Source organism: Monodelphis domestica, chromosome 1 (assembly GCF_027887165.1).
Source record: "Monodelphis domestica isolate mMonDom1 chromosome 1, mMonDom1.pri, whole genome shotgun sequence".
Taxonomy (NCBI): domain Eukaryota; kingdom Metazoa; phylum Chordata; class Mammalia; order Didelphimorphia; family Didelphidae; genus Monodelphis; species Monodelphis domestica.
The window spans coordinates 121,763,494-121,907,672 of NC_077227.1; the positions used below are offsets into that span (position 1 = coordinate 121,763,494).

Genomic DNA, 144,179 nt, shown 5'->3' on the forward strand with positions numbered 1-144,179 from the left:
AAGTTTAATCTGCATTATTAAGATTTTCTCTATCACCTCCTTAGGTCTAAGCAATCAACAAAACAAATCAAACCCTGATATCTCAGGTAAAAATGCTTAAGTTTATTCAGTCATTTTTAACTATTCACAACCCATTTGGGGTTTTCTTGGCAAAGATCCTAGAGTGGTTTGCCATTTTCTTGTCAGTTCATTAAACAGATGAGCAAACTGAGGCAAACAGGGATAAGCAACTTCCCCGGGGTCACACAGCTAATAAGTGTCTGAGGCTGGATTTGAAATCAGATCTTTCTGACTCCAGACCCAGCACTCTATCACCTAGGGGCCAAAAAAATGCTCATGCTGGAAATTTAACAATAGGTAATAGTAAGCCTAACTTGGACTAGATGGCCCTGGTCCATCCCTAGATCCTGTTTTCAGCCTTTGTGATTCTTACCTCTCTCTTTCCAAAGAGAATCTATCCAAATCACTAGAGATCTTTATCAGATTCCTTTAATATTTGAGGTTCACCAGTGCAGCAACCTAAAGGTCTATCTCATCCCCCAAATCATTATTCAACCAGCCTCTGATAATATATGTCTTTGATGACACCTTTCAGGGTTTTTGTCACATGCAAGTCTTCTTTGGTAATAACTCTGGTCTTCCTCTATCCACCATGTGCCTTTCTTTTATCCTTTGGGTCACATACAATTTTCTTCTGAGATTATAATGATCTATTTTTTGCCACCATATAGCATCAGTTGAAGAATGCCAAATATTTAGAATCTTTTGAAATCTCTCCAAATTTATGTAACCTTAACCAGGGTTCCCTTCATCTCCTGGTTCGGATGAGAGTGATAAATGGGGTAGAGAGAGAGAGCAGAAGGCATCTAACTGAAGAACTTTTGAAATTCCATCAGATCAGTACAAGCTCAATCAAAGCTGCTGCTTGAGAACCTTGGCAGGACAGTACCCAGGGTGGGGCTATTTCCTGTCCATTTGGGAACATGTTTCAGCAGACATTAGCAGATGTTTGGCAGATGCTTGGCCTTCTTTCCAGCCAGCCAACAACAACATAACTCAGAGATGGAGAGAAAAGGAAACTTTTTCAAAGTAGGCTGGAGAGGTGCTTGAGACCTTTCTAAGAGGGGAAAAAGCTAACTGTGCTTTAACTTTGGTTACTTTTGCAATAGGAGAAAAGACAAGTATAAGTTATTAGAATACAGAGTTGATGTCAAAGCTTTGTGTGGGTCACTTAATTTTGCTTTGTTTGTTTGATGCTTCCTAGATCCTTAACTTCACCCAGCCATCTCATAAGTCTAAAAATGATCACTATCAATACATGAAATGAGCTGTCTAAAATGTAGTGAATGTTCATCACTAAGGGTCTTCAAGTAGAGAATAGATAACCATCTATCCTTAAATAATCAGGTGAAGGGCTTTTCAGATTAGGTGGAAAGTTGGGCCAAATCCTAAGGATATTTTAATATTCTGCAGTGTTAGTCTTAAGACAGATGGACAGACAGATGGATAAATGTAAATTCGTCAGGATTATGAAGAAAAAACTCAAATGAGTGTCCTTAAATACTTGATTTTTCCATTCATCACTGTGCAATATATATGTTCCAAGAGTAGAAGGGATAGAAGGAAGAATGGGTCTTGCCAGCTGTCCTCTGGAAGAATGTTTCACCACCTTTCTTCTCCTCTCATATGCTGATACCATTCACTAGCCACTTGTGTGACTGGTATGTGAATGGTATCAGCATATGAGAGGAGAAGAAAGGTGGTTTGGTTGAGGTTTCTTTCCTAGATTTTTAATTTTTTTCTGCCATATCAAAATAGCTTATTCCCCCAGATAGTCCACTTTTTTTTTTGGACTTCTCGCAAAAGAAGTACATTCTGCCCTTGCATCCCCTTCCTTTTATAGGGTGGTTCTTCCCAAAACCTTGATTAAGGAAAGTGCCCAGAGGTTCAAGTTCATTCCTGTCTGGACTCCACTTTTTACTCTTTAGTTTCTCTACCATTATCCCACCATACTCTAGCTCTCTAGTTCTTCTCGCTTTTTCAGCTTGCTTCTTATGGGTTGTCCTCCCCATGTAATAAGGAGAATATAAGCTCCTTGAGGGCAGGGATTTTCTTTCTTCCTAATTGTATTGTATTATTCTTATACTATGTGTCAGTGACTGAAACAAAGTAAACACTTAATAAATATTTACTGGTAGCTTGTACATAGTTTATCTATCCTTGAGGCCTCCCGTTTGTAATCTCTGAGAGGGCCTTCTTCATTTTTGTAGCTGTCATAGAATCTTCAATGTAGCATATGCTTAATAAATAGATATTGAATTGGCTTGAAACAAATTAAATCCAATACCATGTGGGTCAGATTAAGTTTAGGTTAATGTTTAATTTCACCTGTCAGCTTGTAACCCATTAGATTTGACCAATCCCAAGAGAAATATCTGTCCCTCATATCTTGTAGGTCTAACTCATACCAGCTTTGTTTCCTTGCTTTGTTTATTGATCCAATGCCAAGCCATTCTCTCTATAGTATTACCATGTGCCAACCCTTGTTCTTTTCCTTCCAAGAAAGGAAAACTCTATCCAAAAGTAAAGTCTGGGGGGGAAAAAAGAATTGTCCTCTGGAAACAGGGAGCCTCCAGGCTCCAGAAAGTTTTCTACCTCCTCACACAGCTCCTTTCAACATGGTACAAAAACCTTAAACATACACAGATCAAAAAGATTTAAAAAGTCAATGTTTCAGAATGAGATATTCTCTTTATCAAAGCCTTTTTAGATTTCACACCAGTTCCATGGCCTGCTCACAGAAGCATGGAAGATTTGAAGTCACCTGAACCAAACCCTGATTTAACAGATTAGGAAACCAAGGTCAAAGAAAGGAAAACCACTTGTTCAAAATCTTTCAGCTAGTAAATAGAGGAGCCAGAAGGAGATACTAAATCTCCAGAGAGACATACCCTTAATAAAACAAGCCTCAAGGAGGAGAGATTGGGGTCACATTCTGTATTCTTTCTTAGCACATATCTTTGTCTCCACCAATAGATTTCCCAAGCTTCTGGGAAACATAAGTATTTTCTAGCATCATCAACCCTCTCTAAAATGTTCTTCCTCCCCACTACTGCCCTCACTCCAGTGACCTGTCTCTTGAGGTCTTGAATGCTTCAGTCACTTTTCTTACTGTTATACCTGGATACATGTTTAAACAAAAGAAATTGGGTGAGGGGAGGAAAGGTTTTCAACTAGACATTTGGGAGAAGATAAATTGGGAGAAGGGATAGAAAATTAAGGAGGGAGGGGAAGAAATCAAAAGTATAAGTAAACCTTGCCAAACTTGGGAAGGGGTTGACAAATGAGGACAAAGAGAAAGGAGAGAAAAGAGAACCTGTGCAATTGGGTTACAGCAAAGATATTTAAGCAAAATTAAGCACAGGGGCAAAGTACTGATTTTAAACTAAGAAAAGTTAAAGCAATGCTACAGATTCAAAAAAAGAAAACAAACTCACTCACAAATTTTAATGTGAATGGATTAAATAATCTAATAAAATGAATAAGAATTGATAAGAAAAAATTTTATGTACAACCTGTACTTACAGGAAATAGATCTAACATGCTAAGGCATGAAAAAAGTAAAATTTAAAGGCTGGAACAAAATTTACTGTGCAGGGGGGTTCCCCACAAAAAAACAATTGGAAGCTGCAATTCATAATAGCAATAGAGGTAATTAAGGGAATTATTTTATGCCTAAAGGAGCAATGTACAACAAGCCCATATCAACATTAAGCATTCTGCACTAAATGGCATAATATGTAAATCTATAAAGGTAAAAATCAAATAAGTAAGATAAGATATGGTAACATAAAAATAGGAGATGTTGTAGGTCTTGTTCAGAGTCTAACAATAAAAGAAACAGAAGTTAAATAGGGAACTAAACAAACTGTTGTAGATTTTAAAGCTAACAGATTAATGGAGCCTTCTGAATGGGACTACTTAAGAATATATATATATATATATATATATATATATATATACATATTACTGCTTCACAAAGCACTTTTACAAAACTAGATCATAGGGCAAAGAAAAACTGAAACTAAATATTTTAAACAAAAATGCTAAGCATGTCTTTTAAATAACATGATGAAATAAAGATAGTAATCAATTCGGTGAGCATAAGCAAAAGATACAGTTCTAAATAGAGAAAATAATTAAATCTTAAATAATAAGTGGGTCAAAGGACAAACGAAAGAAACAATAACTATTAGAAAGAAAATAACGAGACAGTAAAATAAAATTTCAGAGATGTAGCTGAAGAGATTCTCAAAGGAAAGGTTATATCCCTAAAATCATACATTAACAAAATAAAAATAGAAGATTAATTAAATTAACAAGCATCTTTTCCATTGGAAAGTCAAAAAATAAAACCTGCAAAATAAACACAAAGAGAAAATCTTGAAAATTAGAGAAGAAACAAGTGATTTCTGAACCAAAAGGAAAGTACTAATAAGTAAAGATAAAAACAGATTCTTTAAAAAGACTAATAAAAGAGATAATTTTTAATCAAGCTGTTTGAGAAGGTAGAAAATAAAATTAACAAAATAAGAAATAAACAAGACAAGAAAAACTCAGAAGAAATTGTAAAAATTATAAAAACTATTATATATATATGTATATATATATATAGCAACAAAACAAACCTTAAATGAAGTAAAAGCTTACCTGCAAAAACATAAAATGCCCAAGTTAACAGAACACAAATAATCTATGGTGAATATGACATTTCAAAACCTCCAAGACCCAAAATTTCATTGTTTTGGAGTACCCTTCCACTAATTCTGATCTGCTATAACCAAGGAATTTCATTACTCTGTTGAAATGAGCTTTCTCATATTTATTTAGATTGGTCCTCAGATATTTGCCAGACCTGTACTATACTCAAAGCTTTTCCTACTTGCTAAGTCATATCAGAGCTTCAGTTCTAACAGAATAGTTTTAAGAACCTGAGGTCACAATGACAGAGTAGGAAATCAGCAAAGAACCTTAGTGGAACATTAAGAAGAATATATTTTATTGTTTCTTAATGGGTTCTTCAGGAAATACTTTAGGTCAAGAGTCTAATCTATAGCCTTTTTTTTTTTAAATAAGGGACCCACCCATTTTGGTAGTACTGTATATCCTTTGAAGCCTTTATTAAATTTTGTTTAAATGAATAAAAAATACCTGCAATTACAGAGGGAAAAAATCCTATTGAAATACAATTATCAAGATTTTTTTTAAGTTCATACACACAATTCTAAGAATCTTTGCTCTAGGACCTTCTTAAACCACAGTTCTTGGCAGTCCATGATATAAGACCATGTTATAAAAAAGGTCTCTGTGACTGACTCTTAGAAATCCTTTTAAAAAAATTAGACTTCTCTCTAAGAAGTCAGTAACTAAAGTCTTGGACCCTTGTAGGGAAAAATAAAATCTAGGTGAGTGGGTATTTAAGGAGATCTGGATGGGAGCAGCTGGGCAGCTGGGTAGCTTAGTGGATTGATGGCCAACCCCAGAGAGGAAAGGTCCTGGGTTCAAACATATCCTCAGACACTTCCTAGCTGTATGACCCTGAGCAAGTCAATTAAACCCCATTACGTAGCCCTTGCCACTTTTCTGCCTTGAAACCAATACATAACATTAAATTCTAAGGCAGAAGGTAAAGGTTTTTAAAAAATAATAAAAAGGGGATCTGGATTCTAGTGCTAGTTCTAAAACAAACTCATCTCTGATTTCAGCCAAATCAGATCACTTCCTTTGGTCTCAGTTTACTAATTTATAAATTAAACAATTGGATTAGGCCTTCTTTAGAGTTCCTTGTTCAAAAGATCTGATTCTAACTGTTCATTTTTAGAGTTGAGATATAAAATTTTAAATATTGACATCTTGTGGTTGTTTTAAAGAACTACAAGATTAAATTAGTCTGGGGAAATTTAAAGCTTTTTTAAAGTAACTTTAAAACTATTAAATTTTTTTAAGTTTTTTTTAAAAAGGACTTTGGAATCAGGGTGGGAGGATTAAATTAGTTTTGCCCCCTTCTCCCTGTTCCCATTCCTCCTCTACAGCTGTGGTAAAGCTGAATAGTATTGTGTGTGACATCAATCAAAAGAGGCTGGGAGCAAAGAGTAGGAAGGAGCCACATAGTGGGGAAAGACACTGCTGGAAGGAAAAGTGAGAGTGCCTGAAGCTGCCACCACCAACAGTAGCAGCAGTAGAAGGACTACCTACCATCAGTGGCCAACTTGTTATTGAATTCCATCTCCTACTTCCAGTCCCTTGTTAAAATTAAAATTATTTTCTAGTATAAAAAGTATTATATTTTTATGAGGTTTATTAGAGATTTAAGAAATAAAGAAAAAAACAAATATAGAAAGCACGTGGCTAAGAGGGCCAAAAGGCCCATTCAATTTCAATTTCATCTTGGGAGATGGGTGTCCCTAGAAGTGGATATGTAGCTTCTTTCATAACATGAAGAACATGGAAATTTGTATCATTTGATACCACATGTACAACTGTAAAAATTAAATTAGTCTCTAATAATAGAAATATATTTTATGAGGTTAATTAAAGATTATTAGAAATCAAGGAATAAAGAAATACAAAATAAGAAAACACGTGCCTAGGGCTGATTAGCCTATTCAAAAGCTTACTTACTACATCATTGCAATGGCCCAGCTGCATTGAAGAGCATAGAAGAAGAGAGAGGTAGGCGTTACCACCAGTTAAATACTCATTGTGATCTCGCCCAGGTGGAAACTCAGGTGAGATTATAGGGAATTCTGGGAAATACCAAGGACTGCTGGGGACTGAAGTCTAGAGTTCAAATCTCCATTTTACACAACCCATATCATATTACTTGCCATTCTTGGAGAAGGGTGAGGGGCAAAAGGGGGAAGGGGGAATAGATTGCAAAACATCAGAAACGACCATTAAATAATTTTGTAAATTTTTTTAATTTAAATTTAATTTTTTAAATATAAATGTTTTTAAAAAGATACTACCCCTTTAATCTCCTTATGAAAACAAATCTAGTCAGCAGCATAATGACACATAACCCTCAAAATTCCTCTAAATTAGAGAAGCCAACTCTCCATGGGTCGGATTTTTTATGAATAGATGGATGGATGAATAAATGGATGAAGAATTTATTTAGTGCTTACTATATGCAAAGTCCTGTGCTAAGTGCAAGGGTACAAATTAAAAATTAATAGCCCCACCTTTCAAAGAGCTTACATTTATAATGGAGGAAATAATACATTTGGAAGGTCAGATGAAAAGGATTTATGGTCCTTAGGATACAGTGACCAAGCACATAGCAATGATTCTAATACCATTTACACTGATAAAATCATATCCATTTCTAACATTGAATCATTTGACAGAGTTAAGGACTTTGGTGACAAGAATTTTCATAGGGGAGGGGGGTCTTCAAAAGAAGTGATTATAGTATTTGCAGAAGTAGTTGCCAGGCTGAAACTACAGGGATTATTTACATCAGGATAATGGCTATAGACACTGGACTGGGAACACTATTTCAAAGGCTCTAGAGTTCAGGATTCTAGAATGTCTTCATCTTATTAAGGGAGTCTGAGAGAAGATAAAGGGAAAGGGGAAAGGGGATGGGAGTGGTTTGACTTGCCACTTGACTGTCATAATCTCTCTCGGTTTGGTTTTCTTTTTTCTCTAATGGAAAGATAATGGGTTCCACTTTTGACATGTTGAGCTTGAGATGTCCTTGAGGTATTATTAGAAATGCCTGAAATGAACTTCCTTCTTACTGTAATATCTTTGCAGTGGTTATTCTCCACACCCAGAATACCCTATCCCTTTCATCTCTGCTGTTTAGCAGATCAAATCCATCTGCAGGATGACTTTCCAACCCTATACCCTACCCCTAACTAATGCCTTCCCCTCTCATAATGACTTCTATCTATTCTGTATAGATTTTGTATAGATCTAGTCATTTGCAGGTTTCCCTTCCCCCATTAGAATATAAGTTCATTGAGGGCAGGGACTATTAATATTTTTCTTTGTACCTCTAGCCCTCATTAGATTTCCTGATTGATACATGAGACACGAAGTTTATTGCATAATGACCCTGGGCAAATTACTCTGCTTCTTAGGATCCCCAGTCAACTTTTAAAGATCATAAATTATACAACAGTTGCTTGCCTTTGCTTTAGTTAAGGGGGCTTCGTTATTGAGTGTTTTTCTAATTGTTTTTTTTTCTTCCTTATATTCTCCCCTCCATGTCCCATACATTACAGTGATACTCTTCACTTTACAATCCCTCACACTAGACACTTCCTCTCTTCAATTTGGACTTTTTCACTTGTTGCTACCATGACTGGAACTCTCTCCCTCATTTGCATCTCCAGCTCCTGGCTTTTTTTCAGGTCTCAGTTAAAATCCCATCAACTGTAAAAAGCCTTTCTAGATCCTCCTTAATGCTAGTGTCCTACTGTCCCCTTGTTTCCTATTTACCTTTCATATATCTTATTTGTCCACAATTTTCGTATGTTGTCTTCCCCCTTCCTTGAAAGTAGGCACTGTCTTTCATCTTTCTTTGTATACCCAGGTTTTGCTTAGCACAATTCCTGGCACACAGTAGATGCTTAATAAAGGTTTATTGACTAAGAAGTCTCTATACCAATAAAATAGCAGGTCTCTTCTCCCTCCCAAAATAAAATGTTCACGGTACTATGTTAGTTCAACCTGCCTCAGCTGAGTGGTATAAGGATCAAAGGAGGTAATGTTTATAAAGTATTTTTATAAACCTTGAAGTTTTATGTATATGCAAATGTAAGCTACTATTATGGCAACTAAATTAACTCAGACAAGGGAGAAATGTATGACAGGAGTTGAAGTTTCAGGGTCAGAACAGAAATTCAAAATTGAGCACTACCACTCTATGGGGGAAGACAAAATCCACAATAGTCAGCTGTGAGTTTTAATTTCATTTTGAAGAGGTGGCTGTTTTGAGAGCTACCATGAGACATTTCTTGACTGCAGACAAAGCCAAAATGGTTAGCAATAGAAGCAAGTAAATATCAGTGTCATAATTGGTAGTAATTGCTACCAGTCTGTTGTCAAAGAGAAAAGGATTCATCTGTGGATGTTTTTGTGATAAGATTCCAAAACCAGAGTGGGAAAGTGGCAGGCTTTACTCTAGTGAAAGGCCACTATTGTCTGGAACAAAGAACTCTGATAAAAGTGCCCAGAGTAAATGATTATCATTCCTTGGGATCAACACAAGGAGAGTAAAATTTAAACTACCTTTTCTAATGCAAACAGGTGATTTCTACATGATTTGTGACTCCTTGACCAGGATGTAGATGCTAATGACAGTTATGTACTATGGAAAAACAAAACAGGTAGAAGGGAATGTTTGCAAGATTTTTGTACCTTGCAAAACATCAGAGAAGTACTCACCAAGGAATGGCACCTATGACTCTTAGAGAATGTTCAAATAGAACTTTGGGACAATTTAAAAATGTCAAGGCAGGCAACAGAAATCCTTAGTCCTTCACCAAAATTTCAATTGTATAGCAGAAATTCAAAAAGAAAAATGAAATTAATATTCTTTATCCTCCCAAACAGTTCAGCCCAGCAGTTTCTATTATGTTTTTATATCCTTAAAGGATATAAATGGAGATATTTTTAAAGGAGTTGTCAAATATAGTCTTACCAGGCAAAATTAAATCTTGAGATTTCTGTGACATTTCTGATCTCTATTATTGATGAAGAATAATAAATTGGTCATTTAAAAACAATATTAACTATATATTTGTATACAGCAAAGTACATGGTTAACTGAAAAGGTAATGTTTCCTCTCCTCTAGGAGCTAACATTCTAAAAAGAATCCACACAGAGAAGAATGAAAATATGGACTTAGAACCTTACCAACAATTATGATATTATAAAATAGCAAAACACATATTCCATATAGCTTACAAAGAGTTCTTACAGCTCTTTTTTTTAAATCAATTTGAATAAGGCAAGAAGAGTGATTCTACTTGTTAAAAAGTATAAACCAAAGGAAAGAGTTTTTGTCCAACAGATTATTGTGCTTTCGTGGATGCTTGTTTTTCTACTAAGGTGTCCTCTGATGAAGGTCTGGGTTTGTCCACTAGAAGGGATGAGAGGTCGTTTGGATCTCCAGTACAGAAAACCCAGTAGTTTAGTGGTTTTTCAATTCTGTAACAATCCAGGTGTGTGTGACAAGCAACTTCACATTCCTTTCCAAAGTATGTTCTGAGAAAAGAAAAGCAAAAGAACTATCTAGTCAGACAAGGGATCAGTTTGAATATGTAATAGTGATTTAAGAAGAATGATTCAAATCAAATCAAATCAAAATGATTCAAAGTAAAGTGCTATGGAGGGAGCTGAACTGATGAATACCCACTTTGTTACTTAATATCTTGGGCAAGTCATTTCACTATGTGAGCCCCAATCTTTTCATCTTTAAAATGGGGATATTGTTACTTAACTACATATCTTATAAATTTAAAGATCAAATCAAAAAACATAAATTAAATGGTTTAAAACCAGTGAGACACTATATAAATGTGGGTTGGTCTTATAAATTTGAAAGGTAATTAGGCTAGTAGTTAGAATTCTGGCCTTGGAAATTGGGAAGTCCTATCTCTGATGTATGCTAGTTGTGTGACCATGGACAAGTGACAACCTCTTGCTGTAGATACCACAGATCTAGACCAAAAGGAAAAACAAAATCAATCCAATTTCTAATTCACTTGCATTCTATATATAATATAGTGACATACACACAGCTAGTTGGCAGAGTGGATAGAATGCCAGGTCTGGAGTCAGATCCTGAGTTCAAATACAGCTTCAGACACCTACTAGCTCTTTGACCCCACACAAGTCACTGAACCCTGTTTGTCTCAGTTTCTTCATCTGTAAAAAGGGATGAGGAAGGAAATGACAAACCATTTCAGTATCTTTGCCAAGAAAACCCATCACAAAGAGTTAGTTGAAACTGAAAAAAAAAACCCAATCAAATAGATACGTATATCTGTTTCTATATCTATATCTATATTATTCTATAAAATAATAAAGAAGCCCTTTAGTAAAAAAAAACACACGAGGTCCTACCTTTTCATGGAGGTTTTAAAATAACTGTTCAGATGGCAAGAAAGACATTGGATGAGATTGAATCAAATTTCAGGGAAAATTCAATAGATGGCAAAATTTTTCATTTCATTAAAATCTTGTGTGCAATGATATTGTATTACTTAAAGACTTTTTACCATATCCACATTAATCTATTATAAGCATACTCATAAATGATCCTGACCAACATAGTTTTGCAGTAATATCATTAAGGCATCATATCTAAACCCAGCATAAAATTGTCACAATCTGCTTGAACCATTTGGCTGTCAATTTTTAAATGTTTTAATTTTTTTTTTAACCCTTCCCTTCCATTTTAGAATCAGTACCATATACTGGGTCTAAGGCAGAAAAGTGGTAAGGGCTAGGCATTGGGGGTTAAGTGACTTGTCCAAGGTCACACAGCTGGGAAGTATCTAAGGTCTTGTTTGAACACAGGACCTTCCCTCTCTAGGCCTGACTCTCAATCTACTTAGCCACCCTTAACTTAACTGCCCCTTTGTTAAGTCATTTCCCCTAAAAGTAAGTTTTCATTGAATTAATTATCTGTTAGGTGGGATATACATGTATTTTATTCAACCAATTCAATAAACATTTATTAATCACTTGCTATATACCAGGCATACTGGAACCACAAAGACAGAAATAAATAGTTGCTGACCACAAGGAGCTTACACTCTACTTTTGTTTATTACTCATTTTACAGCACCAAGAGTACCTTAGAAAAAAGTTCCTGTTAGCTGCTAGTGCTCGGTTGGTATGGCAGTGTTTGATAATGATCCTGGTATTTGCCTGGAAAAATAATACATATACATATCTAAATATAAAATAAATATAGTGTTTTAAGTGCTATTTTAAAAACCCTGAGCAAATTGGACCCCTATATGATGATTGTTATTAACTATATAAATGAGACTGTCATAATTCAGACAATATTGTGATAGATTGCAAGTATATCAACATTTCTATGTGCAAAGGGACATTATACTTTCATTATAATAGCTTAGGAATCAGTATTTTTTTTTCTTTCAGGTAATTCTAAGCAACAGGAAAGAAAGCAGCATGTCATTCATAGTCACAAGACATCTCCTTCCATCCCATCTTCTCCAGCAGATTGCCCTCTTTTATTATTGCTACTTTCTCCTTAATCTTTATCTCTTTATTCTGACTGCTTCCCTACCGCCTACAAGGTCCCAGCTAAAAATCTTACCTTCTCTAGGAAGCCTTTCTTAATCTCCTTTAATGTTAATGCCTTCCCTTGAAGATTATCTCCATTTTCTTCCTTCTGTATCTTATTGGAACATGATTGTTTGCATATTGTCTCCTCTACTAGACTGGGCTCTTTGAAAGCAGAGTCTCTTTTGTGTCTTCTTTCATATCTCTAGCAACTTAGCACAGGACATTGCACATGGAAGACACTTAATCAATGCTTGTTCATTTGATTTGACTTGATAAGAGTGGTGTATTCGAAGCAGTGAAGACCTGAGTTTAAATCCCTCCTCTGACTCTTGTTGTCCAACTACAGACAAGGTAGGAAACAATGTCACTGGACTTCAGGCGACTCCCTCAGACTACCTATTGTGGAAGCATATGAAGAACTTCCTTTTCAGTTCAACTGGAAATATTAAGGAGTAATATTTTCTCCACTAGATAGCACAGTAGATAGAGTGCTAGGATTGGAATCAAGAAGACTCATCTTGAGTTTAGATATGGCTTCAGACACTTGGGAGCTGTGTGACACTGGGACAAGTCACTTAACCCTGTTTGCCTCAGTTTCCTCATCTGTAAAATGAACTGGAGAAGAAAATGGCAAACCATTCCAGTATCCTTATCAAGAAAACACACAAATGGGATAACCAAGAGTCAGACACAACTAAAACAACTGAACAAGATGTTCTCCAACCTAAAACCCTTTCCAGAGTCTTCCTCTTAAGAGAACGGGTAGAGAAAAAAAAAGCTAAAGTTTTAAGATATAGATTATGGATGAAAACCAAACCTAAACACAGAGCATCTCTTGTCTTATTGAAATAACAGTCTTTCCCAGTCCCAGAAGCAAATGGTCAGTGATCCACCCAAGGGAAGTACCCTTCTGTTATTTCGAAAGGATTATGATATTGAGGGCAGGGAGGAGGCCCTTCCTTTTGATCTTTGTGGAGAAGGATTTTGGAAGGAACTGAGTAGTGACTACTGTTCTGGAATGTTAACCCCAAACTTTCTTCTGACATATTATTATTATCCTTGTTCAACTTACAAATGTTTCTTCCAAGTATCTTGGGGCTGAGGGATGTCTAAAAGCATGAGAGAGGATTAGGAAAAGAAGAAGGGGAAAGGAACTGTGCTAATCTGGAAATTCCTCTAAGGTAGCAACTGAAAGAGGCAAATTCAGATGACATCAAGAAAAAAATCTTCCAAACAGTTCGAGGTAGCCAAATGTGGAATGTGACATCTCAGGAGACAGTAATTTTGCTCTGACCGGGGGTCTTCCAGTAGTGGTGGGGAGACCATTTGTAGGGTATAATATGGTGGAGATTCCATTTGTATATAAGTTGGACTAGATGATTGCTGACTTTTCTAACATTTCTAACTCTCAAATTCTTTGATTCTGGGAAATCACAGGTCCATGGCACTACTGCCACCTTCCTAGAAGGGAAAAAAGAAATCATTCTTACAGGAACAGGAAAACCTTCATATTCCATGCGCATCTGAGGATCAAAATAAGTAGCTTGCCAGCAAGTCAAATAGGAGAACTCATCTGTTAGGTAAACATCCTGAAGCCAAGACTTCTTTGTCGCCCTCATCATTGACTTATGGTCACTTGCTAAATAAAACTGAAAAAGAACAGGGAGAAAATAGAGTGAAAGCCAAGTTATAATGATTCTAGACTGTAAACTCATGTTATTTTTCTTCAGTCATTCCTTGTGGTGCTTTAAACATATCAGACTTACAATAAATATTTTTTTAACAAATGAATGATACAGCTCTAGCCAACCTATCTCCCTCCAGCTTTTCTGAATTGGTGACCTTGCTGTATCAGTTGAAACTGTATCATATCATAGCTCTTAGCACTGGAAGGGATCCCAGAGAACATTTTCATATTATAGATGAGGAAATTGAGGCTTAGGAAAGTGACTTGTTCAAGGTCACACAAGCAGGATGCATCAGAGGTGGGATCTGAACCCAGATCTCTGACTCTAGACTGTTGCAATTTTTAATATACCATACTACTGCAGTGTTTCTTCTATTATGCCACACTGCCATTAAATAAATGACTTTTGAGGATGCATAATTGCGTCCTACAAAACTAGAAGAGATAAAAAAAAACAGAATGCATTTAAGTCATGTATTAAAATGTATTGAAGCCACTATCAGAACTTCTGATACTCTATTCAGTTTTTTGTTTGTTAGACCATACTAAAATACTAGATTTCAATGGGGTCTCTGCTTCCAAATGAACAGCTGGAAACAAATCCATACCTTATCTTATGAAAATCACCAATATTCCTTCCTTCCTTCCTTCCTTCCTTCCTTCCTTCCTTCCTTCCTTCCTTCCTTCCTTTCTTCCTTCCTTTCTTCCTTCCTTGCTTCCTTCCTTCCTCCCTTCCCAACTCTACCTTCCATCTTAGAATCAATGGAAACCAAGTATTGGTTCCAAGGCAAAACAATGTCAAGGTCAAGGTAATTGGGGATAAGTGACTTGCCCAGGGTCATATAGCTAGGAAATGTCTGAGGTTAAATGTGAATCCAGGACTTCTGTCTCCAGGCCTGCTCTCAATCCACTGAGCAATCTAGCTGCCCCTTGCCAATATTCTCATGTAAATCCTCTCAAGGAACTTCAGGTCTTTCTCTCTCTCTTCTCTCTCTGTGTCTCTTTGTGTCTGTCTGTGTCTGTATGTCTGTCTGTGTCTGTCTGTGTCTCCTCTTTCCTTATGTCTTAGAATCAATATAAGTATTTGTTACAAGGCAGAAGAGCTGTAAGGTATAGCCAATTGGGGGTTAGTGTCTGAGACAATATTTGAACCCAAGTCCTATCAACTCTACTGGTGCCTTTCTAGCCACTGCTACTATCCTTCTCGAGATCTCTTCAAGTTGTGTAGGCACTTGCGAATTAACAGGACAAACCCAAGTATATGTTTTGATTACATACCATCTTATCATTAAAGCCAGCTGTTGTTGCAAGACCAAAATCCAGCCCATATCTGATGGGTTCACCCATTGCATTTCCATCCATGCTATTGAAACAGAAGAAACCATATGAGAATGATGCATAAGGGAATGGGGAAATTTCTAGTCTGGGGAAATGTCCAGTCTGATGAAACTAGAGGGGAGAAGTTTAATCTTAAACCGCTGGTTTATATTATTGGGTTAACAGCTTTAGGCATTAATCCTTTTCTTTTTTTTCTTTTTTGGTCCAGACCTGTGATTTCATCAGTATGAGGAAATCCAGATGAGGAAACCTCTACCTATGCAGATACACAGCTGTCCATATTTAGAAAGTTGTCTGGGACACTAAGTTATCAAGTTATATCATACATAGTAGAGAGTGGGGCAGAAAATCAAACCCAGATCCTTGGGTCTCCTTTTGGAGTCTAAATTCAGTGCTTCTTCCACTATATCACACCAGTCTTGAAAGGTTATAAGAGAGGGAACAGAAATGGCAGTGTCTGGGCCTTTATGGTTATCTTGGCTACCTCTATGCCTCTACATTTCTTATGTATCACTTATACCATATTAATTTACAGTTGGGATCCTTCTACAAATATGATCTATCTGCCTCTCTAGATCATAAATTCTTTGAGAAAAGAAATCAGGGTTTTATTATCTACCCATATTGCTCTGCAAATAGCAGATACATAAAGAACTCTTATTGACTAATCAATTATTATGAAAGAGGTTAAGGGAAAGTGTTTGTAGGAAGCCAGAGCATGAGTGGCAAAGTAGAAGATGCAGTGAAAAAATAGATGAGAATCAGGGAAACGTCAGCTTTTGTGACTGCAAAATCACTGGGTTCTCTTTCGTCCATTGATCCTCCTCTCTCCTGGATAATCATGGAAAACTTTGTCTTTGATGTTTTATCAAGTTGATACACTGTCCATGAAAAATGAAACAAACATTTTCAAACACCAAAGGTACAACACAAATTTGTCTTCCTTGGTTCTACTTTGTTACAAAGGAAAGCTTTTATTTGGGGGAAAAGAAAGAAGGGGATCAGGATAGTGATTTTTAAAAGGGAAATGACATCAATGAAATATCTAAAATACATAGAAGAAGAGAAGAAAGAAGTTCAGAAGGGTATAGACAAGGTGAGCAATGTTGGAACTGCTATGTTAAATTTAATAATTATTATCTTAAACCAGCTTAATGTAATTGTTTCATAGTTTCAAATCCAATCATTTTCTGGCCTTTGAATTTGTTGAGGTTTTGTGCTTACAATAATTTTTAAATCCTATAATAATAACAATATTCATTACTAGAGGAAAGAATGTGAAAAGCAATGGTTCCTCTGCCCAATGGACTACCATACACATATATGATACAATATGAGGCAAATGAGGTCCCTTTAAAAGAACTCTCATTTATCAACTGAACAGTTACTAGTCCTTCCCTCCTGCTTCTTTCCATCTAATGACAAAGTTCTTCAAAAATTAAAAGAGCGCAGGAACAAAAGAAGAAATACAGCCTACCTATTATTCTTTTCCTTTTTTAAACCCTTACCTTCCACCTTAGAATCAATATTTCATATTGGTTCTAAGGCAGAAGAATGGTAAGGGCCAGGAAATAGAGGTTAAGTGACTTACCTAGAGTCACACACCTAGAAAGGGGCTGGTATCAAATAAGACAGGATAAATAAGACATATTTTTATATCATCATGACAGCCTACCTCCTCTATACATAGAACAAGAATTAGGATCCTTAGGTTCAAAGCATGGGTTCTTAACTTTTGTGTGTGTGTGTTATGGACTCCTCTGACAAACTTCTAAAGTCAATAGATACTTTCTTAGAACAATGTGTTTTTTTTGAAGGAAATGAATTATTTTGAAATAAGAGTTATCAAAGCATTAAAAAAATTCATGAAACTCCTGTTAAGAATCCCTGGTAAAGCATAGAAACTAAGTCTGTTCTGGTCTTTATACACAAACTAAATATAAATAGGGTAAAAGGGTATTTGTAACTGATAGAGGAGTTGCTTGGATTTGCAACCCTCCACTGGCGTTGCCCTTTAATGGTCATATGCACTGTGCCACTCATTTTCTATTGCCTCAAGTTCTCCAGACCTTCTTCATCTAACTCTAAGTAGCTCTCAGCTCTACTCCCATTTTAATTCACCCAAATGGTCATTTGTTGCAGTGGCAACAATGGGCCATCAGAGCATATCTTTCCAAGAAAAAGGGCCTCATATTCTACTCATATTCTGTTGTTCATTACCTGAGCAATGAATTATGACATTTTGAACAGAGAATGCCTAGCAAATGGATCCACCTTTGAAAAATGAAGATATAGGGGCAGCTCGGTCACTCAGTGGATTGGGAGCCATGCCTGAAGATGAGAGGTCAGACACTTTCTAGCTGTGTGACCCTGGACAAGTCACTTAACCCCCATTGTCTAGCCCTTTCTGCTCTCCTGCCTTGGAACCAATATGCAGTATTGATTCTAAGACAGAATGGCAAAGGCTTAAAAGAAAAGAAAAAGAAAAATGAATACACTTGCTAAAAGACTCATAGAATTCAAATGATGATCAGTAACAAAAGAACTGTTATAAAAGTTCATATTTCCCATTATCTTTATCAAAACCACCTCCATCCTTTTGAATATCTTCATGATATGATTTTAATCGATGGTTATTTCTAGAATAAAGTAATAATCAAAGTGTTTCTACCTCATAAGGATAAAAGTGTTTCTGCCCATTGGGGTCGCATCATGCATAGCAGTCACTTCGCAGGGCACCTCTATTTCATTACTCATATGTGCTTTCATTTCTTCTGGAGTCACTGCCAATGCTACTCTGCCAAATACAACTTGATCAATGTGAGGATCCTGACATGCAGGATTCAGAACTATGACTGTATCTCCATAGTGAACATATCCATCTCCAGTAGAAGAAAGCTTCACCTAAAATATAAAAAAAGTGGGGTGGGATGGGGAGGAGATTAATAAAACTGCAAACCATCACTAGGAAAAATATCTAATATTTTTGGAACATGTACATTTTCACCATGCTTCCTATGTCCAACTTCCATAGTCCCCCCCTTCCCCTCCAACAATACTGCTAATCTTGAAGCTCAACACCTCTAAAGAGCTGCCTGGCAATTAAGATCCAGGACCAAGACTTGGAACTTCTAATCATTTGTCTTCATCAGCAGAGTTCTTACCCAGACACTGATACTCTGCCTGGGATCATTCTTCAGTGGTTAGTATATTGTTGCCTCTTTCTCTTCTTCCCATTTCAGTGATACTGAACCCCTAACTGCTCAAGAACAAATTTCACTCTGTCCCCTCTTATTTTCCTTCACTGTTCCTGATTCTTCATCTTCATACCTTCCCTCTGAGATTATCTCCAATTTATCCTCTATTATTGTGCATAGTTGTTTGCATACTGTATCCTTCATTAGACTATGAGCCTTTTGAGAACAAGGAATATGGGGTTTTGTTTTTCTTTTTCTTTGTTACTTTCTTTGAATTCCCCAGTATTTAGCATAGTTCCTGCCACGTAATTTATTGTTCAGTTGTTTCAGTCACATCCAGTCATTATGATTCAGTTTGGGGTTTTCTTGGCAACAATACTGAAATAGTTTGCCATTTTCTTCTTCAGCTTATTTTACAGATGAGGAAATTGAGGCAAACAGGGTTAAGTGACTTGCCCAGGGTCACTCAGCTATTAAGTGTCTGAGACCAGATTTGAACTCAGGAATTCTTCCTGACTCCAAGCCTGGTACTTTATCATTGCCTAGTTGCCCATACTAACTACTCTATAATTAATAAGCTTTCTTTCAATTTAGACCTTTCATTCTCCTTCCATTTTCTACCACTCACAGAGAACTGGTTACCCATATTTCATCCCTGGCCATCCTTTCTAACACAGGTTGTACCTTCTATTATACCCCAATCCCCAACTTATTGGTTCCATTTGGGAAGTCATAACACTCCTAGTTTCTCACAGACACAGAGTTTCTTTCTAGTGCCTTCACTCAGCAACTCTCCTCTTCTGAGGAATCACACTTTTCAAACTTCTAATTCAATCCAGAATTTGGTAACCATCTTTTATTGACTCCCAAGACATTTTCCTTCCTTTTTCAATGAGTTCAGTGCCTAGTTAACAAGTTTCCTTCCCTACCCTAACTCCTACCCTCATAATAGAAGCCTTTAATATATGTGTTAAAATTCTTTCAAGTTCCCCAAATTTACTATTTCTTTCATCAATTCCTGTCCTTGATCTTGTCTTCATCTACAAGTGATCCACTTTCAGGTTAAAGAATTTCAAAATTCACCTATTTGATCATAATCATTTATTATTCCCTCTCTCCTTTTACCTTACTCAACTCCTAAAGTGATTCTTCATTCCTTCAAAGACCTCTAGACTCTTCCTTCATCCGTTTTTTCCCCTAGGCTATCACTTTGTTCTGGCTGCACTCTCCTTTTTTCTAAATCTTAGTGAACCAGTTCAACTTTATACTATCCTCAATTGTTGAATCCCTAGCTCTTCTGCCCTGTCATTCATCATATACCTTGCCAAGCTCCAACCCAATTTACCCCCAAAGCCTGCCTCTTTTAACCCAACTCAATTACTGTTGAGCAGAACTAGAGAAAGCAACTCTACTGACTAGATGCACTTCAAATTTATGCTATCTAATCTCAATTGGGCATTCACTGCAATGAGGTAATTCTATTCCTTCCTAATTGATTGTTTATCACACTCACCACAGCAATTGTTTCCAACTTTCTTTTCTCCTCAAGACTCCCATAAATACAAACGTCTCCATCCTCTTAGCTGAGAAGCTTGTCTCATATTTTAAAGAGAAACTCAAGACCATTCACCAAGATCTTCCCAATCTGGCACCTGGCATCTCAGATCTGACATTATTCCCCCACTATCTTCTTTGCACTCTGATAAAGAGATGGCCTATCTCCTTAATAAATCCAATCCCTCTGCATAGGCTTTTAGTAATATCTATGCTCCCTCCATCTGCAGCAGAATTTCCTTAATATAATTCTTTCTCTTTCTCTACTCTTTAGTTTCTCCCTATCTACTGGTTTCTCCCCTACTGCCTACAGACATGCCTAAGTCTCCTCCCTTTCATGACAAATATTTGAAGAAAACATATATGTATAGAGTCACATATATACATGAACATATATAAGCACAAGATTACATATGGAACTGGGTCAAATTTACAAGTGCAATTTCCCTATTAATAAATGGTCAAAATATATGAAGAATAGGCAGTTTTCAGAGAGAGAAATGTTACCAATAGCCTTATGAGAAAAATACTCTAGATCACTAACAAATGAGTCCAAAATAAAACAACTCTGAAGTACCATTTCATAACCAAATGATTGGGGTGATCTAGACTTGATAATTAGAAGGCGTAGTAAAGAATACTCTGAGGAGGAGGTTATATTCTGTATTGGGAGATGAAGACTTTAGGATGGGTCTAATTTGAAAGGAGTTTACATACAGGAAGACCAATTCCTCTGAAAGAGTATTGTGCCTCCATGAAAGGCATCTTGCCAAAGGCGCAAAGATATCAGAGCAACTGAAAGCACCCAGTATATAGAAAGGCAAGGGAGAGCTTAAGTCCAGAGGGAAGATTGTGTGGAAAAGGTGGGGGGAAATTATATGGGGAAGGAAGAACAAAGGGTAGAATTGTAATGCAGTATTTGGAACACAGTTAAATTTCTACCACAGAACAATTATTTCTAATCTTATTTCCTCCCTTAGTAACTAATATTTCTAAGGAGGAGGCACAAGAGAAAAAAAGGAGGTGAGACCTACAAAATGATAAAAATAAATTGTTAAAGATCTACAAGGTAACAAAATTAATTGGTTAGAAGAGGGAACTCAAAATCAGTATTTTAAAAGCTTTTACCTGATGAGGAACACAAAAAGGTTGAAAAAGGAATAAATAAGTATAAAAATTTTGAATCAAATAATTAAAAATAAAAACATGTTAGCTCCTCAAGAGCAGGGATTCTTTCATTTTTCTCTGCTTCTTCAGGACCAGGCATAGTGCCCAATACCTTGTAGGCCCTTAAAAGTGGGCTGATAGACTGAGTGATTGATATAAAAATAGTACAATAAATTTGGTCATCTCTTTTCATTCATTCTCATTCATTTAGACCCATAATCGTTTAACCTGTTGAGTTTACATCTGCTAACTCTGGGTTCACTATTTGCATTTCTACCTGAACAGTTACAACACTGGTTAAAATATTATTGCAATACAAATTAAAATGTGTGAAGTCATGAAATATCAATAAAATAAAATCATGATCTTTCTTTTCTTCCAAATGTAAAAAAAAAGAATATAGTATAGTTTGAACTTAAAATTACCTTTTTTAAGAGATTTGTCATAAGTATTCTATTTCTCTGTATAAGCAGCTGTCCCTTTTCTCTTTTTTCCAAAAAATCTTTCATCAATTCCTGGTTGAATGGAAGGAAAGAAAAGGTAAAAGAAAATTGGATCTAAACATAGATAACATTATATGTTTATAATATATATAAAATGTTATAAAATGTCTAGTATATAGTAGAGTCTTAATAAATATCTGTTAATTGAGTGAATGAATGACTGAGATATTGTGATTGGGCAATATCAAGCATCACTTTAGACTCTAAAATTATTCAAAAATTGTGTTTAAATTAATTTTAATTAAATTTTATTATAAATTTATAACATATATAATATAATAAAATAATATAAATATTATTATAAAATTTATTGGGCCACCTTCCAGTGGCTCACTGCACTTTTCCCAAGGTGAGCATTTCTTTACTGATTTAAGTTATATCACATTATATTTATATGACTTTACAATTTTCAAACATTTCTAAATTTCAAACATTCTATTAAATTAAATCTATAAATCTATAAATCATATAAATCTATAAAATATAGACGGTTTTTAGTAGCACAGGGGATAGACCACTGGATTTGAAGTCAGAAAGACGTGAATTCAAATGTAGCCTTAGATATTTACTAAACTGTATGACCCCTAGCGAGTTATCTAATTTTTTAATTGAAATTTTTTATTTAATTAATTTAGAATATTTTTCCGTGGTTACAAGATTCATGTTCTTTCCCTCCCCTCTTCCTCCTCTCCCCATCCCCATTGTCGTCGCGAAATTTCACTGGGGGAGTCATCTAACTTCTGGCTGCATCCATTATCTCAACCGTAAAATGGATTTGATAATAGAACAAAACCTGCTTGGAGTTTAGCAGTACTTGGCACATAGTAGGTACTGCTAAAGGAAGCAGCTGAATAAGTTGGTGGGTGATCAATATGAAAGGGCTAGATGATAGGAAAATCAGTTCTGGGGAGGGCAAGTCATTAAGACATTTTTGGAGGTAAATGAGAAAAAGGAGGGGTGGTCAATAGAAGCCTACTTTGGAAAAACTAGTTCAGAGGGAAGATCAGTTTGGAGGCTCTGTGGCAAGAATGAACATCACTGAAAGACTGGGTATGGGGTGCGGGTATGGGGTGTGGAATGCAGATGGATGGAATGAGTCAGGGGAGAGAAATCAAGGAAATTGAGTCAGGAAGCTAGGGCGCAAGCACAGGAAGATAGGTTTGGTGGGGCTGATTAGGTTTGTAAAAACTGAAGGGGTGAAGGAGGAGGCGGATGGCGAAAGGGGAATAGGGGACTCTCAGAGAGGGATCATTGTTAACAGGCTGAACATGGGTTGGCACCGCCCTCAGCCCATACCTCCTCTAGGTAGATATTTTCGTTCCAGTTGCCCATTCGCACGCAGTTGCGATAGTTCTTTGTTGCCATCTCTATCCCTCCAACTATTTCGACAACTGGCAGGCTGGCAGTGTTGTTAGCGTTTCCCGTTGCCACGGAGACCTGGAATCCATAGGATTGGTCAGCTTCAGCAATGTTGCTGACCAATGAGTAAAAGACTCAGGCCTTTTCCACCCAAGTCCTTGTTCTCCAACTAAGCCACATAAGGAGAGGAGGGGTCAGTCTCAGAGCTGGGACAAGGAAAGAAAAGCTAAAGCCTGGTTTAGAGGATGGGAAGAAATGGATTTTCCCACCCTCTTGGACTGCTTTGAAAAAAAAAAAATTCTAGCAGAAACCCTTGCCTGAGGTCAGCCGTTCGTTAATTGCAGAATTGCAGATTTTCCTTTGTACTGCAACAACATAAACAAATTTAGGAAATTAAAAAGAGAAAATGGGAATGCTATAGTATTATTTGAAATCTCACCAGAAGCTACAGCCTTAAGCTTAACAAAATTAAGTTGTTTTAAAGCCCAAAGTAAGAAGGTGTTTCTTGGGTTTCAGATATATATTAATAACGTTGAGAGTTTTTGTTTTTTGGAGGGGTTTGGGTATGGTTTGGTTCTGAAAGTGTATCCTCAAAGAGGCAAAAAAAAAATGTGAACATGCAGCTCCACTTTGTGGAGGAGTTAGGAAAAATAGATTTTTTTAAAAATAAAAAGCATTGAATTGCTTTCATCCCAGAACTGTAGCAGTCTCCATAATGTTCAATTCCTTCCCCAAAAATTTCTCTGGCTTGAAATCACGGGACCAATATGTGTTTTGCAAGAACTCATATAGTACATTAAATTTGACAATATCTATCATTCATTATGCTTATTATACTTACTATTTAAAAGGAGACATATTTAAATTTTACTGTAAGTACTCAATGTTCTGGATGCCACATATTTCATATATACACTATATATATTGTGTGTATATATGTGTGTGTGTGTGTGTGTGAATAAATGTATAAGTGTTCTGGTTCTGCTCACTTTAGTCTCATGAGTTAATATAAGTAAGTCTTCTAGGGTTTCTCTGAAATTGCCCCTTCCATCATTTCTTATGGCAAAGGGATTTTCCATTACATTCATGTACCATAATTTTATTTATTTTTACTTATATTTATATAATTTATTTACTGCACACAATAGGTATGCACTACCTTCCTTTCAATATTTTTGCCACCACAAAAAAGAGTGGCCATAAATACCTTACATGGGTCCTTTTTCTCTTTCTTTTCTTTCTTTGTGGTATAGCACTAATATATATATATATATATATATATATATGTGTGTGTGTGTGTGTATTTTCCCACTATTTACTGGGTCAGACAATGTTTATAACCATTTCATTCTAAGGTTTAATTTTATTTTCAGAACTGGAACTTGGTTACTACAGTCCCATTTCTTCTTGACCTTGAGTAGTTTCACATTTTATAATAATTATTTTCTCATAAGTTTTGCCACTTTTCCTACTTTTTGTAGCTTTCTCTATTGTTTTTAAAGGAGAAAAAAGAAAGATAGAAATTTTATTCTTTCATTTTGTATATAGACCCTGAAATATATAAAATGCTTTCAAATATATTGATTTATTTGGCTCTGGTGGCAACTTTGGAAAGTACGCAGAGCAGGTTCTACTATTCTACTATTCCTGTTTTATGGATAAGGAAACTGAGTCCCAGAGGTTTAGTGACTTGCCCAAAAATACATGACCAGTGTCAGAATTCTTTTTTTAAATATATTTTTATATTTTAAATTTTATTTAATTGATAAATTTAGAGTATTTTTCCAGGATTACAAAAATAATGTTCTTTCCTTTCCCTTCCCCCAACCCCCTCCCATAGTCAACTCACAATTCCACTGGGTTTTTACATGTGTCATTGGTCAAGACCTATTTCCATATTATTGATATGTGCACTAGGGTGATCATTTAGGGTTTATAACCCCAATCATATCCCCATTGACCCATGTGATCAAGCAGTTGTTTTTCCTCTGTGATTCGACTCCCACAGATCTTCCTCTGAATGCGGAAAGTGTTCTTTCTCAAAAGTCCTTAAGAATTGTCCTGGATCATTGCATTGCTACTTGTAGAGAAGTCCATTACATTCAATTGTACCACAGTGTATCAGTGTCTGTGTACAACGTTCACCCGGTTCTGCTCCTTTCACTCTGCATCAGTTCCTGGATTACTCCAGTTCATATGGAATTCTTCCAGTTCATTGTTTCTTTGAGCACAATAGTATTCCATTGCCAAGAGATACCACAATTTGTTCAGTCATTCCCCAATTGAAGGACATTCCCTCATTTTCCAATTTTTTTACCACCACAAAGAGTGCAGTTATGATTATTCTTGCACAAGTCTTGTTCCTTATTATCTCTTTGGGGTGCAAACCCAGCAGTGCTATGGCTGGATCAAAGAGTAGTCAGCCTTTTAGCACCCTTTGGGCATAGTTCCAGAATGGTTGGATCAATTCACAACTCCAACAGCAATGCATAAAGGTCCCAATTTTGCCACATCCCCTCCAACATTTATTACTTTCCTTTGCTGTTATTAAGTTAGCCAATCTGCTAGGTGTGAAGTTGTACCTCAGAGTTGTTTTGATTTACATTACTCTGATTATAAGAGATTTAGAACACTTTTTCATGTACCTATTAATAGTTTTGATTTCTTTATCTGAAAATTGCCTATTCATATCTCTTGCCCATTTATCAATTGGGGAATGGCTTGATATTTTTGTACAATTGATTTAGCTCCTTATAAATTTGAGTAATTAGACCTTTGTCAGAATTTTTTGTTATTTAGATTTTTTCCCAATTTGTTGCTTCCCTTCTAATTTTAATTGCATTAGTTTGGTTTGTACAAAAACTTTTTAATTTAATGTAATTAAAATTATTTATTTTACATTTTGTAATTTTTTCCAACTCTTGCTTGGTCTTAAAATCTTTCCTTTCCCAAAGATCTGACAAGTTCACTATTCTGTGTTCACCTAATTTACATATAGTTTCCTTTTTTATATTCAAGTCATTCACCCATTCTAAGTTTATCTTGATGGAGGGTATTAGATGTTGATCTACACCTAATCTCTCCCATACTGTTTTCAAATTTTCCCAGAAGTTTTTGTCAAATAGTGGGTTTTTGTCCCAAAAGATAGGATCTTTGGGTTTATCATAGACTGTCTTGCACAGGTCATTTACCCCTAGTCTATTCCACTGATCCTCCTTTCTTTCTCTTAGCCAGTACCATATTGTTTTGATGACCACTGCTTTATAGTATAGTTTGAGGTCTGGTACTGCTAGGCCACCTTCCTTCACATTTTTTTTTCAATATGTCCATTGATATTCCTGATTTTTTGTTCTTCCAAATGAACTTTGTAATATTTTTTTTCTAATTCAGTAAAAAAAAAATTTCTTGGTTGCTTAATGAGTATGGCACTAAATAAGTGAATTAGTTTGGGTAGGATTGTCATTTTTATTATGTTAGAGCTCATCCTACCCATGAGCAATGTTTTTCCAAATATTTATATATAGTTTTAATTGTGTGGATCGTGTTTTGTAGTTGTGTTCAAATAGTTCCTGGGTGTCTTGGCAGATAGATTCCTAAGTATTTTATATTGTCTAAGGTGATTTTAAATGGAATGTCTCTTTCTAACTCTTGCTGCTGAGATGTATTGGAAATCTATAGAAATGCTGATGACTTATGTGGGTTTATTTTGTAATCTGCTACTTTGCTAAAGTTGTAAATTACTTCCACTAGCTTTTTGGTGGATTCTCAAGAATTCTTTAAGTAGACCATCATATCATCTGCAAAGAGTAATAGCTTGGTCTCCTCATTAACTATTTTAATACCTTCAGTTTCTTTTTCTTTAGAAATGGAAGGCTGTGAAATTTTTTGGACAAAGAGTAAACTCAAAAATGTTACAAAAAAAGCAGAGGTCAGTCATACTGGCTGATAGAATAAATTTGGTGCAGAAGTTCTTTAAAAAGTGTAAATATTTGAGCAGAAATAACAAAATAAAGAAATGATGAACAAGTTCTGCAAAGGCAGGATTAAGATGAGAGAAGTAATAGAATATCAATCAAGAATATTAAAAAAGATAACAGAAAAAAGTATAAAGACCCTTATTCTAGACTTTGTAAAATATGTCACAAGAGAAAAAAGAATGGTATGTTGTATATGCAAAAAAAAATGGACATATTAAGATGCTATCAGATGAGACAATTGAATGAAATGGAACTTTATATAATATTTGAAGAACTTTGTACAGCAGTTCCTTATGATATGCCTTAGAAGAAACATGTTCTCAGGTCTAATGGCCATATTCTTGGATTTGAGGAAGTCTAAGCAAACTTTTGGTTACACTTTTGAATGCTATATGGGAGAAAAGTGAAAATGATTAACAAAAGTATAAAAAGAAATGCTCATTCTTCTTTAATTTTCCAATAAATTGAGTTCAGTAAACATTAAATACTATGTGCCAGGCACTGTGGATATATTTAATAGAAAGATAATCCCTGCCTTCAAGAAGTTTACAATCTGGTTGGAATGGGGAGTGGGAGTGGTGGCGGTAGGGGATGTGGTGATGACTCACAAAAGACAGAAAAAGGCAGGTTAAGGAGGAGGGGAAGCAAGGAGTTGTTCCCTAGAATGGAAACCAGGTAGGGTGGCAAATGCACAATGAGCCAAAGAGTAGGATTTACTATAAGCATAGGTAGGAGTTTGATACTCCACACACAGCACCCCCATCAGAGGGGAGAGGATGCTGAGGGAGGTGGGATCTATCAGTCAAGGCTTGAGACAGGGGCATGATGATAAGATTAGAGGAGATGAATTTAATCCCTTTGTTCCTGAGAGTTGAAACTAGGAAGAACAGCAGTTGCAGAGTGAAGAAATATAGAGATAAATAGAAAGGAATATGAAAATCGGAGGCCATTGATGTTACTCATCATCATCATCATCATCATCATCATCATCATCATCATCATCACAGCATTTGTCCTGATGTTCTGCTAGCATGATTGGTGGGACTAGCAGAGAGCCTTTATGATTATAAAAAAACTCCCTCTTAATACTGCTAATGGGATATGCCATTTTAAGACTGTAGATGTTAGAGCTAAGAGACTTTAGAAGAAATCATTTAATTTAACTCTCATTTTGCTGATGAAGAAATGGAATCTTAGAGAGATGAAATCATGGTTCAAAGATGCACATATTACTGATTTATAGGATCTCATTCCTGGAATGTTCTCAGACAAGAATTCCTCTTAAAACATGCTGACATATGGTTGTTCAATAGCTATGGCCAATAAGGGAGAGCCTCCTACCTCCGGAGAAAGCCCATTCCACTTTTGGATAGCTATAATTTTAAGAACTTTTCCTTTGCATCAAGTCTAAATTTATGGCCTTACAACTTCTACTCATGCTCCTAATTTTGCCTTGTGTGTCCAAGAAGAATCAGTGTCTTCCTGCTCTTCCAAATATCTCTTCCTATGCTGGAATGACTACTATAACTACTTTTTTCCAGTTTAAATATCTTTACTGCCTTCAACTAATCCTTTTTGGAGTTCTTGTCATCTTTCCATCCTGGTTGCCTTTTTCCAGAAATACTTCTGCTTGTTTATATCTTAAAAATATATTTTTTTTATTATTTCCCTTCCCTTCTATCTGAGAATTGATAGAAATTAGCTCTTCTAGGGCAGAAGAGTAATAAAAGATAGGCAATTAAGGTTAAGTGACTTGCCCAGGGTCACACAGTGACTCAGGCTACATTTGAACCCATGATCTCCCATCCCTAGACCTGGCTCTATCCACTAAACCGTATGGCTGCTCCATTTATATCTTTTTTTTTGAAACAGGGCACAATATGAATGAAATGAATGAATAAAAATATATCAAATGCTTACTATATGTCAAGATCTAGACTAAGTTCTAGGAAGACAAATGGAAAAAGCTAAACTGTTCCTTTTCTCAAGGAGTCAATTCTCTATGGAGAAAGACATTATATGTTTTAGAGGGATTTCTAAGGATTAGATAGAAAAACCTGAAGCACCCATGTTTTCATCAGTCAGGGTGCTTGACAAGGCCCAGAGGTCCTTAGGTTGCTTAAGTAGTTAAGATGACAGGCAATGCAGGGTATAGTAGCAAAGCAGATGCTAGAGGCTGGTGGTCCTCCACTTCACTGGAATTGATGAAGTTATTGATTTTCATCTTATCTAAATCCCATGAACAGACTGGGAAAAGGGATAAGGTAAATGGGAAGGACACCATCAATTTTGAAGTTTTCCCAGATGGGTTCTTGCACAGCACAGGCCAAGAGGGGGATAAGTTTTGGGGTGGGGGCAGAGTCTCTCTTCTTCCTCTTTTCTTATTATCCCACCTTTTTCTATTGACTGGCTACACTAGAAGAGGCCTCAGCAAGGCAGAATATAGCTGAACACATCACTCTAATTCTAAATCATCACCTTTCAATTTTGCTCATTAGGTTTTGGGGGACTGTTATGTTGTGGTATTGACTTAATGAGCTCAAGATTCATTTAAACATTCAGATGTCCATCTATACTTCAAATAAGTAATCTTTAAATAGCACAACACCATTATTTATAGGCTTTCAAACTGACATCAACTTTTTAATATCTATTCTTTGGTCAAGTCCAAAAATTTCTAAATTCATTTAGCATTCAACTTTAAAAAAAGTTTTATTGATATGTTTTATTTGCTATCGTAAGGCATTATTGCCTGAGAATTTCAGGAAAGACATATGTACACAAATAGATATTTTCAAGAACTATACAAGACAGAAACAAGGTAAGGCTTGCTAAGAAGGTAGTTCTTGAATTGAATCTTGAAGGATACCAAAGATTTGAAGAAACTCAGGTGAGATGAGATGGAACCAAGGGTTCAGAATCACTGTATCCTTCAAAATAATTCAGTAAATCAAGGTACTCATGCTCCAGTGTTAGGGCAGAAGATGAAAACTTCTTAGAGAACTGGGTGCAGGATGAGAAGGAGATAGAGCTTCCAATTCCAATGACTTGTGGTGAAAAAGGAATGCTCTAGGGAGGAGAAAATGCAAAGAAACTTCTAAAGAGACATAAAAAGTATAGTGGAATGGGGGGCAGTGATAAAAATGGAGGATCTTAAGAGAAAAACCAAGAAAAGTTATATTAAACTATATCAAAGGAGAACTGTGCCCATAAAGTAAATTGGATTAAGGTATGAAGACATTACAAAGATCTTTAAGAGACTTCAGGAAATTGAATAAATAGGGTAAACTAGGCATGTCCTTTAAAATGCTCAACATAACAAATTGGTAGTTAAAGCCACCAGAAAGTTTTTTGAGGGAGACAAATATCACCTGCTTAAGAAAAGAATTTAAAGACAAGACAGAATACCACCTAGTCTTTTGGATGGATTACAGCAAAAGGGTTTTGGAGCCAGTCCTCAATTTTATAGATGGGGAAAGTATTGGTAAGCAACAAAGAACCCATTTATGGGAACATTAAAAGAAGAGGGAAAGAGGGAGAGCAAAGAACTGTAATCTTGGGGATAAGGACTCTAGGATAACAAAAAGACTCTAGCCTGTAAATGGATATGAGTCAGAACTTGCCAGAAGGGAACACACATTATAGAGAAGGAAGCAATAGGACTAAGGAAAATGTGAGCCTGTTATATTTCTAAGAAACTTACGTGAACAGTTAAATATGAGTGGCTGAGGAGAGATTTATGAAAATACTTTGAAAACTATATAGTGAGAAATGTATCCTACTATCACCTTTTCCATATAGATGGATTCGACATTATACTACTCTTAGAGGCCTCAAATTGTAGGAAAACGCCAGTCCAATATGCTTAGGGACTTCCAGTGGCTTTCAACTACTTGCCTAGACAATGAAACCCAAAGTAATTAACTTGGCATTCATGGTTTTCTATGAGCTCTGATCATTACCTATCCCAGATATGAACAGTGGGTAGAAGTTAAAGGAAATTACAAATCACATTAATAGAAATAATTTCTCATGTCAGGAAAGCTACCATGATACAGTGGAAAGAACAATGGATTTGGAGTTAAAGATTTTTCTGTCAGTTTTGAATCCTTGAAGTTACTTCGTACCAGTATGATCTTGGAGTAACTCATTTAACTTCCCTTCACTTTCTTTTTTCTTTCCTTTCTTTGTCTCACTTTCTTCATCTATTAAATGAGGCATAATGGACTAGAAAGTCTTTAATAATAAGAGCTAAAAAATATAGGATGCTTTAAGGTTTGCAAAGCACTTTATAAACCTTACCTCATGACAACTTTGGGGATAACAATGCTATCTCACAACTGATAGGTGAAGGAACAGAGGCAGACAGAAATTATGTGACTTGCCCATGTTCACACATCTAGTAAGTATCTAATGTCAGATTTGAGATCAGATCTTATTGACTCAAAAGCCATTGTACCTTGTTGTTCAAATAACATCTATGAAAACCAACATTCTAAATGAAGGGGGGAGGTCTGGCCAAGTAAAACTATATGAAATTACACATAGCTATGGTTTAAATTCATATCCCAATGAAGTAGAAAACATAATACAATCAAATTTAGATGAAGATTACTTAGGAAATGATTTAAGCCAAGAAGATTTAACTAGTTCAACCATACAAATGGCAGAAGATAACAGTGCAATTCAAAATGAATCACTAACAATTAATTCAATAGCTATTCAAAAGCCAGAACCATATGTATGGATTAAAGTGGGGAAGAAACAATTCAAGGCTCTCCTGGATACCGGTTCTTCAAAATCAGTCCTAAAGACATGTCCAGATACCAACATAGGGGGTATGGTTTCTGTGGCTGGAGCTATGGGACAGATACAACAAGTTCCTGAGCTCAAAAGCACAATGGTTAAATTAGGTCCTCTCACCATTGATCATACATTCCTATTAATCTCTTCATGTCCAAATAACCTTTTAGGATGAGATTTTTTTATGTAAAATTGGGGCAACCCTGCAATGTGAATGTTCAGGGAAGATATACCTACACTTGCCCAAACATTCTCTAAAACACTACCCATTATTATATCTGGAGCAATTGGAAGAAGAACACAACTACAAAACACTCTCAACACAATTAAAAATAGATCTAAACAATTGGGAAAATATTAACTGCTCATGGGTAGGATGAGCTAACATAAAAAAAAAATGACAATCCTACCGAAACTTATTTACTTATTTAGTGCCATAACCATCGAACTACCAAAAAACTTTTTTTGCTGAATTAGAAAAAACCACAACAAAGTTCATTTGGAAGAACAAAAAATCAAGGATATCCAGGGAAATAATGAAAAAAAATGCGAAGGGAACTGGCCTTGCAGTACCAGACCTCAAACTATACTATAAAGCAGTGGTCATCAAAACAATATGGTACTGGTGAAGAGACAGAAAAGAGGATCAGTGGAATAGATTTGGGGTAAGTGACCTCAGCAAGACAGCCTGTGATAATCCCAAAGATCCCAGCTTTAGGGACAAAAATACACTATTTGATAAAAACGGCTGGGAAAATTGGAAGACAGTGTGGGAGAGATTAGGTTTAGATCCACATCCCTACACCAAGATAAACTCAGAATGGGTGAATGACTTGAACATAAAGAAGGAAACTATATGTAAATTAGGTGAACACAGAATAGTATACATGTCAGACCATTGGGAAAGTAAAGATTTTAAAACCAAGCAAGAAAAAACTTAGAAAAAAATCACAAAATATAAAATAAATAATTTTGACTACATCAAATTAAAAAGTTTTTGTACAAACAAAACCAATGTAATCCAAATGAGAAGGGAAGTAACAAATTGGGAAAGATTCTTCATAATTTAAACCTCTGACAAAGGTCTAATTACCCAAATTTATAAAGGGCTAAAGCAATTGTACAAAAAAAATCAAGCCATTCTCCAACTGAAAAATGGGCAAGGGACATGAATAGACAATTTTCAATTAAAGAAATCAAAACTATTAATAAGCACATGAAAAAATGTTCTAAATCTCTTATAATCAGAGAAATGCAAATCAAAACAACTCTGAGGTATCACCTCACACCTAGCAGATTGGCTAACATGACAGCAAAGGAAAGTAATGAATGCTGGAGGGGATGTGGCAAAGTTGAGACATTAATTCATTGCTGATGGAGTTGTGAACTGATCCAACCATTCTGGAGGGCAATTGGGAACTATGCCCAAAGGGCACTAAAAGACTGCTTTGATTCAGTCATACCACTGCTGGGTTTGCACCCCAAAGAGATAATAAGGAAAAAGACATGTACAAGAATATTCATAGCTGCTCTCTTTGTGGTGGTAAAAAATTGGAAAATGAGGGAATGCCCATCGATTGGGGAATGGCTGAACAAATTGTGATATATGTTGGTGATGGAATACTATTGCACTCAAAGGAATAATAAAGTGGAGGAATCCCATGGAGAATGGAACAACCTCCAGGAAGTGATGCCAGAGTGAGAGGAGCAGAACCAGGAAAACATTGTACACAGAGACTGATACACTGTGGTACAATCGAATGTAATGGACTTCTCCATTAGTGGCAATGCAGTGATCTTGAACAACACAGAGGGATCTATGAGAAAGAACAGTATCCACATTCAGAGGAAAACCTGTGGGAGAAGAAAAACAACTACTTTATTTCATGGGTCGAGAGCAATATGACTAGGGATGTAGACTCTAAATGAATATTGTAATGCAAACATCAACAACATGGAAATAGGTTCTGATCAAGGACTCATGTAATACCCAGTGGAATTTCGCATCAGTTACAGGAAGGGGGGGGGTGGAGAGGGAGGAATAGAATATGATTTTTGTAATCAAGGAATAATGTTTTAAATTGACCAAATAAAAAATAAATTTTTAAAAATATAAAAAAAAAAATAAATACAAATCCTTTATTTATTCTTATATATTTTAAGAAATATTTTATGTTTATAATAAGAGTCTTCTTAGCATCCTTGAGTCTGGCCCTGAAGGGAAGCTCACATTTGAGCTTCACTTCATCATTGAGGATACTTTTGATGACCTCTAGCGAAAGTATGTAAACAGTTTGAACCTAATTGGCCAGTTAAACAGTTTTTAAAAGTTTTGAGCCTATATTGGAACAGTTTTTCCATCTAAACATTTCATTTTTGTAAGTTGCCAAAATTTATTTTTACAGCCCAAAGGGCTCAAAAAAGGTGCTTGCCCACTGATTCAGGGTCCCGATGCCCAAGGGATCACAAAAAGGGTTGGGAAGGTGGGGATAGAGGGGGCACCTATTTCATCAGAAACTTGAGGAGCAGCTCTGGTGCTGATAGGAAAACTACAACTGGAAATGGAGAGCGACTTTGGAGAATGGTGGAACCAGGGGATGGGGGGGGGTGCCAAGTCATTGTGGCTGGATGGGAATTGAACTTGAAGACAGGGAGACCCAGAACATTTGAGGAAAACCTGGAAAGACTGACACAGTCTGCTGCAGAGTGAAGTCAGCAGAGCCTGGAGATCAGTGAGCAGGGAACCAGCAAATACTCTCTAAGCAATGACTGGGCTCTTCCCCAGCAGGACAGTCAAGCAAGGCCATCCCCATAGACTCAGGGTGAGAAAGGCTTTCCACCACCAGAGAGAGGACCGAAGGCATTGCAATGCAGAGGGAAGCCTAGCATTGGCCACCTGATTCCCATCCTGGGAGTTTCTTCACCTGTCCTCTTCCACTGCATCAGGAATATGGACTTGTGCTTTCTGCCAGAGCACCTGCGTAAGGGATACCAAAGAGCTTCCTGCTTCAGGGAGAGCCAGGGCCGGCAGGGAAAAGATGTGGAGCTCCAAAGACCCATGCCCCAAACCATCCTTTTGCTGGAAGGGGAAAAGCTAAAGCGCTCCTGGAGAGTCCTGAGGAAAAGCACCCATGCTCTGAAAATTGCATGTATAGACCCAAGGCCACAGACTCCTCTTGACCTCAGCCCCACTGCCAGCTTTTTCAGTCCCCCAAAGAAAGCAGATACCAAAGGAACCCTTCCCCTTGCTTCAGGGCACAGAGAAAGGAAGGCAGATTGACACCCAATGCTGGGGTTGGGGGTTGCAGGGGTAGGGGTGTGGGACTAGCAGGGGCCAGGCCCTCTCAGCCTCCTGGGAATGCAGGAGGGGCCCCAGGAGTGAATTTCCTGAGGAGAGAAGACTCTGGCTGGAGAGCAGTGAGGGTCTCTCCATCTTGAGACATTGAAGAGAGAAGGTGGATAAAGACTTTTTCCTGAGGGTTACCCATTTTTCCTGCTGGTGACTGGAAATCTTTCCCCCCAACACTTCCCAATTGAAGGGACTTTCTGAAGAGAAACCTGAACAGACTTTACCTCAGCTCCTGTTGCCCAGGGGTGAGTCAACCTGACTTTCTCTCAGGGGGCTCAGGCTGCCAAGGCCTGAGTTCCCTCCAAACTCAAGGAGGGAGGAAAAGGGTTTAGAGAGAGACAGGGACCCCTTTTTCCTATTCTTCCCTGCCCATTATTCCTTTTATATTACCTGAGCAAGTTAACATTAAAAGTTATCTGTTCCCCAAGATGAGTGTGAGTGAACAGAATTGAGGGGAGGCCTTTTGGTCTCAAGTAGTGGAGGAGGGACAAGAGGGAAAAGAGCAAATTGGGGAGAGCAGCTTTAGCTAAGTAGGGAAGGCAGAAGGGGCAAAATCTTCAAGCTCCCTCTCCTCTCTCTGAGCCAACCCATTACAACTGCTATCTCCCCTGTACCCCACTTTGTGGAGAAGGGAGTTCTCTTCTCTTTTGGGGTACAAGCCTCCCCTCAGTGGATATTCCCTTCTCTCTCTTTTTTTTATTTTAAAACACTCCTGGTCTTCTCCATGAAGAGAACCAGCCCAGCGCTGTCACCATCTGTCCACTGAGCCCTCATTCCTGAGGGATCGCATGCCCTTCCACCTTGCCTAGGCTCTGGGGCTCCATTCAGGGAGAGGAGCCATCCATTGTGTGCAGAATTCATGAGTGAGAAGCTCCAGGACCATTGAGTGACACCCAGAGACTGGAACAAAAAGAGGATGGACCAGAGACCTACCAATGGAAAAGGAAAAACAAACAAGCAAACAAATAAACAAAAAAAAAAAACATTAAAAAAATAGGAGCAGAGATCTGGAGAGCAATTTTGGGAATTGTAAGGGTGATATTAGAAAATACATACTGTTTTATTAGTTTAGGTATAGGAAGTAAAGTGGCTGGCTTGAGAAAAGAATTGGAGTTTGAAGCAGAGCTGAGAGAGTGTGTTCATTTCAACTGCTGACAGTTATAACCATTTTTCTGTGTCAGTTACTCTCTCTGGCAGTTGGCAGAGACACTCAGTCTCAGAGACTCTCTCTCAGGGCTGGAGGAAGTAACATCTTTGCCTCTCTCTCTCTCTCTCTCTGAGGCAAAAGACCTGAAGGAGCTCAGTGTTTTCCTTTCCCAACTTGGGAAACACTATTAAATATCTATTGTGGTTTTTGTAGATTGTTTAACTCTGAGAAAACCAAAAAAAAAAACCTGGTCTTTGGTTTGGACTCTGAGTCTGTTAAGGCTCAGAGTCCTAACTTGATTCTTGTTGAGACTCAACCAGCTAGCCTTTGCTATTTCATAATCTGAAGATGAAGTTAAGATTCTGAAAGATAATAACGGTAGGTTTTATCTAGATAGTATAAATTTGGGTTAGTCAGATCAGGGAGGATTAGTGAAACACTGTGAAACTCCTGTGAAACACAGGAGAAATGGTTCCTTGCAGAACCTGGGAGTTCATTTGGGTGGATTTAGAATCCCTTAGAATTAGAAATCCTTGATTTATCCTTATAAATTTCAAGAAATATTTTATGTTTATAATAGGAGTCTCCTTAGCATCCTTGAGCCTGGTCCTGAAGGGAAGTTCACATTTGAGCTTCACTTCATCACTGAGGATATTTTTGATTACCTCTACTCAAAGTATCCAAACCATTTGAACCTGTACCTTCAATGCTGTGCCTTACTGTGGAGTCCCTTCATTCATATTAATTTGTTGTTGTTGTTTTTTGACCTTTTGAAGTAGTCTATATTGGTAGGCAATGAGGAGATGTAGATTCCTATGTCTAAGTTGCTGCCATGTTTACCTGGAAGTCCCAGAATTCATATCTTCTCAATTCTAACCTAGTTATCTTTCTGCTACAATATGATTCAAGAAACTTTACTATGTCATATTTGAGCCCTGCATCCATGTCTGCTCATCTAGAAATTACCCCACTATCCTGGCCAAAAACAAACAACAATTAGATGCCTTGTTGGTAATGGGTAGAAGAAACTCATCTCTTTAATTTTGGACATCAATTACTTATGGACTTTGTATCTTTCCAGTGCCTAACATAGAATATTGCATAAACATCAATATGTCAAATATCTGTGATGTAACTTGCTCATAGTCATATGCTAGTGAGTATTAAAGGTAGGATTTGAATCAGCCATCAATGAACACCTACTATGGGTTAGTAACTATGGTAGGTACTGAGCATATGGAGACAAAAATGAAATAAGGATGACGACTCAAATACAAGTTTGGACATCATGACTCAGAATGACATGGAAGCCTAACTCTGGGAAAGATAAGGGAAAAGCTCACCTATCAGAGCTTAGGATCCATGGAAAATATTCAAAGTAATCAATATAGATTTCACTAAGAAATGGCTCTTGAGTTGGACTTTGAAGGAAGCTAGGGATTTTAAGAGTCGAAAGTGATTAAGAAAGACATTTCAGGTCCACCAGTGCCACGTGTGAGGAATAGCAAGAAAAGGTCAGTGTGGCTAAACCACACAGTGGATAAAGATGAGTAATCTATAATAATCTTGGAAAGGTAATTGAAGCCAGATTGTGACGGGCCTCAGATGCTCAACAGAAGACTTTATATTTCTTTCTTAAGTAATAGGGACTTCTGGGTAAACATGGTGGCAGTTTAGACATAGGACTCTTCCACTCCTCAGCACCTACCAATATAGACTACCTCAAAAGACCAAAAATCCCAAATTCATAGGAATGAAGGGACTCTACAGTAGGGCACAGAATTGAAGGTACATGGGATTTGGGCATTTCCACACTATAAGTGGATTAAAAAGTGCCCAACAAAACATGAGCTGATCTATCCTCCCCCACCCCACCTGGAGCCAGAGTCAGAGCCACCATGCGCCAGAATCAGTGAGTGAGAGAGGGGCACATCTAGAGTGAGTAAGGTGCACATTTGTTCCCTGGTAGCTGACTAAGACCACCAAAGACCTACCCCTGAGAGTAGCTAGACCTGAAACCTCAGCAGGCTGAAGAGCGCAGACCGTGGGCACTCGTGGGAAGATAGCACAGAGAAGGGCAGCAAACAGCAGAAGCTGCAGAGATTTGAGAGCTGGCCTCAGGCAAGATCCTTGCTCCTTAACTCCATACACAGAGAGCCTGCCCATCTCACTCAGATTTCTGACTAAAAAGGGAAAGAAAAATCTCCACAATGTTGGCAAATAGTACCCAGGAACAATAACTTCCCACCACCAAGAAATACAAGAAAAAGAGGCTGACCCTGGAAAATTTTTACAGAGGAAAAACTCAGGCTACAGAGGAAATAGAAGAGGAAATTCAAATAAATGCACCAAAACCTTCCCCCAAAAATGGAAATTGTCTACAAGCTCTTGAAGAATTTATTTTTTTTTTTCAGTTTTAAACATTATTTTTATTTGGTCAATTTCAAACATTATTCATTGAATACAAAAATCATTTTCTTTTCCTCCCTCCCCTCCCGCCACCCCTCCCATAGCCGACACACAATTCCATTGGGTATCACATGTGTCCTTGATCCAAACCCATTTCCATGTTGTTGGTATTTGCACTACCGTTCATTTCAATCATATCCCCTAGGTCCCTGTAGTCAAGCAGTTGCCTTTCTTCAGTGTTTTTGTTCCCACTGTTTGTGCTCTGCTTGTGGATAGTATTTTTTCTCATAGATCCCTGCAGGTTGTTCAGGGACATCTCATTGACACTAATGGGGAAGTCCATTACGTTCGATTGTACCACAGTGTATCCGTCTCTGTATGCAATGTTTTCCTGGTTCTGCTCCTTTCGCTCTGCATCACTTCCTGGAGGTTGTTCCAGTCCTCTTGAAGAATTTAAATTGGAGCTTATCAAAAAGATGGAAGCCTTCTGACAAAGAAAAGTGGGAAATAGTTCAAAGAGAAAATAACAGTTTAAAAGACAAGAACTCCCAACTGGATAAACGGCTGGAAGACACGAAAAAGTAGGATAGACCAAACCAAAAAGGAAAACCAGTCTTTAAAATCCAGAATTAGGCAATTGGAAGACAATGGTCTTGAAGAACAGAAAGAATTAATGAAGCAAAATTAAAAGTAATAGGGAGGGGGCAGCTGGGTACCTCAGTGGATTGAAAGTCAGACCTAGAGATGGGAGTTCCTAGCTTCAAATCTTACCTAAGATACTTCCTAGCTGTGTGACCCTGGGCAAGTCACTTAACCTCCATTGCCATACCCTTTCTACCCTTCTGCCTTAGAACCAAAATGAAGGTAATAGCTTTAAAAATAATAATAATAAAAGTAATAGCCACCAGGGCTTATCAAAAGAGGGGGGTAACATCATCAGATCAGCACTTTAGGAATATTATTTTGTCACTTGGGTGAAAGATAGAGAGGAGAGAAGTTTAAGTCAAGGAAACTAATGCTATTAACTATTGTAATAGTTTTCATTGGGATGACAAGAGTTTTCTGGGTACCAGAGAAGTAAACGTAAAAGCTAGAAAACTTGGCAACTTTTAAAATCGATTTTAAAGTCAGAAGAGAATGCAACATCCACTGTCAGCTGCTTCCCATTGTATACAGTAGGTGCTTAATAAATATTAGCTTTTATTGCCATTGTTGTTGTCTAGTTGCTTCTGTGAGCTGTCACATTCTTAGTAGGCAGCAAAATAAAACATACTGTTATCATTTGATTTTAAAATTGTACTGGGATAAGTACTTAAGATTGTTTAGATTCAGATTTTGGCTTCATCATCCTCTTGTATTATCTGGAACAAGTCCCCTCACTTCCTAGTGCTTCAGTATCTCCATCTGGGAAATGCAGATAACATCAATTTCCCTCCTGGAAATTCTGGGGAGAATAATAATAGCAAATGTCTCTTTAGATACTGTTTTTTAACCATAGTAACTGCCTATGTGTTTTATAAACATTAATTTAGGTGAAAAACACCATTACAATTCAACTTTTTAACTCTTTACTGTCAAATTTCTAAAGAGTTGTCTACGTTGAACTGTCACATAATTGTCTTCCTCAGCTCCACCCACACTCAATGGTCTTATTTTGTCTCCATTAGTCTACTAAAAATGAGCTCTCCAGGCTCTCCAGTTACCTCATAATTGCCAAAGCTAATGGACTTCTTTTAGTCTTCATCTTTCTCAACCTCTCTGTATACTGGATATTTACTGACACTATAAAACAATTTCTTCTTTTTTATTCCATTTCTTCTCTTGTCTTCTACCCCTTTCTACTTTCCTAGTTCTCTCTCTGATCACTCCAAAACTCACTCCTGATCACAATGCTATTTTTTTTTTTTGGCTGACTTCTTACCTTCCTGCTCACTCAATACAGGCATTACCCAAGGCCCTGTCTCTATCCCTCTTCTTTTCTTTCCATTCCCATTTCCTTAGTAATATCAGGTTTTTTTTATTCCTATAGCATGAGCTCTCACCTCTACAAGGAAACAATGACAAATTATATATTTTGCACTGAGCTCTGTAGATTCTTAATTAATATGGGCTCACTTAGCTGACTGAACTTGGAATTCTGAGCTACAGTAGGCTAAGCTGATCAGTAATTTACACTAAATCTCACACTAAAATGATGAACTCTCGGGATTGGGAAACACCAAGTTGTTTGCTTAAAGAGTGGGAAATTGGCATAGATCATAAATAGCAATAACTCTCGAATACCTTGCTCCACTTCCATGTTAAACAAAATGTCAAAAAAATATTCATTTACAGAGTAGGAAAATGTCTGTTAAATTTGGATCAAGAATCACATCTGACTGAATAAAATTTTTGAAGAACTGTCATATTGAAGAGGATTTAAATTTATCATCTGGATGGTTCTAGGAAAAAACTAGGATGGATGATAGAAATTATAGAAGAACAGACTTCAGATTCATTTAAAGAGGAATAAATATATTTTTAAACCCTTGCCTTCTGTCTTAGAATTGATACAATTCTTGATTCTAAGACAGGAGAGTGATAAAGACTAGGCAACTGGGGTTGTGACTTGCCCAGGGTCACATAGTTAGAAAGTATCAGAGGCCAGATTCGAAGCCCAGGCCCTCCTAACTCCAGGTCTGGCACTCTCTCCAGTCAGCCTTCTAGCTGTCCTGAGTAAATATTTCTAAATATAAGATAGCTACAGAGTCAATGGTTTTATTAGACATATGCATTGGAAATAAAATAACCAAAGAAACCAGGGAAAACCAAAATATAGACAGAAGTAAAAGCCACATTAGGTTAAATAAAATGGATTTGGGTAACTAAAGACATTAGAAAATAAGTGCTTTCCTAAAACAGAGTTAGCATTTTTGTATAAAAATTATTAATGACACATGGGTAGAAAGTTGCCAAACTTAAGAAACTATTGCATCCCTACATATGATCTTATAAGTAGTTCATAATCAAAACAGATCATTTGTGGGAGTCCATCTATGATCCTTTAGGACCTTGGACATTGAATGGTTTCTTAGTCAAAAGTATATTTTTAAACATGGTGCATAGCTGTTCTCTCCACAGGCTGGATCTTAGGTGACAGATATATTGTTCCCCAAATCAAAATGCCATCTAGTTAGCCACCATGAAGCAATAGAAGAAACTCTAATCATATTACAGAAAAAAATTTGAAAACTTGGGGGAAATTTAAAATCCAAGAGGCATTATCCTAATTGGAAATTCCATTATTTGTTATGCAATGCCGTTTCCTACTTGTCTAATTCATGTTTCTATACTAGAGTATATATTTCTCAGATTTTCAGTTCCATTTATCCACTTATTCCTTCATTTATCCAATAATTATTTATTGAGTACCAATTAAATATAAGACATTAATTACAATTTGCTGGAGGCAACAAAATTAATAAGACCTGACCCTTGTCCTCCAAGCACTTATACTCTGCTTGGAAAGAGATGCACACAAATAATTAAGTGTCTCATGAGTGGCAAAAATTAAAGTATTAGGAAACTTTTTAAAATAGAGGGATCATTTCAATTTGGTTAGAACAATGAAAGCTTCATGAAGAAACTGGAGCTAGAAAAATGAGCAGAATATAAATAGATGAAAATGGAGGGTGTGGAGAGATCATTCTAAATAGAGTGAACATCAGAAACAAAGGTATAGAATTGAGGAATTTGTAAGGAATTGCAAGGGACAGAGATTTGGGTCTAGTTTGAGGAAGCCTTGATCACTAGTCAAAAAAGAAAGAAAGACAGCAGTTCTACAAAAATAACAGGTCAATAAAGAATGCTCTGGATCATGGAAGCAGATGACTGTAATGTAGCTGAATTAGAAAAACAATCTGGCCTTAGATATAGACCTATGCCTAGGATAGATCAGAAGGAGATAGGCTTAAATAAAGGGAACAAAAATAAATTTATAAAGCCTTAGGCAGAGCATACTTATTAAATCTCTAATTGAATCTACTGAAAGAAGAGAAAAAATAAAACTCTAATAGAGAGGGAATTGGAGAGAGGGGGGTGATGGATGGAGAGAAAAACAGAATTCTTGAGCTGGGAAAGATCTACAATAATATACAGAATACAACTTCCTATCTACTGTACATTTTTACAGGCTTCATGTCCTTTACTACCATCTACCCACACACACATCTAAATACCATAGACCTCTCATGATATCTTTCTATTCATGTTTTGTGCCTCCCCAACTGGTACAGGACCCTCCTCTAGTCCAGAATCAATATATCCTTCTCTAGATGAGTTAACCCACTCAGCTTTATAACTAAACCCTGGGCCTAAGCTTGATTGGTAATGATTAAGTGTAAATTAATGTAACCTACGATATCTAGTTGGCTTCAGATCATGCTTCACATCCATCCTCCCTAGACATCTTGGGTCATCTTGCCATCAACTCCATTTCTCTACATGTATGCCACTTCCAAATTCCCTTTCTACCCTTTAATTAACACTAACATTGCTTCAGTAAAAGTCATGGCAATTAACTGCCCTCTGACTTTACTTCACCATTCCTTTAACTGCTCAGGAAATATTCCCCAACCATCACTCACCTATGTATGTTGTCCTGCTCTATTAGAATGGAATCTGTCTGAGGAGAAGGCCAGATACTTTTGTACTTGTAATCCCAAGCACTTGACACAGTTTGCCACATATTATACTAAGTGCTCAATAAATACTTTTTTCACTCCTTCATTCATACCAAAGGTCTTTTCTCCCTAAGATTCTATACCTTCAAAAATTAATGCTTCCAGAAAAGCATGAAAAGATTTACATGAAGTAAGAAGAGACAAGAAAATGATTTACACAATGAGTATAACAACAATGTAAATGGAAACCACAACTACCACAGAAAAGACAAAAAGAAAATTGCAAAATTATAAAGAACAAGGTTGGCCCCAAAGAAAAAGAGGTTGTTTTGCTCCATTTTTCTTAAATGGAGCAGAGATAGAAGGAATCTATGGGTGTAGAACTCTGCTTATGTTATCAGAGATTTTATGTTTTAATGTTTTTAATTAATTAATTTTTTATTTTCTTTTTCAGTTTTAAAAAATTCTTTGTTGTAAAGAGTGATTTCATGGCGGTGGAGAAAGGGCAAGATGGGAAGTTTAGGTGATGTAAAGACAAAAGATAACAATTAAGAACTTATTTTTTTTTAAAACTGCCCTTTCCTTCTTTTCTTCCCTAAGCCCTGCTCCTTGCACTTTCATCTCCTTCTATTTCTTTAGTACCCAAAACTATCTCCAAGAAGCAGTTAGTGAGCATGGAGCAGTCAAAAGTACAGATTATAGATTTTGTCTCTAGTGACTATATGGTTTGAATTGGGAAATACTAGTATAAATCCACTCCTTCCCTTTCTTTACCAACAACCTGAGGACCAAAGAGCTGAAGGAATTTGCTCAAGGTCACACAGCTAGTTAGTGGTAAAGCTAGGGCTAGGATACCAAATACCTGGCTGATGATTAAAGAGTTTGTAGAAAATAATTTCTGGGATCATTTGCTAAGAATGTGTTAGCAAGCAGGAGACCATCTTTAACTGGCAGCACTAAACATGGAAGTTGTCATTTATGGGAAACAGAAGAGCCCAGCCCAGCCTGCCTTCTAATATTTGTTTTCTTGTCTTAGAACAAGTGGTCAGAGCTCCAAGTGAAAAAATGTTATCGAATTCACAATCAAATAAAGGGCTACAAGACCAGAGCCAAAAAATGTTCTTAGCTTAAATCTTTGTTGTTTAAAGTTCCCAACATGTAACCAACTAGAATGCTTTTTTAAAGTTACCCATAATAATAATAATTAATAATTGTTAGTAGTAACAATAATAATAATTGACATTTATTCATTTTCTTCCTCACAATAACCTTCTGAAGTAAATACTATAAAAATTCTTATCCTCTCCCTTAAACAGAATGAAATTGAGACTGAGAATAGATAAATTATTTCCCTAGAAGCACACAGATAATGTCTCAGGCACAATCTTGAGCCCAAGCCTTCCTAATTTCAATTCCAAAAGCATTTATTGAATACCTAGTATGTGTTAGGAAACAAAGATTTAATCAAAACAGTTCCTACCATCAAGGAGCTTGCATTATATTAGAAGAAAATAATGTGCAAATAATCAGTAAATACAAAATAAGTATAAGGCTCTTTTGGGGGGAGTGGGAGGACAACTAACAACTGGAGGAGGAAAACTTTGAAATTCCTGAAATGGACCATCATACAATTAAGGTCTTCATTATTTCTTCCTCTTCTTTCATTAGTTCATTAAAGTCCTCAAAAAGGAAGGAAGAAAGGAAGAACGAATTCCCACATTGGTCACATCCAAAAATGTGTTGTTTATTCTACATCTTAGTCCATCATCTTTCTTTCATGTGTAATATTTATTGGGAAAGGAAATAGGATTGGAAAAATGGGGATTTAATGGGAGGTTTGTATGGGGGGGTATGGAGGAGTTAAGGAGAGAAGGAATATTGGTTGGAGACTTAAAGGAGGGAGATGTCCCCTGCTGAGAGGAAACAGCAGGGGTCCAATAAGGATTGTTTGTTGTAGAATGACTGAACTGAAGTTCAGCTCTCTCTATGACCAGAAAAGATAGTCCACTTATCTGACTGCGAATTCAAATAATATAAAGTTTAATAGCCATTTGGGATTGGAGTTTTTTCTCAGCTTCCAACCTGAGGCCAGGCCCCAGAGGCTGGCTTAGGGTTCTCCCACTCCAGTCTACTCTATATCAGTCCAGTTTTGTCTTTTTAGAATCTTAGCAATAGACATAAAGTAAACAAGAACAGTTCTAACTTTCAGAAGAGATTGGTTTTGAATCTTCAGGCTGAACCAAGAAGAGGCACACCACACCAGACTGGGCTGACAAGCTCCTTCCTCTTCCAACACCAGGAAGCAAGCAAGTCCCACCCAACAGGAAGGAAGTGCTAGTCACAAGACCCAACTGCCACTCCCATTTGGCCCCTTCCCTCACAAACTGTCAGTCTTGTTTCCTTTCCACACATGAGGTGAGCAATGTTCTTCCTCAATCCTCTAGAACCATGGTTCTGATCACTTAATTATTCAAAGTTCTTAAGTCTGAAAAGAAAAGTTCTTAGACTTGTACATTTTACAATAGTGATGTTATGATATAAATATTGTTCTGGTTCTGCTCATTTTCCTCTATCTATATCAGTCCATACAAATCTTCACAAACCTCTTTGAAATTTTCTCTTCATTTCTTATAGCACAATAGTATTCTATTACATCCATATGCCATAATTTGTCGAGTCATTCCTATTTATGGCATCAAAGAGCTACTTTTAAAATAATAACAAAATTCATCTGGAAGTCAAAAAGGTCAAGAATCTCAAAGGAAATAATGAAAAAAATCCTTTTTGAAAAGAAGTATCTAGTAGTACTATGTCTTTACAGTACAAAGCAGTAGTTCTCAAAATGTTTTAGCACTGGATAAAAAAATAGAAAGATTGATCAGTGGAGGAAATCAGGTATAGAACATATGGAAGCAAATGAACTAGTAGTTTCATTTTCAATAAACCTAATGACCCTAGTTACTGAGGTAAAGACACATGCAGTGATTAAGTTATTTTTAAAAACTGGACAAAAGTATGATTAAAAAGTAGGTTGAGATAAGCATTTCATATGTTATTCTAAGATAAGCTCCAAAGGAATATGTGACCCAAACATAAAAGATCACAATATAAATTAGAAGAAAAAAGAAAAAAATTCTTTCATATCTAGATACACATAGAATTCATGACAAAACAAGGGGAAAAATCACAGATAATGAAATGGATAATTTTGATTAAAAATTTTTTTGCACAAACAAAATCCAAGAAGTTAAAATTAGAAGGGAAATAGTTACTAGGGACCAAAAAAATTCCTTGCAGAAAGTTTCTCTGGTAAAGATCTGATATCCCAAACATAAAGGGAATGTATCCAAATTTATAACAAGAGTCATTCTCCAATTAATAAATAATGAAAGAATATGAACAGTTTTCAAAAGAAGAAATCTAAGCTATCAGCATCTACTGGTTGGCAGGGAATGGTACAAGTTACTAGTAATAGGAGAAAAGCAAATGAAAACATCTCTGAAGTTCCTTCTCTCATCTAAATTCTGGACAAAGACAACAAAAAAGGGAGATGATTAATATTGGACAAGTAATGGGAAAACCAGCACATTCACTCAGCTTTGTTAATAGGGTTAGGAATTGGAAAGCAGTTTGGGATTAGGCTTCCCCAAAATGAGCCTTCCCCAAAAAGAGCCATTTTCAGAGGACTCTAGGAAATTTTAAATGAATTGATACAGAATGAAGTGAGCAGAACCAGGAGAACAATGTATCAAAAAATAATAACAATAATACAAAGAAAGACAACTTTTAAAAAATCTAAGAACTCTGAGCAATGTAATAATAACTACCCACAATTCCAGAGAACTGATGATGAAGTTTGCTACCCACTTCCTGACAGACTGATGATGGACTCAAGATGTAGAATGAGTCATGCATTTTTGAGCATGGCCAATGTGGGAATTTTATTTATTTTTTTCCATTTGAATAAGTTTATTTATAATGTGGGAATTTTTTTTAAAATGCTATTTTTTGTTTTTCTCCCCCTATCCCCACCATGGACGTTGAGGAAAGATAAAAAGGAAAGGATGGAAAGAGGACTATAAAAATTGAGAATGAAATAAAAAAATACAAAAGGAATCATAGATAAGCAGGACAGTTTTGAAAATTACATGTGGAATTTATTATATATTTGAAAAGAAAATCAAGTTCTACGTTACAGAGATTCTCAATTTAATTTACTAGCCCTTCCTATTAGTCAGTCAATTAACATTAAGTGCCTACTGTATGTGACAGACATTTTGCAAAGCACTAGGTATACAAAGAAAAGCAAAAGACAATCTCTGCCCCAGAGGAATCAACAATCTGATGGAGGAGTCAACAAGCAAATATGTATAAACAAGCTATATAAGGAATAAACAAAAAATAACTAGCAAAGGGAAGGCACTAGAATTAACAGGAATTAGGAAAGGCTTTCTGAAGAAGATAGGATTTTAGCTGGGACTTAAAGGAAGCCAGGAAAGTCAGGATGCAGAGACAAGGAGGTAGAGCATTTATTTGGGCATAGAGCAAGGCCAGTGAAATTGCTCAGAAGCTAGAAATGAAGTGTCTTGCTCTACAATGTACATACAAACATTCATTTTATTTCCTATTTTTAAGTTCAGAATAATAATAAAATAAAACTTTAAGAAGAATTTTTAGAACACAAATATTATTTAATTCTGGATTCACATATATTACCCTCTTCACTGGATATAATTTATAAGTGTAATTCATTCAACCAAGAAGTATGTTAGAGCTGAAGCTGGCTCTTGAGAACTGAGTGTTAAATTTTCAGTATTTATATTTACATAGCAGAAATAGGCAAACCACAAATCATAGTTTGATTCATTGATTTGTCAATTATCTAGACTTAATAAAAGAATGGAGAAAATGTAAATAATATTGAATTTAAAAATATAACCCATATTTTAAAATAAACAAAACTTATAAATTATATTGCCTAAAATAAAAATTAATCAATTAAAATATAACTTTTTTCAGAGAGCTAATTGTTAAACATTTACCATCATACTCCTGGTTTTGCCTCATCATTTTAAGTATTTCTAAAATTACAATAGTATCAAGTTTTTAGATCAAATAAGGAAAGCATATGGTAAAAGTAAAACATCTAATTAGTTTCAAAACAATTAGTAAAGAAATAAGGAAAGAATCTCAGCATACAAAATTCATGTTTTAGGTTTCATTCCAAAATGAATAATAAGGAAAATAATCTCTTCTCCTTTCTAATATTTGTGGGAGGGGAAGAGATGAAAGAGGAAGGGAAGAGAGAATTATGGCCTCTGGTGCAGCCAGACTAAAGGTTGGGAAAAGCCTCTCATACAGGACAGCAAATGATCTGCCACTCAGAACCAGGAAAACATTGTACATAGTAACAACCAATATTGTGGGATGATCAAATGTGATATAAGCAATACAATGAACCAGGACAATTCTGAGGGACTTAGGACAAAGAATGCTATCCACCTCCAGAGAAAGAACTCTTGGAGTGGAATGCAGAACAAAGCATACCATTTTTTTATTTGTTTATTTGGGTTTAGGTTTGAGGGTTTTGGTTTTATAAGATTATTCACATACAAAAATGAACAATGTGGAAATTTTGTGATAATACATATATAACCCAGATTAATTGCTTGCCAGTTCCAGGAGAGGGGAGAGAAGGAGAAAGGGAGATAATTTAGGTTTCAGAAGTTTTTTTTTTTTCCTTCCCTTACAAAACAAAATAAAGCCCCCCAAAAAGAAGAAGAAGCAGCAAAATAAAAATTGATCAGTCATATCTTCTTGTTGTCAGCCATTATAATCATTTCATCTAACTGAAGCAACAATCTTAGATCTTTGGTCTTTTTCTTACCTCTAGTAATTTTAAACACACTTTTCCCAGCTATTCTTAGCAAGCTTATTTTGATCTTATTCTTACAGAAATATGGTACTCTATTGATTTCAACATCTGTTACTGGCTCTTATTCTCACCCTAGGGTTAAAGGAGCTTTCTTGTGACAGCCCCCTGTAAGGACTATAATCCCTGACACTGCCCTGTAGACTTCTTGGACACTGCTTCAAATCATGCTAAAAATTATGCTTCTTCACTAATGTCTTACTCAACCTTTTCAGCTATGCTCTTTTCTTAAGTGTGGTGTTTAAGCTCTCTTAGTAAGATGTTGAGGTTGAGCAACTCACCATTGACATCAATGGCCAGCTAATCTAGAATCAGCTAATGGGAGATTTAAAGAAAGTGGAAAAGGCTATTTCAATGGCAATTTAGGTTATTTAATTTTTAAGAAAATGATAACAAATCCCAAAATGGTATTAGAATTGCAAGGACTCACTGCTTATAGGTCCATGAAAACAGAACATAGCAAATCAGAATCGAAATTCCATTTAAATAATTACCCCTTAAAAGATAGAACTAAAATTTCTGCTCTGAGGAAGGTGTGCTGTAAAATGTTTGAAAAAAGACTTGCTGGGTTTAACATGTGTTTTAAGTTGTTAAGTACCTCTAATAAGTAATTTGGCCTGCATACGCTATAAAATTAGAGTTTCGCAAAGAAAAATTAATGATTTCTAAAAAACAGAATTAGCTGAAAGAGGTAATTATGGGAATATGATCAAGAAGAGAACCTTTTCCTGACTGGAAGAAGATAGCCACAGAGTTCTATATATGTGCTGAAATATTGTGGGCTTTCCTCCATACTTTGTTTCTGAACTAAAAAAGTCAGTCAAGTTTCATTACTATTGCTATGTGCCAGGCACTATGCTAAATACCGAGACTACAAAGAAAGAGAAAAAGGTCCCTCCTGTCAAAGAGCTCCCAGGTAAATGGGGAACACAACTTTCAAGCAGGAGGAAGAGATAGGATAAATTGGGGATAATTTCTTGAGGAAGGGCACTAAGTCTTTTGGCAGAGGGTGGAACTTAGCCAAAACTTGAAGAAAGCCAGAGAAACCAGCAGGTGGAGATGAAGAGAGAATTCCAACCTGAGGGATAGACAGGGAAAACATCTGGAGTGGTTTGGGGAGATGCATTGTCTTGTACAAGGAAGCCAATGTCACATTGATCACAGAAAACATGTAGAAGACTAAAGTATAAGACTAGAAAATAAAAATGGGGCCAAGTTACGGAAGGCTTTGAAAGCCACTAGCATTTATATTTCTTTCTGGAGGTAACAAGGGACCACTGGTCTTTATTGAATGAGGAGGGATATATGGTCAGACTAATATTTGAGGAAGATTCATTTGACAGCCAATGGGAGGATGTCTTGGAGCAGGGAGAGACTTTGGACAAGGGAGGGTGATGAGCTATAGTCCAGGTGTGAGGAGGAGAGAAACCATAACAAAGAACTAGAGGTCCTTGGGAATAATAAGCATCCATCACAGATATGGGTTTTAAAGAGGATTGAATTTTCAAGGCCTATAGTCTAAAGGCTAGTTATTTGTTGCTATAACTACAACAGCAATTTCATCAGCTGCCACCAGGTGGATAGTGGTATCTTGTAGGGTAGAATAAACCCAAATACTATCCTCATTTCTTAGTTGTGCATCTTTGGATAAGACTTATCTGGGCCTTAGTTTTGTCATCTGTAAAAAAAGAGAGTTGGTCTATATGATCTCTAAATTCCTTTCTAGCTTTAAATTCTATAATGCTAGATAGTAATCCTAGAAAGGACCCAGTCAATTATTCCATAAAATTCTATTAAAATTTAGCTTTACTTGAAAATGCTTTAACATAAAGATAATTTCATATTAATTATTCATTGAAGAAATATCTTTTGGTGTCATGTGTGCTATATGACTCTAATTTACTTGTTCCCACAGAATCTCAAAGTTGGAAGGGACCTAAAGACAAATTATTTCAATTCTTAAACAAATAAGAATTTATCCTACAACCTGTCTCTTTACAATACAATTTGGATAATATCTGCTTGAAGGGCAACAATTTACTTTCTAAGGCATTTTGTTCCTCTTTTGCAAACCTTTAATTATTAGAAATTTGTCCCTTACATCAAATTATAATCTGCCTCTTTACAACTTGCACCCATTTTTCTTGGTTCTGCTACCTGGCATCAACCAGAACAAATCTAATCCTTATTCCAGAAAAAGACTTTCTAAAACTTGTAGATTGCTCTCACATCCCCTAATGGCTTCTCTTCTTTAAACATTTTCAATTCCTTCAACCAGTCGTCAGAAGAGTATGGTCTGAAGGCCCCTCACCATCCTTCTTGCCCTCTTCTGGACACTCTCAAATTCATTAATGTTCTTCCTAAAACAAAAGGAGGCAAAAGACAGTCTCTACTTTCAAAGAGCTTATAGTATAATGGGGGAGGGAACATGTAATTAAATATATACAAAGTAAGCTATCTGCAAGATAAATGGGAAATAAGAAGAGGAAAAACAGGAAGGAGCAAGGAACCATTAGAAAATCATCATTACTTCTTCCAGCTTAAGTCACTGTCCTTTATGGTTGGTCATTTAGCACTAAACAACTAAAAAGGAAATAATTTATATGACATGGCTTATGCTTTCAGAGACAATACAGTAACTCCAGAGATCAGTAAACATACATTCAAGAGCTGATTGTTGTTGAGTCATGTCCATCTCTTCGTGACCCCATTTAGGGTTTTCTTGGCAAAGACACTGGAGTGGTTTGCCACTTCATTCTCTCAATCATTCTATATATAGGGAAACTGAAGCAAACAAGGTTCAATGACTTTTCTGTGATCACACCTATAGCAAATGTCTGAGACCAGATTTAAACTAAAGTCTTCCTGACTCTACACCCAGCACTGAACCACTTTGCTGACCCATTCTAGACCTAGAGCCCTCATTAAATTGCTAAGAGAATTGAGACAAACCACTGAACCTCTTTGGGATTGTTTTCCCATCCATAAAATGGGCATTTCATCAAGCTAGAAGAAGATATTAAGTTCCAGATTGCTTTGAAAACAAAGTCATTATGTAAAAGCAATTTATTTGGATTTAATTCAACTTAATCTATTTTTTCAGTTAAATCCTTTAGAAAATTGATTTACACATGCTAACAATCTAAAGTTACACAGTACAAAGTATTTGACATAAATTATTTATTTTTTTAAACCCTTACCTTCTGTCTTAGAATTGATACTAGGTACTGGTTCCAAGGCAGAAGAACAGCAAGGGCTAGGCAATGGGGGTTAAGTAACTTGCCCAGGGTCACACAGTGTGGAAAGGAAAATTGAATCAAGCTCTGGATTTTCTGCCCCTGAGGTAGAGCAGACAGTAGTTAGAGTGAAAATTGATGGATAGCTATGATAGTTGGTGGGGGGAGAGGTGACTGGGAGAGTGACAGTTGTTCTTGAGGCTCTCTCTTTCCTGGCCCTTGGACTAGAAGGAGCACTTTCTCCCTGTCTCTGGATAGAAGTAGCTCTATTCCTGGACTTTTCCCAACTGTGTGCTTTACCTGGATTCCTGTGATTGTATCATCGAACAAAAGGATTTAAGGGGAGTGGTTTGAACTTTAAGGCTGGTCTTTAGGGGCATCAGCACAAAGAGACAGGCCCAACCAGCTCTGAAAGTCAGAACCATTTCTCCCTCTTGCTGTCTACTGCTAAACTCTTTGAACTTAAAACTAGCACAGATTAGCATAGACAGGAATAAAAGAAACCCTCCACCAGTGTGCAATACCTGGCCTCAGTTCAAAATCTGAGAGAGACTCAAACCCAATCTGTGGAAAAGTATAGGGAACTGCTCTTCCCTCTACCCTAATATCTTCCTGATCCAAACTTGTTATTAAATTCATCTTGAGTTAAATAATCTGCAGTCAGATAAGAGGACTCTCATTTTAGGGGAACATAGAGGGAGCAGAACCTAAGGCCAATCATTCAACCATAAATGGTCCTTATTGGACCCCTGCTGGGTGACCTTGGGGGAGGGGAGACTTGTTCCTCAGGAGGGTCCGTGCTTACCTGCTCTGGGGTATCTTCAACATCAATCAATAGAGAAGACACCCCTCAGGCTATCATAGTTGGTCCATTTCTCAGAACCCCATTTTTCAAAGATAGCCTCTCAGCAGGGGGTATCTCTCTCCTTTCACCTCATCAGCATCCATATTCCCTCTATCCCTTCAACTATTCCATTCACTGTTACAAAACCTTCCTTATCCCCTGTACCTCTTCAATCCTCTATAATTCCTTTAACTATTACAACAGCTAGGAAGTGTCTATGTTCATATTTGGACATAGATTATTTCATCTAACCCTTACAATAACTCCTTCAGGTAAGTAGCACTCATTTTACTATTCTTATTTAACAGATGAAGAAAATGAAATTAAGAGGTCAAGATTACACAGATAAAAGTGGAATAACTATGAATAAAACCAAAGTTTTCTGATTCTTCCAGGTCCCTTTCTACTATGGAATATCATAAACCTCTATGAGTCACAAGGACCACAGAGGTCTTAGTTGATGTTGTCTCTGACTTTTTATGAGCCTATTTTGGGTTTTCTTAACAAAGACAATGAAGTGGTTTGCTATTTCTTTTTCCAGATCATTTTACAGATGAGGAAACTCGCTTGACCAATAGATCTGCCCAGAGTCACACAGGGATTAAATGTCTGAGGTCAGATTAGAACTCAAGTCCTCCTAACTCCAAACCCAGTCCTGTTTCTACTGAATCAGGTCTATTCATGAAAATAGAGAAATCCACTCTACAACCTTATAGACAAGTGACAATGTTTTTCACAAAGTATTTAATAGAGTACTGGGGCAAATGGGGCCCTGACCAAGGGTACTAAATTTTAAAGGGCTCTGATATACTCACAATTCTGCAGCAACATAGAAACAATGAGGCTTTGATAAAATTAACGAGCATAATTAATTAAAATAGGAACCGACCAGATGGGTCCACTTCTTCCTCTCAGCGGCCATACCTCTGGGGAACCAGACCCAGCCTTGCTCTTTCTCCACTTCACTGGAGTTAGGACAGAGTTTTACTCTTTCCCTGGGGGTACCAATTGTTCCTTTTAGTTTTGTTATTTCAAATCTATGAAAGTAATGTGTGTCTATGTATAGTAGAAAAGTGTTATGATTGACAGTACTAGTCTTACTCCATTAATCATGCCTCACTTTAGCTAAATCTAAATTTAGACAAATTCACTTTAACCAAATAACCATAGCCAATACTGTATTAGCAGCGTCAGTCCTTTACCCTTCACTGGGCAAACTAGCATGGAAATATTCCCATCACGTGAGGAAGAACTGAATGATGGAAGCAACTGAGCCTGCTTTCCCCTTGTGACAAGACACAATCCCTGAGGGACTCTCCCAAGTCCAGCAGAGACTATTACAGGCCTGCCCAGGGGCCTGCTATTTTAAGTCAAGCACAACTGCTCAGAGATTCTGGGTTTTAGAAGAGCTAAAATCCAGTTCAAGGTCATTTGTGTGTATCCAAAAGCCCCACAGTGAGTTTTTTGTGTTTGTGTTTTGCTGTTGTTGTTGATTTGTTTTGCTAAGAGCAGAGGTTCTGGCACCAGTGAATGTCCTGGGTTCCTTCCAAAGAAGGGAGAGGACCCAAGTCCCTCTTCCCTTTCATTGAGAGAACCTTGCTTCCTCCTATGCAGCTGTTGCCACATTTCCCCCAGCAGGGGGCTACATTTCAAAAGGGAAGAGAGAGATGCCTTTAGCCAAAGTCCAAGAATTATTTGAGTATTTTGAGATTCTATGGGAGGAGAATTGCTCTATAAATAAAAGATACTGTTTCCTGGTTTTTATCATAATCCTAGGCTTGGGTTTTTATCCTCCGAGTGGTAAAGAGTGAGTTCGATTTTGTGCCAAAGACACTTTTTTGTTGTCTGGCTTAAAAGATAAGTGTTTGACAAATTTCTGAAAACCTCCCATTCTGGCTATGAATTTCCTATTTGGGAGGAAATCTCCCCTGTGGGAATTTCTGAGTCTCCCACCCTGTTATGATGGTGGGAAATGACACACCCACCCTTCCCTAAACCCCAAGGATTTGAGTATTTAGAAAGTTCAAAGTTGGAAAGATAAATATCACTGCAAAACAATAGAACTATCCCCTACTCCCACAGCCCCAAGGATCCTCCTCTTCTCCCCTCAGAGAGGTGATAAGGAACTTGACATAGTGGAAATTCATCAACCTGAAGTTGGAATGGCAGCCCTGGAACTGTGTTCATTTCTACCACCACCACCACTTCCAGTTCACTCATTCAGCAAGCAATAATGAAAAACCTTCTCTATACAAGATTGCTTATGGTAATATGAAGCCAAAAAAAGTCTTTTCCCTCAAAGAGCTTACATTCTACCTTCAACTATATGCATGGTATATAGTACGTAATTACATTGGTCACACTGAAGGGGAAAATATACTTCTCTTCCCACTAGTGTTTCAGAGGCAGAGGGTTATAGGTGTGGAATACTGCACATACTGTCAGATTCAGATGATGTGGTGATTAGTTTAACTGAACTGCTTTCATTTCTATGTAAATGTGTATTAAATAAATTTTATTTGTATATAAATAAATAAATAAAATATTTTGTGATGGGGAGAGGAGAAGGAGATAATCAGAAGTGAAGGTAATACAAGAAGAGAGGTATCAATGAAAACTTTTTTATTTTAAATTCTATTTTCAAATTTTTTCCATGGTTACATGGAAAGTCTTCCTCGCCTCTCCTAGAGTTGACAAGAAATTCCACTGGGTTATACATATATTAAATGAAAACTTAAAAAAAAAACTAAGTCTATATCCTAAAAGCCGTAAGAAAATTATGAGATGATAGCTTAGAGAGTCTGAGAATCATTTAGCAAAACCATTCCTATCGCTTGCTCAATATCAAGCCTCAGTCATACATAAAACAAATGCTTAATATTGCCTCTGTTTTTCAGCAAATGTGTCCTAGAGTTCAGGAGTACCAGTTCTGAATGTATAATTTCTAATGGCAGGAAAAGAATAAAACTGGCAAAGAGGAGGGAAGCTGGGCAACTGAGAAGGTTATTTGAGGAGTGAAGGGACAAGGGAAAGGTAAAACATAAGAAAAGAATATAGAAAGGAAAGATGAGAAGGGAGACAATTTTTGTCCAGAACTGACTTCCTAGCTTCCTATGTGTTGGCATTGTCAGTTCTATCTCAGTTCAGACTCCTTTCTCTTAGAAGGTTCACATGTTGGTCCAGCACTAAGAAATTTTGGGAAGTCAGTTCATCTCTCTGAGGAGCACCTGAAGAATAGCTCTACTCTTTGATTTTTATCCAATTCTATGTTTAAATAAAAATAAACTCTTTGTTTCTACAGAAACAGAGGTCTCTAATAGCTATCAGCTGAAGGATGAGAGACCATAATTCAATAGCAGAAGCACTAGATGAGCCATTAAGAGGTCTGGGTTCTAATTCTAACTCTGACATTAACTACATGATTTGTAAGAAATTACTTAATTGCTGGGGTTCAGCAAGGAGTCCAAGACTCCTTGACAGAGTCATGCATGGTAGCTGGGGAGACCACAGTGGTGGCCCTTTTTGAGATGTGACTGCCCACTCTATTCCCCTTGCATGACCTCTTTCATCAATGCTCCTTACCTATGAATTGACATGATTATTATTCCCCCTAGTCTCAAAATAAATAATGCAAGAGCAAAACACATGTACCCTAATTCTCCAAAACATCACCAAAAGATCAGACCCTCAAACCCAATCTCAAAAGACTATCATGGCTTAACTTTTACTTAGGTACATAATTCCCAGCAAAACCACAGCTACAGGCCAAGCCCAAAACTTTCTCATGAAGCCAGCACACAAATCAATCATAGAGGCCCATACAATAGGTACAGATACAGTACAGGTACACTAAGCTTCAATATGCCTCAGTGACTCAATTACACAAATCAGTAACTCAAACTCCCTAGTAAGCCACCTGTGATGAAATCATTTATCTTGTATTCTGTCTGTAATCACAATGCAAAAATATAGAATGTTAATGAAGTGATTTGTTAAAAGTTAACGTATCCCTTTTCCAATTATCTCTCTTTGATTTTGTATATCTACATGCCAAGAATATGGATATAAAAATAAATCCCAAGCCTGGGAATGTCAGAGCAGCTCTGAGATGCAAAGCAGTTCCATGGCCGTAATGATTAAGCTGTCTTCCATTTGTTATTTATTTTATTTTATTTATTTTGACTGATCGTTCCCCACCACCCACCAGTCGGGAGCCGTGTAGTCGCGAGTGGGGCTGGACCTTGCCTGTGGCACTTAATCTCTATGGCACTCACTTTCATACTCTGAAGGATATGAATGAGGGATTTGAACTAGCTGATCCAAGTACAGCTCTACCTCTGGAGACTTTAGAATATCACCAACTATCATTTCATGTCTCTTTTCCTTGAAGTCTAGAGCATGTTTTTTCCCACTTATTAAAAATCATTTATTTGTTATGAAATTTTCTATATTGTTCTCTTTTTTCATTCTAAATTTTACAAAACCAAATAAAACTTTTATATATTGTTCTATACTGCATAGGATGCTTTTCCACCCCAAAAATCTGGTTTTATTTTCTCTGGGAAGTGTTATATTTTTTATTTAGCTCAAGGCTTCAATTTCTTCTTATCTTCCTTGAGGTCACATTTTATGCCCATCTACTTCTTGTCATTGATATTGAATCTCCTTCCTAAACCTCACCTCCTAGCCATCAGCATTTTTTGTGTTGGGCTTCCTTCATGAATGATTTCTTCAAGAAGCCCTTCAATATTTCTAGAAAACCAGTCTATTAATATTCTCCAATCTCTTCTTCATCTTGAAGTAAAAAAAAAAACAAAAGCAAAAAAAATGTCAATGGAACCCCATCAATCAATTCCTGTTTCAGGCAGGAAGATACATCATACAAACTGCAAACTGTGGAAACATTGACCTTGTTTTCCACAACTCCAGATCGTAAAATGAAGCCATAGACTGGTGCATGGTGCAGAAACTGAAAACTGTGCCACAGGGAAATCAGGCTTCAAAAATGAGGATAAGTCTGTTTTTAAGGAGTTGAAAGATCATCATGTGAAAAGGAATTTGGTCTTTTGCTTAACTCCAGAGGATAGAACTAGGAGCAATGGATTGTCCTGGGTAACATTTTTATTGAATTTTATTGACAGCTATAAACTACTTACAGGCAGCTCAGTAGTTAAAGTGCTGGGCCTAGAGTCAGGAAGACTTGAGTTCAAATCCAACCTCAGACACTTCCAAGGCCCTGGGCAAGTCACTTAACCTCTGTTTGCCTTAATCCATGGGTAAGGGAGACAACAAACTACTCCAACATTTTGGCAAGAAAATCCCATAGGTGATACTGGTATAATATGTTGCATTGGGGACCCAAAGAGTCAGACAAGACTGAACAACTGAACAACATAACCCCCCTTATAATATTAAATGCTGAAGAACTGAATATATGGATTTCTTCCTATCGTAGTAAAGCTAAATAAGTAGTAAGCCTTTGTGTAGCATTGGTTCCATGTATCACTCATTGTATGCTGAAACAACCAGTAAACACCCCTTCTCAAAAGAAATGTCCTAAGTAGAAGAAAAGTTTCTGTAAAATTCAGTTTATGTAAATCCTTTTTTACTCACATGTTCATTATTTTCTTTCAAGTATAGCCATTTGTAAACTCACAATTCACATAAGCTCAACATTTTCCCCTTTGATAGTCATTTGTAACAAGTCTTACTAAACTCTGTCCCAATTGCCCATCTCTAAAATAATAATAGTTTTGTTCAAAGTCTGTATCAGGCTAATAATTAGTCCTTGCACTTTCAGCCTGCCCATCTTAAATAACAACCACAAGGTTGAGAGTAACCAATAGGCTCAAACTCCTCCTCAGTTAAGGTGATGTCTGCCCCAGGCATGTGAAGATTTCCCCTGATGGATGAGAACAATTTGTTCTGATGGCCACTAAGTCTGCAGAAACAGACTCTGGAATGCTTAGAGTTTGGTCAGATATTGAAGACATCAAGGTCATTCACTGCAACCTGGGTTAACATCAGTTGTCCTGACTTTTGTCTTGCTACTGGACTTCAATGACTGGAAAAGAGTGATGCTGATGACTCTGCGACTCTGCCTCCTTTAAGTCCAATTCATGAGCAAGACATCACCCTCATGATATCATCAGTCCTCTTTAAAAACAAAGGACAAAACAATAATATATACTCCATAGGCTTTTAAGTAGTTGTTGAATAAAATTGTCTATATAATTATGTTATATTTATGCAAATATTTTGGCTCATATTAGTCATTTGATAGACTAAAGTAGGTTCTACATTTTCACTTAAGTATTGCTACCAACTTATAAGAATGGCAGGAAATAAGAATAGTGAAATCTCAGAGCTGGAAGAATTCTAAGAGTTCATGTAGGGTAATTCTTTTACTTGACTGTGGAAGAACCTAGAAATGCTAAAGAGTTATAGTTTTGCTTCTCTATAAAGACAGTTCCTCCTCATAATAAACATAGTCCATACCTATCGGGGTCCAAAGCAGAGAGGTCCCTTAATGACTCTGAAGAGGGTACAGTGCCCCAGCTCCCTCTGCCCAGCAGAGAACTGCAAATTTTTAGTTTTGGTTATCCAGAGATGTTATCAGGAGATTTGAAAGCATGAAACGAGGTGAGGTGTTACTATGTACCTTACAAAAAAGAGTTCCTTGAATTGACATGACATTAAGTTATTTAAGAAGTCAAGTAAAGTGGCAAGACTGAAATCAACTATTATTTGGAGGTATTAAATGGATGCAGGCTAGTGTGTTACTTTGTATTTGAAGTTTAGTGAGAGTTGGTGGAATGCATGTAATGGAAAGAACAATAAAAGAGGAGTGTGTTGGTATCCTATGGATTATCACTGTGGATTGTAGGATTCTAAACAGATCACAGGATCTCAGAGTACAAAGGAATCTCAAGGGCATCTAGTCCAAGAATAAAAATTAATATGCCCAACAAAGTTGCCATTAAGTTTTTGTTTGGAGGGGGTTGAGGAAGGGTCGGTGTGGGACAGGATAAACAGACCATCTCCTATGACAATCTCTTTCATTACTGGGTGCTTCTAACTGTTTAGAAGTTTTTCCTTATATCAACCCTACATTTGCTCCTTTGTGACATCTACCCATTACTTCTAGCCCTGCCCTCTGGAAACAAGGAAAGCAAGTCTAGTACCTCTTCTGTGTTTGTCTCAGTATGAAGCTGTGCCTCTCCTTATTCCATTGCCCTCACACAGGGTAGGACACAAGGAATGACAGGAACTATGGTCAGACCCAGTCTTAATTACAGTATCTATTTGACATATACTTGCTAAAATTCCTTCCAGTTTCCTGTCTCTAGAGAATATTGTGGCATGATGTATCAAGAATCAGCCTCAAAACCAGGAAGACCTGGATTTAAGGACTATCTAATACATACTATCCATATGACCTCAGGTAAATCACTTAATCTCTCAATGCTGGAGAATGTGAGGATGATACATTTCAGAGAAAGTGTCAACTTGAAATAGTAGAAGGATTTTCCTTATATGGATACTCTCTATAACAATTAAAACATAGTTCCTATCTCTACCCTAGAGAAGGGTTCTTTTTTTTTTTAACAACAAATTTCCACATAAGTTTTCCAAAGCCACATGATCCATATTATTTATCTCCCTCCTTTATTCCTTCTTCCCTCCTAGAGCTGACAAGCAATTCAATCCCTGTATAACTCAAAACATATTACCATATTATTCATTTTTGTAAGTGAATAGTCTTAAAGAACCCAAACCCCAAAACATATCCAAATAAACAAATGATAAATCATATCTTTTCATTTTCATTTCTACTCAAACAGTTCTTTCTCTAGAGGTGAATAGCATTCTTTTCCATGAGTTCTCAGAATTGTCCTGGATCAATGTATTGCTGGTAGTAGTAAAGTCGCACAATATTGTTGTGTATAACAATCTCCTGGTTGTGCTAATTTCACTCTGCATCACTTCTCAAAGGTCTTTCCAGTTCTTTCTTAAACCATTCTATTCGTCATTCCCTCACCATCATATACCACAATTTGTTCAGCTATTCCCCGATTGAGGGACATCCCTTTAGTTTCCAATTCTTTGCCACATCAAAAAGACCAGCTATGAATGTTTTTGTACAAACAGGTCCTTTCCCATTTTTAAAAAAATCTCTTTGGGATACAGACCTAATAGTGGTATTACTGGATCAAAGGGTATGCATTCTTTTATAGCCTTTTGGGCATAATTCAAAATTGCCCTCCAGAATGATTGGATTAATTCACAACTCCATCAGCAATGAATTAATGTCCCAATTTTGCCACATTGCCTCCGATATTTATCATTTTCCTTTACTGTCATATTGGCCAATCTGATAGGTTTAAGGTGGTACCTCAGAGTTGTTTTAATTTGCATTTCTTTAATAAAAAGGAACTTAGAATATTTTTATATGACTGATATCTTTGATTTCTTTGTCTGAAAGATTCATATCCTTTGACCATATATCAATTGGAGAATAGTCATTCTTATTAATTTGATTTTTTTCTTTATATATTTGAGGAATGAGATATTTTTCAGAGGACATTTGTTATAAAAAAATTTTCCCAGTTTGTTTCTCTTCTAGACTTGATTGCATGGGTTTTGTTCATAAAAAACCTTTTTAATTTAATATAATAAAAATTATTCATTTTACATCTTGTAATCTTCTCTATCTCTTATTTGCTCATAAATTCTTCCCTTCTCCATAGATATGATAGGTAAACTTTTCCAAGTTCCCCTAATTTACTTCTAATATCACTCTTTATGTTTAAATCATATACCCATTTTGACCTTATCTTGGTATAGGGTGTGAGATACTGATCTAAATCTAATTTTTGCCATATTGTTTTCCAATTTTTCCCAGCAGTTTTTCTCAAATAGTGAATTCTTATCCCGAAAGTTAGGATCTTTGGGTTTATCACCTAGAGAAAAGTTCTTACTAGCATTTGACTTCTGTTGTGGGTATCATCTATTTTTCATTACTAGAGGGACCCATTGGACTAGTCAATCCATTGGATTCTGGCAGTTGGGTCAGACTAGCACGGGATTCAATGCAAGAAGTAAGGGACACATTTCTTTTCAACTGCTTCATGAGAATTTATGCTAAAGAGGTGCTAGAGAAAAAGTCAAAGTCATCCCATTGGGAAGTCTAAGTAGAAAATTACCAGCAATGACAACACTGCGAGAGTCTTCAGTGTGGGGGTTGCCCTCAGCCTTTTTTATCACAACATACTTTAAAAGGATCTCACTGAGGCACACTTTTATCGTCTAGAAATAGCTTTGCCCTGTTGAGACACAAGAGACCTAATTAAAAGTTAAAACCTTGCAGGTCTAAAAGATAAGGCTTTCAAACTATTGTATAATGGATTTAGTTCTTTTTAATTTTCTTTTCAGGACACTGGCTTAGAAAACTTAACTATTAATGAACTAGAAGGTCCCTAGCCTAGACCATCACATTCAGATATGCTCAGATCTCACAAATATGTATCAAGAACCTCTAACATGCAAGGCAATTTGCCAGTATCTGTGGATACCAAGATAAAATTATACAGAGAGCATTCCCTCCAGATGTTTATGGTGCAATATGGTCTCATAGAGGTGTATAAGTAGTTCTGTTGCAAAGTGGAATATAGTGCAAAGGAAAGATAAACTATGAAGCATATGTCTAACAATAGACATCTCTCCTATATAGGATAGGCTCTTGGGTCTTCAACTCTGTCAGGAAGCATTTCTTTATAGTTTACCAACTACTTGTTCTGCTGACATTTAAATACTTTATCTCTTATTTGCTAATTAGTGGAACTGAGGATCCACTGGTCATCACTGTTTATAAAAGCAATCAAGAAGCAAACTATTTATTGAAATATTAACAAGAGGTTTCCTATGTATACTACAGAAATATAGAATATAGACTTTGCCTCTCCAGTCTTTGAGGAGATAAGAGTAACTCACAAAACAATAACAAATATTTGAATGGGTAGAAGGTAATACTGGATTGTGTGATATTGATAAGAGTTCAAAAGTTAGGAATCAAAGTGATAAGGAATATAATCAGCAAGGGAGGGTTTTATATAGGAAATTAGACTTAAACTGGACCTTGACAAACAATGGATAGAATCTGGATAGAAGAGAGAGAGAAAAATAACATAGCAAAAACTTGAAGATGGAAGGATAAAAAAACAAACCTCACTAGCATAAAGAAAACTTGCTGAGGTGAAGCAAGACTGATATAAGTTTGGACAGATGGGGGAAGCCAGATACATTATGGAGGGACTTGAAAGCTAAGCAAAGGAATTTAGACTTGATGGAGTATGAAACAGGAAGGCCTTGGAGGTTTGTGAGCAAGGCAGTTATACAACAAAATTGGTGTTTTATGAAGATTAGTATTAGCAGTAGCATTCAGGACGGTTTGGAAGGGAAAGAACCTCAGACTCAGGAAGCCAAGAAGTAATCATTCCAGTAGTTTAGGCATGAAGTATGGAGGTGGCTATGAGAATGAAGAGGAAAGTATGAGCAAAGAAACAAAAAATGATGCAGTTGATGCAGTTATTCATTTGCCCATCATACTGACATTCAATCTACTCTTCAAGTAAAATAATTCCAATTAATTTAACATTTACTCATATATAATATCTCTCAAATCATTCTGATTTTTTTATTTTTCTATAGAAAATATTCATTACTACTATTTTTTAAAAACTATAAACATTTTGCTGTTAAACATATAAAGAGAATTTTATGCTTGAAAATAGTTTTTTGCAAAATTAAAAGAATAAAGTAATAAAAGAAAATATGAAACATCTTTTTAGTGAAACAGCTAACCTACAAAATGGAAGAAGGAAAGATAATATAAGAATAGTTGGACTCATGGAAATATATTAAGGAGATGAAAGAAGAAAAGAATAAGAATAATACAAACCATAATTACATTTAAAAAATAACAGACACAAAATCAAGAAAAAAGTATTCAAGTAAAACAAATTCAAAGGGGACTCAAAAGCAGAGAATGTTTATATTAGCATACATATATATGTATAACTTACATATTTTAAACAAATTATAAACAATGTGAGGTTTGTGGTTAGCACATGTCAACATGGAAATATAGAAATCCCCAGTTTATTTAGTTTACAGGTATAAACCCCAGATTTTGGCCTTGTCACAGGAGAGGTTTGCCCCTGAGGGAAGGTCCCACTTCACCAGACAATAGACATGCACTTCAGCTTTGGCACAGTAGGTAGTGCATCAGTCTTGCAAGCTTAAGGTCTTGAGTTTTTTATTCTCAGTAAAGAGGGTGTGATATACTGGGAAAGGCTTCTGGAGACAAAAGAGCTACTTGACTTCAGATGGGATCTGCCTCCCACCTGAAGTGGACATCTATTGTCTGGTGAAGTGGGACCTTCCCTCAGGGGGAAACCTCTCCTGTGACAAAGTCAAAACCTGGGGTTTATACCCTTAAACTAAGTAAACTGGGGTTTTCTATATTTCCATGTTGACACACATAATTTTTATGCATTTGCTTATTTAAATATTTTTGTTATTAGTGCTGGTGACTAAGTATATAATTTTTTTTAAAATAAAAAAAGAAAATAGTTTTACAAATGTTTGTGTATATAGCAGTGATTAAAGGAGTAGAAAGGTAGGAATGTGGCAAAATGATGAGGTGTGTGACAGAGGTTGGGAATAAAGAAAAAGTGCCAGGCTGAAGAGTGTGTGAAATTGATCGCCTCATTGGGGGAGTGACCCCAAGGGTTTGGAATCTTGAGGAGGAGAAGACTCTGATGGTAGAGGAGTTGGTTGCTCAATCTTGAGAAGCCAAAAGGAGAGGGTGAAACAAAAGACTTTCTTCTGAGGGTTACCCACTTTTTCCTGCTGGTGACTGGAAATTCTTTCCCCCAACATTTCCCAATTGAAGAGACCTTCTGAAGAGAAACCCTGGCAGACTTTACCTCAGCTCCTATTGCCCAGGCATGAGTCAACCTGACTTTCTCTCAGGGGGCTCAGGCTGCCAAGGCCCGAGTTCCCCTCAAACTCAAGGAGGGAGGGGAAAGGGTTTAGATAGAGACAGAGACCCCTTTTCCCCACTTCTCTTTTCCATTCTTTCCATGCTAGTTATTACTTTGTATTACCTTGATTGAGTTGACATTAAAATAGTTAACTTTTCCCCAAATGGTATGTGAGTGAACAGATCAAGGGGAGACCCTTTAGTCTTGAGTAATGGGGGGGACAAGAGGGACAAGAGTGAATCTGGGAGAGCAGCCCTAGCTAAGGAGGGAAGGCAAAAGGGGGAATATGTTCAAACCCCCTCTCCTCTCTCTGAGTCAACCCTAAACATCAACTGTCTCCCTTGAACCTCACTTTGTGAAGGGAGGTTCTCCACTCTTTCTCCCTCTCAATACTGAAAGTCTGACCCCCTCAGTTATGAATTAACCTTCCTTTTTAATACAGATGACACCCTGGATTTAAAAGAACCCCTTTTATTAAAAAAAAGCTTTTTTCTCTCTGCCTTCTCTCCTATTTCATTCTTCTTATGCCTCATCAATATGAGAGCCCTAAGTAAAAAATACATGGGGACCATTTTCATGGCTTTAGGTGAATAGTTATGGGAGTAGAAAGTAAGGAGAGAAAACTTTTCTTCCTTTTTTTAAAAACCCATACCTTCCACCTTAGAATCAGTACTGTGTATTGATTCCAAGGAAAAAGAGAGGTAAGGGCTAGACAAAGGGCACTAAGTGACTTGCCAGGGTCATATAGATAGGAAGTGTCTATGGTCAAATTTGAGCCCAAGCCCTCCCCTCTCTAGGCCTAGCTCCCAATCCATTGAACCACCCAGCTTCCCCATCCTTCTCCCCCTCCCCCCTTTAACCTCAGATTCTATAGATCAATAAATTAAGTCAATATACCAGTAGAGAATATTTCTCAGGCCACACTAGGACGAAGTAGCAAACTTGAAGGAAAAGTTCTAATCTCTAAAAGCCTCCATTGTTTCCTTGACGCACAGTCACCATATTCAACTCAGTGAGGGAATAATAAATGTCAGAATTTAGTGTCTGGGATGTCACTCAAATACAGACAAATGGATTTAACTAAGAACATTACCGAACCAAATGTTCCTTTGAAATTGGAATGAGGCATGTGTGATTCTGCCTTTGAGGAAGAGAAAAGAAATATGTATCCAAGAATTAAACAACAGATATTATCCATCAATTGATAAACTGAAGGTTGAGTAGTCGAAACTTGGAGTGGATTGAGAAGAGCAGAGAATTGGAAAGAAGAGGGAAAATGTGGTTTACTCTTATGAAAATCATCTGACTCAAGGGGAATAAGATAGTGGAAAAAATCACAGACCTTTACTAGAGTGTGATAATCTGGGTTCTAGTTGTAGTTCGACCACTAGCTTTGTAATGTGCATATCCTTGGGTACCTGTGAGTTCAAAAAAATAGCTTCACAAGTACAAGACTGATGACAACAGATAGCTAGACAGTTTGACCTGAGAAAATGGTCTGGGGCAATATGAGTCAACTATGTGATATGGCACCTGACCCAGGCTGTTGGAGTAGCCTCATATGTTTTAGGATTTAAAGGTAATCTCATAAAAGATGCAGGTATTTGGTACAAAAGAGTTAGATAAATGGTATATTTCAATTCATATAAGAAGAAAATCAGTGGCTTAAAATGAGTCTCCTGGCAGGGTGAGAAGATGTTGAAAAAGGGGCAACAAGGGGAGAACTCAGCCATGGTATTTGTGAGACCTTACATATAATTGATCTTTGGGACCTGAGGTGATTAGGTAGTTCAGTAGATAGAGCACCAGGTGGCCTAGAGTTAGAAAGACCTAAATTCAAATGGCATTTTAGACAGTTCCTAGCTATTTGATCCTGGGCAAGTAACTTAACCTCTATCTCCATTTCCTCATCTAAAATGGAAATAATAATAGCACCTATCTCCCAGGATTTTCAAAAGGATAAAATGAGATAATAATTACAAAGTCCTTGGCAAAAGCCTGGAACAATAGTTATAATTGTAAAAGGAAGAAGAAAAGAATTGAAGAGGTCATTTAAAGAAGCCGATCTTCAACCCAGGTACACTCACCTCCCCCAGCTTGGTCATTCCTCCTGATCAGCAGAGGAGACCTCCAAGTTTCTCTTTCTTCCAAAACAGGGCACCTTGCAATCTCCTGTGCTAGAAAGTGAGCTTGACTTGAGATGAGGGCAGTAAATCTACACTGGCTTTGTCAAATATGCTGCATACAGTCTTGCCCAGAAACAAATCAAAATGCAATTAGGAAGTATTTAATAAAATAAAGACAAAATAAAACAGAAATAATATTTAAATATTTAAACTAAATCAATAGGCAGTCATCAGGGAGCTTTACATACAGATGGGTGGGCTCTATTTCTATTTGAGTTTGACACCACTATTCTACACCATAGCAAGGCAGCTATGTATCTTGGGACAGCTACATATCCTGAAGCAGTCCACACTATCCACATTAGGGCAGTACCAAAGCATGTAAAGGGATTTAAAGGATAAAGTCAGGTCCCAAACATTGGATCCTATGGCTCAAATCAAAGGAAGAGAGATTTGGGAGATTGGTTAGCAAGCCTTCACTGTGTGGGCATGAGGTATAAATGTTTTTTAACATGAAATCCTGTCCCACTCCCCAACTCTACCTCTCCTTCTTTACACATTTAGGTGTTTGCTTCCACTTTTAGCTGTTTTTTACCTGGGAGTTGCTAAATATTTTAGCAAAGAAATCACTTGCCTAAACTCTCAAGTGCTAAGTGTCTTTTACATCTGAAACCTCTCCTGGGATCCAGTCACTATCCCAGGTGCCCAAATTTCTTTGGTTGGCGCAAGAGTCCCAGCCCTTTTCAAAATGGAAATCCAAATTCCTTATAGTGATTGTCCATTGGTTTTCCTTCCAGCCTATGGGAATCTTTTGAATGGCTCTTCATAAAAAGTAAGCCATTTCGACTACAACAATGAGTTGGCCCAAATAATCATATTGAAGAAATCTACAGGAACCCAGGTTGGAAAAAGGCTTCCCAGCTAAATATCTTCATCTCCAAGGTATTTCCTAATACAAATGTACATCTGTCAGGACTACAGGAAACAGAGCAGGCACTAGTTTTAAATAAAATGTGTTTTCAAAATATTCAACACAAGTCTGTGAAGATCCTGAAGATACCCTGAAAGATCAGCATGCAAAGTCGAATTCCTCTCCAACAACTATCCTATTTAGAAGTAAAGAACAAGGGGATTGCATGCCTTCCCACTCCCCCATACATGGAATTTGCTGAAAGAATTTATATAAGGAACCACTTGAATTGTTTGTTTCTTTAATTCTTCCAGTCTTTTGAGTAGGCTTCTATTTTAGTAAGGGTGAAGAAACTAATGATGCTTGACAGGAAGCCATTTGTGCTTGCAGAAATGCAGAGATCTAAGACATAGGTCAACAATCTATTTCAATAAAAATTTATTAGACACGTTATTATGTGCCAGACACTGTGCCAAACCCAAGAGATACAAATACAAAAAAGGCAATCCTTGACTTCAAAGAGCTTACAATCAATGACACTCAAAGGAGAGGGCATGGTGGAGAGTCCAAAAAAGTAAAAAATGAATATAGCTGGGTGGGAAATGAAGAGTTATCTGAAGAGGTCAGTCCTGTTCCTATCCTTGAGAGAGGCAGAGGATACAATGAAGTGTGTGTAACAAGGATGATTTAATCTTGCAAGATGAGATTCCCAGTGATGGCCTGTTAAAGAAGCCAAAGAAGTTCAAAAGGAGTGTAGCCAGTTAGAAATGAGATATTCTAATAGAAACCTAAATTCTCCTTCTATGTCTCCCTCACCCTAAGTTAAATAAAAGTCAATTCTTTGCTAATATAAAGCTTCCAGAAAAAAAAAGGCAGGGCAGAAATGCCAGGTAAGAGGAAAGGGAAATGTATACAAGCAGTCTATTGCAAATACTGTTTAATGGAGGGTCTGATTAATGAAGTCCAGCCCTACAAGCAGGAATGTATTAATAAATGTTTAACAATTGACTTTCTGGCATTAAAAAGAAAGGTACGCATAAGATACTTTTAATTTTAACTTACATTATAAACATTTTCTCCATCACTTTATTAATTCTAAATAACTAATGAAACAATAAATCAGCCACAGTTTGTAATATTTGCACATTTCAGCAGTATAAATGTTCCCACTGAAACTTATTATATTTGGCTTTTGCCATCTAGTTTAAGTTGGCTCTAGTATACCCTACAAACCCTGTGGATGGATAGAAGGAAGGAAGAAATGAAGGAAGGAAGAGAAAGAGGAGGGAAGGAAGGAAGGAAGGAAGGAAGGAAGGAAGGAAGGAAGGAAGGAAGGAAGGAAGGAAGGAAGGAAGGAAGGAAGGAAGGAAGGAAGGGAGGGAGGGAGGGAGGGAGGGAAGAAGGGAGGGAGGAAGGGACGGAGGGAGGGAGGGAGGAAAAGAGAAAAGAAAAGAAGAAAAGATAATACAAGAGAGGAATTAACAAAACAGTTTTTCTACTTCTTCAGCATTCCAAAATGTTGATAGGGTTTTATACTGTATTAGCAGAAATATCATGACCAGGACTAAGAAGATGAGACTGGCATGATCAGACACAATCTAGAGTATTATATTCAATCTTGGGCAATACACTTTAGGAAGCCCAATAATAAACTGAAGAATAAAGGAAGATGATCTTAAAGATGAGAGGCTTGATGTCCACGCATAATATTAAAGAAATATTGGACCAGTTAGGCCTTGAGAAGACATGAAGTGGAGTGCCATGATGGTTTTATTTCCTGTCTATAAAATGAGAGTTAGACTAGGTGACTCTAAGATCTCTTCAGCTCTAAATCTAATTTAACCATTCAGTGATGCTGGTAATCATTTTTCCAATCTTATCCAGCAGGATATTTGAGAAGCTAAGTGACCCCATGCTTACCTTTTAACATGCTCTGATAGGTAGAAGTGTTAGAAACCTACCAAGCTTTCTATGGTTCTCAAAGAGTCAGCAACCAGGTGACTCAACTCATTTTTTTTTCCTCTGAGGCCATACAGATTTATCATCAAGGAGGATATCCAATGTGAGGCCATTTTCCTCTGAGGCCATACAGATTTATCATCAAGGAGGATATCCAATGTGGATTTATCCAATCAAAAGATAGCTTTCAGCCTCTACCTACTGGCAAAGTCTACTTCTACCTTTTTTGTATCTCCTATATTTCCATAAGCCCTAGCCACACAACCTCCACAAAATCTACCTGGCTCTCCTCAAAAGCAGACAGTCATGCTTAGAATCTGTATACTGTATTTACTCTTGACATAAAGGGATAAACAAATAAACAGTAGACAATAACAAGTACACAAGGCATTATAAAACAATAGAACGTCTCCCAAGCAACACTAGGAGCCAGCTGCTCTCCCAACCCTGGAAGTCTCCCAGATGATACAGAAATTGTTTCAACATGGAAGTTATGGAAATGCAGCATGAATTTGCTTATTCCCCAAGCTCTATGAACAGGATGACAAAGCACAATTTAATTTAACACCTAGCAGGACCAGTCTAGAAGTACTTAGGTGGATCAGTGCATAGATAGAACACTGGGCTTATAGTCAAAAAGACCTAAATTCAAATCTTAGACATTTACTGAACTACATGACCTGGGCACTTTACTTCTGTCTACATCAGTTTCCTTGGGTAAAACAGGGATAATAATAGCACCTATCCAGACTTCCAGGTAAACATGGTGGCAGTCTTGATATAAGACTTGTCCTCTCCTCAGTGCCCACCAATAGGGACTATCTCAAAAGACCAAAAAAAAAAAACCCAAATTCATAAGAACAAAGGGACTCTACAGTAGGGCACAGCATTGAAGGTATGTGGGATTTGGGTATTTCCACACTATAAGGGGATGAAAAAGCTTCCAACAAAACTGCGAGCTGATCAACCCTCCCCATCCCACCTATGGAGCCAGAGTCAGAGGCAGCATGCACCAGAATCAGTGAGTGAGGGGGACCTCTAGAGTGAGTAAGGGGCACCTCTAGGTCCTTGGGAGCTGACTAAGACCACCAAAGACCTACCCCTGAGAGCAGCTACATCTGAAACCCCAGCAGGCTGAAGAGTGCAGACCATGGGCTCTCACGGGAAAATAGCACAGAGAATGGCAGCAAATAGCAGAAGCTACAGAGATTCTAGAGCTTTCCTCAGGCAAAATCCTTGCTCTTTAGCTCCATACACAGAGAGCCTGTCCATCTCACTCAGATTTCTGACTAAAAAGGGAAGGAAAAACCTCCACAGTGATTGCAAATTGTGCCCAGGAGTAACAACCTCCCTCCAAGAAAAACAGGAAGAAGGGGTTGACCCTGGAAAATTTTTATGGAGGAAAAACCCAGGCTAAAGAAGAAATACAGGACGAAATTCAAATAAACCCAAAACCTTCCAAAAAATGGAAATTGTCCACAAGCTCTTGAAGAATTTAAATTGGAGCTTATCAAAAAGATGGAAGCCTGACTTCTGGGTAAGCATGGCGGCCAGATAAACATGGCTTACTCACTCTCTCCAAAATACAGACAAGGATCACCCCAAAAGACCTTAAGAATCTTTATCAGAGGAGCGGAGGAGCTGTAAAGCATGGCGCAGCAGTGAAGGTGCGTGGGATCAGAGCTTTACCAGCCTATAAGAGGGTAAAAGGGCTTCCACCCAAACGCGAATGGATCCACCCCACCTCCACCCCCACCTATAGGACCAGAGCCAGGGCCAGCCCATGCCAAGACGAATGAGCAAGGGGTGCCTCTGAAGTGAGGAGAGGGCACATCTGATCCCTTGGGAGATGACTAGGACAGCAGGGGACACCTCCTCCTGAAAGCAGCTAGGCAGAAAACCCCAACACATGAGAGAGTGCAGACCTCAGGTGCCCAGAGCCAGCGCGCCCACCAGAGTAAGGGAGTGAGCCAGGAGTGCCTCTGGAACAAACAGGGAGAGTTTTTGGTTCCTTGGGAATTGACTAGGACTGCACGGAACCCATCCCCGAAAGCAGCTAAACCGGAAAACCAGGTGGGCAAGAGAGCACAGACACTGAGCACCCCCTGAAGGGAGGCACCGAGAAAAGCCGCAAAGGACTGTGGAGAAACGAGAGCCTGCTCATTAACTCCATAAAAAAAAACCTGCCCAGCAGACTCTGATTTCTGACTAAAGAGGGAACTGAAAACATCCAGAAAAAAAATGGCTAGCTGTGCACAGGAGCCTCAAAATCCCTCTAAAAGAAATCAAAAAAGAAAGCTGTCATCCTCAAAAATTTTTATGGAGGAAAAACCAAGGCTACAGAGGAAATACTAGATGAAACTCAAACAAAGGCAAAAAAAAAATACGAAAATTGTCCACAAGCCCTGGAAGAGTCTCAAATGGAGCTTATCATCAGAAATATGGAAGCCCTCTGGAAAGAGAAGTGGAAAATGGTTCAAAAAGAAAATCAACAAATTATATTAGAGAACCAAAAAATTACAGCTGAATGCCAAAAGATTAAAGCAGAAAACCAGGCCTTAAGGACAAGAATTGAGCAACTGGAAACCAATGATCTTGCAAAACAGCAAGAAATAATGAAGCAAAGTGAAAAGACTGATACAATAGAAGGAAGCATAAAATATTTCACTGACAAGGAGACAGATCAGTAAAACAGAGGAAGGAGAGACAATTTAAAAATCATTGGTCTACCTGAAAAGCTGGGAATAAACAGGAACCATAACACCATACTACAAGAGATAATCCAAGAAAACTGCCCTGAAATTCTTGAACAAGGGGGTAAAATTAACATTGAAAGAGTTCATAGAACACCCTCTACACTAAACCCCCCCAAAAAAAAACAACTCCCAGAAATATAATTGCCAAATTCCAGAGCTTCCAAGCTAAGGAGAAAATCTTGCAAGAAGCCAAAAAGAAACAATTCAGATATAAAGAAGCACCAATCATGATCACACAAGACCTGGCAGCTTCCACACTGAAGGACCACAAGGCCTAGAACATGATATTCAAAAAGGCAAGAGAACTGGGTCTTCAACCAAGAATCACCTATCCATCAAAACTGACTATATACTTCCAGGGGAATGTATGGGCATTCAACAAAATAGAAGATTTCCAAGTATTTGTAAGGAAAAGACCAGAACTAAGTGGAAAGTTTGACATCCAAACACAAAAATCAAGAGAAACATGAAAAGGTAATTATGAAAAAAGGGGAAAAGGAGAAAAATGCTTTTTTCTCTTTTTTTAATTTTTTTATTCAAACTCTCTTCCTTAAGGGCTACAATAAGATCAAATTATATATATATATATATATATATATATATATATATATATATATATATATATATATATATACATACATATATATATGTATATATATGTATATGTATACATATATATATCTATCTGTGTGTGTGTATACATATATATGTTAATAAATGGGGAAATGTTCTTTGTAACCCTCAAAAATATTTTCATTATTATAGTAAATAGAAAAATCATTCATAAGAAAAGATTGGGGCATTAAAGGCTATAAAATGATAAGGGGGGGAAGGGTGAGGGGGGAATCAATGGTACTAAGATATACTTTAAGAAATAAAATGAATAGAATATTCTTTGTCACACAAAGATACACATGGGAAGGGGAGGGGAAGAATACACTTATAAGAGGGAGAGGAAGAAACTGTTAATAGGTGATACCCGAATATTACTCTCAGTGAAATCAATTCTGAGAGGGAAGAACATCTAGACCCATTGGGATCTTAAAATCTATCATATCCTACAGAGTAAGGAATAAGGGGAAACTAAGGGCTGTAGAGGGGAGAGAACTCAAAAAATAAAAAAGGGGAGGGAAGAAGAGGGAGGAGGGTACCTAACAGACCCAAACAAGAAGAAGGGAACAAAAAGAGAGGGGCCAGAAAGGGAAGCATATTAAGGGAAGGGAATAGGGGTACTGACTAAAAGTAAACCACTGGACTAAAAGGACATAGCACAAGAAGAAAGGTCAGAATTGGGAGAGGATATCCAAATGCTACGGAATTCAAAAGTGACCATCATAACTTTGAACATGACTGGCATGAAATCATCCATAAAACGTTGACAAATAGGAGAGTGGATTAGAATCCAGAATCCAACAATATGTTGTCTACAAAAGACACACATGAGGCGAGTAGATACTCACAAGGTCAGAATTAAAGGATGGAGCAAGACCTATTGGGCCTCAACTGACAGAAAGAAGGCATGAGTTGCAATCATGATATCTGACAAAGCCAAAGTAAAAATAGAGCTGATCAAAAGGGATAGGGAAGGTAAATACATCCTGATAAAAGGGAGTATAGATAATGAGGAAATATCACTAATCGACATGTATGCACCAAATGGTATAACACCCAAATATCTAATGGAGAAACTAGTAGAATTGAATTTAGCAAAGTTGCAGAATACAAAATAAACCCACACAAGTCATCAGCATTTCTAGGTATATCAAATACATCTCAGCAGCAGAAATTAGAAAGAGAAATTCCATTCAAAATCACCTTAGACAATATAAAATACTTAGGAATCTATTTGCTGAGACAAACACAGGAACTATATTAACACAACTACAAAACACTTTCCACACAACTAAAACTAGATTTGAGTAATTGGAAAAACATTAAATGCTCATGGGTAGGATGAGCCAATATAATAAAAATGACCATCCTACCCAAACTTATCTTCCTATTTAGTGCCATACCCATTGAACTTCCAACAAACTTTTTTACTGAACTAGAAAAAACCACAACAAAGTTCATTTGGAAGAACAAAAGATCAAAGATATCCAGGGAAATTATGGGAAAAAATGCAAAGGAAGATGACCTTGCAGTCCCAGGTCTCAAACTATACTATAAAGCAGTGGTCATCAAAACAATTTGGTACTGGCTAAGAGACAGAAAGGAGGATAAGTGGAATAGACTTAGGGCAAGTGACCTCAGGAAGACAGTCTATGACAAACCCAAAGACCCCAGTATGGAGGACAAAAAAACCACTATTTAATAAAAACTGCTGGGAAAACTGGAAGACAGTGTGGGAGAGATTACGTTTGGATCAACACCTCACACCCTATACCAAGATAAACTCAGAATGGGTGGATGATTTGAACATAAAGAAGGAAACTATAAGTAAATTAGATGAAAACAGAATAGTATACATGTCAGACCTTTGGGAAGGGAAAGATTTTAAAACCAAGCAAGACTTAGAGTCACAAAATGTAAAATAAATAATTTTGACTACATCAAATTAAAAAGTTTTTGTACAAACAAAACCAATGTAACCAAAATTAGAAGGGAATCAACAAATTGGGAAATAATCTTCATAACAAAAACCTCTGACAAAGGTCTAATTACTCAAATTTATAAAGAGCTAAATCATTTGTACAAAAGAAATCAAGCCATTCTCCAATTGAAAAATGGGAAAGGGATATGAATAGTCAGTTTTCAGTTAAAGAAATCAAAACTATTAATAGGTACATGAAAAAATGTTCTAAATCTCTTATAATTAGAGAGATGTAAATCAAAACAACTCTGAGGTATCACCTCACACCTAGCAGATTGGCTAACATGACAGCAAAGGAAAGTAATGAATGTTGGAGGGGAAGTGGCAGTTTCCACACTAAAGGACCACAAGGCTTGGAACATGATATTCAGAAAGGCAAGAGAATTGGGTCTTCAACCAAGGATCACCTCTCCATCAAAACTGACTATATATTTCTAAGGAAAAGTATAGGCATTCAACAAAATATAAGATTTCCAAGTATTTTTTTAAAGAAAAGACCAGAACTAAGTGGAAAGTTTGACATCCAAACACAAAGATGAAGAGAAACATGACAAGATAAATAAGAAAGAGAAGGAAAAGGGGGGAAATGATTTTTTTATTCAAAATTTCTTCTTTAAGGGCTACAATTAAATCAAATTATATATACTAATATATGGGGGAAATGTTATTTGTAACTCAAAAATTATATTCACTATTATAGTAATTAGAAAAATCATTCACAGAAAGAGATTGGAGTAATAAGTGCTATCAGATGATATATCAAAAAAGAGAAAGGGAGGGGGGAATCGAAGATGGCACCAAGAGATACATGAAGAAATAAAATAAATAGGATAATATTTATCACACAAAGATATGCATGAGAAAGGGGAGGGGAAGAATACGCTTATAAGAAGGAGAAGAAGAGAGTGCTAATAGGTAATACTTAAACGTTATTCTCAGTGAAATTAATTCTGAGAGGGAAGAGCATCTAGATCCCTTGAGGTCTTGAATTCTATCTTATCCTACAGGGAAAGTGAGAAGGGAAAACTAAGGGGAATAGGGGGGAGGGAGTACAAAAAGGAGGGAAAGAGAGAAGGGAGGGAACATAATAGACCCTAAAAAAAACAAGAAGGGAACAAAAAGGGAGGGGCCAGAAAGGGAAGCATATCAAGGGAGAGGATTAGGGGGGTTGATTAGAAGTAAACCACTTGTTTAAAATAATATAGCAAAAGAAGAAAGGACAGAACTAGGAGAGGATATCAAAATGCTGTGCAATACACAAGTGACAATTATAACTTTGAATGTGAATGGAATGAACTACCCATAAAATGAAAACAAATAGGAGAGTGGATTAGAATCCAAAATCCTACCATATGTTTTCTACAAGAAACACACCTGAGGCGGGTAGATACTCACAAGGTTAGAATCAAAGGTTGGAGAAAAACCTATTGGGCCTCAACTGACAGGAAAAAGGCACGAGTTGCAATCATGATATCTGACAAAGTCAAAGTAAAAATAGACCTGATTAAAAGGGATAGGGAAGGTAAATACATCCTGATAAAAGGGAGTTTAGATAATGAGGAAATATCAGTAATCAACACGTACTCACCAAATGGCATATTATCCAAATTTCTAAAGGAGAGACTAGTGGAAATGTAGGAGGAAATAAATAGTAAAACTATATACTACTAGGAAACCTGAACCTACCACTAAAAAAATTTAGATAAATCAAATAAAAAAATAAATAAAAAAGAGGTAAAAGATGTGAATGAAATCTTAGAAAAATTAGAGTTAATACATATATGGAGAAAAATAAATAAGGACAAAAAGGAATATACCTTCTTTTCAGCAGCACATGGTACATTCACAAAGATTGACCATGTACTGTGCAATCAAAACATGGCAAACAAATGCGGAAAAAATAAATGCAACCTTTTCAGATCATAACACAATAAAAATAATGATCAGTAAGGGTACATGGAGAGCCAAATCAAAACTTAATTGGAAATTAAATAATATGATTCTCCAAAATCAGTTAATTAGAGAACAAATCATAGAAACAATTAATAATTTCATTGAAGAAAATGACAATGATGAGATATCCTTTCAAAACCTATGGCATGCAGCCTAAGCAGTACTCAGGGGAAAATTTATAACCTTGAGTTCATATATTAACAAATTAGGGAAGTCAATGAATTGGTCATGCAAATCAAAAAACTTGAAAGTGAACAACTTAAAAACCCCTGGAAGAAAACTAAATTAGAGATCCTAAAAATTAAGGGAGAAGTTAATAAAATCAAAAGTGATAGAACTATTGAACTAATAAATAAGACTAGAAGCTAGTATTTTGAAAAAAACAAACAAAATAGACAAAGTACTAGTCAATCTAATTTTAAAAAAGGAAAGAAGAAAACCAAATTAACAGTATCATAAATGAAAAAGGGAGATCTCACCTCCAAGGAAGAGGAAATTAAGACAATCATTAAAAACTATTTTGCCCAATTATATGGCAATAAATATGCCAATCTAGGTGATATGGATGAATCTTAACAAAAATATAAATTTCCTAGATTAACAGAAGAAAAAATAGAATTCTTAAATAATTCCATATCAGAAAAAGAAATTGAACAAGCCATCAAAGAACTTCCTAAGAAAAAAACCCCAGGGCCTGATGGATTTACAAGTGAATTCTATTAAACATTCACAGAACAGATAATACCGATACTATACCAACTATTTGACATAATAAGCAAAGAGGGAGTTCTACCAAATTCCTTTTATGACATAAATATGGTACTTTATTCAAAAGTCAGGCAGGTCAAAAATGGAGAAAGAAAACTATAGACCAATCTCATTAATGGACATAGATGCAAAAATCTTAAATAGGATACTAGCAAAAAGACTCCAGCAAGTCATCATGAGGGTTATTCACTATGATCAGGTGGAATTTGTACCAAGAATGCAAGGATGGTTCAATATTAGGAAAACCATCCACATAATTGACCATATCAACAAGCAAACCAACAAAAATCACATGATTATTTCAATAGACACAGAAAAAGCCTTTGACAAAATACAAGACCCATTCCTATTGAAAACACTAGAAAGTATAGGAATAGAATGGTCTTTCCTAAAAATAATAAACAGTATCTATCTAAAACCATCAGCCAAAATCATCTGTCATAGGGATAAACTAGATGCATTCCCAATAAGATCAGGGGTGAAACAAGGATGCCCGTTATCACTGCTATTATTTAACATTGTACTAGAAACACTAGCTGTAGCAATTAGAGAAGAAAAAGAAATTGAAGGTATAAAATTGGCAATGATGAGACCAAACTATCACTCTTTGTAGATGATATGATGGTCTACTTAAAGAATTGTAGAAAATCAACCAAAAAGCTAGTCGAAATAATCAACATCTTTAGCAAATTTGCAGCATACAAAATAAACCCACATAAGCCATCAGCATTTCTATATATCTCCAACACATCTCAGCAACAAGAATTAGAAGGAGAAATTCCATTTAAAATCACCCTAGACAATATAAAATACTTAGGAATCTATCTGCCAAGACAAACACAGGAACTATATGAACACAACTACAAAACACTTTCCATACAATTAAAACTAGATCTAAAAAACTGGAAAAACATTAAATGCTCATGGGTAGGATGAGCTAACATAATAAAAATGACCATCCTACCCAACTTATTTACTTATTTAGTGCCATACCAATCAAACTACCAAAAATCGTTTTTATTGAATTAGAAAAAACCATAACAAAGTTCATTTGGAAGAACAAAAGATCAAGGATATTCAGGGAAACAATGAAAAAAAAATGTGAAGGAAGGTGGCCTTGCAGTACCAGATCTCAAACTATACTATAAAGCAATGGTCATCAAAACAATATGGTACTGACTAAGAGACATAAAGGAGAATCAGTGGAATAGACTTGGGGTAAGTGACCTCAGCAAGAGAGTCTATGACAAGCCCAAAGATCCCAGCTTTGGGTACAAAAATCCACTATTTGATAAAAACCGCTGGGGAAAATTGGAAGACAGTGTGGGAGAGATTAGGTTTGGATCAATACCTCATACCCTATACCAAGATAAACTCAGAATGGGCGAATGACTTGACTATAAAGAAGTTAAGTATAAGTAAATTGTGTGAACACAGAATAGTACACATGTCATACCTTTGGGAAAGGAAAGATTTTAAAAACAAGCAAGACTTAGAAAGAGTCACAAAATGTAAAATAAATAATTTTTATTACATCAAATTAAAAAGGTTTTGTACAAACAAAACCAATGTAACCAAAATTAGAAGGGAAGTAACAAACTGGGAAACAATCTTCATAACAAAAACTTCTGACAAACGTCTAATTACTCAAATTTACAAAGAGCTAAATCAATTGTACAAAAAATCAAGCCATTCTCCAATTGATAAATGGGCAAGGGACATGAATAGGCAATTTTCAGTCAAAGAAATCAAAACTATTAATAAGCACATGAAAAGGTGTTCTAAATCTCTTATAATCAGAGAGATGTAAATTAAAACAACTCCGAGGTATCACCTCACACCTAGCAGATTGGCTAACATGACAGCAACAGAAAGCAATGAATGTTGGAAGGTATGTGGCAGAGTCAGGATATTAATGCACTGTTGGTGGAGTTGTGAATTGATCCAACCATTCTGGAGGGCAATGTGGAACTATGCCCAAAGGGCATTTGATCCAGCCATAGCATTGCTGGGTTTGTATCACAAAGAGATAATAAGGAAAAAGACCTGTACAAGAATATTCATAGCTGCGCTCTTTGTGGTGGCAAAAAATTGGAAAATGAGGGGATGCCCTTCAATTGGGGAATGGCTGAACAAATCGTGGTATATGGTGGTGATGGAATACTATTATGCTCAAAGGAATAATAAAGTGGAAGAATTCCATGGGAACTGGAACAACCTCCAGGAAGTGATGCAGAGTGAGAGGAGCAAAACCAGAAGAACATCATACACAGAGACTGATACACTGTGGTAATGGACTTCTGCATTAGTGGCAATGCAGTGATCCTGAACAACCCAGAGGGATTTATGAGAAAGAACACTATCCACATTCAGAGGAAAAACTGTGGGAGTAGGAACACAGAAGAAAAACAATTGCTTGATTACATGGGACAAGGACTATATAATTGGGTATATAGACCCTAAATGAACATCCTAGTGCAACATCAACTGCATGGAAATAGGTTCTGATCAAGGACACATGTAAATCCCAATGGAATTATGCATCAGCTACTGGAATGGCCGGGGGAGGGGATAGAGAAATAGAATATGATTTTTGTAACCAAGGAATAATTTTTGAAATTGATCAAATTACATTTAAAAAAGTAATAGCACCTATCTTGCAAGGTTGTTTTGTGGATCAAGTCTAAAAAGCACTTAGTACAATGCTTGTCACAGAATAGGTATTTAGTAATCCCATAGAGGGGTTTTTTAACCGGGAACTCTACATATATATTTTATAACTTTCAATATACTTGGTTTCCTTTGTAATTCTATAGATTTTATTATATACTTCTAAAACCATTTCAAGGAGTCCAGAAGTTTCACCAGGCTCCTAAAAGGGTCAATGAAATTAAAAGAAGGTAAGGATCCCACTTTAGATAAAGTCACCAAAACCCTGAAAGAACTACATACATCTGAGACTTGTACGGTAAAAGCTGGATCCAGATGAAATTGAGAAGAGACTAAAGCTCTCAAGAGCAAGCTCTGTTCTCTGTCCTGCCTGTATTGGTCTGACAGAGACCTCTCACGTTGTCTGACCACTGCTATCTCATTCCAAAGCTACTCAATGTCAAGCCCTGGCAAGGAGGAGTCTGCCCCATGCTTTCTGGTCCTCCTACCCTCTCCTTTTGACTTTGAGTTCAGCACACACATGTCTTTCCCATACCCTTTTCCTCCAAGCTCACTTCTCATCATCATCCCCAGACTTAGATCCCTCCTTGCTCTGTTCAGCAGAGTGGCTATAGAGTGACAGCTGGAATATGGAAGAAACCTTAGACTTGTACCATTTAAAGCCAGAGCAAAGATGGAAGAGTCAGAAACAGGAGATATAGAAAGATAAATTTAGGCTTAATATAAGGAATTTTATAACACTTAGAACTATCCAAAAGTTTATAAGGCTGTATAGAAAGGCAGAGGACCTTATTGAAGGTCTAAGCAGAAGTTGAATAGCCACTTGTTATTTGTAAAAGAAACTATAAAAAAGTTATCTTAAAAGAAATTCTTGTTCAGGTTCAAGTTGGACTAGATGTCCACCTTCCTAATTCTTCAGTTTTAGTTTCTGTGGGAAAAGCTTCAGTTCTCTCTTTAGTATGAAGAGAATTGAACTAACCCTGAACTTCACAGCAAGATAAGAGCCTGAACAAACTTGGGCACAAAATTGAAGGGTTTGTTTTGTTTTGTTTTGTTTTGTTTGGGGGAGGGGAGGATATCTTAAAAAACAATATCCTCCAGGACATTTGCATTGCATTCCCCTTGAAGAAGTCTAATGGCCAACTGAAATAGGCTCTATTGAAAGGAAAATTATTTCCTTTTGGGCTTTTACTCTAATTAATGGAGCAAGACAGTCCAAAGAAAATTAAAAGGAATTTATTTTAAAATACATCAAATTAGGGAGCAGGCAGGTTGCTTAATGGATAGAGAACCAGGCCAAGAGATGGGAAATCCTGCATTCAAATCTGGTCTCAGATACTTCCTGACTGTGTGACCCTGGGAATGTCACTTAACTTCTATTGCCTAACCCTTACAGTTCTTCTGCAATAGAACCAATACAGAGTATTGATTGGAAAATGGAAGGTAAGGGTTTAAAAACATATATATCAAGGTATATGATAGCTGGGGATCAGCAAGGATTCACCTTGGGCCAGCTTTTTATAATATAACTTTTGTAATGAGATAAAGACAATTTTGATAGGTTCACATCAGCAAAAGAGGTTGGGCTCTTGGTGTACAGGTTGAGTACATGACAATTCCCATATAGGTGGGGCATGTGACTAGACTACATTAGAGACTGATGCCCCCAGCAACATAGATTACTTGACCAGCAGGTCTGGGAACACAATGGGTCACTGAGTCAATATATCTTTCTATACCTGGGGTAGGGGGGGATTTGAAAATGAGAATTCATTCAGAGTTTAAAACCAATAGATTAATCAGATTTTAAAAGTGCTCTAAATCATTACTGAAAGAAATGCAAATCAAAACAATTCTGAGATATTATTTCACACCTCTCAGATTGGCTAAAATGGTAAGAGGGCCAAATGACAAATGTTGGAGGGGATGGGGGAAATAGGGACTCTAGTAGACTGTTATGGAACTGTGAACTCTTTCAACCATTTTGGGAAGCAATCTGGAATTTTGCCCAGAAAGTTATAAAATTATGTATCCCCTTTGATCTAGCAATACCACTGTTGGGTCTGTATCCCAAAGTAATCAGTGAAAAAGGAAAAGAATCTATATTTTCTAAAACATTTGTAGCATTTCTCTTTGTGGTGGTAAAAAACTAGAAATTGAGGAGATGCCAGTTAATTGGGGAATAACTAAATAAGATGTGGCATATGATTATGATGGAAAACTACTGTGCCATAAAAAATGACAAGCAAATTGATTAAAAATTTAAAGAAAAACATGGAAAAGTCTGTATAAAATGATGAAAAAGTAAGATGAGTAGAACCAAGAGAATATTATGTATTGCTAAAGAGTTAATGTTTGAAAAATAACTTGTGAATGCCCATCTTGAGAAATAGAACTGATGAACTGAAACAAGCAAGTCATGGTTCATATAAACTTTTTTTTTTTGTCAAGAGATGACTTCTGTAGTGCAGCAAGGGGAGGAAGGTAGAGGGATGTCTGGGAGTATAGTATAATATAATATAATATAATATAATATAATATAATATAATATAATATAATATAATATAATATAACATAACATAACATAACATAACATAACATAACATAACATAACATAACATAACATAACATAACATAACATAATATAATAGTGTTTTATATATAATAATATATATATAATATAATGGTGTTTTTTACTGTAATTACTAGTGATATAGCTCTTTGGCTACACAATGGGCTATTGAGCCCCATTGTTCCTGGACTATCCTAGGATTCTAAGTTGGGTAGTAGAAAGCTGCTTTATTCAGTTTCCAGGACCTCATACGCAGCCAGTGAGTACTACTGATACAAAAAGGGTGAACTTTTAAAATATCTTTCTGTGATATTAAAATCTGATCCTTCTTGGTTCAGGGAGAGTTCTGCTCAATTTACCTCCTTTGTTTAAAACCTATTCTTTCCCCAGGGGCTTACACAACCACCCAGTTCAAGTTACCACCTCTATTGCATCAACACTGCAGAACAGCCCTTTCTCTAGCAGTTTATTGCCTTTTGCTCCCAAACAAACTTGTTGCTAGAAGTCAAACTGGGTTGGTTTTCCCTACAAGCCTTTTCAGAGTGGTCATAAGGACTCAGCTGAGTTCTTGTTCTCCTGACTGGTGGAAAGCCTGCCCTGAGCCTCAGTCATGCTTCTCTTCAGACTTTATGTCCTGGAAAGTTGCCTTCCAGAGATATGGTTCCCTCTCTGCTCTTTCTGGGGTGGCTTTCCTCTATTAAAATTTAAACTCCTAGAGAACTGGGCTTTGTTTAATTGCATTTATTTTCCCAGTGTTTAGTATGGTGTCTGACATATAATAAATAACATTTCTCCTTCCTTCCTTCCCTTTCCTTCCCTCCTTCCTTCTTTCTTTCTTTCTTCCATAATTTCTTTCTTTCTTCCATAATTTCTTTCTTTCTCTCTCTCTCTCTTTCTCTTTCTCTCTTTCTTTTTTTCTTTTTTTCTTTCTTTCTTTCATTTTCCTTCTTTCTTTCCTTCTTTCTTTCTCTCTGTCTCTCCCTCCCTTTCTGTCTCTGTCTGTCTGTCTCTCTCTTCCTCCACCCCAACCCTCTTTCTGTCACTATCTCTCTGCATTTCTCTATCTCTGCTTCTGTCTCTCTGTCTCTTTCTGTCTCTTTGAAACACATACAAGACCTCATGGAGTGGTGAAAAAAGGGCCGGGAACTGAAACTTTGATTCCAAGTTCTGTCAAATGAGGGACTGTGAACCAAAAGATCCCTAAGGCTCCTATTAGGGGACTCGGGAATCAGAGATACTGGACCCACATGTGAGGTCAGCAAGGAACAATTCTGCCCATTGTCCTCATGTGGCTTTGCAGTGGGGGAATAAAAGGTCGCCTACAGTGTGCTGAAAAGGAACCTAGAAGGCTGATGATACCTCGCAGGAGAAAAAGCAAGGCGAAAGTTCGGTATTTATTTGTCCATGTAAATTGGGTTATTCCATTTTCTACGGGCCCTGGTTCAGCGTTTTTGATGCTTCTTCAGTGTGTCTGCTCCCTCTACTGAACATAAGCCTTGACCTTTGCTGTACCGATCTCAATGTGGTAAGATCAAAGAACCCACCGCTGCGCAGGCCTGTTAGAAGACAGCTGGCATCTCAGCAATGGACGGCCTCCTAATGAGCACCAGACCCTGCTGGAAGTCCCTGGGCCACCGCTGCTGAAAGGGCTCTTCTCAAAAAGATCTTCCCTTCCTCTCCCCCCAAGAAATTAAAATGCAGAGTGCTGAAAACATTGTCATGTTACAATTGGAGTTTTCACTACCTCCAAACAGGAAGCAAAGATATAAACCAGGCACATCTTCAGGTCTGACTTCAGCGGCAGAATATTGAGAAATCAGGGAAAGGAAAAAAATCATGACCTTTAAATCTCACCGCTGAATAGCCAAATAAGTGGGAACTGCAGGCAGCTTGTGATCTACTAAGACAAAATAAGAGGTTGTGTCTGCAGCAGAAATTTTCCTTCAAAGTGTTTTTAACTAGTCTGGGAGGAATAAGAACATCATATGTATTCATGAGGCACTGAGCTGCTTTACCCGGGAGAGGCGTGAGAACTCATTTTCAGAATATCTTAGAGAGGGGAATAAAAAGTATGGGGGGAGGGGGGAGCGGATAATTTAAGTTCCCTTCTGCCCACAAACTCAAAGATAAACTCTAGCTTATGCATTTCCCTCTAATAGGAAAATCAGTGACAGAATGGGAAGAGTGAGAATTATATAATCAATCACTTACTTCTCTAGTCCTCAGTTTTCCCCTCTGAAAAATGGGAATGGGATTCTTTCTTTCTTTCTTTCTAGCTCACAGCATTCAAATAAGATAATATTCACAAAGTGTTTTGAAATGATCATATGTCATATAATGATACTTATCTGCTACTTTCCTTCTTTGTCTTCAACTTTTTTCCTTTCTTTTTTAATCTTATTTTTACTTTCCTTCCCTTCCCCCCCCTTCTTTAAAGTTTTGGTCTCAGAGTGAAATATTAGTTACATTTCTGTTTTATTTCTCAGAATGTCAGGGTCATTTGGCACTCATGTGACAGATACTATAACCAAAATCCCTTGCCAGGACTCACATTTGCATTGTCCTGGGGAGGTTATAGAGTTAAGAGTATTTGGGGGCTGGGAAAGGAATGTCCCTGATGTACGGCTGCAGCCTGGTTCTAATTTTAGCACCAACAGAGCATTTCACTTCCTGGAGGTATCTGATTGCTGATGCTCTCCTGCTTGTTTCACTGGGCTGATATCAGACATGTGGAAAAAATTAAAGGCAAACGAATTGCCAAACTAGGTCACACCCATGATCTATCTAGTTCAGGATTCTGACTCTGACAGTGGCACCAAAAGAGTCCTGACTGGCCTCCATGTCAGTCTGAAAAGGTTAGGGATGTATCCCCAATACATACAATTTCCCTTATCTGTCATTCATAGATTTTTTCCCTAAATTTCAGTCATAAATCTATTTCTATTTTTCTCCTGTTTCACTTTTTTGAAGTAGTAGAAACTCATGATTTTTAGCTGATGGGGAGCTCAAGAGAGAAACCTTCTTCATGGTAGGGTCTGAGTAGGATCACAGGGGTAAGCAGAAGTCCCTATTCCACCAGGGTAAGGGTAACCCTAACTGCCATAGAGATTGCTGGGAAATTGAAAGAGATTGTTTTTTCTTTCTGATGCCCATTGAGATGGGGACTGGTTTGTGACATCCTGGTGGATCAGCAGCAAAAGAAAGAAGGTAATTCATCTCAAGCACAGCCTCACTGGGATTGGACACTACTCCCTTCAAAGATGAAGCCTGTCTAATCTTTGGATTGTGGTGGTTGTTCCTTCATCGTTTTCAAAAAGATGTCTTGACTGGGGTGTGAACTGGATTTAAGTGAGACAGAATTGCATAGTTATTAGCCTCCTTCTCTCTTCGAGTCATCAAAGTCATTTGTAAAGACAGAGTCTCTAATCTTTGGATTATGAGTTTCATGAAGATAGTTGAAGTGAAATACAGGACAAGAGTTAGATTAGAAGACAATGGAACTGGATTTGATTCCTAGTTCTCCTACTTTCCACCTATGTCAGTCAGGCAATAAATGTTTGATGTTTCTATGATGTGCCAAGCAGCTAATTACTAGTGAAGCAAAAAGAGGCAAAAGACAATCTCTGTCCTCAAAGAGTTCGCAATCTAATGGGGAGACAAGCAAACAAATAGATACAAACAAAATATTTGAGCTAAGGAGGAACAACAAAGTGGGAAAAAAAAGTCTTTATAGCAAATCTTTCTGATAAAGGCTTCATTTCTCAAATGCATAGAGAATTCTGTCAAATTTATGAATATAAAAAGCATTTCCCTAGTTGGCAAGTGGTCAAAGGATATGAACAGGCAATTCTCAGATGAAGAAATTAAACTATCTTTAGTCATATGACAAAATACTCCAAACCACTATTAATTAGAGAAATGCAAATTAAAACAATTCGGAGAGAACAATGAGTTGGCTCTATGGATTTGAAGCCAGGGCTACAAATGGGAGGTCCTGGGTTTGAATATGGCTTCAGACACTTTCTAACTATGTGACCCTAGATAAGTCATCTAACCTCCATGACCTATCCCTTACTGCTCTTCTGCCTTGGAACCAATACCAGGATTGATTCTAAGATAGAAGGTGACAGTAAAAAAAACCTCTGAGGTACTGTCTCATACTGGCTAATAAGGCTACTATTGAGGCTATTGAGGTGACTGGCTAATATTACAAAAAAGGGAAAATGATAAGTGCTAAAGGGGACATGGAAAAATTGTGACACTCATATATTGTTGGTGGAGCTGTGAACTGATTACAACCATTATGGAGTGCAACTTGGGACCATACTCAAGGGGGCATAAAACTGTGCATGTTCTTTGACCTAGCAATACCAATATTAGGTCTGTCTCCCAAAAAAGATTAAAGATGGGGGAAAAGAACCTACCTGTACAGAAATATTTATAGCAGTTCTTTTTGTGGTGGCAAAGAACTGGAAACTTGAAAGGATGTCCATCAATTGGGGAATGGCTGAATGAGTTAGGGTATAAGCTTGTACTGGGATACTATTGTGACATAAAAAATTATAAACAAGATGATCACAAAAAAACCTGGAAAGACTTATATAAAGTGATGCAAAATGAAGTGAGCAGAACCAGGAGAACATTATACACAGTAACAACAATAATGGATAATCATCAATTATAAATGACTTAGCTACAATCAACAAGGCAAAGATACAAGACAATTTCATGGGACTCATGATGGAAAAAATATGCATTGCCATAGAAAGAACAGCAAAGTTCAAATGCATTGAAACATACCATTCTTCACTTTATTTCCTCCAGGAATTTTCTCTAGTGTAAACAATATGTCTTGTTTCATGGCATGAATTTGACAAACTTGGAAATATGTATTATCTGATAACATAGTTATACTTCTATCATATTACCTGCCTTCTTGGGGAGGAGGAGGGATGGGTAGAAAAGGGAGAGGGAGAGAGAGAGAGAAAGAGAAAGAGAGAACATGGATTGCAAAATGTCAGAAACAAATATTTAAAATTGTATCAGCATGTAATGTGGAAAATTTTTTTAGAAAAGATAAATAAGAAATATACAAGAAAAGGAAGGAACTAAAGTTAAGAAGAGTTTGGAAAGTCTTCCTGTAGAAGATAAGATTTTGTTGGAAATTAAAGAAAACCAGTGAAGATGGCTTGTTGGGAATTAAAGAAAATCAGTGAAGATGAGAAGGGAGAACATCCCAGGCATGTTGAACAGCCAGAGAAAATGGCCAGAGGGGAAGGATTGAAGACTACTTGGTGGAGAGTAAGGTACAAAAAGACTGGAAAGTAGGAGAGGACCAGATTATGGAAGGCTTCGAATGCCAAATAAAGAATTTTGTATTTGGTCCTAGGAACAACAGGGAATCACTGAACTGACCTTAGGCAAATCACATGATTTCTCTAGGCCTTTCTAGTCATGTTGATGTATACTTCCTGTCTCCTTTTAGAAGCCTGACCCCCCCCCAAATGCTAAAAATTCCCTTTGTATTTTGCAATTCAGCATCCACCCAGAACCATAGCTTACAAACTCCCCATTCCATGAACAAACAGGGTAGAGCCTCCTATAGGTGACTGACCACATCACCAGTAGAAGAATACACCTTGACATTATGTATGATGGTAGAGGACATATACAGAGGAAGCAAGTACACCCAGAAAACATGCACATACAAGTCCATATGCTAGAATTTCATAAGTCTAGGGCAAGCAGGAAGACATATAGAAAAAGCAGTGTTTCTCATATCATAGTATAAGAAATTTTGAAATACCTCCAATTTTTTAATGACCCTCGTGTTGTTTATGAATAAGAATTAAACCTAAAAAATTTTAGACATTATTACAGGAGTTCTGCCAAAGTTTGTTTTAAAGTGATGGGTTTTACCTGTGTGAAAAGTTGGAAAACTACTGATAATAGGACATATGTGGCTTCTGTGGGCATGTGAGCTAAAGCAACTTATCCTTCTCATACTACTAATGGTGGCACAAGCCCGTAATTCCTGAAGGTTATAACTGATGGATCTCTTGAGCTTGGAGGTTCTGAGCTAGTAGGTTATGCCAATCAAGTCTTCATTCAGTTCACTATTCATATACTGATTCCCCCAAACCAGGCTACCAGATTTTTTAAGGAGGGGTGACCTGGCCCATGTTGAAATGGAACATACACCGATCAGTTGGATCAGACTTTAAGTAGTCCCTGCACTGGTAGGTGAAGCAAAATTCAGACATCCAGGCTTTAAAAAAAAAAAAGACTAGGGGCAGCTAGGTAGCTTAGTAGACTGAGAGCCAGGTCCAGAGCCTGGGAGTCTTAAGTTCAAATGTGGCCTCAGACACTTCCTAGCTGTGTGACCCTGGGCAAGTCACAACCCCTATTGCCTAGCCCTTACTGCTCTTCTGCCTTAGAACCAATACATAGTATGGATTCTGAGATGGAAGGTAAGGATTTAAAAAAAAAACTAAATAAAAATAAATGTTTGTTGACTTCCTGATTTGTGTTTAATAAGTTACACAGAGTAGGCACTAAATAAAAATCTAAATAAATGTCCAATAGTTACACCAACATATTTCTATTAGACCACTTTAATGGATAAATTGGGAATAATTTGCCTATAGACCTCTGCTAGTAGTTAGTGCTGAAAAAAAGCATTGAATGTTATGAAAATTATTTGCCTATCATATTTCTTGAACATTCAGTATAATTAATTAATTAGTTCACATACTTGCCAAATAATCTTCCACGATTCTGACCCTCTTTCTCAAAAACTATCAATGATCAGCCCCCGTTTCCTAAAAATAAAATACAGACTCCTTACACTGACATTAAGGGCCCTCCAAAATCTGACTTCAACCTATCTTTCCAGACATCTCATATTACCTTTATTCATGCATTCTATAACTCCAGCCACTAAACTGGACTACAGTTTTCATAAGTACTTTTTCCTCGTTGCATTTCTATAAGCCACTCTCCAGGTTGAGAAAACCGTCTTCCCACCTCTATTTGATATGATCTTGTATGCTTTAAGTTTGTTTCAAGCCTTGCTTGATCATCCAGCTAAAAATGGTCTCTCCCTCCCCAAATTTTGCCTAGAACACTTTTCTGAATCTCTTTCCCCCGTATTGCATCCTATCTTGTAGTATACATACCAATATTCATTTTGCATCCAATCCTCATTTACTGTAACTTCCTAGAAGTCAAGGACTATGTCATTTTTCATCGTTGTGCATTTTTCATCTCAGTGTACTTAAGAAAAACATTTAATTCACGTTTTCTCAGTTTTATTCACAGCTGTCATGTGAAGACTTCAAAAGGCAAAGTGGTCTTTTTATGAAAAATTTCAATATCTTACCAGTTTGGAAAGAACTGGGTTCAAACACCTTCACAATTTCTTCTGGTTCTAAAATCCTATGATCCTATTACTCACTCTGGCACCTTCATAGTTGCATGGGTAAAGAAGAATGAGAGCATAGACAATTAGATCTAGAAATTATCTTTGAGATTAGTTAATCTGGGCTCTCAGAAGCCAAAAGATGGGACATGACTGAACTCAATGTCAAGCTCACCCTACTTAGTGAATGGCAAAATCTGAATTCTGAACCAAGAATTTTTGTATCCCAGCCCTGAGTTCTTGCCATGCTACCATGAATAACTAAATCAAAATCATGAAGAATACAAGCTGAATAAATAATGGAGTTCCTACATTTAATTTCAGGCTGAAACCCTAACTTTATAGTTCTCAGTTTTATATTTAGCTTTCTGATTATATTTTGCCTTTTATCAAAAAGAGAGAGACATTAATGGAACTCACAGTTTGCCTGTTTGTTGCTTTTTGGGTTCAATCCTGCAACTCCTCCTTCCACTAGCTTCTTTGCATTTGCCTGAATGAAGAGAAAAAAAAGAACACTTTGTTTAAATATGGAGTAGGAGCAGATGAAGGAACAGAGAAAAGACAAGTGCCAAGCCTATCCAGGCTGATGTGTTCTATCAAAAAGCAAAGTTTCTTAACCATTTTTGGTGCCATTGGGACCCCTTTGGCAGTCCGATGAAGTCAGTGTTCTCCTTCTCAGAATCATATTCTCCAAGTCATAGGATGTACAAAGGTGGGGAAGAAACAGCCTTCTATTCTTGATTTCATGACTGTACTGGTTGCTTTCATATCAACTTCAGTTCTTTTTTCACTTGAGTCACCTCATTATCCCCGCAGGGGCTGTCTCCTGTAGTTCAACTTTCAGTGATCTGTTTCCTATAGTAAACAATCCTCCTGAATTGTGAGTACTCAGTAGGGCCATCCTATTCAGAACTATAATTTCAAGATAAATCAAACCCAAATTAGAAAACACCAGATAGGGGCTGTTTTGTGACTCCATAGTGACTCCCTAAAGACAGCAGGTCCTGGGTTCAGATCTGACCTCAAACACTTCCTAGCAGAAAGTGCAAGTCACTTAATGCCCATTGCCTAGCTCTTAACATTTTTCTGTCTTGGAACCAATATGTAGTATTGATTCTAAGATGGAAAGGAAGGGTTTAGAAAAGAAAACACCAGATGGAAAGGTTTTCAAGACCATGATGGGAATGGGAGAATCTCTATTGTCCATTATCCATGAAATAATAATTAGCTGCCTGTTGACCAATAATTAAGATTACCGAGTTCCAATGTTATCAATTAATCAATCAACAATGAGTTCTACTATGTGCCAGATATTGAGAATACAAAGAAAAAAATGAGAGTTCCTGCCTTCAAGAATTCTATAGCCTAGTGAATAGAGATAACATGTACATAAATGAATATACATATATCAGACACAAAATAGATACAGGATAATTGGGAAAAGTGTAGAGGGGAGGGAGGATGGATGGGCAGAGAGTGTACTCCAGGAATGGGGGACAGCCAAAACAAAGACACCAAGAAGGGAATGAAGTGCTAAATATAAGAAACAGTTAAAAGGCAAGTTTGGCTTATCTGCAACATGCCAAAAAGTCAGTTATAGTTGATCTTAAAGGCACTAACAAGCCACTGGAATTTATTGAGTAGGAAAATCAGGCATATATTTCAGGAAAATCATTTTGGCTTCTATTTGGAGGGTAATTTGGAATCAACAGAGAAAAAGACAGGGAGACCAAATAAGAGGCTGTTGCAATAGTTGGGACAAGAAGTAATGAGTGCCTGCAACTAGGTGGCAACTATGTGAATGAGAAAAAGAGAATGTATCCAAGAGATGCTATGGAGCTAGAAATGATAAAATATGGCAACTTAATGGGCATGAAGGCAAAATGAGAGTGACAAGTTGAGTAAGCACCAGCAGTTCAAATCTGAATGAATGACCCAAAAAATGGTGGTACCTTTGACAGAAATAGGGGAGTTCCAAAGAGAAGGGGTAAAAAGATGCGCCCTACTCAGGAAACTTTGAGTTTGAGGTACTTATGGCACATCACATTTAAAATGTCCAATATATAATTCAAGATGCAGGAGTGGAATTCAGAAAAAAAAAAAAACTAGAACTGGTTCTATAGAACTGGGAGTCATTAGCATAGAGAAATAATTAAATCCATATGAGCCGATGAAGTCACCAGGAGAGAGCATTCTTCTTTATACATCCATTATATTACATATATTCAACCCATATTTTTCCACTATTTGTAAATTAAGGTTAGAATTGACTCCAACAGACTGAAAGTTTGCAATTAACCTCAAAATGACTCTTGGAATGGACATCTAGTTCAATACTCACATTTTACAGCTAAGGAAACAGACCCAGAGAAGGAATATTAGTTTGTGAACCAGCTAAGACAAAAGCTTCAGTCTTCCAACTCCCACTCTAGGGATGTCTGCTTGTTACAACTCAACTTTTTTATGCTGACCCTCCCACATGGAGCCCAATTCAAGTCAGACTCATAGACAGTAAACTATTGAACTGTAGGGTTGGAAAAAGGTCAATTTTAGACTCAAAACTCCTGATCTCAAATCTTAGACCCATTATTTATTAATTGTGTAATGTTAGACAAGTCACTCTGGGCCTCAGTTTCTTCCTCTGAAAAATTAGAATAATTGGCCAAGCTCAGGGAGTCTTAGTCATTTTTTGTGCTACAGACCCCTTTGCCAGTCTGGTGAAACCTATCGATGTTTTAAAATACATTGGATAAAATATGTAGGATTATAAAGGAAACCAACTATATTAAAATACACTTATTAAAATATTGAAGATGAAAAAATGATTTCCAGAGTACAGGTTAAAAACCAAGGACCTAGATGATCTTAGGTCCCTTTCAGCTCTGACTCTATGAGCCTTCCAAGTCTTACATTTCTAAGAGAAAGTCATTCCTCAAAGTCAGCTCCATCACAGTTCTCAGGAGGATGCAAAGCAGCCAGAGAGTTCCTCTATCTGTTTGTAATTCCTTGGGATGGGAGCATGCTCAGTGGAAGCAGGATACTGGAGTTGAGTGCCTCTCAGTTCAGTGTCTGTTAAGGAAGTGAGCCCCACCTCTGCTAATACGAGCCAAACACCCTTGGTAAACAGGCTGCTGGGCAGAGCTTTTTCACAATTAGCCGCTCCTCTGTGCAATGCTGGCTGGCCAGAGCCCAAGAGTGAAACCAAATCCTCCTCCTCCTCTTCCCACATCGTTTTGTTTAGAAACTATTTTTATTTTGATACAATAATACCCTCCAACAACACCCATCCAGACAGAGAAAAGATGACCCATTCTCCTAGCAATTTGCAGACATAAGCTTTCAAATGCAGAAACTAAAGATGACTGGAGTCTCAATTTCCTAAAGTGATGTCAACCTCTTGAGCCCTACATTGAAATTACTCCCTCATGTCTGCTCTTTCCACTTGAGGAGAAATTCCTGGGTTCTCTGTTAGGTGGTACTTTACAGTTTACGAAGCTTCCCTAACTGTGAGGGAGAGAGGGCAAATATTAATTCCCCTCTTTTATGGAGGTACTTGGCCACAAATGACTTGGTCAAGGTCACCCAGCTATTAATGAAATGTTCGCTAGAGTTAGGACTAGAACCTTCTATTTCTGACTCCAAGGGTAGTCTTTTCACCCCAAAATGTTGTCATAACAGATCTCAATGGTAGGAAGAGAAACCTTGAAAAGAACTTCAGGATTCTATTTTCACTGTCATACTTAACCAAGGGAAAACTTGGAGAGATGTAGGATGCAAGGTAAATAAATTCACTATAGTCACCAGACTATAGTCCGGTGAATAATAAATCGTAAACATAAAGGACTCAAAAGAAATCATCAGAGGTGTAGAACTGGAAAATGGGGAGGTTTAGGCATGGGACAAGAGGAAGGGAGAACATAAGGCCTCTGTTTAGATAGTTTTAGTTTTAATTAAATTCATAGTACATAAATTCAATTACCCAGCTGGTCCTCCTGGGCTCTTGGCAGGTGCCAATGCCACTCTGCTCCAGGGGTCTTCCACTCCAGGCACTGATTCTGGAGTGCAGAGCTGTGGAGGGGATAGGGCCATGCAGAGCCTCACAAGAGGAATGAGAGCTCTGTGGGAAGGTCCACTTCCCTGAAGCCAGAACAGTCTACATTGAACATTTCCACAATCCCATCCATGGTTTGGCACAAGCTACTTCTCAAGCCTTTAGTGGACATGTTGCTCAGCTCTGCATCATGGAATCCCTAACTTCCTTCAAAGCTCAGGTCAAATGCTACCTTCTAAAAGGAGCATTTCATCGTTCCTCACTCCCCACCCTCTACACACACATACTCACTCACTCAACCAGCTGTTAGTATACTCCCCACCCTTAAAATTACTTTGGGTTGACTTTGTAGATATTTCACATGAGCCTTTCTCTGTAAATATTGCTCCCCTCCATTCCTCTTTGCCCCCCTCCATTAGAACATAAGCTTCAAGAAGACAAGGATTATTCTTCATTTAATCTTATTTATTATAACACCAGCACTTGGCCTGATGTTTGGTACATAGTAGATTCTTGTTGAATTCAATTGAATTAAATTATTACCTGTGTGACATTGGGCAAGTTAGGGCTTTAATTTCCCCATCTGTAAAATGAAAGGGTAGGAGTAGACAGCCTCTGAGTTTCTTTCCAAATCTTGTGCTTCTATGAAATTAAATTGTCATTCAAGAGAAATAATTGTTTATTCTATTCTTGAAGATATCCAAAGAAAATTTAGTAGATAGCTTAACTATTATTCCTGGGGAATACCTTTCCATGTGTAATGAAATCTATTGTTGAAATTTAATTCCATTTCCTCTTGAGAATCTCCTCAAAACAGCTCACATTTTTATAGCTATTTACAGATATTATTTTATTTGTTCATTACAAAAACCCCATGAGGTTGGTGTTATTATCCTTTTTTGAGCTGGATGAAGAATCTGGATTCTAAGAAATTAATTTACTCACTCAGGATCACATAACTGGTAAATATCTGAGGCAAGATTACGAATTAAGGTCTTCTACTTTCCAAATTCAGGACTCTATCTATATCCCTTATGGCAAGATGGCTCACAAGAAAACCTGAAAAAAATCTTATCAGGGCATTGTGACTGTCAAAGCAACTAATATATTTCATTTTGCAACTTAACTGGTTAGGAACAGGATCTAATTCCATAGTTTATCACTTAGGTGAGAAATAGCAATGCTGAATAATCAATTATTGTTGCAGTTGGTGATTTTATACTCTTTTTATGAATAGATTAAAATGCTTTTATTCATACAAATACATGCACACAAATATGTATGCATAAAGGCACACACATTTATATTCATCATGTACATTTGTTGTTTAGTTGCCTTGGTGTTTTCTTGGCAAAGTTACTGGAGTTCTTCCTCATTTCCTTCTCTGGCTCATTTTATAGACAAGGAAACCAAAATCACAAAGATTTGCCCAGGTTCACACACTAGGTAAGTGTCTAAAAGGCAGCTCTATCCACTGAACCACCTAGTTGCCCCCTTAAATGTTATTATATGTTGGCAAATCCTCTATTGTATGTAGGGTATAACTAAGTAGATGAGAAAGCACTAAGTTGCAGAATCATGGCATGGTAGAATTGGACATGATCTCAGACATCATCTATTCAGTCTTGGATTCCCTTCTATTCTAAAGATGGGAAAACTAAGATTAAGAGAGGGAAAAAGTAGGACTCAGATTTTCTAGTCAGTCCATTTCTCTCTCTATTCCACCACCTATGTTTAGGTGCCTCCAGTTTCAATATTCTTTCATTCTCTCACCTTCCCCAGAAGATGATTGTAGTGTGTGGCCACTTGAAATCACCTACAATTCTATACCTTAGCTAAGCAATATGAGCTGGCCTTAACTGTCTTGTTAGCAATGAGGATTAGCTACATCTCACATTGTAAGATCTTGTTTGAAAGTCATCAAATTCATGGTCTTCCATGCCTTTCCCTTGTGATGTTGTGGATGTTTTTTTTAAACTTTATTAATACAATTTATTTCTAGGTTTCTCATCCTTTTCCTCCCCCTTCACACAATAGAAGGCATTATCCAAAACACAGAGATGTCTAAAAAGATTGTCTTTTGTTTCCATTCTTCAGTTAATTCTCTGGAGGCAAATATTCACAAGTTATTCTTCAAATATTAAATCTGTATTTGTATATAATGGTCTCTTGGTTCTACTCATTTTACTCTTCATTATATCATGCAGCTTTTCCCAAGTTTAAAAAAAATTAATCTTATGGTCCAGTAGTATTCCATCACAATCGCATACCACAATGTGTTTAGACATTCCTCATTTGCTGGGCATCCCCTCAATTTCCTTTGCCACCACAAAAAAGAGCTCCTATAAATATTTTTGAACATATAGGTTCCTTTTTACCTGATCTCTTTGGAATATAGATTAAGCAATGCTATTTCTGGATCTAAGGATATACACAATTTTATAGCCCTCTGAGCATAATTCCAAATTGTTCCCCATAATGATTTGATTAGTTGACAGTTTCACCAACAGTGTATTAGTGTTCCCACTCTTCCACTTCCCCTCCAACATTTGTCACTTTGTTCTTTTGTCATTTTAGCCAATCTGATGGGTATAAAATGACCTCAGAAATGTTTTGGTTTGCATTTCTCTAATCAGAAATGATTTAGAGCAAATTTTTAGTTTAATGGCTTTGATCTCTTCATCCAAAAACTGTCTATTCATATCTTTTGCCCACTTAACAATTAGAGGATGGCTTTAATTCTTATAAATTTAACTATGTTCTCTTTATATAATTTTAAATATAAGTCTCCTAAGAGGTTTTCTATTAAAAATTTGTCCCAATTTTCTGCTTTTCTTCTAATCTTGGCAACATCTGTCTTATTTGTACAAAACCTTTTCCATTTAATGTATTCAAAAATGTCCATTTTATATCTCACAATGTTCTTGATTACTCATAAATTTCTCTCCTACCCATAAATCTAATAGGCAATATGTTCATGTTCACTGTTCTTCTAGTTTGCTTATATCTCCTTTTATGTGTAGATAATGTATCCATTTTGATCTTATCTTAGTGAATGGTGTAAGACATTGGTCTATATGTAGTTTCTGCCTAACTATATTCCAGTTGTCCCAGCAGTTTTTACCAAATAGTGACTTCTTTTCCCAATGGCCTGGATCTATACATTTATCAAATGCATGTTTACTATAGTCTTTTACTACTGTTTGTTAAAATGTCTGTCTTGTTCCACTTATCTTTTCTATATCTTAGCCAGCGCCAGATAGTTTTGATAGGCTTTAAAATGCAGTTTAAAATCCCGTACTGCTGGCTGAAAACTATTTTTAAAGAAACCCATTGAAGTTTATTCTTTCCTCCTTAACTCATGTCTCTAGCCCAAGGTAAGCATCTGCTACTGGAAGCAAAGGCTTCATAATCAAGTACAACTAGACAAATAAAATCTTGCAAGTATTAGAGACTCAGTAAATGTTTGTTTAATTGAATATAATAGAAACTCAGAGATATTCTGAATAATAGTTTTAACCAATCTTGCTTGGAAAAGGTAACTTATTTTTAAACAACTAAACATAAATTAACCACTAATCACCAATAAAAATACCATAATCAGATTTTCCATTATCAGAACTACTCTGAACAACTAAGCGTTATTTAGTTCAATACGTCATGAAACTGTGATTTCATTGTGTGGATATGCTTCTTCAAGGCAACCCATGAAACAAGGAAAAAGAGAAAAGCAACTTCAAGCCCAATGTAGCCTCCTGTTGTTTCTGTAGTGATGGTGGTGGAATGAAAGAAGACAGGGCAGAGGTTCTATAGAATCACACCATTTTTGGAATGTCTGTAAGCACTGACTTAGCTGTAGTGCTCTAACTGAGAGATCCTTAGCCAGTGACCAACAAGTGAACATTCTTCCACAAAAACGGAAATGTATTATCTTGTTCTTATTATAAACAAAACCAGATTGCAAAATGAAGTTGCAATTAAATAGAAAGATAGCTCCCAGGTTCTCTTTAAAAAGACAAAGGATTTGGAGGTGTTAGTTTTATTAGGCTTCCAAAGGGAACCAAAAAAAATAATTTCATCAACATCTGGTCATCTCATAGTGTGTTTGCAAAAATAAATGCAGCTTATACACTAACATTTGTTGCTGAAGATAAAGAAGTATAAAGGAATTCTCTTCTACAATAGCGAATTGGCAATTGCTTGACTAGGGCTTTGTGGTTGGTGACCTACACGACTTTAAACATTGAAGTTTGCCTCAGTCCATCTCTGAAGAGTCCTATCTTCTCTACAGGGGAATCAAGTTCCCAGTTCTTATATTTGTGGGCTCATCCATCACCCATAAATTTGCCAAATTTAGTCATGGGTAGGTATCAAAACTTCAAAACTTTTCCAGAAAGAGGGAAAGTACAAAAAGAAACCCACAGGTGAATCAAGTATGAAAGAGGCCATTTATTCCTACATAGAAAAGGATCTGCTAGAAATAAAAAGTCATGGCATGCACTATAGAATAATGAGAATAGAATTACCAATTTACTAATAACTACTACCCAATCTGCCAGAAGGCTCTTCATTAAGTCTTATCAAGGCATAATCCCCTTTGCAATTCTGTTAATTAAGCATTTTGTATTTCACCTCTGCACTGCTTAGTATCCAAACAAGCTGTTATAATTGATCTTAATGGTTTCTTTCCAGTGTACAAACTATCTGCAGAAGCCTCTCCCTCCTAGTAATCACTGCCACTGTTCTGTTTAGCTGCAACTTTCTTTTGCTTTCTAGTTTTATTTATAAATATGCTAAGATAAATACAATTCAGTTCATGCCAATTCCTTAATTTATCCACTCCTTTCCTCTCTTTCAAACTGTTGATAGTACTAAATAAATAGCAAGAAAGAAAAAGCCAGTCCACTTTTCTCCATAGAAAAGGAGTCACCTTACCTTCAATCAATGCCTAGCATCCTTCCAGCTTTCCTTTAATCAGCTCTTAGCAGTCAAATCTGTCTTCTTCTCCCCCTCCCAACTCAGCAGAGTGACTATTCATGATCCAAGTTCTCAGTCAGCTTCTCTGCCAATGTCTTCTTTGCTTCCATTCTGTTAGCCTCTACTCCAAAGTCATAGCTCCTTGTATGAAGTTGCTCACCTCTACCTTAAGATAAAAAGCCCCCCAAATCCACATTTGAATCATTTAGAACACACATAGTTGTTATGCAATAGTCCCATCCCAAAATATTTCTTTGATGAAGAGTGTCATAGCAATAAATTCCAAAGTCATGAAAGCAGTCATATTCAAATTAGCTGCTGGGAAACACGGCACTGAAGTCATCTTTCCATGAGTAAGTACTCTTGCCTCTGAACTGTTTTCAAGCAATTCTTCTGAGGGAACTTTATCTGCAAGGCTGTATTTCAGGTCCTCTGAATTGTCTTAAGATGCTCAAAGGGGTGTCCTTTGTATGTTTCTTTCAGCAAATGAATTACAAGAAAGAGGAAGTATGTTATATATGCATAGAATGTGAAAAAAAAAAGATGTGGGATCCTCCTACCCCAGCACTTTAGATTTGTGGCCTCCTGTGGCAGATAGATATAAAAACATGGGGCAAGCCTCACACAGGATAGTAAACATGGATGGGTCATTATCTCCAACCTTGGAAGAAATATTAAGAAGATCACAAATCCATGAAATTAAATATAATTTGCAACCCTTTGTGACACAGTGGATCACCTTCAAAAACTGCTATTGTCAAAAAATTAATTATCCACTGCCCAGCCTGGTGATGAGATTTCCCAAATTCCTCTTCAACTTTTCCTATCAGTGTTTAGCTTTTCTGCGTTGCTTGGCTGTATTCTGCCTTGCCTTCGTTGGCCCTTGCAGTTATATAAAGAATATATAGAAATATACAGAATATATATTAAATATATAATTTAGTTCTTTTTATGCCTTCATTTTTCTCAGGCAAAAGTCCACCTAGGGCTGTATAATACAAAGACATTTTCTCTCTGACTAACTGATGGTTATTCAGGGCTACACAGAATAAAATAACATTTTATCAAGAAATTGAGAATTTAATACTAGAAGGGACCTTCCCCTCAGGTTTTAAAGATGAAGAAATAAAGCTAGGCAGGCAAAATTATTGATCCAAGTTCACATAGGTAATAAGTAGTCAAGACTGGATTTAATCCCTTCTACTTTAAAACCAGAGGACTTTCCAGGATGCAGAAAGAAGGCAAAGTTGCTCTTTGTTTTTGTTTTTGTTTTTGTTTCCTCCACCAAGGAAAACATCATCTGGACATGAATACATAAAACAAACAGGGGAAATAGGGATTCATTATCTGAAATCAATATGGATAGAGTAAGAGAAGAATGGAGAGACAGGATATAATGGATAGGAGTCTAGTCTTTAGAGTCAAGAAGAACTGGAAGCAAATCCTATCTCTGACACATTCTATATGACTGTGAGTAGTTCCGTTAAACTCCCAGAGTGCAGTTAATTAACACCATGCTGCAAAAAGCTGTTCATCTACATTGGAGGAAGAAATTTCCTGACTGGAAGTTCTCTACACTAATGAAATCCTAGGTAAACAAAAAAAAGGGAAAGAGTGAGCTCCTAGATGATCTTGACTTCAAGTCACTAGATCAAGATTAATTAAATCCTCAGACAATGAAAAAAAACTGACAGTCTTGATTACTGAGTCATTTATCTATATAATCTTTGAAAGTTCATAAAGATAGAGGAAATCATATAGTATTAGAGAAGTAGAAGCATAAATGTCCTTAGTTTCCCTAAAAAAAAAAAACAGAAGAAAATGTAGTTTATAAACTATACTCCAATGACCCAGATTTCGATTTCTAGCAAAATTCTAGAACATATGCCTAAGGAGATATTTAGTAACATCTCGAAAGGGAAAGAGAGTAACAGAGAATTAACATAGCATGGAGAACATTTTAAGACAGACCAAATTTATTTCCTTTTCTTCCTTTACTAAACTGTTAGGATAAGAAAATACTGTGGATCTATTTTACCTATATTTTAGCAAAGTACCTTAGAAAATCTCATGTTATACTTGTGTAAAAGATGAAGAGATGTTAAATGGATTTAGAACTAGTTGAATGACCCATCCTCCAAAACAGCCGTCATTAATAGCTTGATGTTGATATGAATGGAGGTCTCTAATAGAGTGTCTCAGGAATCTGTTCTGTATATCATTTTTAGTAATGATTTGGATAAAGGAATAAGTATAAACACTATGAAATTTTTAGGTTTCACAAAGGTGAGGGGGGAACAGCCAGTACAATAAACAATGGTCAAAATTCAAGAGTTTGGCACTGGGCCAAAGCAAATTAAATGACATTTAATGGGATGAATGTGAAGTCTTTCCCTTGGGTTCAAATAAGCAACTGCCCAAGTACAAGGTGGAGTAGGTTTAAAAAGCAAATCATCTGAAAAATAAAAGATTTAAGGGTTTTATTGAACTGAAAAATCAAAATGGGTTAATGGTGACATATGGAAACCCAGAAATCTAATGTAATTTTTAGGACTGCATTAAGAAAGGCTTAGCTTTTGGAAATAGAAGTCATAATCTTATTGTACTCTGCTCTAGTCAGACATCTGGTTTGTTTGTTTTTGTTTGTTTGTTTGTTTGCATTGTAGGGAAGGTCATTGATAAATGGGACAGCAACCAGAAAAGACTAACCAAGGTGGAAAGGTCTCAAGTTCATGACATATGAGACTTGGTTGAGAAAAATAAGGAGCACTAACCTAGAAAACAGAATACTTTGAGGGGAACTAATGGTTGTTCCCAAGTATTTAAAGGGTTATAACATCAAAAAGAAATTAGATTCAAATCTGGCCTTAGACACTTCCTAGCTGTGTGACCCTGGGCAAGTCACTTAACCCCCATTGCCTAGCTTTACCATTCTTCTATTTTAGAACCAATACACAGTATTGATTCTGAGGCAGAAGGTAAGAGTTTAAAAAAGAAAATATACCATCAGCATTTCTATTTATCCCCAACAAAGCCTAACAGCAAGAGATAGAAAAGGAAATTATGTTTAAAATAACTATAGATAATATAAGATACCTGGGGATATGCCTAGCAAAACAAACCCAGCAAACTATATGAACAAAATTACCAAACACTTTTCATACAACTATAGTCAGACTTTATAAAAAGCAAAAATGTCTGTTGCTCATGGATAGACTGAGCCAAAACAAACAAAAAGACAAACCTCGCTAAATTAATTTCCCAGTCAGTGCCATGCCAATCAAACTAATCAAAATTTATTTCAGAGAGCTAGAAAAAAAAATTCATCTGGAAAAACAAGAAGCCAAGAATATCAAGGGAATTAATGAAAAATAAAATGAAGGAAGGAGGCCTAACCATACCAGATTTCAAACCCATACTATAAAGTGATAATCATCAAAACAATCTGATGCTGGCTAAGAAATATAATAGTGGATCAATGGGATACATTATGTAATCAACACAAAGTAGTTAGTTACTATGTTATCTAGTGTTAGATAAACCCAAAAATCCAAGTTTTGGAGGGAAGAACTCACTATTTGACTAAAACTACAGGAAAAATTAGGCAGTAATATGGCATAAACCAGATCATCATCTCACACCATATACTAAGATAAAGTCAAAATGAATACTTGATCTAGAAATAAAAGGTGACACTATAAACAAATTGGGGGATATAGAAAAGATTTCATGTCAGACTTAAGGATAAAGGAAGAATTTATGACCAAACAAGACATAGAGAACATAACAAAAAAATGAAATGGATAATTTTGATTACATTAAATTAAAAAGTTTCTGTACAAACAAAACCAATGGGATCCAGATTAGAAGGGAAACAATAAATCGGGGATGGGAGGAGAGGAAATTTTTATAGCAAGTGTTTCTGACAAAGACCTCATCTCTCAAATATATGAAAAATTACCTCAAATTTATGAGGATACAAAAATTCTTCTTTTGATAAATGGTCAAAATATATGAACCAGAAATTCCCAAAGGAAGAAAGCAAAATTATTTGTAGTCATGAAAAATGTTCCAAATCACTGCTGATTAGAGAAATTCAAATTAAAACAATTAAAATACAACCTCACACCTTTCAGATCAGCTAATAGAACCAAAAAGGAAAATTATAAATGTTGGAGATGTGTAGAAAATTGGGACACTAATATATTTTTGGTGGAACTGTGAGCTGAAACAACCATTCTGAAGAGCAATGTGAAATCATGCTCAAGGGGTCATCAAACTATGCTCTTTGACCCAGCAATATCATTACTACATTCCCAAAGAGATCAGAAAGGGAAAGGACCTATCTGTAAAAAAAAATTTTTTGCAGTTCTTTTTGTAGTGGTAAAGAATTGGAAACTGAGGGGTTTCATCAATTGGGGAAGGCTGAACAAGTTGTAGTATATGGTTACAATGGAATACTATTGCGCCATAAGAAATGATGAACCAGATGGGTTCAGAAAAACCTGAAAGACTTATATGGATTGATGCCAAGTGAAGTGAACAGGACCAGGAGAGCATTGTTCACAGTAAAAGAAATATTGTAAGATGATCAACTGTGAAGGACTAAGCTAAAATCAGCAAAGCAAGTTTGCAAGATATTCACAAGAGATTTATGATGAAAAATATTATCCACAGCCAAAGAAGGAATTACTAAGCTGATTGCAGATCAAAGCATTCCATCGTCTACTTAATTTCCTTTATGATATTTTTATTGTATGTGTGATATATATGTGTCTTCTGCCATGGCCTGAGAAATATGGAATTATGTATTGCATGAAAGCCCTGGCATAACCTATATCAGACTATTTACCATTTCAGGAGGGGGAGAAGGGAGGTAAGGAGAGAATCTGAATCACAAAAAAAGATTACTGAAAATTGTTTCTACATGTAATTGAAAAAAAATTAATTTAAAGTTGTTGTTTTTTTAAAGAGTGAGTAGACTTGTTCTGCCTGGGCCCTATGAGCAATAAGGCAAATTTAAGTTCATATCAAGAAAATTTTGCTAATTATTAGAACTTTCCAAAAGAAGGACAGGCTATCTCAGTATGGAATAGATGAGGCAGTTAGGTAGCACAGTAGATAGAGCAGATAGAACATTAAATCTGGAATCAAGAAGTCCTGAGTTCAAATTCAACTTGAGATACTTAAAAGTTGTATAACCTTGGGCAATTCAGTTAACCTCTCTAAAGATCAGTTTTCTTATCTATAAAATGGGGATAAAAACACTTACATCCAAGAATTGTTGTGAGGATAAAATGAGAATATTTGTAAGCCACTTGGAGGATTTTAAAGGGCTATATTAATATTACCTCTTATTAATAGAGTGGGTTCCACTCCTTTAAAGGTCTTCAAGCAAAAGCTCAAGATCTACTTTTTTAGTATGGTTAGGAACCAGCTTCTACCACATAAATGAGCAAACAATAAAAAATCAAGGCTTGGTTTATTTTTTTCTATACTTCGAAAAGTAATGGAAATATTAATAATGCAGATTTAAGTCCTTTACAACCCAACTAAAATTCCATCTTTAACAAGAAGCCTTTCCCAAACTCTCTTAATTCTAGTGCCTTCAAAGCCAAATCCTCTTCTATCTTTCCTGTCTTCTTTCTTACACCTTACTCTCTAACACATATACTTTAACCCAGGACACTGGCCTCTTGGCTGTTCCATGAACAACATACTCCATCTCTTGGCTCCAATCATTTTCTCTAGCTGTTCTCCATAGCTGCAATTCTCTCCTACGCTCTAACTGCTGATCTACTCGGCTTCCATTAAATCCAAATTAAAATCCCACCTTCTACACGAAGCCTTCCCAACCTCTCTTATTTCACTGCTTTCCCTCTGTTAATTATTTCCCATTTATCTTCTATGTAGCTTGATTTTCATATAGATTTGTTTGCATATTGTCTCACCCACAAGACCGTAAGCACTTTGAGAACAAGGACTGTCTTTTGCCTCTTTTTATATCTCCAGAGCTCAGCACAGTGCCTGGCACACAGAAGGCACTTAATAAATGTGGTTTATTGATTGATTGATTGCCTGGCCTCTGTTATATATATATAACAATATATAACAATTTATATAGATAATTATATCTATATAACAATAATCTGTTAATTATTTTTTATTAATCCTGTATACAATTTGGTTGTCATGTACTTGTTTGCATGGTGTCTCCTTCATTATGTTGTGAATTCTTTGAGGACAGGGACTGTCTTTTGCCTCTTTTTGTAATCCAGAGCTTAGCACAGTGCCTGACACATAGTAGACATTTAATAAATGTTGACTGATTTGAATGATTTTCATGCATACATTTTTTAGAGATCCAGTTATTAGACATTTACCAGAAAACCACTGGATGTTGTAGTGAGGATTCTTTCTCAGTTATTGGTTGGATTACAAGGCCTCTGAGTTCCCTTCCAACTCCAAAATTATGTGACTAACCCATGCTGACTCCTACTACCTAATTTCTAATGGGATTGGCTTCATATTTTCTCTGACTTTCAGAAGAAAACTTCAAAATCCTATCCCATAGAACACACTCATATTCAAATATAGGAATTCTTCCTCTTTGTCTTTTTACCTGCTATCTATCCTCTAGTCTCTGCCAAACTTAAACTTGGGCTCCTCAATGTCTTGAGAGCACTTCTGGGTTTCCTGAAAAGAAAGTCTCCTCTCCTGGTCTCTTTGTCCTCATCTGAACTCTCTCCAGCAACTTGCTGTCAAGGCTACTGGTGGATTACAACATCCCCATATGTGGTACAAGAGTGTGATTCTTTTCCACTAGCAGAGCCCCAACCTTGTGGATTTGCTTTGGACTCAAAAACCATAATGAAAAACACTCATTTCTTTGACGAGATGACTCCAGCTGACCCAAAGCTCAAATTCCTTATGAAAGAGTAACTTACTCTTGTACTTTCCACCCATCTGAGGGCAAGGGCAAAGACGACATTTTAACATTTCTGGGGATTTAGCTCTAATTACACGATAAACCTCCCTTAGGATTCTCTACATCCAAGTGGCAGGAAGCAGATCTGAGCTCTTCTTGTCTGAGACATTGAGGGGAACACTGTAAAGGCAGAAGAATATATGAGACATTCCGAGAACATTGAATTAAAGATCTGGAAGGGAGTAACCCCTCCTCCCACCCCCTGCCATTTTATAGGTGAGGAAAGGGAGACCAGAGAGATTAAAGAATTTGCTCAAAGTCATTTCAGGTTACTCCCTGATCAGCATCAGAACAGCCTCTAGTTTTAGATAGAAATGCATCAGTGTCATGGAAGGAGAGCTACACTAGGAATCAAGAATCCTAAGTTCTAGAACTGCATCTGCCACAAATTTGCTTCGTTAGTTTGGACAAGTTCTTTAAACAATTAATAATTAAGTTAATTAACAATAATTAAAATAATAAGCTAATAATCATATAATATATGCAATATAATATATAATACAAACTATGCTAAGTGCTTTATAATTATTATCTCATTTGATCCTCATAATAACCAGAGGCAAGTGTTATTGTCCCCATTTTACAGATGAGGAAATGGATATGAACAGAAATTAAATAACTTGCCCAGGGTCACACAGCTAGTAAACGCCTAAGACCAGATTGGAACTCCTATTTCCAGACCCAGTGCTCTACCTGCTAGTTCACATAACTGCCCCATTTAAAGTCTCTGAGACCCCATTCCCCTGTTGGAAAATGAGAGGGCTGAATCAGATGATCTCTGAGATTCCTCTGGGCTTTAACATTTCAGGATTGTCTGAATTTTCTACACATCCCTATCTGCTTCTCTAAAATTGTGGATATAAGGTCACACCTACAGTCCCTTCTAATTCTAATTTTCTGTCATTAAGCTATATTTTAAAAGAAACTTGAATGACAAGGACAACATAGTTATATAATAATTTGTAATTTATGATACATTTTCCTCACTAAGGCCCTGGGAAAAGAGCTCACAGTTACCCCCATTTTACTAGTGAGGAAATGAAAAGTTTAGACAGATTCAATTCCTTACTCAAGATCACATAGATAGTATCAGAGCTTGGGGCTGAAGACTCAAATTCTAGGCATCTTATTACCACATCAAGCACTTTATTTATTTCCTTGTTCATAGATGGATACATGGGTATTCCAGGCCTACCACCTCTGGTGTGAGGGCCTGCTGAAACCATTTCAGGGGAACTCATCCACCCCTGGAGTCTACCTGTCACCCTACTCTCCCCTAAGGGCCAAGAAGCTGTAGCATACACAGAAGCCAGACACTGGCAAAACCATCTCAGTCGTCCATCTAAACCAGATTGAGAGTAATGGACAGGCCTCAAATTTGTCTACTAACCACCAGAGAGGTAGGTGCCCATTGCAGGAGTGTAAAGACTTTCCTGGGCAGAATGAGCAGATAAAAATAATTTGTTTCAATGGGCCATGAAGGTGGCTGAAGGAGGTATTTTGGAGCACTTAGAGCTGGGTCAAACATGGAAGACACCAAAGTCACCCACCGCATCCTGGGTCACCACCAGTCATCCTTAGACTCTGGAAGAGAGAGCGAAGCCAACAACTTTGTGCAATTCTGCCTCTCTTAAATCCAGTTCACCCAAGAGTCACAATGTCACTGTGATATCATTCATCCTTTTTGAAAATTAAGGACAAACAGCAACAGCTTAATTATGTGACTGTTCAATTATTTGTTTATTACTATGGGTCTAGATTTGTGATTTTTCTCAATATAAGAACTTCTTGAATGGAAATTCATTCCACAGATGCAGATCAACAATGGACTGTCTTAAAGCATGGGCTGGGCTCTGAATAGTTTAAGTGAACTGCCTCCAGGGTTGTGTAGCTAGTATGTATCTAAAGCAATACTGAAATCCAAAGCTGACTCCAGTCATTTCTCTCTCTCTTCCTCCCTCCCTCCCTCCCCACCCCCCCTCTCTCTCCCTCTTTCTCTTCCTCCCCCTCTCTCCTTCTCCTTCTCCTTTGCCCTTCTCCTTTGCCTTTCTCCTTCTCCTCCTCCTCCTTTTTCTCTTTCCTCTCCTTCTCCTCCTCCTCCTCCTCCTCCTCCTCCTCCTCCTCCTCCTCCTCCTTCTTCTTCTTCTTCTTCTTCTTCTTCTTCTTCTTCTTCTTCTTCTTCTTCTTCTTCTTCTTCTTCTTCTTCTTCTTCTTCTTCTTCTTCTTCTTCTTCTTCTTCTTCTTCTTCTTCTTCTTCTTCTTCTTCTTCTTCTTCTTCTTCTTCTTCTTCTTCTTCTTCTTCTTCTTCTTCTTCTTCTTCTTCTTCTTCTTCTTCTTCTTCTTCTTCTTCTTCTCTCCCCCTCCCTCTCTCTCTCTGCTTCTGTCTCTATCTCCCTGTCTCTCTCTGTCTCTCTCTGTCTCCCTCCCTCCTTCCCTCCCTCTCACCCCACTAACCATTCTGCCTCTATACACAACTGCTCTAACAACTCCAAATATTTGTGGTACCTTTCATTCAGTTCTACTTTCATCTTTCATAACAAAGAATGAGTTATGCCACAGGGGTGGGGAGAGGTGTTAAAAAAAAGTCTTCCTGGCTGTGACTGGTTTACTTGGTACCATAAATATTGCTAAAAATGACAGGTTCTGTTATATTTTAGAAAAAGTAAATCATAAGAAAATGTTCCCTCCTCATCAGCAATGGGAATGACATCAGAGAGTGAGAATGTATACAGTGCAGTGAGTATGTGTTAGCTTCCCAGATCAGATGTACTCTGGATAGCATTGGCTAAAGTCAGCCAAAATAAAAACACGTAGCATTTACTCCACCATGAAAGGGAGCACCTTTGACTTTACTCTAGAATAATAAAACTAAGAACAGTTGCTTTCCAACTGGTGCATATACAGAATCCTAAAAGATATGAAGGGAACAGAATATACATATATTGTAGAGGAAAGCATGGTAGGGGCAGCCGGGTAGCACTGTGGATACTGGAGTCAGGAACACTCATCTTCCTGAGTTCAAATCTGGCCTCAGATGCATACTATCTGTGTGACCCTGAACATGTCATTTAACGAACCCTGTTTGCCTCAGCTTTCTCATCTGCAAAATGAGGGAGTCAGACTAGATGATCTCTAAGGTTCCTGCTGATTTTGGCTCTGTGATCCTAGGACTTGATGACATTTGAAATTCCCTTGAAAATTGACATTCTATAATTGAGCAAAGTGTTTACTTCCAGTGATTGAGTCTGATGCGGTTGCCTAGACATGGACTGGATATGCAGACACAGCATTAGCTCTTGCCCTAAATTTGGAGCATGGGTTCTTAATGTTATCTGTGTCACAAACTCCTTCGACAGACTAGTGAATCCTATGGACCTCTTCTCAGTATAAGGCTTTTAAAATAATAATAATAATAATAATGGATTAAAAGTTTTCAGATTCCAGGTTTTAAATTGCTGCCTTAGAAGAAGGGAAAGAAGCAATGAGAATATTCCACCATGGTGTATTGCTATGCCCAGTCCATATACTTTGCATTTCTAAGTGACAAAGTACACAACTGAGTCATGGGTCCTATAAATTCAAGGTGAAAAGCTGACCTCTTGCTGAGTAGTATAAATAGAGGAATATCCTGAATGCTACCATATAGTGAAGGCACTTGGTGGATTCAAGGACTAAAGAGAAGGAAATTTCAGATCAAGTAGGAGAAAGAAAGAGGAAAGTTGAGGTGACGGGGATCTAAAGTATTCAAATTGGGGTAAATTAAGTAGATTTCATTGTTTGGCTATGATCATTATCAGTTTTAGTGATTTCTATTTTCAAGAGTTTGAAAGAGTCTCAAATATCATCTAATCTAATTCTTGGTTTTCTATCTTAAGAAAATGAGTTTAGGGAAGTTCAGTGAATTGCCAAGAATTAATTACACAGCCAGGAAGCCTATGGAATTTGAATCTAGGTCTTCTGACTTCAGAGCCAGGGCTCTTTCCAATGTAAGTCTGCTATCACCAAATATACTGTTCTTTTGACTATTCCAAGAACCTTTGTAGTGGGAATGAGAATAAAAATGAAGGGATGAATATCAGAAACACTAAGAAGGAAAAATAGGGTAGATGTAATTACTAGTCATGGAGAAAAGAAGAAAAAATCAAAGATGACTGTAAGGCTTCACACTTGCATAAAGAAGGGAATGGTGTCGCCATGAACAGAAAAAGAAGTCATAAGGAGCTAGTTTTGGGTTAAGGTAAAAGATTCAATTTTAAATGACAGTGTAGCATCCATAGGGAAACATTCAGGCTTTTGAAGAAATGAGTCAGAAGGCTAAGTGAGAGGTTGTTTTGTTCAGTCATTCAGTCACGTCTGACACTTCCTGACCCCATGGACCATAGCATGCCAAGCCCTTCTATCCTCCACAATCTCTTAAAGTCTGTCCAAGCTCATGTTTGTTGTTTCCATGGCACTATCCATCTCATCCTCTGCCATCCCCTTCTCCTTTTGCCTCCAATCTTTCCCAACATCAGAGCCTTGTTCAACAAGATCCATTTTCTCATTACACAGCCAAAGTATGTAAGCTTCAGTTTCAGTATTTGACCTTCCAGTGAACAGTGGACATGTAGCTTGGGGAATTATTTGCAAATGAGGTAATAGTTAAAGCCATGAGAATAAGATGGCCAGGAGAGGGGGTAGAGTAAAGCCCTGAATATGATACCTTCCCCAAATCAAGCAGGGTGGGTGACCAAGAGATATAGACTAGATATATAGCATCTATATAGTAAAACACACATACCAACATGCCAGGATATTCAGGGAAATTTGATTATGATGATGTCAATAGCGATATTTTCCCACCAAAAAAAAACCCCTCATTTGAGACTTTGCCCAATTCTCATATATGATATTTCACATTTATAGCCTTTTCCTGCTTATGAAGCAGGAAACATTTCTCAGACCCTTGGGAAACACTGTGAAGGAGAATGTGTAATATATATGTGTACTTATATTCATGAAATATTTTTCCTTCATGTTCCTAACTTAATGGATATGAAAATATTTTGTAAACTGTAGAATGCTCTATAAATGGAACAGGGTACTATTTTCCAGATTTCAGGTTATTTCAAATACTTATTCTGCCTTAGCATTTCATGGTTTTTGTTTTGTTTTTTTTTTGTCTTACTAAAAAAAAAATTTAGGGAGAGTCAATGACATTTTCAATTTTAGAACTTTGGGTTGCTAGAATTCAATATAGCAAGAAATGATTAAACATTTATTATTTGTAGAGTATGATTGGAAAGGATACCATTTTGGTATGATTACAAAATAGTAATTTGTTTTTACCAGCCTTCTAAGAGGCCACCTAACATAGGATAAAGTACTCTGATCTGGGTTTTAATTCTAAAATTTAATTTATATTTCCTAACTAAGAAGGTCATTTCATCTTTTTAAGTCTCAGTATTCTTATCTGGGAAATGGAGATAATAGTTTGCAGACCTTTTACATCGATTCATTTGAGGCACTGATGAAATAATCTATGTGACAGTCTTTGGTAAGAAAAAATACTATGTAAACAAAGGGAGAATCTAGGTAGCACAGTAGATAGAGCACTGGGCTTGGAATCAGGAAGATATGAGTTGAAATTCAGCCTCAGACAGGTACTAGATATGTGACCCTGGGCAAGTCACTTTGCCCCTATTAGTTGCCTTAGTTCTTCATCTATAAAATGGGGACACACTGGAGAAGGAAATGGAAAACCACTCCAGTGTCTTTGCCAAGAAAACACCATGGACAAGTCCATAGGGTCACAAAGAGTCAGACACAACTGAATAACAGTTGTTATAATTATATTGGCTACTAGATCAGAGAGCAGCACGAGGCTCACTGCATGATTTGCTCTGAAAATGTCAGACAAATGTTGAATTTGGGTGGGGCATAAAGTTTGAGAAGAAAAGGATTATGAAATCAGACTGAAAGAAGGATAGAAGCTAGTTTATGAAGGGCTTAAATACCAGGCTACAAAATCTAAATTTCATTTTATTGGCAATAGGGATCCACGAAGACTTTTGAGCAGTGAAAAGACATAATCAGACCAATGCCTTAGGAAGATTATTTGGGCAGATACTTGAAGGATGAATTGGAGAGGGGAGATATTGGAGGCCAAGAGACCAATTAGGAGGCTATTCTAATCATCTGGAGTTAATGAGGACCAGAATCAGCATTGTGGTGGAATGTGTGGAGAAAAGGGGCTAGCTGTAAAGGATTAAATGGAGACAGAATTGACGAAAAGGACTTGACAACCAATTCTATTTGGGAGTTATAAGGGGAGAAGCAAGAGTAAAGGATGATTTTGAAATTTCAAACTTGGGTGATTGGAAGAGTGGTAGTATTCTCAACAGGAACAGAGAAGTTTAGAGGACATTAGGGTTTGTGAGCAATTATGAGAATTCTCTGATAACAATTTGAACTTCAGATGCCACAGAAGAGTTGTCTGGCAAGCAGGTACTATGTTAAGACTAGAGTTCTTGAGAGACCTTCAGGCTGGATGTATAGATTTGGAAGTCATATTATAAAGATAATAAATGAACTCATACCAACAAGTCTTCAAGGGAGAAAATAGAGAGAAAGAAAAATAAAGGGCTCAGGACCCACATCAATGAAAGCTTGAGTATTTGGGAGTATTGAAATATTTGAAGCAATACTCATTGTTCAGTTAAAGTTGAACTGACTATGAACTTTACAACCATGATTTAACATGCTTCATAATTATCATTACCAATTTATTTTTCTTGTTGTGCCAGAATGGACTTCTCAAGTGGGTAACTTCTAAGGAGGCTCTTGGCTTTATGCTGGTAATGACTCACTCCTAGAGGGTAGCTTGGTTCAAAAAGCTGAAGCTCAAAGCCTATTGCCACAGCATGCCACTCAAAATATTATTTGTTATTCTTTCAAGGAGATAAAAGCTCAATATTTATTTATCTAAACCCAAATGAGGTCTTTCTAAAAATATTTCACAGTCTCAAAGTGAGCTATGTGAGGGGGAAAAAACTATGGAGCCATTTAAAGTGAGATAAACTGATAAGTAAACTAACCCAGCTCTGAATTCAAATCCCAATGATATGACACAGTAGAATACTGGTCTTGAGTCAAGTAAACTTGAGTTCAAATTCTAAGTTGACACCTGTTCCTTCAAATCTGGTTTGCGTCTATATTATCAGGTATAGATGAAGATATTAGTACTGACAGGAGGCAAGATAGAAGTATTTATCCTTTGACTCATGTAGGAGAAAAAAGACAAAACAAATAGGTGAGAAATTACTAGAAGCTTAATTTCTTCAAATACCTTTGAAAGTCACACATGAACACAGCTCTCATTTGCATTAGGATGGGTTTCTTTCTTTCTTTTTTTTTAACCCTTACCTTCTGTCTTAAAATTGATGCCAAGTACCAGTTCCAACCCAGAATTTAGTCATCTCTGGGACTCTGGACATCTCAATTAGCCCATCAGAGATGGTTTCCTCATCTGTAAAATGGGAAATATCATCCTAACAAGGCAGTTGTAAGAATAAAATCAAATAACATATAGAAATACATTAATAATAAGTAAAAAATTAATTAACTGTAATAAATATTTCAAAAACAATGTAAATGTGAATAAATAGCATTATTAAAGTGGATTAAAAACAATAGAACTGGATCTGAATTCCATATTCTGATGTGTTCTTGGGCTACTTACTCCTCTGATCTTCAGTTTCCTCCCATAAAAAATGAAGTGGTTGAACTAGATCAGGAATTCTTAATCTTGGATCCATGAACTTATTTTTAAAAATATTTCATAATTGTATTTCAACATAATTGGTTTTCTTTGTAATCCACCATATTTTCTTTTATGCATTTAAAAACACAACTTTGAGAAAAGGTACAGAGGCTTGACCAGATTATCAAAGGAGCCTATAACACAAAAATGGTTAAGAATCCCTGGAATCGATGGCCTCTATGGTTCCTACCCACTTCAAATCTATAATTATCAGATTCTAGATGCTAAGAGCAAGAAATATAATCATGTATCTATTTATATTGGTCATTATAAGGTTTGTTTTTAAAAAAAAAGGATGCAAAAACCCATAAGTGTCTACCTCCTACCCTCCCTGGCTTCTTTGAATCCCTTGTAAAATTCCATATTGTAAAACAACTTTTTCCTGGTCCTTAATTTTTGTGCCTTTTCTCCAATTTATCCTGAACATAGCTTGTTTTTACCTAGCTGTTTTTATGCCTCCCCCTATTAGATTTTTAACTTGGTGAAAACAAAGACTATTTATATTTGTCAGTTTGGTTTGGTTTGGTTGGGGGGTTTTGCCTTTTTTTGTATTTCTAGCACTTAGCATAGTACCTGGAACATAGTAGGTGTTTAATAAATGCTTGTCAACTGATTGACTATTGACTCATGGCCTGTTCCCTCAAGTATGGTTTGCATCTACACAATCAGGTATGGATAGAAGATATTAGTACTGACAGGAAGAAAGATGGACATATTTATCACTTGACTCCTGGAAGACAAAAGAGACAAAACAAATACAAGATGAGAAATAACTAGAAGCCTAATTTCTTCAAACAACCTTGAAAATCACAGATAAATATAGCTCTTGTTTGCATTAGGGTAGATTTCTTCCCTTTTATTTTAAACACTTATTTTCTGTCTTAGAATCCATATTAAGTATCAGTTCCCAGACAGAAGAGTGGTACAGACTAGTTAACTAGGGTTAAGTAACTTGCCCAGAGACACATATCTAAGAAATGTCTGAGGCCAAATTTGAACCTAGACCCTTCCATCTCCAGACCTAACTCTCTATCCACTGGAGTAGATTTCTTAACCTGATCACCATAGAAACACACAAGAGGCCCATGCCTAATTTCAGGGAATCCATAAACTTTGAGAAGAAAAAAATTACATCTTTATTTTTACTATTATATTAAATGATAAATTCATGGCCTACAATTATTTGAAACATTATCCTAAGAAGTCTATAGGTTTTACTAAGCTACCAAAGGGATCCATGACACTATTAAAAAAAAAAAATATATATATATATATATAAAGGACCCCTGAGTGAATCTACTACTTACAAGTGAAATACATCTGGGTATGCTCAAGAAAAGGTTCTAAAAACTCTTAGAAAGTCCCTAGGTCCAATGCCCTTCTTATAGAGAACAATGTCTGCAGCATTTGGTAAGAAGACTTAACAGAAATCACCAAAGAGAATTGAGGAATTCAGTTTCAATAGATATAATGACAAAGAGAAATCATCCAAAGCTCTGAGGATATTGTGTGAACTGAAGGTTCTTTCAAACCCAATTAGCATATACAAAGTACATGTTTGTTTCACTGCTAGAGGCCAAGATGAAAGAGCTGAAAATATGCCCTTCCACTGGTTTATCCAGGAGAACAAAGCCATCCTTGAAAGAATTAAAGAAGCCATTCAAGAGGAAGAGAAAGAAGAAAAAGAGCCTGAGTTTGAGAGAAATCCAAATGTCCTATAGTTAAGGAAGGGAAGACAGAAAAGTTCATAAAGAAAAAACTTGATTTTGGGGAAAGAAGACAGATTCCCACACTGTGAAATGATGATAAACATGCACAAGTAGGGCCAGAAAAGGAGACCCAATGATGAGTCGTGTTTGACAAATATATGAAGAGAAAAAAGAGAGGTCATCAGAAAATATGCTGCCTTTAGGACAAGGATTCTTAACCTTTTTGTATCATGGACCCCTTTGAAAGTCTGGAGAAGCCTATGGACTCCTCAAAATAATGTTTTAAATGTATAAAATAAGAAATACAAGATAACAAAGGTAACCAATTCTAGTTATCCTTTCCACATCACAGAGATAGGTGTATGATTTGGAAAAACCTCATTAAATTTTTATGACTTTCCCTTCATAGCACAAAAGAAGTCTAATTTTTTACTTTTTCCTTTTGTGGGGTATTTACAGTCCCTTATTGTTAAATTTTGATTAAGCATTTGGTTAATGTGTTGATATTGTACAATGCCATAAATGCTGTATGCATTTCTGAGTTTCTAAATTTTTTGTGTTGCCTGCAGCTTCTGCAAAACTCCCCCCCAAAATTCCCATTTCGTTTCTTATGCCAACTTGTGATATAGTGAAACTGCAATAAAGAAAACCACAATGTAGAAGGGATATTTTTTTTAAGTTAATGGCATCTAAGTTAAGAATGCTTATCTAGGGCATGATAGATAATTTCCCAAAATTTGCCAGTTCTAACTATGACTATTTCTTTCTAGTGATTCATGTTGGGGCAAAATATACAACCAGAAGAAACCTAGAAAACATCTCAAAGGATCGGAAAGAAAGTAAAAACTTGAAGCTACTTTGATGGCGTCTGCTGCTTGAATGTAAGTGGCCAGTGTGGGAGGGGTGCAGTTAGTTTACTCAGTGGATAGAGCCCAGGCCTAGGGACAGGGGAACCTGGTTCAAATCTGGCCTCAGATATTTCCTAGCTATGCTGTGTGACTTTGGGCAAGTCACTTAACCCCATTGCTAGTCCTTAATGATTTTTCTGCTTTAGAATCAATGTTGATTCTAAAATTGAAGGTAAGGGAAAAAATAAAAAGGAAGGCTTGATCCCTATAATCTTACCATAAATTTTTAACCAAGTGAATTAAAGTTAAGGGACCCTACTACAAGGTAATCTCTTAGAAGCTTCAAATTTCTAGGCTCTGTATACTTTAGAAGACAAAGACATAGTGCAGGATTCATGCTTTGAGAACAGGAATTCACCCTTCAAAACTAGCCAAGACGCTGATATTTGGCTACAAAACGGGGATAGATGAGATAATTGTTAGGGAATTTGCTTTGCTATTAAAGGTTGATTTTACCTCCTTAAGCCCAATGATTTAAGTCCCCCTTTCCAGGAGATACAGGGTTTCTCCCAGGTGGTTGAGGAAATACAGAGGTCTAAGTGAAAAGAGTCATCATTGACGACAATAAAGACACTGAAAATCTCTGGGCAATTCGGAATCCAGAAATTTCCAAGAAATGTGCTAGAAAACTAGAAATTAAAACTGTCATAATTACATCAGATGTAGGGGGGGGGGAAATAACAAGCATTTTTTAAGTACCTACTATGTGTTAGGTACTGTGCGAAGCACATTACAATTATTAACTCATTTGATCCTTACAACAACCCTGGGGGATTGGTGCTATTCCTATTTTATATATGAGGAAATAGAGGCAAATGGAAGTTAAATGACTTGACCAAAAGTTGCACAACTAATAAGTATCTATGGGTGGACTTGAACTCCAGTCTTCCTAATTCCAAGTCAAGTCCTTTGCCCACACCATCTAGGTGCCCCATAAGCATTTATAATGAGCTTATTATGTGCTATAATAAATGTATTTGGAGAAGGGATAGTGATGATGGAGAGAAAAGAGGAATGGAGTTGAGAGAGTGAAGAGATCCTTCTTCTCCTCCCTCCTTCTGGGGGAAGATAACCAAATCTTGTCTCCTTTTGAAAGGGGAGAGTATGTCTCCTCAGAGAATGTTTTCTGGGAGAAGGAGGACAGGAGACTAGAGGGGGAATGTCTTAGTGATATGACAAGATGGCCCCCTCAGAGGAGACAAGGCTCCTGAGGTCCAATCTATCCTTGAGAGGCAAGATAATTTCTTATGCCTCTGCCTCCCTCAGGGGCAGCAACTGTCAGTCCCCTTCAGGATCTTAGGACTATTCCACTGTCAAGGAAAGATGTCAGTTCCTTGGTTCAGGCAATCTTAAATCACTGAGATCTAGAAGTCAACCCCCTTTTGGGGAGAGGTGTGACCTTCCCCAAATCTTTAATCCTCTTAACTCAGTTGTTCAGAGACTGGTCCAGACCCTAATCTTGAATATCAGGTGATATTGGGGTTCAAGCAGGGAAGGGGTGGCAAGGATATCAGAAAGGAAAGTGGGTAAACAGGGAATCCCTACAAATTGTCTCCTCTAGCAGATTGGTCCTCCAAAGTCTATGGGTTCAAGGCTTCTCAGCCTTGATCCCTCTTTCTTGACAAATGCCTTTTAGTCCCTACTCTTAAGCTGACTAAAACTTGAATGTAGGAGTCCAGGGACAGGTAAGGAAGAGAGAGACAGAGAGAGAAATCCTTGGAAAGGATCTGTAGATGGCTCTCTTCAAAAGTCCCAATCCACAATCTCAATGAGGACTTTAGACTGCTGTTACTGAGAGTTTGATTGGAGGTATTCAGGAGTTCAGAAGGGACAGTAGATCTCCCAAGGAAAAGGTTTCTCCTTAGCTTTAGGGATTCCACCTCTCTCATCTTCCCCAAGCCAGGAGTGAGTTGCCAGTTGGATCTCCAAGCCTCTGTTCCTTCCTTAGAACTCTCAGCTTTTTCTTTCCCTTTCCCCACTCTTCCTTCAGCAGATCTCTCTTCTCTTATCTTACAGTGCCAGGCATATCCCTAAATGCTAGGGATACAAAGAAAAATAAAAATACTGTCTACTTTTTCAGTAATAACATTTTTTCCTAATTACATGGCCAAATACTTTTTACACATTCACTTTTTAAAATTTTGAGTTCCAAATTCCCTCCCTCCTTCATTCCTTTCCTCCCTCCCTGAGACAGCAAACAGTTTGATATAGATTATACATATGCAATCATGTAAAACATATTTTCATATTAGTCATGTTGGAAAAGAAAATACAGACAAAAAATAAATTGAAATGTAATGTGTTTCAATCTGCATTCAGACTCTATCAGTTCTTTCTCTGGAGGTGGATAGCATTTAGTGTCTCTTTTCAGAGTTCACATTCTAATGAAAAGAGATAGCATAAATTTAAGAAGAGGATCTCAGAGGGAAGAGCACTAGGGAAGAATAAGGGAGATGGACAAGAAGTCTAGGAAAGACCTCTTGCAAAACATAGATTTGAACTGAATTATGAATGAAGCCTAAAGGCTGAGGTGGAGAGAGAGAGAGAGAGAGAGAGAGAGAGAGAGAGAGAGAGAGAGAGAGAGAGAGAGAGAGAGAGAGAGAGAGAGAGAGAGAGACTTCCAGGTATGGGAGCTAGCTAACAGTTAGTGAAAAGGCACAGTTGGTACATGGGGTGTTTGAAAAACATCAAAGCCAGGGTTCCTGTAGAGAATATGGAAAGATCAGGGGGAAAGACTAGATAGGTAGGGAGGAGCCAGGTTACAAAGGGCTTGAAAAATACAATGATTTTAAGTTTGATTCTGAAAGTTGTAGGAAACCTTTGGAGTTTTTGAGAAGAGTGGCAGATGGTGACATGGTTAGACCTGCACTTTAGGAAAATGACTGACAACTGAAACAAAGATAGATTACAGCTGATACTGAACACACCATAGCTACTCAGTAGGTATTTCTTTCATCTACTTTTTCTCACAACAGCTTTCTGAGGCAGAGTATTATCTTCATCTTACACATGAGGGAGAGTAAGAGAGATTTTAACATGCCCAAGGTCACTCAGCTAGAAAATAGTGGAGCTGGGAATCAAATAATAAGACCAATGCTGGCTGGTTGTCTAAGGGTTAAGGCCCTAAGATGCAAAATTAAAACCAGGAGTCTGAAGAGAAGTCAAAAGGCCACGTAATCCAAACTTCTCATTTGGTGAACAAGAACTGAGGCTCAAGGAATTTAACTGACTTGCCCAAAGTCACAGAGGTAATAATCATCAGAGGTATTTTATTATTTTATGTGGCAAGTGTTTTCTTTTTGTGTGTATGTTATGTTTGTTTTTATTTGTTTTTGCTGACTCATTTTGTCACTAAAAGAAAGAGGAATACATCAAAGATGTAGTGCGAAATAAAGAAGAAAATTGGAGACTATTTATTCATTGTCTTTTTTCTGTGATTATGAGTATTGTTCCATATCAGAAAAATAAAATGAAATGAAGAAACTTGTGTAGGAATCAAAAGATTCAAAATCTAGTCTTAATTGTTACATTTACATTTTACATTTACAGCAGGGTGGACTTGGACAAGTCATTTATTTGCCTCTCTAGCTTGTTCATCTTTCTTTTTCCAAGAGGACCAATGACATCATGAGATGGTGTTTGGCTTGCTCAAGAGCTGGATTTAAGTAAGACAGAGATGCACAAAGTCGTCAGCCTCATTCTCTTCCAGGATGATCAAAGTCAAATGACTAGACAAAAGTCAGGATGACTGAAGAGAGTCCTGGAGGCAGCAGATGATCTTGGCATCTTTGATGTCTGACCAAGCTCTAAACAGTCTACAGAACCAGTCTACACCACCTTCATGGAGGCTAGAACAAATTGTTCTCATCTGCCCATTCTGCTGGAGAAGATCTTCATATGCTTGGGATAGACATCCCCCTAACTCACTGAGAGATTTCAGGTCTGGCTGTTATTCTTAATAGCACCAAGTGAAATGGTTTTATCAGAGTGTGGAACTTCTTGGAGCCAGAAACCAAAGGGGAGTGAACAACCATGAAAAGGTTCATCAAGCCCTCATACTAGAGGTGCTGGTCCTCCTGGAACCTCTAGCTTATAGCAACATGATAATCAAATGAGATTGTAGATATTAAAAGCTTAGAGTTTTGAAAATGGCAGCACATTCTACATATACAAGATGAAATATAAATATAGATCAAAGAAAGCATGGTTCAGTGGACAGATGTTAAGTATGGAGTCAAAGGATATGGGTTCAAATTCTGGCTGTTACCTGTGTTTCCTTGGACAAGTCATGACATATCTCTAGGACTCATTTCCTCTTCTTTCAAATCAAAGGGTTGACTAGATAGTCTTTAAGGCCCCTTCTAGCTCTAACTATCATCCTACAATTTCCAAAACCCCCTTCTGTGTCTTTGCATGGGGTAGAATATTCTCCTTCTTCACATTTACCTTTTGGAATCTCTAGTTGACTTCTAGATTCACCTTAAGCCCCAACCCCATTATCAGACCTTTCCTGATATCCCTAATTATTGGTGCTCTCCCTCATCCCCCAAAATGTTTTTTATTTACTTTATATGTATTTTACTTAATTATGTGCATAAATGTGCCCCCAATTCCACCTTACCCCTAATGTCAATTTCTTGAGAGCTGTAACTCTTTATTTTTGTCTTTGTATCCTCAGAGGGGAAGACAGCACATAGTAGATGCTTAATAAATGTTCTTAATTAAATTGAAAACCTAGTATTATACATTGATTCTATATTTGCTATATTCTTTCCCTCTTCTACCAATCAAATTTACATTCCCAACTTCAAATTAGATAATATTTTTCTCCTTTGTTAAGGCTAACTGATTAACCAAGCCACTGAATATATTGCTTATTATAGAAATAAATAGAAATAAATTCTAAGTGCATCACCATTTTAGGAGACTCCCTTCCTAAATAAAAGAAATATTTTTATTATAATCCTTTTTCTGACATTTTAAAGAATTAATAGGTTTTTTTTGAAGAATATATGTAATATCATAGTAAGTAAACTTACTTTGGGTAAAAGGTTTTTTTTTTCTAACTTTTGCAAGAAGCTGAGTAGGTTTACCCTAACTCCTAACTCTCAGATAACAGTGGATCATACAAGGTTATTCTCAAGATAGTTTTTAATAACTAATCTGGGCAAACTGCCCACTCTGAAATAACAACTCCATTCCAAGGTCACTGGATATGAACTAATTATGAGAAACTGTCCAGTTATAGTGCCACTCCTCTACATAATAGCCATTTGTTTCTCAGGCCACCAAGGATTTTGAAAGTACCCCAAGCTGAGTTGCCAGAGTTCAAAAAGTACTGTTTTTAAGCTCAGCCATGAGTGCCTTGTCCAATTAGTGATTTAAATCTTCAAAGTCAATTAAGTTTTTTACTGATAAGCTTTTCTATATAAGTAATAGTAATACAGCCTCTAATTTCATTGTTTTCTTTTTTAAAAAATCCTTCCCTTTAGTCAGAATCAATTCTGTGTACAGGTTCCAAGGCAGAAGAGTCGCATGGATTAGACAACTGGGAGATAAGTGACTTGCTCATAGTCATACAGTTGGCAAGTATCTAAGACCACATTTGAACCCAGGACCTCCCATCTCTAGACCTGCCTCTTAATCGACTGAGTCACCTACCTTCCTCCAGACTGAACTGTTTTGGATCCTCACTTGGATGCTAGTGTTTGTATCAGGGTGTCAATGATTGTCAGAGGCACAGAGGTTCTTTCCAACCCTTGGAATTAGCCTCCCTACTCTAAGCACTATCTTTTAAGCCCCAATTTAGATCCTACATCCTTCATGAAATCTTCCCAGCATCAATCACATAATCTGCAGCCTATGTTCTCTGTCATCTCTGTCTCTAGCTCTCTTTTTCTCTGTCTCCTGTAGTTATAGAAACATAAAAAATAAGAGCAGAAAATTCATGAATTTTGTAGGTAAAAGTTCACCCTAAATTAATAAGTATTTAGTAAACACCTAAGTATGCAAGACACTATGCTAAGCACTGGGAAAGATCTAAAATTCTGGTAAGACAGAAACCCTTCCCTCCTGGATCTTGGATAAGAGATATGACATACACTAATGACTAGAATGAAGAATAATGTGATTCAGTGAAAGAGAAGTACAATAAGGGGTTGTGTGAAATCCAGAAGATCCAGAAGAAAAGATAATTAAGAGGGAGATCAGCAAAGTCTTTTTGGTGGAGGTGACTTCTAAGCTATGTATTAAAGAATGCTTTAACAAATTCAACAAGCAGGGGCATCTAAGTAGCACAGTAGATAAAGAGTCAGGAGATGGGAGAGCATGAATTCAAATGTGGCTTCAGACTCTCCTTAGTGGTGTGACCCTGGGCAAGTCATTTAAACCCAATTGCCCAGCCCTTACCACTTTTCTGCCTTAGAATGGATACTAAGAGAGAAGGTAAGGGTCTAAATGAATGAATAAGTGAATCAATAAATTAATTAAAAACTCAATAGACAAAAAAGAGATGGAAGACATTTGAGGAAGAGAAAACCACACAAGCAAAGACGCAGAGATAGATATGCAAGTTATATTTGGGGGACTGTGTGAGTCATGTACTTGGGCCAGAAAGTCCTTCCTACTACAAAAGGACTAAAATGACATCACCAGTGATATCTTTTGACTCTCAAATAAATTGGAATTAAATCGTCAGCCTCACTCTCTCTTCCAGAGTCATTTAAATCCAGTGGCAAGGTGAAAGTCAAGACAACTGGAGATGTGGCCAGAATGTAGAGTATGTTGAAAGCAGGACTGTGAAATAAATGTGGAAAATTAGGGTGGTGTAATATTGGAGAAAACTTTGAATGTCAGGCAAAGGAGTTCATCCTACTTTTGGTCTTGCCACTGGGCTCCATTGACTCTGGAAGAGAGATTGAGGCCAACAACTTTGTGCAACTCTGCCTCATTTAAATGCAAGTCAAGAAATCACCCTATGATATCATTTGTCTGAAGGATGAATGACAACTTTGCAAGTAGGCAACAGGGAGCTAATGAAGGTTGTTTTTTTTTTCTAATCAAAGGAGTGACATATCACATCTATGAGTAAGAAAAAATTATCCAGGTAGTGAAATTAAGAAAGGATTGGAAGAGGGAGAGTGGAGGTTGGAATACCTATTAGGAGGTTATTTTAATAACACAGGTAGGTGGTTATGCCTGCCTAATGCTTCAGCAGTGGAGAGGAGATGAATATAAGCAATAATGTGAAGATTTAATGTGGAGAGTTGGTTGAATCTTCATTCCTTAAAGAATGACATAAAATATCACATAGGCAGTTGTGAGAATTTAACACTAGCCTGTACCTTTTGGGGGGGATCCCTCCAGACCCCAAGATTAAACTTGGATTTTATAAAGGATAAATTTTGATACTAAGTTTGATTAGATTGAATTAAATTGTAACCTGCCTCTCCCTCTGATTAAATCAAGACATTAGAGGAGAATGAAGAACAGGCATCCTTACTATGGGGGATGTTAGAGACCCCCTGACTCCATGGCATTCAGGAGACCCTTACCTCTTGTACCACATGACTTCCTGGCATAGGGGAGACTCACCTCTTGCCCAAAGTCAGAGTCTTCTGGTCAGAGGGGTTTTGGAAAGAGACATCACTCAGAGAATAAGTTTGGGTCTGGAGACAAAATTGGGTCTTTTTTGCTTGGAACTAAGAGTGAGAAGAGGGAATGGGCATGGCTCCCAGGCTCAGAGGAGGTTTAGCAAGGAATCTATCTGTCAGCTGCACATAGCTAGAGGCCTTTTCTTTCTCTGATCTGCTTTTTAAATTATTTTAAAATGATAATAAATTAACATATAGTCTCAAAGAGAATTTTAGACTTAACAGTTCCATCGTATTATTCAACTTTCATCGTGTATTTCTCATCTCTTTATCTAAAACTAGGGCCCACAAATGTGATCTACAAGACCTCCATGGATGGCTTTCAGGGGATCTATGAACTTGGAAGTGAAAACAATTACATTTTTATTCTCTCTAACCTCTAACTGGAATTTAAAAATATTTCCTTCAAACTTTAAAAATATGATTCTAAGAAGGGGGGCTTCCCCAGTCTGCCAAAGGGGTTCGTGACACATAAAACCTAAAGGATGATCTAGACTGCCTTATTATCCTCCAGCTCTGTGCCAAAGACTTTTGCTGGTACCCAACACATAGTAGGTTCTTAATAAATATTTATTGACTGACTAACTTTGGCTTACCCACACTCCTTTGCCCTAATAGAAAATTTTTTTTTAAATTTTCTGAATTCTTGAACAAAATTAAAACAGCTCACTTCTCAGTCATAGCTGGTTATGGACTGAGGATGCTTTAAAAGGCTTTAGCTACTACAAAGAAGCAGGTAACTTAGATTTCATTGCTATTTCCTGGAAATGAAATAGAAAGGGAAAAAAGTCTTTTAAATCAGCTTTTATCTAAATGATTTATTTGAAGACACAGTAGCTAAGAATTCAAACTTCAGGCATCTGGCTACTGTCTAAGAAACACCATTTCCCAATACCAAATTTCAGGGGAGGCTGCTGCTATAAAATGGAGCCTGATAAAAGAAAAGCCCTTGGTTAAAACTCATTTCCCTCACCAACCAGCTGCCTAATAAGTGAGGCAGTAGTTTGAATGAATACCAGGCTTCTATTCCCCTTTCTGACACTCCCTCTGTCCTACTTAATAGTTTAGTTTGGGTCCTAAGTCCTAGCCTAGAATGTGGGTAGGTCAGAGGGAGAAAATAAGCAGATTCCACCCAGGGGGGAAAAATCTCCCTGGAGCAGCCAAAGAACAAGCAGACCTAAAATCTGCTGCAATTAAGAATTTTAGACAGTAAACCACATGGGCTTACCTGGAATCACTTGAGTGCGAGTCAGAAACACAAAGTCCTGGAACTGTACAGACAACATTGGCCAGAAGAGACATCTTGCAGCCCCATGTAACCCAGGCCTCCCTTTCCCCAGGGTGAGATCACCTGGCATGATAACTTTTTTTCTTCTTCTTTTAGAGAGTTGGAGTTTGTTCATTTGGTGTAGCCAGGAAAGATGAAAACATTTCCACCTTGGAAATTAAGAAAAGTGTTTGTTATTACCTCAGTGCTTTTTGACAGCTGGTCTGACAGAAACACCCAAAGCTGCTCTGTCCATCTCATCAAAGAATTTTGTAGCCTGTTGAAGGAGGCAGAGCAGGCAGTGCTGCAGAGAGGATGGAGCATCAGGAGACAGAATACCTAGCCTCTAGCCCTGGCTTCAAGACAAATTAGCCACACCAACTTGGCCAAGGCCTTCAACCTTTCACCTTCCTCATCTTGAAAATGAGGGAAATAGCACCTGCCCTCTTCCCTAGTAGAGTTGTTTTACAGATGGATAATGGATATAAAAGTTCTGTGAAGTAACTGAAACATTGTGGGACCATCAAATGTAGTGGACTTCTCTACCAGCAGCAATGCAATGATCCAGGACAATTCTGAGGGTCTTAGGAGAAAGAGAGGTAACCACACCCAAAGAAAGAACTATGGGAGCAGAAATGCAGAAGAAAACTTACTATTTATCACTTGTTTATATGGATATGTGATTTGGGGATTTGGTTTTAAAGGATTACTCTATTATGAATAATATGGAAATAGGATGTGAGTGATAATATATGGATAATCCAGTGGAATTGCTTGTCAACTGTGAATCTTAAAACTGCTCAGACTCTACTTCAGAAGATTTGATTAAGCTATTCCCCATTTTTAACAATGGAGGTACTTGGTCAGGAATGTATTGAGAACTTTTAAAATTATTCCACCCTACTCAGACAGTGCCTTAGGGGAAGATAAAGTTGAAAACTCCTGATTGAACAATGAAAAGTCCCTAACTCATACTTATAGTGAAGCTAAAATCTTAAGCTAGGTCTATTTTTACATCTAATACAAAAAGGTGCTCAGTATCTATAAAGGTTAAATTATTACCTAAAAGGTCAAACAACTTACAAAAGGCAAGCTTAAAAAAAGATGTGTGAAGTACTCAGTAGATTTAATCTAACCAGAGAAGGTAAGAACAAAAGAAGATGAGAACTAAGAATGAGCAGTCCTGGGGAAAAGAGTCTACTGTGATTGGTAGATGTGAACATTTAGAAGAGGTGACATAAGAGAAAGTTTCTTTAAAAGGAAGGGACTTATTGAGTTGGAGTTAGTTTTTTGGATTGGAAGTTAGTTGGAGTTGGAGTTCGGAGGCTTGGAGCTTGCTTAAAGACGATCTTGTGGTGAGTGATAAAGACTGACTCACTCTCCCTTAGACTCCCTTTCTACTATTTGCTCTCTTCTCTCTCTCTCTCTCTCTCTCTCTCTCTCTCTCTCTCTCTCTCTCTCTCTCTCTCTCTCTCTCTCTCTCTCTCTTTCTCTCACTCTCTCTCTCTCTCTCCCCTTCCCTTAATTACTTCATTTGTATTAATTAAAATCTCCATAAAACCCAGCTGACTTGGGTATTTTCATATTTGAGAATTTTCTCATGGTGACTACTTAATTTTAGGTTTTAAATCAAGACACTAAAAATTATCTTTACAGTTTTGCCAAAACCTTTACAGTTTTTGGCATTTACAGTTTTTAACATTCACACAACCCTGGGGACAGGGAGAGAAGAGGAGAGGGACAACAAGAATTATGTAACCATAGAAAATATTTTTAAGTAAAATTAAAATTTTTAAAAATAAACAATTCTTAAGTGCTGTGAAGACTAAAGTCCTATGTGGATATGATATTATTCCAGGAGCTTCATGATCAAGGCAAGTGATGCAACATACAATATCCCTAACATATGCATTTGTTCATATCTGTCCTCAGACACTTCCTAGATGAGTGACTTTATGAGACATTAACTGCATTTGCCTACCCTTTGTTCTTCTGAATTGGAATTATTAATAGTACAGAAAGTAGGGTTTAAAAAGGGGGGGAAGGGTCAGAGATTTAAAGCTAGGAAGAATTTTAGAAGGCAAGAACTCCAGCCCTTTCATTTTATAGATGAGGAAACAAAAAAATAAGTAAAGTTAAGTGACTTGCTCAAAATCTTATAGTTAGTATCAGAAGGATTTGAACTAAAATCTTCCTGACTTGACACCTAGAGCTCTATCTATCATTCCACTTCCCTATTGTTTTTTATTGTATCTAATAACACAATAAAAGTCTCCTGTTCAAAACAGGAGTCATCTTTGACCCCCATCTCTTTTCTTCACTTGTATATACAACTGCCAGCAAGACCTAGGTATTGATTGATTTATGTCTTTATCACCTTTAGACAATTGTAATATCTACCTAATTTGTGTCTTTGCTTCTAATCTCTTTCCAATTTATCCTTCACAAAGGTGAAATATTTTTCCTAAAGCACAGATCTAACCACATCCCCTACTAAAAAACTTTTAGTGGTTCCCTATAGCCAACCACCATGATAAAATAGAAACTCTTTACCCTGGCTATTTCCATGCCATGATTCCTCCACTGGGGATTTGTCCTCAACCCTTCCCATCAGAACTACCCTAACTCTATGTCTGTGTCCCTAAAATCTGGTAGATGAGCTTTTGTTTTTTCTCACTCAAAACTTGGCCTTCATATTATTATGTGGCCATTTCAAACCATACCACAACACACGCCCACTTCTAATTCCCCTTTATAGGTTGTCTTCCTTAATCAGACTCTTGCTCCTTGAAAGAGCAATTTTGCTTCCGTGTGTTTGTATCCTCAGAGATTAGCACAGTATCTGGCACTATATAAATGTATAATAAATACTTTATAATTCATTTATTGACCTATTCCAGTTTTCTAGCTTTACTTTCCATCCCTTCTTCCAGACAAAATTCACAATTAGCTGCTTCGCACTTTTGACATGCACACTCTCATCTCCATGAATTCTCATAGACCAACTACCTTCCTCATCCTCATGCCTGAAATTCCCTCCCTCCTTACTCTTATCTTTCATAATCTGATTTTCTTCAAGACTCAGCTCAGGTATGTTATACTCTGTAGTTAAACAATTCCTTCTCTGAATCAGTGGGCAGAATATCCAACCTAGAGTCAGGCAGACTCATCTTCATGAGTTCAAATCTGGCCTCACACACTCAGTAATTACATGGACTCTGGCCTAATCACTTAACCATGTTGGCCTCAGTTTCCTCATCTGTAAAATGAGCTAAAGAAAGAAATGGAAAACCACTTCAATCTATTTGCTAAGAAAACCCTGTAGCATTCAGATTTTTAACCAATAAAGAATAGAAGGCTATTTCTCTGGGTAATAACATTGTTCATTAACAGATGCATGTATCTGCTAATAAAGAATGGCTCTTCACCCCTCTCCTAAGTAGGAAAAAAAGCAAGCAAGTCCTGTGTCATGCTTACAAAGGGAAATGTATTCTCTTTCTTATTGGCCTAACAGCTTGACCTTGGGACCTTCCCTTCCAATCCCCATTGACAGATATTTTGAGAGAGTAGGACTTAGAGACTTCAATTTGTCCTTCAATTCTTCATCACAGAAAAGGCTCACAAGGAAGATGCAACACCTGAACACAACATTCTGTAGCCAGAGCTTGCTGACTTCCCTTACCTAAAAGAGTTCTTGTTTACAGATATGTCAGGAGCAGGGATCACCCTGCTTGTCCAGTGAGATGTCTTGAAGCCTGAATGAGGCATGGATAGTACAAAAGAACAGAGATGGGGGAAGGGTTAGAGCTTTGTGTGAGAGGAACAGAGAAAAGGCCAATTTGGCTGGTCTGTAGAATGAACCACCTTCTCCAAGAAGTTTTTCCTGTTATCCCTAGTTACTGATGCCCTTCCCCTAAAATATTACTTCATATTTACTTTCTATATGTTATATTGGTGTTCACGTATTTCATGTATACATGTTCTCTCTTTTAATAAAATGCAGGTATTTGAGGGCAAAGCCTATATTTTTTTTAATATATGTGTTCCTCCCACCGAGCATAGAGTCTAGCACATAGGAAAGATATATTCAGAAAATGAAGGTGATATAAAAATAAGCTCCCAGTCAATTGTAAAAATAAGTTATTTTCAGGCTTCTTTTTCTACTACAAAATTAGTAATGCATTTGCTCTACTTAATATAAATATTTGTTGATTGATTGATTACCTCTTCTCTGTTATGGCTTAATATATAGGTGTGGAATTTTCAAACATTTTAGTATAGTCTGTTGTACTTGGTAATTTGGCCATTAATAATACAAACTAGAAAAAAAAGGCCATACCTCATTTGTAGTTTTCTTAATTCCTGAAGGTCATCTGGAACTAAAGGAAAGGCATGGGGGAAAGCCTCTTTTTCAAATATTGGTAGTGATTTTGAAGGACTAGGTCTTCTTAAAAAGTGATATTCAGGGGGGCAGATGGGTAGCTCAGTGGATTGAGAGCCAGGCTTAGAGACGGGAGGTCCTAGGTTCAAATCTGGCTTCAGACACTTCCCAGCTGTGTGACCCTGGGCAAGTCACTTGACCCCCATTGCTTAGCCCTTACCACTCTTCTGCCTTGAAGCCAATACACAGTATTGACTCCAAGATGGAAGGTAAGGGTTTAAAAAAAAAAGTGATATTCAGCAGGGGCTGCCATCTTCCAACATCATCAATATTACTGAATTATACATTTGGGATATTGACTTCCCTTTTTTTTCCCTCTTCCATAGATAAGACCATGAAGAACTCCAAGTCCTTTTGCAAAGATGGCTTAAACTAAAGGATTTACCTGACATTGTGAATACCAGTTCTTGCCGTTTCTGCCAAAATAAATGTTTAAAATTAATTCTCTCCCAGGCCATTGCAGAAACAGATTTCTGTTCTAACTTAGGAAGGAGTAGGTGTAAATGTTGAGTCAGAGAGGATGCAAGGAGGTTGCCAAGAAGAAGATGGCACTAAAGCAAAGATATCCACATTAGGAAATACTTTTAAAATTAACACTTTACAGTTATTTGTAGAGTTCTTTGAAGCTTATAAAATGCTTTCCTATATGATTTCATTTGATCATCATAACCCATATCCTTAATTTATTTATGGAAAAACTCAAGCTCAGAGAAATTTAAGATGACATAGAAAGTAGTATCAAAGTTAGGACTTAAACCTTTCTATTGTCTCCTGTCTCTGTAGCTTTTCCCTCTCTGTCTTAGAAAATAAGATGGCTTTCTTCCTTTCCATAGTCCACCCTTCCTCTGGTGTCCTCAACCCTATATCCTCCCACGCTTTTCAGGACTTTGCTCCATTACTTCATCTCCCCTCTTCTCATTGTCAGACTCTCCCTTTCTACTAGCTCTTCCCCCTCCTCCCTCCTCCCCAATCTACCTACACACAGAATAACTGAAAAAAAAATAGCACCTTGAAAATCTCATTGTGATGAATTCCAATTAATAAAACTTACTAAGCACTGAGTGATATACAAAGAAAACACTGCCCCTACCTTCATCAATTTATTCCTCTTGGTAGCACTGAAATGTTTGCTAAAATAAAAAACCTATTTGTTATAGTTTAGATATCTTGTTCCATATTTTTTAAAATATCTTTCTCATAATAATATTTTACTTTAAGGTAGACATGAGATTCATCTAGCTATAAATTTGATAATTTTTTCTGTGCTGTTTCTGTCATAATGAAAAATGCTTCTTTCTGAAGAAAGCAGAACTTGGAGTCAGGACATTTTACCTCTAACACATATTTTCTGGATAAACTACTCTTAGTGCTCTAGGCAACTTTTTAAGACTAAATTGCTGCGAAGGCCCCAACTTGCATTGATTGAGAATTCCTTTTATCAATTAAATCACAGGTCTAGTCTATTTTAACAATTTTTCAGTCCTATCCAACTATTTGTAATTCCATTTGAGGTTTTCTTGGAAAAGATACTAGAATGGTTTGCCATTTCCTTTTCCAGCTCATTTTACAGAAGAGGAAACTGAGGCAGATAGGGTTAAGTAACTTGCACAGAGTTACCCAGCTAGGAAGTATCTGAGGCCATTTTTGAACTCACAAAGTTGAGTCTTCCTGCATATGCAGGAAGTCTTCTTTCCATTGCAGCACCTAGTTACATCTAACTTACTTAATAATGCTTATGTAAGGTCTATGCTGGCTAAATCATAATGGTGACATTCTCTAAGTTGCTATTGTCCTAGTTAATCTGCTTACACTCGAAAGGAAATTTTTTCCATGGGCAAGAGAGAGTCATATGCTGTGAAAGCTCCAGGGATTTCAGCCCTCCCACCCCTCCCCCATATTCTTTCCTATAGGAATTTTTTTTTTCCCTTGGGATTGTCCACTGTGGCAACCCTTCAGTTAGTCAATGGTCAAAAACAAGAAGTGGGCTATTAGGGACAGAAAGGGTCAGTTCTCACAAGGCACCAAGTAAATAACTGCTAGAGGCAAGAAATGTAGCCAATATCTTAAAGAACAAATTTGTATTATTGTGACGTAAGTGAGAACTCAGGCACAAACAAGAAACATGGTCAGAAGTCAGGCAAGAGTATTAGAAAAAAGGTAGCAAAATATTCTGCTCATGCCATTATCCTCATTTTTCTTTGGAGGAGAAGAAACGGTACTAACCTCATTGATTTAGATTAGTTTCAACTATGAACAATTCCATTCTACTTTTAGGTTTTCCCAAAAAGGAAACAACTGAATCTGTGTAGACAGAAGATGTTGGACTACGGATGAAACAAAAATCGACTGTTCTGCTTTCATTCTCTTTTGCATTTCACTGACAACTGATGGCACAAAAATTGAAGTCTTCAGGGCTCCTGTTTTGATTCCATTACTGACTCTTACCGGTGCTGTTTGCCTTCATTAGCCACAGCAAACATGAGTATTGATAAAGTGAATGAGTAATTGGGACTCCTTTGTCTCCTAAGTGCTTCTTCAGAAGTCCAGTGTGGCTTGCCTCAGCCCCCACTAAAAAAGAGATCTCCTCAACTGGCACTTGACATTTATCTCCACAGTGGCCTGGCTGTCTAAGATTTCATGCAGGTCATCCATACTTTCAACCTCTGGTCTCTTCATTCCCATTTTGGGTTTGTCCCTGCCCTGGTCAATTTGCCCTGCTAGAAGCTGGAATTCCCCCAGCAAGGTATGATATCCTGCTTGTCTCTGGTTTCTGCTTATTCCTTTGAATTTGGAGTTTCCTGTGCCTGCCTGCTCTCCCCAGCTCCGTGATTTCTCCTTGACATATTCTGTAGCTACAAGCTCCTTACAGGGGCTCGTCCAAGCAGGGAACTCAGCTGCTAACAATTAATCCCTTTCCTCTTGCTATGATTTGGCCAGACTCCATGGCTGACTGTTAAGGTATTGATCACTGCCGTCAGTAGCAGGCAGGTTGATGCAGGTCCCTGATGAAAATGCAGACAGATTTGGTTGACAGGAAAAGGTCAATGAGCTGAGCCCAGAGCCAGAGAACTGAGTAAAGCAGAAGGCTGGGCTTCTGTCTTCAGATAACAACCAGAATCAGTTTCTAGGAGTTTGTGGTGCTACCATGAGCCAATGTGTCCTTTTCTCTGAAAGGGCTCAATAAAGTCAATCAATAAACAACACAAAGTGCCTACTATGTACCAGACACTGTGCTAAGTGCCAGGAACACAAAGAAAGACAAAAAGACAGTTCCTTCTCTCAAGAAGTGGGAAGCCATATGCAAGCAATTATATTCAAACAAGCTATATACAGGGTGACATGGTAATAATCCACAAAGGAATGGCGCTAGCAGATTGTAGGTTTAAAGATCCACCAATCTGCAGATTCTCCGCTTCTCCCACTTTAATAGTCATACCCTGTGAATCTGTGTCAGAGAGTAGGGCAGTGTCCTTAGGAGCAGACAGGTTACGTGTCAAGGAATACAACAAAGGCCAGTTCTTCCAAATCTCCAGAATCTTACAGAATCCTAGATTTTGGAGACGGAAGACACCTCCAAGGTAATTTAGTGGAGGGCTTTCTTTCTTAGACACAAAAGTTGAGAAAGGTTAGATAATTAAGTGATACAATTGTTAGAGTTGGACTTAGAGGTGGAAGACAGTTCAAAACCTGCCTCTGATATTTACTTTATTTACTTATTAATTATCCTTATACAAATTGCTCAATTTCACTCAGTCTCAGTTTCCTTATCTGTAAAATGGGGACAATAATACCATCTTCCTCACAGAGTTATTTACAAAGATTAAATAAGATAGTATAGGGAAATTGCTTCATAAAACCTTTAAGGTATTATAAATGCTATATATTATTATTGTGGTTGTCAAATGACTTAAGCAGAGTTATTTAGGCAATAAGCACTAAAAATAAGCCTGAAGCTTGAGTCCTTTGACTCTATAGTTATTCTTCTGTTATTACACTATCATTTTTCTTCCTTGGTGTCACCCTCTAGGTACCCCAAACCCTTGCCACATGTATGCATGTCAGCACATATATATACACATACACCCATGCACATACACACACACACACACACACACACACCAATCATGTCTCAATCCTACCAGCTGGGCATTAATCAAGCCCCAACAGTTTCAGATGTCCAACAACAAAAATGCCAAGGAAATGTTTTACTTTTTCACACACACACACACACACACACACACACACACACACACACACACACACACACACACAATGAAAATACTCCTGTAGGGTCTTGGCCAGCTCCCAAGCGCCAGATTAAAAAACATTCAAGAGTGGAAAATTAAAAAAAAAAAAGGAGAAGTTTGAGAAATGTTTCTCCTGAATCAAAGTTCTCGTCTATGGGAGTGATTCAGAATGGAGCTCTCCAAGGAACTAAGTGTAGAAATGCCCAGGAAAGACGTCAAATCCTGGGCAGCTCTTTTCCTTGCTCTTAGTCCAGTCTGTAAATCACCCCAAGAATGCAGGGCTGTAGCTTCCAGTGTGATTTTACTCCCCACCTGTTTCTACTGACAGTGATGGCTTCTTTCCTCTCCCCTCCCTCAGCGCAGAGACTTGACCCCCTCAGAGTCTAGCAGTAATGGTGACAAAGCCTTATATTTATTAAGTTTCATAAATGATTCCAGGGCAAGCTGTGCTCATTAATAGTTCTTTAGTCTGCCGTCATTTCCTCAGCCACAGCTGGCTGCTGAACTTGGAAATCAGAATGTACAAGCAACTTCCATTCATTCAAGGCTTTATTCAAAATGAAGTTCACTGGATTGCTCCTTACTGCTCTCATCCTTCGCCATGGGGCTCTCTGTGGGTCTCCAGCTTCTACTTGGGAGCCAAATTGAATATATAAATTCATTCATTCTTCCATTCATTCATTCATTCATTCATTCAACAAGCAAACTTTGAATCACTAGTTTGTTCATAACACTGTCTTGGGTTCTGTGGAGGGTAAAGAAAAAGATATGGTCCCTACCCTCAAGGCTTTTACATTCTAGAAGAGATAACTTGCCTAAGGAGAGATTTACCTTAAAGGTATGAAAAAGAAATGAAAGAAAGGTTATAGTAAAAAAAAAAGGGGGGGGGCTAGGAAGTACAATGGAAGTTCTAAGTTAGATTTATATCTAAGTAGGAAGGTCAGGATTGTTGTTCATCCTTCATTTTTGAAGAGGACTAATGACATTACAGAGTGACATTTTGATTTTTTAGTGAATTGGATTTAAGTGAGACAGAATTGAACAAAGTCACCAGCCTCACTCTCTCGTCCAGAGTTGTTGAAGACCAGTGATGAACCCGGGGGATGCTGTGGTTGGCTGTGGCATCCTCCATGTCTGACCAAGCTCTAAGTATTCCACAATGCCTGTTTCATCTGCCTTTATAACTGTTGGAGCAAATTCTTCTCATCAGTCCATTCCAACAAGAGAAGTCTTCACGTGCTGGGATAACCATTACCCTAAGTCACTGATGGGTTCAAGGTCTGTAGGTTTCCAAGTGGTTTAATGGGGTGTTGTCACTTTGCATACTATGGCTTCTTGGAACCACAAATGAGAACTGGGTGACAAGTGGATGCCAAAGGTAGATAAGCAGCCCTGGAAAGCACTCAGCACCTCTCAGACCAAAGGTGCCAGTCTTCTCTGCACACCCCATACAAAAGGAGTAGCTCACATTTAGATATTGGTTTAAGGTATGCAAAGTGACCTACATATTTTATCTCATTTGAGACTCAGAACAAGCTTTGAAGTAAGTGCTTTTATTATCCTCATTTTACAAATGAATAAACAGGTCTCCTAGCTAGTGTCTGAAGCAGAATGAGGATCCAATAGTTCCTAGGTCCAAGTACAATTCACAATACTCTCTCTCTCTAAGGGAAGGCTTAATGACAGATGGGCAATTGATTTGGGAACTAACTGAAGACCATAACAGGAGTTTGATAGGCAGAAAAAGAAGGTCATTCTTGGCAAAGAGAAAGATGAAAAGGCATTAGACATGTCACGGGAGTAGAAGATGAGTGTTTTAGTTCAGCTGAAGCATGGGATACTTGTAGAAAAGACAAAAAATACATCTGGGCATAGAGAATAAAGTCCCTTGAGGCAACTAGAAGACATCACTGGACTCAGGGTCAGGAGGACCTGAGTTTGAATCCTCATTCAGTTACTTATTAGCTGTGTGAGCCTGAGCCCTCCTCAGCCTCCATTTCCCCATCTATAAAAAGAATAATGCATTTATTTCAAAAGATGTGAAGATCAGCTGAGATAATATATACAAAGTGCTTTGCAAACTAACTCTAAAGAGCTATGTTCACACCAGCTCTAAAGAGCTATGTGTGAACACCAGCTATGTTCACAGAAAGTCAAAACAAAGAATCTGGGCATTATTTGGTAAACAATAGTGAGCCATTGATAGTTTTTTAGTAGAGGATGGGCATAATCAGAAACAGGAAGATTAATCTGACAACAAAATGATGAATGTCATGGAGGGAGAAGAGGCTACAGGTTTGAAGAGCTTTCAGAAGTTTATTACACAAGTCTGTTGGATGGAGAGAGAGAATAAATATTTATATAGCATTTAGCATATGCTATGTACTATGTTTAATCACTTTACAACTGCAAACTCATTTGACCCTCACAACAATTCTGCAAGGTATGTGCTATTATCATACCCAATTTACAGTTAAGGAAAGTGAGGCAAATAGCGATTAAGTAATTTGTCCATTAATATCATCCAAGTAGTGAGTGTCTAAGGTCAAATTTTAATTCAGGCTGGAACAACCTCCAGGAACTGATGCAGAGCGAGAGGAGCAGAACCAGGAGAACATTGTATACAGAGACACATGCACTGTGGTACATTCAAATGTAATGGACTTCTCCATTAGTGGCAATGCAATGATCCAGGACAATTCTGAAGGACTTATGAGAAAAAACACTATCCACATTCAGAGAAAGAACTGTGGGAGCAGAAACACAGAAGAAAAATAACTGTTTGATCACATGGGTCTATGGGGATATGATTGGGGATGTAGACTCTAAAAGATCATCCTAGTGCAAACATAACAATATGGAAATAGGTTTTGATCAAGGGCACATGTAAAACCCAGTGGAATTGCGTGTCGGCCATGGGAGGGGTTGAGGGCAGGGGAGGGAAAGAGCATGACTCTTGTAACCAAGGAAATATATTCTAAATTGACTAAATAAATTTTTTTTAATTTTGAATTCAGGTCTTCCTGACTCCAAGCCTAGCACTCTATCCACAGTACCACCTAGCCTCTGTTTAAATCACTAAGCTCTCCACTTTGGAGATCATATACCCATATGGGTAAAAAAAAAATTGATTATGTACCTCCAATATGAATAAATTTACTCATTTATAAATTATGTATGTTATTAAAAAGCACTCAGCACCATACCTAGCAGGTAGTGGGTGCTTAATAAATGCTTGTTGACAGATTACACACACAAATTATGTTAATAATTATGTTTGGAACAGTTAGGTTGCACAGTGGAAAAAAGGGCAGGCCTGGAGTCAGGAGGAACTGGGTTGAAATTTAGCCTCAGACATTTCCTAGTTTTAAAAGATAAGATAAAAGTTACATTTATATTCATTGTACACTAAATAAATATTTATTAAGAACCAACTATGTATCAGGTACTAGGGAAGCCACTGGAATTTATCGAGTAGAGGAATGACAGTCAAACCTGCACATTAGGAAAGTCTCTCTGGAAGCTGGAACAGCAAAGTGGGCAAAGATGATTCAGAGAGGCCAGTTAGGAGGCTTTTAAATGCTTTCCTCCTGACGACCCTGTGATTTCAGTGGGAAAAACATTATTGTTGCCATGTCACAGATGAAGAAACTGTGGTTCAGGCAAGAAGCTATGAAGGCATGAACTGGGTGAGTGGATAGGAGACAGACAAGAGGGACATAGGGGAGGTAGAGTCAACAAAATTTTTCAAAGAATTGGATGTGGGACAGTGATGGGGAGGGATGACACCAAGGTTGCTAATGTGGCTAGAAGGATGATGGCACCCTTGATAGAAACAGAGAAGTTCAGAAGAGTTGTGAGTTCAGGAAAGATAAGGCAATCAGATCCACAGTACAGATCACCATTCATCCATACCTACTCATCCTACCCTTCTCCCTGTATCCCACTGAAGTGGGGAGAAGAAGCCAGGGTTCTTCCTCACAGGCTAAGGACCAGGCATGCAAAGTCATTCCCAACTAACAATGCCTGACCCAGACATGAGCTGCTATGGGAGAGGATTTGGCAGGGAAGAAAGGGAAGTTGGGTAGTAATGTGAGGCGAGGGGTGATTATACCTGGAGGAGATGACTTGGGGCACTTACAAAACTACAGCAGATAGGGTTGGGTAATGGTACAGAGAGTGAAGAGGGGGTAATAAGATCCATGTTCTTACCTTCTGATTGGTTAAACCTTGAGATCATGTTACAGTCCCCTTGGTGCCACGGAGATGGGTGACTGTGATCCACTTTGGAGACTACTGTTCTAGATGAAAGGTGGGCTAGAATAAAGGAAAGATCCTTGAATTTGGAAACAGGAGAAATAAGGGTTTGATTCTCAGCTCTGATATGTAATAACTATTTGATTGTGCTTCTCACTACCTCCTTCCACCACAGTTTCTTCGTCTATGAAATGGCAACAATAATGCTTTTGCCATTGAAATCACAAGAGTTGTCAGGCGGAAAGAATTTAAATTGTTATAAATTCCTATAGAAATATGAGATTAGTTAAATATAGATGACTTGAACTAAGTAAGATCATGGAAATCATAGGATCACAGATTTGGAATGAAAAGGAACCCTAGAGGACATCTAGTCTGGAGGTGTCAAACATGGACACTACTCCTACATAATACCAAACCGGATTAGAATGTAACTGGGAAATATTTAACAAAACAAATAAAAATACAATAGAATAATGTTAATATGTAACCAAAATGAATGCTTACATAATTTTACTGGTTCCCTTCTATTTGTTTTGACACTACTGATCTAATCCAACCCCCTCATTGAATAGATGTGTAGTGAGTTTCAAAGAGGGTGTGTCTTGTTCAAGATTACACAGATGCTAAGTATCTGAACCAGAATTTGAACTCAAAGGTTCCTAACTTAAAATCACCTCTCTATTCTCTACACACATCACCCAGCCTCCCAGTCAGGAAAGAATGGCTTAGATTCAAGACACTGAAGACCCCCTAACCAGAGAGTCCTTATTTTAAATTCAATTACAGTCTCATTCAAGACCCTCAATTAAATTGTAGCTGACAAACACATGGCCAAACAGCTCAACTGATCTCTGCTCCTACTAAATGGGTTGTTAGCAGAGGATGGCAAAAGCCTCTGGTTAAAGCATCAATTTTCTCATAGTGAGAGGGATTGACAATTAAAACTGCAACCTATTCTCCATTATTCATGTTAATGGGAGCAATAGTACAATGTATAATCCCTGGGTTTGAGGATTATCATGATCCAGTTACCTTCCCTTTTTTTAGTAGGGCATAAAGGATAGAATGCTGGAGTTGCAGTTAAGAAAATCTTGTTTCAAATCCTCAGAACCTCTGATATTTACAAACTCTGTGACCCTTGATAATCAATCATAACCTCTTCTGAGATTCAAGCAATTCCCTAAGAGCTATAGACTAAATCATAGCGTGGGTATAGTCAATATTAGTGAAGGAAATTCTCTCATGGGAGTTCCCTGAACCAGCCAAATCACACATCCTGGCTACACTGACTTATTTATCTTCCTTTTGATGCATATATCCAAACACCACAGCTACTTATATGCATACAAAAGCAATTATTCAATTTGGTGAAGGAGAAAAATAAATCAAATTAGCTATTCAACATGTAAATTTATAAAATAAAAGTCATTTGACCAATTTTCACCTCTTTTATTGTATCCTATTGATGTTACATAAAGAAAATGGAAAGTATTGGTGGAAATAGTGTCAAAAACAGTAAGAAGTGGCACTAACAGTAACCTTATGTCATAGAGTAACCTGTGGACAAAAGGTTGCTCAAGTCCATACAGCAAGACCATGAAAAGGCTAGAATATGACTGATTATTTTTAAAAAGAATAGATGGAAGATCACCTATGTTTTTTGAACTCATACAGAGTTGTTATTTTTTTAAGAAACCGTTTTCATTGAGTTAAAAAAATAAGATTTCTTTAGTTTTATCTCAATTCTTTGTAATTCAGTAAAATTGCACACTTACTAGATGTGTGACCCTAGGAAAGCCAATTAACCCTGTTTCCCTCAGTTTTCTCATCTATGAAATGAGCTGGAGAAGGAAATAACAACTTCAGCATCTTTGTCAAGAAAACCCACACAGGGTCAAGAAGTCAGACAGGATTGAAATGACTGAATGACAACAAAGTTGTACAGTTTTTAAGTTAATCATGCTGCTTTTTTAAAAGTTTAAGCCAAATTTTCCCCTACACTTTGTTAAATGTCTATAATCTGACCTCTGAACAGTAAGCATAACTTCTAATGCTCTAACTCAATCAACTCTATCAATCAGTCTTTGGTCTTCCATTCTCCTGCCTGAATTCCCTTTCCAACTATGTCTTCCTAGTATCCTTCCGCCAATCATTGTCCCTTGGCAGGCAACATAAATATCTCTAGATGACACAGTACAAATTAATTCCTGACAATTAGTTCAAATTAGGAATAAAATTAATATAAAAGACTTCTGACAATTTCTCCCAAGGATAGAGATTAAAATCTATTACCTGGGACATCCTGTTTTCAAACTTTTTTAATAGTGTATGAGACTGTTGTATTCAATACTTGCCACCACCATCATCATCATCATCATCACTGTCATCCTCATCAATAATAGCTGGAGATAAGTAGGTAGTTCTATGGGCAGAACACTGGTCTTGGGATCAGGAAAACCTGAATTCAAATCTTTCCTCAAACATTTACAAGCTGTGTTATCTTTCTCTTAGCCTCAGTTTCCTACTCTGTTAAATGAGGATAATAATAGCAACTACCACATGGGATTGTTGTGAAGATCAAATGAGTTAGAATATATAGAGTGCTAGCTATAAGTATTATACCTAAGGTATAACATAATATAATATATTATACCTTATATAATATTCCTAAGGTACTATTATTATAACTAGCATTTACAAAATACTTTAAAGTGCTAAGTGCTTAACATCAATTATCCTCGTCCCCACAACAACCATATAAGATAGGTGCTCTCATCAGACCCAATCAAAAGGTGAGGAAATGGGCTGAGAAAGATTAAATGCATTGCCCAGGGACACAGCCTGCTAGAGCCCAGGATGGATTTGAACTTAGGTCTCTCCAAGTCTGGTGCTCTATTTCCCTACACCATCTATATTGCTCCAGCACAGCCCACTCCACCTTGTGATTGATAAGAGTTAGCTGTGATTAGAGCCATGGAGTCCATAGGCAGAAGTCTAATGATTAGGTATTTGAGAATGTACAAATGAGAAGAAGCAAACATTTATGAATTATGCCTTGAGGAACAACTTACAAAACACTTTTTTGTTAATAATAATGGGTTCAGGAAGGATAATGAATTTCCATGTTACCACCTGAGGTGAATAGAATGACTTTTTCCTCCCTCAAAGTTATTTCTGTCTTCAATTTCTCTTTAAAATGCAATGGCAATTTAAAATGTAAAACCTAGTTGAAAGATGACTTTCAGGCTAGTGTATTCTCCTGGGAGTGCTTTGGCATTAGACTTTATTAAATAACTTTGATTTCTTTTCCTTTCTCCTTAAGTGGATAATGATATTGCCAATAAATACAATGTACTATGTTTTCTGCCAAAAACTGTCTTTATGGTCTTGTCTGCCTCTTAATATTAATTTTAAAATATGGTAAAAATAAATGTAGGAGCTTTAGTTCATTTAGATAGCAAAGATTTCTGTTTATAATAAAATTAAAATGTCGAGAGACATGAAATTCAATTCAACAAACTCTTAAGAGTTTCCAGTATGCTTGCCATTGTGCTAGGCATTGTGGGGGATACAAAAAAGTAAAAGATACATGTCTAAGTGACTAATGTCCTGAGAAGGTAGTTGGACTGATTGGTATCTAAGTAAGTGGTTCTTGTTCTCTCTCTCTCTCTCTCTCTCTCTCTCTCTCTCTCTCTCTCTCTCTCTCTCTCTCTCTCATCCAGATTATCCAGAAAGTTTGGGGGTAAAGAAGGACCTTTGAAAAAGGGGTTGTGTGTTATACACACATATACTTAGAGCACATGGTCATGCCCTCTAAGGATATTTTCTACATGCTTTCTTTTGAAGTTGTCTTCCTGGTTAGAATGTAAGCTCCATGGAGGCAGTAATGAGAGAGGGGGGAGGGAAGGGGGAAAAGAGAGGGAGAAGGAGAGAGGGAGAGGAAGGGAAGGAAGAAGAGAGACAGAGACAGATACAGACAAAGACAGAGAGAAGAGAACAGAGAGAAGACAGGGAGAGAGAGACAGAGAGACAGAGAGACAGACAGAGACAGAGACAGAGACAGAGACAGAGACAGAGACAGAGACAGAGACAGAGAGAAAATGAGTGTGATACTGTATTTAGTGGGTAGCTAAGCCATTGCTAAGTTGATGCAAACATCCTTCAATTCATATTGCAATACTTTTTTTAAATGCTTAATGACTTTATAGTGGCTTAATAGAAAGGAATATTTTTACTCATATGTATAATTTTTGTAAAATCCAAGACTTAAAATTTTTGAGAAAAAATTTTCAGAAAAAGAAGCTCACTAACAACCCAAATCAAGAAAGTGAACTATTTGGAGAAAGTGCCATGAAGAAATCTACTCTGCATCAGAAAATCCAGAATGAACTTTGGGATGTAATTGATTGAACTGAAGGGGGTTGAATACATTCATTCTGAATGTAAACTCTTATGTCCCCTAATCGGCTTTTTGTCAATGTGCCTAGCAAATATTGGTTTTTGCTCTCTCCCTTTTATTTCCCTCTTATCTCCAACTATTGTAGTTTCCTCTTAGAAAGTGCAATATTGTATGTACCTTTAGCTAGAAGATCTTTAGAAGT

At 37.1% G+C, this 144,179-nt stretch overlaps 1 protein-coding gene across 1 annotated transcript; it reads right to left on the minus strand.

Moving 5' to 3' along the window:
- Positions 1-9,737: 9,737 nt before the first annotated feature.
- On the minus strand, positions 9,738-91,746 carry CFAP161 (cilia and flagella associated protein 161). The gene is made up of 8 exons (XM_001367504.5): positions 91,698-91,746; positions 23,083-23,223; positions 21,709-21,798; positions 18,037-18,269; positions 15,306-15,390; positions 13,831-13,989; positions 11,880-11,953; positions 9,738-10,282 (listed from the first exon to the last, which is right to left on the minus strand). The coding sequence occupies exons 2-8, from the start codon at positions 23,149-23,151 to the stop codon at positions 10,090-10,092; spliced, it is 903 nt and encodes a 300-aa protein (XP_001367541.3). The 5' UTR covers positions 23,152-23,223; positions 91,698-91,746; the 3' UTR covers positions 9,738-10,089.
- Positions 91,747-144,179: the final 52,433 nt, after the last annotated feature.

What these genes read in the sequence shown, in the direction of transcription:
- CFAP161 (XM_001367504.5), bottom strand. Translation starts at nt 23,151, where the DNA reads ATGGCAACAAAGAACTATCGCAACTGCGTGCGAATGGGCAACTGGAAC. An exon ending in CTGGCTTTAATGATAAGATG is followed by an intron (nt 13,990 to 15,305) that starts GTATGTAATCAA and finishes GTTCTTTTTCAG; the next exon opens with TTTTATTTAGCAAGTGACCA. An exon ending in ATGAAGGTTTTCCTGTTCCT is followed by an intron (nt 11,954 to 13,830) that starts GTAAGAATGATT and finishes TTATTTTTCCAG; the next exon opens with GCAAATACCAGGATCATTAT.